The following is a 144,179-nucleotide window of genomic DNA, read 5'->3' as shown; positions in this document are numbered from 1 at the left end:
CCGAGCGGTTCTAGGCGCTACAGTCTGGAACCGCGCGACGGCTACGGTCGCAGGTTCGAATCCTGCCTCGGGCATGGATGTGTGTGATGTCCTTGGGTTAGTTAGGTTTAAGTAGTTCTGAGTTCTGGGGGACTGATGACCTCAGATGTTAAGTCTCATAGTGCTCAGAGCCATTTTGTCGTGTTGAGGGAGGTAATTGTCTAAGAAAGGTTGCGGGTCACTACGCTTGAGGTTCCAACCGTTATTTTAGTGTGTTTGGTGGCGAAAGCAGATAGTAGACTTACGGCACGCGGTTCATGAGTTTTTCACAGGGTTCATGGGGGTGTACCACAGTTTTTCTTGCTTCTTTCGAGTAAAATCTAAAGATTACAGCAATCGAGAGAAGGAAAACGAGGCATACGCCACTTTGGTCAGTAAGTGCAAAAGAAATGGTCACCAAAATGACCGACTCATTTCGGACATTTTATCGCAAAGAGAGGGCGAGAATAAAAGCGTCGATCCGATTTGGAGCTGAGGCGGAAGAAATTTATAAGCTTTCTCTGCGGTACATTGATTTACTTCCCTCCTTGTATGTCGAAGACCAACACCCCTGAAGATCTCGGTCGGTTATAGAAGATTTTGGAAAGGAGATAATTAATAAAAATTACTTTTAATTTTCGTGGCCAAAAAACATTATTTTATATTATTGCATCCCTCATACAAAATTAGACACACTGAGTTTTTGTAAGTGCTGCTTTAAGTATTATATATGATATTTTTGTACGGTATAATGAGGTTTTACTGTACCTTTAATAAAAGGAAATAATGCGAAGCGTAGTTAGTAAATAACACAACGGGGACGAAATTAATCTCTCTAGTAATTCTTGCTATTTAGTACCAAGTTGTTTAAGGCATAATACGCATACTTTTACGATACGATAAGTAAATATCTGCTTGAATTGCGAAGTTTTAGGTACGTGTTAAATTATACGATGGCTTTGTCTTGTCAGAGTACTGATTCTTCAGAGCGTAAAGGTAGTTCGTCTCCCCGTAGTGCACCGTCAGTAACGCTAAATGAACTAGCACATTTGGCGGTCAAACAGTATTCAAGCGCTCTTGAACCAGAAAACAAATCACAAGGACGCAATGGAAGTAGAGATTAAATAATCCTTTTGAAGACAACCTGTCCAGAAAGTTCGCGACTGAATTTGTCAAATACATATACAGGGTGCTTCCAATTCGTGTCACACACTTCTAAGAGGTTGCAGAGGGAACTTAGTAGATCAAGTTCTACACAGAAATCCAAGTCCAGAAAGAGTTCATTTCCATGTTGCAAGAAAAATAAGAGCTACTCAATCGCGCATTAGAAGTTCCTGACGCAGTTCGCCTGTTGCGGTAGGCTACCGCGCGCTAGATGTTTCTTTTGCAGTTCACCTGTTATGGTAAGCTACCCACATTCATGAATGGTACGATGAGGTGATGTCACGTGATGTCCTCTGTTTCCATCTGCCTTATTTTCATGCTGCCTGGGGACGCGTCAGTTGACATTACGGTGACTAGTACTGCAAAAACAGGATAACTGAGTACACGTTCGCAGAGTACACCGTTATGTTGTTAATTTAAGATGAAGCTCGCCGTAATGGAAGAGAAGCTCAACGATTGCATCACGAGTAAAATGGGAAATTCACAAGCGATAGAGAAAACTGTGGTGCTTCAACAAGGCGGTGCACTTCATATTGGAAGAGGAAATGCTTCATTAAGCTGAAGAGAAGCCATCGACTAGTACTCGAGCCATTGCACGTGACTTGCATGTGTCTCACTCGTGCCTGTCGTGTTCTGCATGAACAGCAACTCCACCCGTTATCACCTCAGAAGGTACTCGCCATGCTCCCCGTGGATTTTGTGCCATATGCCAATTTCTGTGCTTGGTTTTTACACCGTCGTGTGGATTTTCCCCAGTTTCACCAATGAAGCGCATTTCGACAGGGGAGGTGTTTTGAACGCTCGAAATAGCCACATATGGGATCAAGAAACCGCAAAGCCATGTTTACACAATGATTTCCGTGCACCTTCGGCATCAATGTCTGGGTAGGTATCTGCGATGGTCGTGTGATTGGGTCGTATATCCTTCCTCCCCACCTAATACATCTACATCTACATCTACATCCATACTCCGCAAGCCACCTGACGATGTATGGCGGAGGGAACCTTGAGTACCTCTATCGGTTCTCCCTTCTATTCCAGTCTCGTATTGTTCGTGGAAAGAAGGATTGTTGGTATGCCTCTGTGCGGGCTCTAATCTCTCTGATTTTATCCTCATGGTCTCTTCACAAGATATACGTAGGAGGGAGCAATATACTGCTTGACTCTTCGGTGAAGGTATGTTCTCGAAACTTTGACAAAAGCCCGTACCGAGCTACTGAGCGTCTCTCCTGCAGAGTCTTCCACTGGAGTTTATCTATCATCTCCGTAACGCTTTCGCGATTACTAAATGATCCTGTAACGAAGCGCGCTGCTCTCCGTTGGATCTTCTCTATATCTTCTATCAACCCTATCTGGTACGGATCCCACACTGCTGAGCAGTATTGAAGCAGTGGGCGAACAAGCGTACTGTAACCTACTTCCTTTGTTTTCGAATTGCATTTCCTTAGGATTCTTCCAATGAATCTCAGTCTGGCAACTGCTTTACCGACGATCAACATTATATGATCATTCTATTTTAAATCACTCCTAATGCGTACTCCCAGATAATTTATGGTATTAACTGCTTCCAGTTGCTGACCTGCTATTTTGTAGCTAAATGATAAAGGATCCATCTTTCTGTGTATTCGCAGCACATTACACTTGTCTACATTGAGATTCAATTGCCATTCCCTGCACCATGCGTCAATTCGCTGCAGATCCTCCTGCATTTCAGTACAATTTTCCATTGTTACAACCTCTCGATACACCACAGCATCATCCGCAAAAAGCCTCAGTGAACTTCCGATGTCATCCACAAGGTCATTTATGTATATTGTGAATAGCAACGGTCCTATGACACTCCCCTGCGGCACACCTGAAATCACTCTTACTTCGGAAGACTTCTCTCCATTGAGGATGACATGCTGCGTCCTGTTATCTAGGAACTCCCCAATCCAATCACACAATTGGTCTGATAGTCCATATGCTCTTACTTTGTTCATTAAACGACTGTGGGAAACTGTATCGAACGCCTTGCGGAAGTCAAGAAACACGGCATCTACCTGTGAACCCGTGTCTATGGCCCTCTGAGTCTCGTGGACGAATAGCGCGAGCTGGGTTTCACATGACCGTCTTTTTCGAAACCCATGCTGATTCCTACAGAGTAGATTTCTTGCCTCCAGAAAAGTCATTATACTCGAACACAATACGTGTTCCAAAATTCTACAACTGATATTCTTGCAGTAAGTGTTGATATTCTTGCAGTAAGTGCTGGCGGAGTTTTGAGAAGATGTGCCATTGGACATTCGACACTATTGGGGTTCCAGCGAGATGGCACGGTAGAACGTTTTGTAGGTCGCGTTGGAAACCATCCGAACGTCTTCCACGGGGACAGGTAAATCGGTCGAGATGAGCCACAAGCTTAGGCATCAAGATCCTCGGATTTAACCCCTTTGGACTTTTTCTTGTGGGGCCAAATGAAGAGTCTTGTTTATGAGACCCTTGTCCAATCGGAAAAAGTGATTAACCATACATCACACATGTTGGACAGAGTTTATGCGAACTTACTGCGTAGATGCACTGCGTGGTCGTCATATCGAACAGCCATTGTAATATCGCAGTAAATAGGAGTGACATTTGTACATCTCGTTTTCCTTGTAACATGGAAACGAATCGTTTCCGGATACGGGTTCCTATGTGAAATTTGATCTACTAAGTGCCCTCTACAACATCTACAAGTGTTTAACATAAATTGTGAAACAATGCCCATAACTGCAGAAGATCCTTAGTGAGAATGATATTGACGTCGTCGTAATTTCGGAAACGCGCGTTAGCAGGAAAGAATAACTGAACCTGAGGGGAAATATACCAGGGTGTAACCTGCACGGTGCCATTCTTCACCATTCTTATGGTACAGCCTCATATGTACGAAACAACATAGAAGGTACAGCTTCAGTAAATACTTCCTCAGCAGACAACATACATGAGGTTATTACAAAAGTTGGTGTAGTAATCGTTTATAATATTTATAAGCCACCAAATATTCCAGGGCCCCGGCACATGTTTCAGTCAGTTGCCCTTCCAGTTATTTATGTCGGTGACTTCAACAGTCACCACGCACAGTTGAAATACAGGTCTACAGATATAAACGGCGAACGACTGTTAAACTGGGCTGATGAAAAAAACATACACGTAATTTTTAATGCTAAAACCGTGGAACCTTCAAGTCAGCAGCACGGGGGGTGGAGGTTGCCCAGATTTATGTTTTCCAACAGCTGATAAAGATTCCTCTCGGCCGCCCTTTCGCAATGTTTTGACGGATTACCCCCACTCTCAACACAGACTTGTAACTATTGAAATAGTTATCACTATGCTCTGTGTCTTCATATCCTCACCCCATATGGAACTTTAGAAAAGCAAATTGGAACACATTGTCAGACATTCTTGATAAAACATTCGGCTGGATTCCCCCGATACGTAATAACTATCAAAGATTTGTCAGAGCGGCAGTACGTGCTGCTAACAAAAGTATTCCTCGAGGCTGCAGAAAATAATATGTTCCGGAGTGGAGTGAAACTACGGAACAGCTCTATCAACAGTTCCTGGAAAGGGAAGATCGTGAAATCGGGGATGAACCATTACGCAGTTTAGACACCGCAATAGGATTAAAATGGGTGGAAACGGTTGGGCAAAGGAATTTTGCAGCATCAAGTAGGAAGGCATGGTCATTGCTACATAAGTTGGTTGGTTCAAATGGCTCTGAGCACTATGGGACTCAACTGCTGTGGTCATAAGTCCCCTAGAACTTAGAACTACTTAAACCTAACTAACCTAAAGACATCACACACATCCATGCCCGAGGCAGGATTCGAACCTACGACCGTAGCGGTCGCGCGGTTCCAGACTGTAGCGCCCAGAACCGCTCGGCCACTCCGGCCGGCACATAAGGTGGTAGCGGAAAACAAACCCACCCACACTGGTTCATCCATCTCGCTAAACGTAATAGCTGGCCGTATAGAAAAACGTCCTAAGTACCTCAGGATCGCAGTCTTACCACTCAGATTAAGCGGGCTCTCAATGCACTGGAACAGGCAGCAACAATAACTACATATTCAGCTCCCTTTACAGTAGATGAAGTGAATAGAGCCACATATGACATAAAACTTGGAAAGGCTCCAGATGAAGGCGATATATGCCCAGAATTTTTAAAAAATTGTGGAAAATATACAATGGTTGGCGGACTTTCTTAGACACGTTTCACAACCTGGTATTATGGCACATTGACTTAGACAGCAAAAATTATTACCATTCTCAAGCCTGGTAAACAAAGCGATAGACCTGAAACCTAGCAGTCTATATTGCTTCTTAGCACGATCTATACACTGTTAGAGAGGATACTGTATAACAGAATTACTCAGAAGATACTGAGCACTGTACCTCTTCAGCAAGCTGGTTTCAGACCAGATAGAGGCTGTGTACATCAGGTTTTGGTTCTTATAGCATTCACTGAGGCGGGATACAAAAAGGAAACTTGAAACTTCAGTTGAAAAAAAATGAATAAATAAGTAAGGATAAAACTTTTGGGAGATTAAATAAACTCTTTATAACCAAATGTAGTAAATTAGCTTACACACAGAGTGTTTTATGAAGAAGAATTGAATCTAGAAAGCAACTGTTCACCATTCAACAGCTTTTAACTTTCGTGCAACATTTTAAAAAATTCTAAAAATTGTGAACACACTCATTAACAATTGCCACGGCCTGATAATGGATAAGTAGATATCTGTGTTTATATTTTGCATACAAATGAAGCCTCTGACTCCGAAATGCCTCTTGTTTACTGAACATATTTTGACCTTGTTTGGGATTTTATTAAAAATGGTCTAATCCTGGCGTGCCTCTAATATCGAGGCCCTCGAAATTTGGGTGGCCCTCAGGACCAGAGGACGGGCCAAGCCACCCTCTCTTCCCCCTTAACTCTGCCACTGGAGCTGTCATTTGTTTGATCTGCAATCACGGCATTTCGAACACATATACACAGTTATTCGTAAATATTGCACACTTTTACGTTTCGTTAAGCCCACAACACTGTATGTATTTATCTCTGTGAAGAGCTTGTTGCCCGTATTTGACTCAAGCTGATATTTTGTCGAGATCGGGCCGTGTATTACTGCAGTTTTTACCGGACAGAAGTTCCTCACAAGCAACAGCACCATCTGCAAATAGCATGAGACTGCAGCTATGAAGCTAATGCTGTCCGCTTAGTCATTAATCTACACTCCTGGAAATGGAAAAAAGAACACATTGACACCGGTGTGTCAGACCCACCATACTTGCTCCGGACACTGCGAGAGGGCTGTACAAGCAATGATCACACGCACAGCACAGCGGACACACCAGGAACCGCGGTGTTGGCCGTCGAATGGCGCTAGCTGCGCAGCATTTGTGCACCGCCACCGTCAGTGTCAGCCAGTTTGCCGTGGCATACGGAGCTCCATCGCAGTCTTTAACACTGGTAGCATGCCGCGACAGCGTGGACGTGAACCGTATGTGCAGTTGACGGACTTTGAGCGAGGGCGTATAGTGGGTATGCGGGAGGCCAGGTGGACGTACCGCCGAATTGCTCAACACGTGGGGCGTGAGGTCTCCACAGTACATCGATGTTGTCGCCAGTGGTCGGCGGAAGGTGCACGTGCCCGTCGACCTGGGACCGGACCGCAGCGACGCACGGATGCACGCCAAGACCGTAAGATCCTACGCAGTGCCGTAGGGGACCGCACCGCCACTTCCCAGCAAATTAGGGACACTGTTGCTCCTGGGGTATCGGCGAGGACCATTCGCAACCGTCTCCATGAAGCTGGGCTACGGTCCCGCACACCGTTAGGCCGTCTTCTGCTCATGCCCCAACATCGTGCAGCCCGCCTCCAGTGGTGTCGCGACAGGCGTGAATGGAGGGACGAATGGAGACGTGTCGTCTTCAGCGACGAGAGTCTCTTCTGCCTTGGTGCCAATGATGGTCGTATGCGTGTTTGGCGCCGTGCAGGTGAGCGCCACAATCAGGACTGCATATGACCGAGGCACACAGGGCCAACACCCGGCATCATGGTGTGGGGAGCGATCTCCTACACTGGCCGTACACCACTGGTGATCGTCGAGGGGACACTGAATAGTGCACGGTACATCCAAACCGTCATCGAACCCATCGTTCTACCATTCCTAGACCGGCAAGGGAACTTGCTGTTCCAACAGGACAATGCACGTCCGCATGTATCCCGTGCCACCCAACGTGCTCTAGAAGGTGTAAGTCAACTACCCTGGCCAGAAAGATCTCCGGATCTGTCCCCCATTGAGCATGTTTGGGACTGGATGAAGCGTCGTCTCACGCGGTCTGCACGTCCAGCACGAACGCTGGTCCAACTGAGGCGCCAGGTGGAAATGGCATGGCAAGCCGTTCCACAGGACTACATCCAGCATCTCTACGATCGTCTCCATGGGAGAATAGCAGCCTGCATTGCTGCGAAAGGTGGATATACACTGTACTAGTGCCGACATTGTGCATGCTCTGTTGCCTGTGTCTATGTGCCTGTGGTTCTGTCAGTGTGATCATGTGATGTATCTGACCCCAGGAATGTGTCAATAAAGTTTCCCCTTCCTGGGACAATGAATTCACGGTGTTCTTATTTCAATTTCCAGGAGTGTATAACATGAAAATGACCAGCTCCGTCCCCTGCCCCCACCCCCCACCCCCTGGCGCTCAATAAATACTGCTTCTGTGTCTGTAGATGACATTTGTGCATTTTCCTTGTTCTTCCATTTCTTTACTGTCATCTCCAGCAAGTGGATGAGTTACGTTACCATGGGTATCTGCAGTGTGTGCTAATTGAAATCAGTTTCGTGCTATGTTTTTAAAAACTACTCTATGATTACGTGAACAGCACACTGTTACTCGGTTTTAAACAGGTCTTAAGGAAAGAAAGAGGATTACCGATTAAAAATTCACTGTGCTATTTAAAAAAATACGTACTGCTGTTCATATTTTCACAACGAACAAAGTTACAAGAAAGGCAATCATGCCCGTTAATGTCGCACTGGCAGCTAAACAATAAAAAAATGAATGATCCCATGGCATTGTTGGCCGGGAGTCCCCATCCGGGGAAGATCGGCGGCCAGGTTGTAAGTCTTATTCCATGTGACGCTACATTTGGTGACATGCGCCTCGGTGATAATGAAATGACGATGAGCAGTCCACAATCAGAGAAAATCTCCGACCAGGCCGGGAATCGAACCCGGGCCCGCTGCATGGGAGGCAAGCACGTTACCACTCTCTTTTTTTCATTTTGTCCGTTATTGTTCGTTGCATTTGATCGTTGCAGACGTCACATGACATCCGTTGAAGTTCGTTGTTGATCCTTTCACTCAGTTTTTTAATTACAGAGGCCAGCCAGCTCTCTGACCGAACATGGCGAATGGTTCAAATGGTTCAAAGGCTCTGCGCACTATGGGACTTAACATCTGATGTCATCAGTCCCCTAGAACTTAGAACTACTTAAACCTAACTAACCTAAGGACATCACACACATCCATGCCCAAGGCAAGACTCGAACCTGCGACCGTAGCGGTCGAGCGGTTCCACACTGAAGCGCCTAGAACGGCTCTTCCACAGCGGCCGGCGCGAATGGTTCAATGAGGATATCACAGTCCACACCAGACGAGCTACTGACCGTTCAGCCACCCTCGATGACCGTGGCCGGCAACATCTTAGACCAGACATTGGCAATCTTTGTTGGGCCGCTGGCCTGATTGACATACTTATTTAATCTCGCGGGACTCCTTGTCACGCGACGCGACAACAGCGGTCCTAGCGCACAAAATCAAAACTATAGCGACCGTGGCGTTAACGTTTATTCGGTAATGCATTGATGTGAATGGCGTCCCTTTCCCGACACGTCACGCCAACAAATTATGCCTCAAAAGACGTTTTTTGAGAGTACCTTCAATTTATATTCATCCCATCTTCAAACGTTTTACACTTATTTACGCGTCGTGAACGTTGTTTCTTTACTTAGAAAAGTTTTCCAATAGCTCTCTTAAAAACTTCCGTTGAAAAAGTCTACAACGCCGTTAGTAAAGAACGACACGTAAATAAATGCGAACACCTGAAGACGAGATCTCAGGCATCTTGTAATGGCATCGTGGAAAATTAAACTTCTATAAGAGCAACTGGTTGCACCTAATTCAGTATAAATTACCTTCAATTTCAACAACTGAAGAGTTCTAATAAGTCCACAACGGGCAAGAAATATTTGTTAATGTCGATATGAGAAAGGACAGGAAAAAAAATTGGCAATCAGGTTGCCAATACTAGCCGACAGGCAATTAAGAGTAGCTCGTTCGACTGTCTGAAACTGACAATGTTAATATCCACAAGCACTACTAGCAAGCGTTTTTTCAATATTTGACGAAAAAGACTTATGGTGAAAGATACCACAGAGAATGGTTGTTTCTGTAACACCAAATAAATACAATGCGAGCGCCCCCTCCCCGTTAACTCCCACGAAGTTGTACTGCGGGCCGGATTGAAACCAATCGCGTGCCGGATTCAGACCTCGGCCGCCGGTTGCCCATCCGTGTCTTAGACGGATCGTCTATAGTGACAGAAAGGCAAAAGTGCAACAAATCACGGCTCAATTCAACACATGACGTGCTGGTGGACAATCGGTAGGAGCATGGGTTCCATAGGCTATGGGAGCCGGCCGCCGCACACGGTACCACTGTCAAACCCAACGTCATCGGGAATAACAGCTTGCATTTGTCGCCAATCACCAGGAATGGATACTAGAACAATAGCGTTATGTGACATGGTCGGACGAATCACGATTTTAAGTGCACCATGCCGATGTGAGCCACCGTGTGTGGCGCACACCGCATAAAAGGATGGATCCCGCCTGCCTAAAAGGTGTGGTCTAAGGTCTCTGGGGGTGCATTTTCCTGGTATGGAATGGGCCCCTAGTTGTTCTGCAAATGGTTCAAATGGCTCTAAGCACTATGGGACTTAACATCTGAGGTCATCAGTCCCCTTGACTTTGAACTACGCAAACCTATCTAACCTAACGACATCACACATACTCGTGCCCGAGACAGGATTCGAACCTGCGACCGTAGCGGCCATGTGCTTCCACACTAAAACGCCTAGAACCTCTCGGCCACCGCGGCCGGCAGTTGTTCTGCAAGTGATCTTGAATTGCCCGCTGTTAGGGAACCATCTGCACCAATTTTTGGCCATCCAGCACCGTGACGGCTCTGCAGTGTTTCAAGATGATAACGCGCCACCACATCGCTCCCACGTCGCCCAGGAATGGTTACAGGAACATGCAGAGGAGGCTCACAGACTGAGATAGCCACCCAGGAGGATAGATTTGAACCTCATTGAGCATATCCGGGATGTCATGGAACACAGGCTCCGTGCCATCAATCCTGCTTCCAGTGGAGTGTCAGGGATTGTAGACCCACTTCCACGATATCTCACTGTAATCCGCAGAGCCAGAGTAGGCCCCGCGCGATATTAGGTGCCCATCCCACGACATTTTCCGCGTCAGTGCACTTAGTAATTTTTTTTTTATTTTGCATCTGGACAAGAAGTTACTAGGCGTGATCAAGACAAACGGGATACTCTGCATATTGCATCAACTATCTCAATTTTATTCTTCCCGTTCGCGAATTTAATTCGCCATTCCTATCAGAAGGACGGTTTAGAAAAAGGCTGTGCACAGATATTTGTAAGAAGGAGCTGACTTGTGTATTGTGACGACACAGGTGCTGATCAGTCACTATGTGGAAAATTCCGCTGAGTATATACAATGGGCTTAATATGAACTATCAGGCGACGTCCAGCTGACGCTAAGATACAGCACGAATGTTTTTTCAGCTGCACCGCAGGCGCTTATTGTGACGGTAAAGTCAATGACCGACAACGACAAATGAATACGTCATATCAGGCGCGTGCTGATCCTCCGCGACCCAAGCAGTTGTAGCTTTATTTAAATGTTAATATGGCCGCCCACCGTGGTTTTCGTTGTTCAGTCGTTTCGCGTATGGCATCGGCAGCCCATTGGAAAAAAACTGCAAATTGTATTAGTACTGAGAAAAAAACCGAACAAGAGCGAGTAGGTCTCGCGCTCTGAGGTTCTGTGCAAACTTAATTACGTTTATAGACAGTTCATCTATAGGATTTGATGTGTGAGTTTGTGAATATCAAAATATGTAACATAAATGGCAGTACCTTTTGCTTGCATTGACTTAGAAGCTTAAATTTTTTACACCGTCAAGGGCTGTAGATCTTAGTATTTGACATTAATTTCAACTTCGATACATCTACCCGTTTCTGGGAAAAAGGGGTCTCAACAGACGGACAAAGAGTGACAAAAATATATTTTTATGTCATATAATAACATATTAAAACTTTTCGGGTTTTGTCTTTTGCTTGTACTGTGAAACCCAGCCTCTTGCCAAATTTCATATTTCCAGGTCAACGGCAAGTACGCTATAGACTTTGATGAAGTTTTTTTATTTCTTCATTTTGGCTTTGGATTACAAGGACCATTCCGCCAACAACTGGTAAAAGTGACAAAGAAACATAATCACAAAAAAGCAGAATAGCACAAAACTACGAAGTTAGCATACAAACACACTCTTAAAGGAAAATGAAAGCGCAACTAGACAAATATCAGACAACCGGCGACAATGATGACAATGACACGGGAGCAGAATTACAAACAGCATTAGACAGCAACATTATGACAAATATGCATATGCTCTTACAGTAAAAGACGAAACATGAAAGGGCTAACACCATACACCATACAATAAGAACAAGAATAGCTGAAAAACAAAATTGCAAATAATATTATATAACGATGTGAAAAGTATAGCATACAGACAGACGTACTTCAAATAAAAGAAAAGCCGAAATGACAAACACAATTCAGCCAACGGTATGTACAATAGTGCCAGTAGAACAGCGACATAAAATACAAAAGAGAGCAATAATGAAAATTTAATGTGGAAATAGAGGTATGTACGCAAATTAAATCCGCTTACGAACCGGGCTGACGTTATGTGTTAATAAATACTTTAGCAGCTCATGAATTAAATTTGGATGCCGGTGACTTGCAAATAGTCTGTCAGCAAGTTACATTTATCAAAACGGCGGAGTAAAACAAGAGCACTGGTCGGGAGGAGGCAATCTCCAGCAAACAATTTCTTATACAAGTCTGATTGTGGGGTCATGTACTTGGAACATGTCAATATGATGTGGTTAAGATCCGCTACTGCCGTTGTGTCCTCATCGCAGTGTCCAATCTTCAACCGATATAGGTGCACGGGATAACAGCCGTGTCAAAGTCTCTTTTGATGAGATAGTTTGCGAGTATCAAAATATGTGGCCCAAACGGCCGTATCTTTTGATTGCAATAGCTTAGAATTTTAAATCTTTTAGGCCGCCAAGAGACCGTTGACCTTCATACCTTTATCTGCTCCTAAGGGAATGGTGTATCACCAGACAGACAACAAAGTGATCCCATAAAGGTCCCGTTTTTACCAACTGATAGGGAATCCTAAGAAAACAGTGGCAACCCCCGCCCCCATCCCCGGAAATGATGAATCATTCGCACCCGTCTGTATTTTAATTATTTTTTTTCGGTTGCAGAACTTCAAGCTAGAGTACTTCAATAGCAGAAGAGACTAGCTGAGGAGGAAAGACGCTGGAGAATTGCTACTGCAAACCAAACTGTGTTTGATCACTGAAGAACACGGTTAGTGGGAACACAAGTATGGAGTTCGGAATGTGTGAGAGAGGCACTGCCTAATGGAAACCGTCAGGCGGGCCATGAAACGTGTGCGGATAGCGCAGCAGGTAAGAGCAATGATTACGGAAGGCGAGGCCTCTGGTTCGAGACCCAGTGCGGCACAAAGTTTTCATGAGACAACAATTATCCAAAAAGCACGTACTGCGTTGCAGGTAAAAATTTCATTCAAAATATGGAGCGCGCAAAAAACTACCAAACAGGTGGCACAGCTTACGAGCTGTGACGGGTGAGGAAGTTATTTGTATGTTGCCTACAGCACTTCGTGCTTCCGGCCAGGTAGCGTACGGCCTCCAACCGCGCCGACCTCCCGAGGCACCAAATACGGACGTCAACTATCACCACCGCTTTCACTCCACATGAAACGATGCGCTTTCAAATTTTACGCTGTAAAGCTTCGTTGTCCGCAGCTACGTTCCGAGCTGCCAAGATACGCAAGCAACATAAACACGCTCCCTAGTTAATTACTGGTTGGTGGCAAGTTGTGTATACACGGTGTGTTTCGGTAGGAATAGTACATATGCTAGAGGTGGTAGTATAGACAATCCCGATATAATATTCCGTATAATATGTGTCCACTTCTAATTGGTTGTAGTTATCCAGCTAGTTACGGAGATAAGTGTTCATTTCGCATTGTCACTCCAGCTGCTAAACCGAGCGAGGTGGCGCAGTGGTTAGCATACTGGATTCGCATTCGGGAGGTCGACAATTCAAGCCCGTCTTCGGCCATCCTGATTTACATTTTCTGTGATTTCCCTAAATCGTTTCAGGCAAATGCCGGGATGGTTCCTTTAAAAGGGCACGGCTGCTTTCCTTCCCCATCCTTCCCTAATCCGAGCTTGTGCTCCGTCTCTAATGACACGTTGTCGACGGGACGCTAAACACTAAACTACTCCTCCTCCAGCTGCTAATGGTTTGTTTCGAAGTTAAAGTTGTGAAGTTGCGCTAGAGTTTACATAATTGAATTTTTGAAATGTGATTGTGATTTGTTGCCAAAATTTCACTGTACCATTTAAGCATTGCTACGCGTATTTACAAATTATGAGTATCCCGTAATGGTATTGCGTACCGGTTTTGTGATGGAGACGGTATTGCTGCTTCTAGAGAATACGATAGACGATTTCCTAACCGCAGAGTACCAGATTCAATAATGTTTACTATTGTTTTCCCTAAACGGCGTGAGAGTTTTGCAGTGCCCGGCGGTCATATATCATCTGAACGTGCAAATGAACACAGGAAAAAGAAACCGTAAGAAAAGGAACGTATATAAGTTAAGAAGGGAAAACGTACCCAAACAGCTAAAGAAATAATTAAATTGAAAACATGATAAAAATAATGAAGCAATGAATTAGAAGACACTATTCAGTTGATAGAAAGTAGTCCTTCAACAAGCACACGCAGAATTTCTACAAGCATCTGTGTCCCACATGTAACAGTATGGAGGATATTACGTAAGCAGGGCCTCTGTGCTTGTCATCTGCAGCAAAATCAACACATTCGAGAAAGAGATAAAGGTAGACGACTGCAACTTTATCGTTGGCTAGTTTACAATTGTCGAGTAATCTCATTAATTCTTTTTACTGACGAAGCATCATTCACTTGTGATGAGACAAATTATTAAGAACGCTCCTCTGTAAACGTGCAGTGTAAACAACTAAATTAAGAAGCAAAACAGAAGTATACAAACTCGTATAAAAAGTTACAAGGTAAACCGAACTTACTTAGCAAAGTGTATGAAGACCTAGACGAAATTGGAATAAACAATCAAAAATTGAAGACACAACAAAATATAGAAACAAAATAAAGCGTTGACCAGGATTCCAAGGAAAACAGTTCCAACGTACAGGGATGAAAAAAAAATAAAATGGTGGTATGGTATTGTTGGCCGGGATGCCCCATTCGGGTTCGACCGCCAAGTGCAAGTCTTATTTCATCGGTGACACAATGGGCGACTTACGGCCGGTGATAAGGATAAAATGATGACGAGGTCAACACAACACCCACTGCACGAGCGGAGAAAATCTCCGACATCGCCGGAAATTGAACCCTGGCCCGCTGTATGGGAGGCAAGCGCGTTACCACCCAGCTCAGCACGAGGACTACAGGGATGAAAACAGACAAGAAAATAGAGGAACAGATGAAGGAGTGTTGTACAAAACGTAAAGCTAGTTTAGCGGCTTTAACACTGTAAAAATCCAAAACCAATAATAATAGTAATAATAAAGAGGGCACAAATACAACTAGAACATACAATTTCAGATTACCAACAGGCTTTCAACCAAGTAGATCGTGCCCGGAGCAGATCTTTAATCTTAAAACTATTTAAGAAATTAAAGCAATCAGGTCGCAACCAATACTCTGCACATTCGTAGATTTTTAAAAAAGCATAAGATTCTATACACAGACAATCTCTACGAAATATTCTACAATAACGCGGACTATACAGCAAATCCCAAAAACTGATCAAACAAACACTGATAGAAATCAAATCAAAAATTAAATTCATAGATGAAATTTCGGAACCATTCTTAGTTGAGACAGGATTAAGACAAGGAGATCGAATCTCAAAATGGTTCAAATGGCTCTGAGCACTATGAGACTCAACTGCTGAGGTCATTAGTCCCCTAGAACTTAGAACTAGTTAAACCTAACTAACCTAAGGACATCACAAACATCCATGCCCGAGGCAGGATTCGACCCTGCGACCGTAGCGGTCTTGCGGTTCCAGACTGCAGCGCCTTTAACCGCATGGCCACTTCGGCCGGCAGATCGAATCTCGCCACTATTATTCAACATAGCTTTAGACAGAGTAATGCGATTCTAGTGCTTCAGTCTGGAACCGCGCTGCTGCTACGGTCGCAGGTTCGAATCCTGCCTCTGGCATTGATGTGTGTGATGTCTATAGGTTAGTTAGGTTTAAGTAGTTCTAAGTCTAGGGGACTGATGACCTCAGACGTTAAGTCCCATAAAGCCATTTTTCAACAGAGTAATGAATGAGTCGGAAATGGAACTAAGAAAACAAAACTTTTGGAAGCCAGTCGAACTAGGAAGAGGTCAAGGAAAATTGAAAGTTCCATAGTTAGCGTTCGCAGATGACTTAGCGATTCTAACCGACATTGAAGAAACAGCAGTAAAACAAATCGAGACCCTCAAAGAATGTGCGGAGAAGGTTGGCCTGCAAATCGTCTTTGAGAAGACTGAATTCATCTGTTCCAAGTTAGATATTCCGAAACTTAAAACAAATTACGGTGAAATCAGCAGAGTCAAACACTTTACTTATTTCGGTGAAATTATTGAACCAAAAGCTCTTGAAAAAATAGCACACAAAAACAGATCGCAGAAATTCAAGAAAGCGTCCAGACTCGTTCAAAATTTGTACAACAAAAAATGCCTGTCAAAACGCACTAAAATCAGACACTACAACACAGCAATGAAACCAACAGTCACGTATGCAAGTGAAACACTCTCACTGAATCGAAAACAAGATTTACAAGAAATTAAAAAGTAGACAGAAAGATTGTTAGAAAAATTCTGGGATCACGATATACACAAGATGGATACAGACTGCAAACATCGAAATAATAGAAAAAGTAACAAATGTCGAAACTGACATCAGAAAAAGACGATTGAAGTTCTATGTGCACCTAGACAGATTACATGAAAACAGACTAACTAAACGTCTACTGGACTATGTGACATCACTTAAAGCATCAGTACCCTGGGTAACTGAAGTTAAGAAGGATTTGATAAAAGCAAAAATTGACCTAACAAACACATCAGACAGGGATACATTCGGAAGCAAATGTTAGTTTACACCAGAGACAGAACCAAAATCATACCGAACAAAGTGGACCGAAGAAAGAAAGTCCTTTGAGGAGAAAAGGAACATATATTGGGAAAAGAAGAAGAACCTTCAGAAAGACCAAAAATCGCTTGCTTATGGTGCTCCAGTGGGGACATTCGTTAATGATTAATAATAATAATAACAATAATAATAATAATAATAATAATATCCTTAACATATTCTGAAGTACAAACAAGATGCTTGAAGAGAGGGTGACAGCAGTTGTGAGATCCATTTCCAGAATGGCAACAGGGATGCATGTGGCAGTTATAGGAGCACAAGGCTATTGCCATTAGCATATTAAATCTATGCTAAATACGAGGGCAGTTCAATAAGTAACGCAACACATTTTTTTTTCTGAAACAGGGGTTGTTTTATTCAGCATTGAAATACACCAGGTTATTCCCCAATCTTTTAGCTACACAACACTATTTTTCAACGTAATCTCCATTCAATGCTTCGGCCTTACGCCACCTTGAAATGAGGGCCTGTATGCCTGCACGGTACCATTCCACTGGTCGATGTCGGAGCCAACGTCGTACTGCATCAATAACTTCTTCATCATCCGCGTAGTGCCTCCCACGGATTGCGTCCTTCATTGGGCCAAACATATGCAAATCCGACGGTGCGAGATCGGGGCTGTAGGGTGCATGAGGAAGAACAGTCCACTGAAGTTTTGTGAGCTCCTCTCGGGTGCGAAGACTTGTGTGAGGTCTTGCGTTGTTATGAAGAAGGAGAAGTTCGTTCGGATTTTTGTGCCTACGAACACGCTGAAGTCGTTTCTTCAATTTCTGAAGAGTAGCACAATACACTTCAGAGTCGATCGTTTGACCATGGGGAAGGACATCGAACAGAATAACCCCTTCAGCGTCCCAGAAGACTGTAACCATGACTTTACCGGCTGAGGGTATGGCTTTAAACTTTTTCTTGGTAGGGGAGTGGGTGTGGCGCCACTCCATTGATTGCCGTTTTGTTTCAGGTTCGAAGTGATGAACCCATGTTTCATCGCCTGTAACAATCTTTGACAAGAAATTGTCACCCTCAGCCACATGACGAGCAAGCAATTCCGCACAGATGGTTCTCCTTTGCTCTTTATGATGTTCGGTTAGACAACGAGGGACCCAGCGGGAACAAACCTTTGAATATCCCAACTGGTGAACAATTGTGACAGCACTACCAACAGAGATGTCAAGTTGAGCACTGGGTTGTTTGATGGTGATCCGTCGATCATCTCGAACGAGTGTGTTCGCACGCTCCGCCATTGCAGGAGTCACAGCTGTGCACGGCCGGCCCGCACGCGGGAGATCAGACAGTCTTGCTTGACCTTACGGCGATGATGACACACGCTTTGCCCAACGACTCACCGTGCTTTTGTCCACTGCCAGATCACTGTAGACATTCTGCAAGCGCCTATGAATATCTGAAATGCCCTGGTTTTCCGCCAAAAGAAACTCGATCACTGCCCGTTGTTTGCAACGCACATCCATTACAGACGCCATTTTAACAGCTCCGTACAGCGCTGCCACCTGTTGGAAGTCAATGAAACTATACGAGACGAAGCGGGAATGTTTGAAAATATTCCACAAGAAATTTCCGGTTTTTTCAGCCAAAATTGGCCGAGAAAAAAAATGTGTTGCATTACTTATTGAACTGCCCTCGTACATTACAAAGCACTTCAAATAGTGGGTCTTTCTTTAGCAGAATAGTGTGGCTTCTGCAAAAGGTGTTCTTGTTGCGACTGTGCATTCACATTAAAAGAACTGATCCAGAATAGACGAGATTTCAATATAGACACCCACATTTTCTTTATGTGCCTATGAATCCGGTTCGCAGGCCGCGCCCTGACACGAATGCCATAGCGCTCAGTCTGGCTGACACATTTCCCCCACCGCCACGCCACGTTGTCTGAGCGCGAGGAGGGGGAATAGGGGAAACTGCGAATGCGCCGCATTTAAATGGCAATGCAGTCGCACTTCGTACGACTTGATTTTATATTTCACATTTGCCGGCCGGAGTGACCGAGCGGTTCTAGGCGCTTCAGTCTGGAACCGCACGATCGCTACGATAGCAGGTTCGAATCCTGCCTCGGGCATGGATGTGTGTGATGTCCTTAGGTTACTTAGGTTTAAGTAGTTCTAAGTTCTAGGAGACTGATGACCTCAGATGTTAAGTCCCATAGTGCTCAGAGTCATTTGAACCATTTTTTATATTTCACATTCCTCAACAACACCGATGAAAAACAAAATAAATTATCAGTTTAATTTAAATATTTTTGGCGAGCTGAAGACATAATATAATTTTTATCTGGTACAAACTGTCGCCATACGGACATGTGCAGACAAATTCACAGAGTTTCGCACTCAGGTTAATTTCATAATCGAAAAAACGTATTTCATGGACATGGTTTTTGGTTGAAATAATGTAGCACTCTTCCAACCTCTTTATGGAGGCGTGGAACCTCTACCGAAAAAAGCAATGGACAGTTTGAACGTCAAAGGGACTTGACTTTAAGAGGAGAATAACCTTCCAGTACCCGTTCACAAGAGCGCTCTCAACTGAAATGGTAAACGGTTTCGGAAGCAGTTGTAATATTGGCAGTGTCCTCAAAACGTTTAGGAAACTATCCTTGTAATTCTTTCAACGTCACAATGAATTCTTCAAACTTCACGTTATCTTTAACGTCAATGAGCTGTGCTGTGTTTGTCAGAATGTGTTCCCTTCTACAACGGGGTTTTCTTTTTAAATGCATCACCATACGATAAGAAAGACGTTGTTTCTCTCCTTGCAGTGTCTTTCTGTAGGCAGTGTGCAGTCAAGTCCACATAAAATGAGAGATCTGCAGTCTATTCCGGATGTTCTAATTTTCGTTCCTGCCCTCCTTTTTCCTTCACAAATTCAACATAAGCGAGTTTTAACCCGAAAAATCGTTCTAGGCATGCGCCTTGACTTAACCAACGTACTTCCCAACAATATATAAAATCTCCGTATTATTTGTTCAGCCGCGAGCGATTAGCCGAGCGGTCTAGGGCGCTGCAGTCATGGACTGTGCGGATGGTCCCGGCGGTGGTCCTTAGGATAATTTAGTTTAAGTAGTGTGTAAGCTTAGGAACCCCCCCATGAACCATGGACCTTGCCGTTGGTGGGGAGGCTTGCGTGCCTCAACGATACAGATAGCCGTACCGTAGGTGCAAACACAACGGAGGGATATCTGTTGAGAGGCCAGACAAACGTGTGGTTCCTGAAGAGGGGCAGCAGCCTTTTCAGTAGTTGCAGGGGCAACAGTCTGGATGATTGACTGATTTGGCCTTGTAACACTAATCAAATTGGCCTTGCTGTTCTGGTACTGCGAACGGCTGAAGGCAAGGGGAAACTACAGCCGTAATTTTTCCCGGGGGCATGCAGCTTTATTGTATGATTAAATGATGATGGCATCCCCTTGGGTAAAATATTCCGGAGGTAAAATAGTCCCCCATTCGGATCTCCGGGCGGGGACTACTCAAACGGACGTCGTTATCAGGAGTAAGAAAACTGGCGTTCTACGGATCGCAGCGTGGAATGTCAGATCCCTTAATCGGGCAGGTAGGTTAGAAAATTTTAAAAGGGAAATGGATAGGTTAAAGTTAGATATAGTGGGAATTAGTGAAGTTCGGTGGCAGGAGGAACAAGACTTTTGGTCAGGTGAATACAGGGATATAAATGCAAAATCAAATAGGGGTAATGCTGGAGTAGGTTTAATAATGAATAAAAAAATAGGAGTACGGGTAAGCTACTACAAACAGCATAGTGAACGCATTATTGTGGCCAAGATAGACACGAAGCCCACGCCCACTACAGTATTACAGGTTTATATGCCAACTATTTAATAGTCATGGGTGACTGGAATTCGAGAGTAGGAAAAGGGAGAGAAGGAAACGTAGTAGGTGAATATGGATTGGGGCTAAGAAATGAAAGAAGAAGCCGCCTGGTAGAATTTTGTGCAGAGCATAACTTAATCATAGCTAACACTTGGTTCAAGAATCATGAAAGAAGGTTCTATACATGGAAGAACTCTGGAGATACTAAAAGGTATCAGATAGATTATATAATGGTAAGACAGAGATTTAGGAAACAGGTTTTAAATTGTAAGACATTTCCAGGGGCAGATGTGGACTCTGACCACAATCTATTGGTTATGAACTGAAGATAAAAACTGAAGAAACTGCAAAAAGATGGGAATTTAGAGATGGGACCTGGATAAACTGGAAGAGCCAGAGGCTGTACAGAGTTTCATGGAGAGCATAACGGAGCAATTGACAAGAATGGGGGAAAGAAAAACAGTAGAAGAAGAATGCGTAGCTTTGAGGGATGAAATAGTGAAGGCAGCAGAGGATCAAACAGGTAAAAAGACGAGGGCTAGTATAAACCCTTGGGTAACAGAAGAAATATTGAATTTCATTGATGAAAGGAGAAAATATAAAAATGCAGTAAATGAAGCAGGCAAAAAGGAATACGAACGTCTCAAAAATGATATCAACAGGAAGTGCAAAATGGTTAAGCAGGGATGGCTAGAGGACAAATGTAAGGATGTGGAGGCTTATCTCACTAGGGGTAAGATAGATACTGCCTATAGGAAAATTAAAGAGACCTTTGGAGAACGGAGAACCACCTGCATTAATATCAAGAGCTTTAATGGAAACCCAGTTCTACGCAAAGAACGGAAAGAAGAAAGGTGGAAGGAGTATACAGAGGGTCTATACAAGGGCGATGTACTTGAGGACAATATTATGGAAATGGAAGAGGATATAGATGAAGATGAAATGGGAGATATGATACTGCGTGAAGAGTTTGACAAGAGCACTGAAAGACCTGAGTCGAAACAAGGCCCCCGGAGTAGACAACATTCCATTAGAACTACGGACAGCCTTGGGAGAGCCAGTCCTGACAAAACTCTACCATCTGGTGAGCAAGATGTATGAAACAGGCGAAATACCCTCAGACTTCAAGAAGAATATAATAATTCCAATCCCAAAGAAAGCAGGTGTTGACAGATGTGAAAATTACCGAGCTATTAGTTTAATAAGTCACAGCTGCAAAATACTAACGAGATTTCTTTACAGACGAATGGAAAAACTGATAGAAGCCGACCTCGGGGAAGATCAGTTTGGATTCCGTCGAAATGTTGGAACACGTGAGGCAATACTGACCCTACGACTTACCTTAGAAGTAAGATTAAGGAAAGGCAAACCTACGTTTCTAGCATTTGTAGACTTAGAGAAAGCTTTTGACAATGTTGATTGGAATACTCTCTTTCAAATTCTGAAGGTGGCAGGGGTAAAATACATGGAGCGAAAGGCTATTTACAATTTGTACATAAACCAGATGACAGTTATAAGAGTCGAGGGATATGAAAGGGAAGCAGTGGTTGGGAAGGGAGTGAGACAGGGTTGTAGCCTATCCCCGATTTTATTCAACCTGTATATTGAGCAAGCAATAAAGGAAACAAAAGAAAAGTTCGGAGTATGTATTAAAATCCATGGAGAAGAAATAAAAACTTTGAGGTTCGCCGATGACACTGTAATTCTGTCAGAGACAGCAAAGGACTTGGAAGAGCAGTTGAACGGAATGGACAGTGTCTTGAAAGGAGAGTATAAGATGAACATCAACAAAAGCAAAACGAGGATAATGGAATGTAGTCGAATTAAGTCGGGTGATGTTGAGGGAATTAGATTAGGAAATGAGACACTTGAAGTAGTAAAGGAGTTTTGCTATTTGGGGAGCAAAATAACTGATGATGGTCGAAGTATTGAGGATATAAAATGTAGACTGGCAATGGCAAGGAAAGCGTTTCTGAAGAAGAAAAATTTGTTAACGTCGAGTATAGATTTAAATGTCAGGAAGTCGTTTCTGAAAGTATTTGTATGGAGCGTAGCCATGTATGGAAGTGAAACGTGGACGATAAATAGTTTAGACAAGAAGAGAATAGAAGCTTTCAAAATGTGGTGCTACAGAAGAATACTGAAGATTAGATGGGTAGATCACATAACTAATGGGTAGGTATTGAATAGAATTGGGGAAAAGAGGAGCTTGTGGCACAACTTGACTAGAAGAAGGTATCGGTTGGTAGGACATGTTTTGAGACATCGAGGGATCACCAATTTAGTATTGGAGGGCAGCGTGAAGGGTAAAAATCGTAGAGGGAGACCAAGAGATGAATACACTAAGCAGATTCAGAAGGATGTAGGCTGCAGTAGGTACTGGGTGTTGAAGAAGCTTGCACAATATAGAGTAGCATGGAGAGCTGCATCAAACCAGTCTCAGGACTGAAGACCACAACAACAACAACAACAACAACAACAACAAGCTTAGGGACTGATGACATTAGCAGTTAAGTCCCATAAGGTTTCACGCACATTTGAACTTCTTTTTTTGTACAGTTCCATCGAAGACTGATGCAACTGACAACGGAATAATGTGTGCGACTTCAGAAATTTTACTATTTGCACCACCAATTTCTTCACATGTTCCCTGCCTGCAAATTTAGCATAAAGTGCTTCTTGACGTACAGAACAATGAATCCCGTCTGTCGACCGTTGTTCTCAACTAAATAAAATCATTTCTGCATGGTACTGTAACGCCCTTTCAAAGCAAATCTATAGTACACGTCGCTTATGTGACTGCATAATATATACTGTGAGTTCTCATCCACCTGTCCTGTCAGTCCCATTCATTTTTAAAGGCTTCTGGCGACAGATTGCTGTACTCCCTCTTTTTGTGCAAACAGCCATTGGACCTATGAACGTCCTTGATACCACACACAAATAGCAGAGGGTAAACAACATTGACACCAAATATCTGCCGAACTCAAGAGTGTTGTCGGCCAAAAAATGCCACACCGCAATGCTCGATGAAATTTACCGACCAATGCCGAAACAGGATGTTTCTTGGCCCCACACTGCCAGCACTCCTGCCCGCGTGAAGTTTGGCACGCCGCGACCGGTCCTCGGCTATACAAAAACATTTCATAAAACTTCGAAAGACAAGGTCTTTTTAAGAGAAAAAGGCTTCGTCTGTATTCCTGCACTTGTAACAACTTGGGGTGTACGGCGACGCTACATGGCAAACGCAATGAATGCAGGAAACTCCAGACATGCTCGCTAAAGTATGGAACGAGTTTCACTATCGTCTGGATCTTTATTGTGCGTCCAGTGGAGGGTACACATAACATTTTACGCGCATAAATGAAAACTGTGATCCTAAACGTAATTATAAAAAGCACTCCAAGATCGTATGTGCATGCATGTAAAAACTGGATGGCAAAAGCTTTGCAGTCTTATAGGTAAGTTAAAATGTACCCAAGTTGCTTTCTTCAAACACGAAGAAGATATAATCTTGTGAAATCAGATTAATCCGCATATTTCATATAAATGAAAAGATAGACGAACGATAACGAAAGAACATCTTCCGAAAGGAAAGGCATTTCCTGTACAAAGAGACTGGTTGGAGAAATATAGGACTCCTGAGGAAGCAACAGAGATGTCAGGATGATCATCACTTCCTCTTTGAACGAAACAGGTTTCATGGTCCACTATAAAGATGCCGATGATGAATAAGACAAATGCCAGGAATAAAACCAAGTACCTTCGCTTCAATGTCCAGCAACAGTCCTCGCTATGCCTCGGAGAATTCTAGGAAGTTTTGGCCATATGTAAAGTCAATGAATGGGTCCAAACCTTCCATTCAATCTCTTGTGGTGTTGAAATTGGAGACAGCAGACAGGAAGAAGAAATTTTGAATTGCACATTTAAAAATGTATTCACACAAGAAGATACTATCACACAACGTTTGATCACCACAGACTCACAAATGGGAAAATCGATATTAGCATCCCCTGTATTAAAACACATTGAAAATTACTAATAGTGTGCAAGGCATCAGGCCCTGACCGAATTTCAGTTACATTTTACATTGAATACGTTGCAGAATTAGATTCATTCTGAGCTCATCCGTATCGAGAATCTCTTGACCAGTTAACAGTCCTATGTGACTGTAAAAGAGCACAGGTCACTCCTGTTTACAAAAAGACTAAAAGATCAGATGCACAGAATAACAGACCAAAAAGGCTGGTGTCTGTCTTTTGCAGTATTCTAGAGCATATTCTAAAGTTGAGACCTTACCCTGTTCCCTAAGGAAATCAAACTTCTCTCAAAGGACCAGGACGGATTCTGGAAAAATCACTGGTTTCAGAACACAGTTTGCTTTATTCGTACACGAAATCTTGCAAACAGAAGATGCAGGTGAACAGGTAAATTCCCTCCGTTCCGACGTAAAGTACCGAGCGAGGTGACGCAGTGGCTAGCACACTGGACTCGCATTCGGGAGGACGACGGTTCAAAAAGTGGTTCAAATGGCTCTGAGCACTATGGGACTTAACACAGTCATCAGTCCCCTAGAACTTAGAACTACTTAAACCTAACTAACCTATGGACATCACACACACCCATGCCCGAGGCAGGATTCGAACCTGCGACCGTAGCGGTCGCGCGGATCCAGACTGAAGCGTCTAGAACCGCTCGGCTACAAAGGCCGGCCGACGACGGTTCAATCCCGCGTCCGGCCATTCTGATTTAGGTTTTCCGTGATTTCCCTAAATCGCTACAGGCAAATGCCGGGATAGTTCCCTTCAAAGGGCACAGCCGACTTCCTTCCCCGTCCTTCCCTAATCCGATGAGACCGATGACCTCACTGTCTGGTCTCCTTCCCCAAACAACCCGACCCCAACCGGCGTCAAGTCAAGTGCCGGCAGCCAAGCGGGAACGTTACAGCTGAGAGGGCTGTGAGATGGCAGCCAATTGCAACTGACCGACCCCTCTTCAGGAGGACAACGCGACAGCAGCGCCTTCTACACGAAGAGGACATAAGTGCAGCGCCGCCTGGGCACCTTTCTACCAGATCTACAGTAGTATAAAGATCAGCAACCTAGATAGAAGCATCCACTATATTATTTCACTTGTATTGGACTCATTATGCTGAAAGGCACTGATTATATTGCATGTCGTCCTTTGCTTACAACACATCCATGTATTTCTCAAAGTTAAATATTGTCATTTACTTTCAGTAATAAAATTCATTAATAAGATTTGCTTGAATTGTTGTCTAGCGAACCGAGAAAGCAGGTTTCCTAGGCATCCCATATTTGACAACTAGGCAGGATGCAACACCCTCGACCCAGATTTCTAAAAGGCGTTCGACACTACCAGTATTCGCGTCGCTGTATTAAGATCCCTGACAATTGCTGTGGGCTGGGCGCAGCAGCTTCGCGCATCTACAGCGACCAATCACGTTTCGCGATTTTGTTAACGTCTCTATAGCAACGCCTCAGCATTGCCAGAGCGCTATATACTGCTTTTGCTTTTGCCTGCAGCCGTTGGCACTTTGCAGTGGAAAGCTGGCGTCAGCTTACGTCTTCAGCTTACGTCGACTCGACTATACATAGTCACACAGTCTATCTTCGCAAATATGTCATTAGCTCGAGGAATATTTGACAAGTATAACGTAGTGCGTTTCATTGGCCGGTGAATGTTCCACATAAACGACAGTTGTAGACGGTGTTCCTCCAAGACAGCGTAATACTGGTCCTCTGTTGTCAGTATACATAAACGATTTATCAGATAGGATCAACAGAAACATAGTCCACTGATGCTATCGTGTATAGGAAACTGTTGTCGCTGCACGATCAATGTGGAAACGATTTCAAGAAATACTTGAACAAAATTTCCGCTGTGTGTGATGAACGGCTGTTCTCTTTAAACGTGGATAAATGTAAAATAATTCCTATTACAAAGAGAAAGCACATAGTAGTATCTAATTACAAGATTAGAGCTGAAAGTTTGGAGCACGTCACATGCTATAACCATTTGGAGGTAACAGAAACGATACAAAATTAAATTATCTGGTAAAATCAGTAATGAGGACGGCGAATGGAATATCATCGGTCTGACAGCAAAATGGCACTTCATATTGAGACACAATTATACAACCACCTTCCTAACAACAATGGGCCACAGTTTTTACTCTGTGAATGAATTCCTCACTAAATGTAGTGGAATTTTATAATTCAAAATCACCAGTTATATTAACTAACTTTGTATATTTTATGAAAGGTAATGATGCTCAATTTTATATGCTAAGTAATCTGTTTTGATCATCTGCTATTTGAGCAGCACACACCTAGTCAAATAATGTGGAATACCTAAAATAGCAAAAGTGATGATGTTTAGTTTGTGGAGCACTCAACTGCACGGTCATCAGCGCGCATACAAATTCCCAATTTTTACACAGTCCAGTTTTTTTCACAGTGCAATATAGCCACTGTCACGAATGATGATGATGAGGAGGAGGAGGAGGAGGAAATGATGAAGACAACACAAACACCCAGTCCCCAGGCAGAGAAAATCCCCAGCCCAGCCGGGAATCAAACCCGGGACCCTGTGCTCCAGAGGCAGCAATGCTAGCCACTAGTTCATGAACTGCAGACAAAATAGAAAATGTGTACAGTAAATTATACTACTAGTGTCAAACACAAGTATGTCTAAATTTGTATTGTCTATGGTAATTGTCTGTGTTAAACTGCATTAATTGTATAGGTGGTAAACTGTATTAACAATGATGGAAATTCCTGGATGGAGCAATACCTACATAAAATAAGGGAAAGACAACCACTCTCCTACAGCAGACCAATACAGAACAGAAAACAGCATTCAGCTTAGTTTTTAACCTTTTGCTCTTTTTCTAGCAAAAGTATGTCTGCGTAGTCGTGTGTGTGAATGTGTTCACTTTCACTGAGAAAAGGACAAGAACTCTATAGTTAGTATGAATGCTGTTTCCTGTTCTGTGTCTCTGTCCTCCACACATTGGCCCACTGTACAGTAGTGGTTGTCTTTCCCTTATTTTAAATTACATTGACATAGTCATATATGTTTATGGCCAAACTCTGTGTTGTCTTCAGCAGTCACCTGTAATAAATTTTATTAATATTGTTGCATATGGTACCTGAAACATTTATCTCTGTATTTTCTACTGACTTACACTACATCTACATAATGCCTCACAGGACCAAAATAAATGGACACAAACTAGGAAAAATGTACATACAGAGCACACACTTTGAGAAAACCTAAGAAGACTTTAGTGTTTTTCATACTCTGATTTGTAAATGAAACTGAAAACGACTTTCTTCTAGGATGCATGTCTTCTGCACATAAATTATTTCAGGGCATATTTAGTTTTGTTCACCTAAGATGAATTAGTTAAACTCAGTGAGGCAGTTGGCTACGAACAAGAAGCTGTTTGTGAGTTCTGTGGTATGACCAACACAGTGCGAAATCTTCCCTCATCACACCTCATGAGATTACGAATCCTTTTGCAAGATCAGTGCTGAGTACATCCACTTAGCTTGTAACTTTGAAACTTATTATTGCAACAATCAGTACTATTCCTATAACAACGTCTTGCAAAACAGAATATCCATACAGTCTACTTCAAAAATTTCATTATTAAGGCTGTCAAATCTCACAGTCAGAAATATGTCACTTGAAATGCATGTACAGCATCCAAAGATGAAACAAAATTAAATTAGTTACATTCTGATTAAATGGTTAATTGTTTTTGGAATGGCTTAGTAAGTAGAGGTGGAAGCTCACAGAAAACTGACATTTTAGTGGAGAAGTAAAAACCGTGAACAGACTACCGTAACATTAACAATATTCTATCAATGCTCGACTCCTCTCTTCATGACCCAACTGGTAAATTTGTCTTTCATTGCTGATAAGAATGCAGTGAACTTGAAATTTGCATTCAATATTCCATAACCACTGTACACAGTAAAATGTATTTAATGATCTCCAGGATGTGATAATTCCCTGTGTTGTTCACAAATTCAATCACAAATTTCCTGCTGCATATGCTGTGCATAATGTTAATTAGGTACACAATTTCCGGTGCCTGTGTCCGCAAGCAAAAATACGGATAAGTTTGCAAGTAGTGGGTATAAAGTTACCTTCCATTCTCAACCTGTTATCCTGTAAATGATTTACCAATCACCACTCCTATGAGTAGTTCAACACTGCCCTCCAACCCCTCAAATTTTTTCACCCCTCCATACTTGTAGATGTAATCTCCTTTATTTCCCTTAAATGTAGGCAGACTGACTATGTTGACTATGAAATTTACACTCATGCCTCTTGCTCATGCAGTTTTCTTCCCACTACAAAATATTATTTCACACCAGTCAATGCTTTTTCAGTTTATGAACTGCTTCTCTAAATCACATCTTGACACCCAGCTTGTCTTACTTGATTTACCAGGCGTTGTAAGCCTAACTGTCTCTGTACATTTTTTTGATCACTCATCTGTGACTAGCCCCGCACTGAAAATGTTTCAGAAGTCTGCCTCTTGGAGAGAGAGAGAGAGAGAGAGAGAGAGAGAGAGAGAGGTTGAGAGGGGTTGAGTAACTAAAATTACAATGTCATGAAATGATACCAGTGGAATTATTCTAAAAGTAATAAATATGTCATAACAAATGACCACTGTCGGTATTTGACAAGTAAGAAATCCAGATTCAAATCCTGATCTAGCACAAATTTTGTCACAATGTGATAATTACATAGAAGACTTTACTAATGTAACTTCATATGCAACCCATGTTATTGGGGCACAGGTCTAATAAGCATTTTGAGGAAGAAGGAGGGGGGGGGAGTGGTAATTTAAACACTGCAAGCTAACCTATCTGAGAACCACCTTCGGAAGATACAGCACAAGAGCCAGTTGAACTGACACCTTTTACAGAAATGTGCAGTGCCTACATATGGCTTACCCTCAGAAAATGTTCGCTGGTTTCACACCTTGTATGGAATTTGTATAGTGGGTTATTCACCAAATACTGCTGATATTCCAAACACATTATACATAGGTAATCCATACTTTGTGCAAGACAGTTATTACAAAAATCCAGTTATTCATCTTTGGGAATATAAGAACAAATGTGATTGCCATTGGCCATCATCAACAAAGATTTTATGTGGACATTTTGACTGTAATGATCACTTAACATCTTCTAGGGCCTGCATACTTAACTTGAGCAACTTCAACAACAGTTTCTGAATTCCAAACTAACAGAACTGCTGGACACAATACTGTCACTCTATGTAATAATCAACAGTCCTGTAATGGTGGAGCCCTGCAACATATCAGCATTAGTTTAAAGCTAATTTGTCAACATTCAATGATACTGAATACATCAAGCACGACCCATAATGTGGTTTCACATGACTTAATGCCCCTTGACTTTTTTTGTCTACAATAAAGTCAACAGTGTGGTGCAAATTTCTCAGATTGCTAGTAAAAATAAACAGATCAACAAAATCAATTATTCATTTCATGACACAAAATAGAACTCTGCCAAACTTGCCACAGTTGGGTGGTCATTGCTACAATGGAGTCAGACACACAGTGAAGCTTGTGAGCAATTGTTTTAAGATCTGTCAATTCAAATGTACCATCCATAACCTGTACTTAGTAATTATTCACTGTCTGAAACTTACTGGTTGATAATGAAGAGTTAAAAAGAAAATGTTCCTTAACGTAAATTCATCCTCTATGTGTGACCTACAATTCCTCACATTTATTTTGTGATGCCTGAGACACACTCTGTAGCCTCTCACAGAATTCCCATTAGTATATTTTTTTCCCATGCGGTCAACAGCCATAAGATATGTAGCCCATGTCCAACTAATGCTGGTACATGCCTGGGTTAGAATGAGTTATGTTCAGTCTACATTGCAACTTATCACACACCGGTGATAGCTACACTGTCAGTTGAAATCTAGATCTGAAATGCAATAAAGAAAAGACTGATGATATTATGGCTGATGCTGACCTTTCTTTCCTAAATTACATCATGGTTGTAGGGGACAATCATTCCCATGTAAACAATTTGGTATTTGCCAATGACAGTTTTTCTATCAGAGATGACAAAGGACTGGTGTTACAGAATAGACAGTGTCTTAAAAAGTGGTTACATATGAACACCAATAAAAACAAAACAAAGGTGAAGGTGTGCAGTCATATTAAGTTGGATGTTGATGTGAAAATTAGATTTGGAAATGAGATGTGGTAAATAGAAGAACATAGTTTGCTATTTGGACTGCAAAGTAACAGACAGTAGCAGAATTAAAGGATATTTAAAATGCAGGCAGACTTTAAGAACAAAATCTTTTCTGAAAATCCAAAATATTTCAACATCCTTTATAAATATAAGTGTGCACAAGTATTTTGTGAAAGTATTTGTACAGAGTTTAGTATTGTATGGAAGTGAGTCATGGATGATAAATAATAAGGACAAGAGAAGAATAAAACATTCTGAAATGTGGTGTCACAGATGAATATTCAAGATTAGGCTAGATGGCTATACTACTGAATCAAATCCTGGAGAAATGAGCAAAATGGTATAACTTGACTGCAAGAGGGAAGAGGCTGATTGGACACCTGATGGATTAATCCTCTGGTGGAGGACAACAGCAACAAACTCTCCTTTTGTTTGTTACCCTCAGCACAGTCTCCAATAAGTTGGCCTTCCTTCCCATCTCTTGCAGTCCACTCTCTAAATAATACAAACTGTTAAAACCTTCCACACATTTTATTGGCTATCTTTTTCCTGTATATTTTCTCATTAATGCTCAAGAGCACGCAATGCAGGGATCGATTTAGCAACATTACATGTCTGAGAACAATAGTTCATTCACTGTGTTGTTAATTGTTGTCTTCCCACTCCTAATAACACCAGTACCTGCTCCACCATGTTTTGATGGTGTACATATCACTAAAAATTATCTGCTGAGAAGTATGTATCTTCTCTCCATTTCACATGACTAATGCACAACTAGGTCTGACATACAACTTGCCATCTATGTACGTTTTGCAACTCATCCACAATGTTAGTAATTCAGTTCATGGGTCATCAATTTTTTTTGAAAATTTTAATCATAATGATTTGGAGAGTGGCCACAAGCAAAGGATTTGTACACTCCTCACAGACCATAACATCCTGAAATCAGCTACTAAGGACTTGCTTCAAAACAAGATACAACACAGAAATGGGAATGGAGGAGTTAAGTAAATGTGGAATACTAAGAATTTAGTTTAAACAAACAACAGCATTAATTTGACTTTACAATGCTGGCATTGCACTTGCAACTTTCAAGAAAACTTTTTGCTTTGCATGTCTTATTTCAAATAAGCAACTAAACATAACTGAACAATAAGGAACTGGCATATTAAGTAATTAGCTGCATGTAGTATTAATTGGCCAGAAAGTTTCAAAACAGTGCACACACTGCTAGAACTCGGCAGAGGTTCGAACCCACCCTCGGTGTGTGTGTGTGTGTGTGTGTGTGTGTGTGTGTGTGTGTGTGTGTGTGTGTTTTTTTTGTCCTTAGGATAATTTAGGTTAAGTAGTGTGTAAGCTTAGGGACTGATGACCTTATCAGTTAAGTCCCATAAGATTTCTCACACATTAGAACACACTGCTAGAAAATTAAAAATTCATTCTAAAAAAAGCCCCCAATACTGCAACTCAGCAATTTCTCTGTAATACCCATTCTTCCAGGAGTGCTAGTTCCACAACATACATAGGAGAAATTCAGTTAAGTTTGGAAAGTAGGAAAGAGAAATAAAGAGAGAGAGAGAGAGAGAGAGAGAGAGAGAGAGAGTAGTGGAAGTGAATATGTGAGGAAGGGTAATGGGTCTTTTCTGGATAATTCAACTTGCAAGAGCAATATTCATGAAAGACAAGGTTACAGGTTTAAATCCTGGTCTGGCATACAGTTTAACCTACCATGAAGTTTGATGTGTTGCTGATAGACTGTTTCAGAGAATGCATACTGTCAACAGCAAATGATTTCTTTTCCATCACAAACAGAATGTATTAAAAGTGTAAGCTACAGCCCTTTTCAAAGATACAACAGCTTTATTTAGTTACTGCTGGAAATCTGGATTATCCTTCATAATGTGTGGTAATGGCCAGTAAATATGATTGTACTAAGTACAGCAACAAATTAATTTAAGGCTGTTCTACTTGTTAAGCTCAGAAAGTTACACTTCAAATAATACTGGAAATGTGAAGAGAGACGAAACAATATTTTCTTCGGCATTGGGTATGCCACGAAATCTTCAGTGACCAACTTTTATATGACATGAGTCCACCTACTCACTGTAAGAACAAAAATATTTTTCAGAAATAACAGACAAAAAATCACCTCATAATTCTTAGAAGAAATGCTTTGTGTAGTTGAATGTCTGGGCTTCAGACTGCATTAAGGAATTAAGAATTAACTATTTAACAATCTCAGTGCAACCACTAAACAGAAATGTCTAACAGTTTAAAATGTCAGCTAACAGATGACATTAGTCATTGTGAGAATAATTTTACACGTCACCTAGACATGAATAGAACTGAGTTGTGAAAAGTAGCACTTTGGGCCATAGTCACAGACATTTATAGTTGAAAATTAAGTACTGAAATTTCCAAACAATGTATTGTCCCTTGCAACAGTTTACTTGACCACTTTCTGCATGTACAATAATTGGTACCCACATAGGAAGAGGGCATCAGAACATACAAAGCTCAAAATATAGAACATGCCTTTTGAAACATCAAAATCAATGTCTTCTTCTTTCAGGTTGCTCAAATTTCAAAAGAACTAGAGATCATTTATATATCCATACATATGATGAGACCAGATTTCCTTTGTGTATTTTGGAAACAACTGGATTCGATAATCATGGGTGTGACAAAGGATGAAGATAACTATTTTAATAAAAAACAGCAGAAACTGGTTTTTTCCACATGTAAAATTAAAAGTGTACTACTATAACTATAACAACAACAATAACAACAACCCCCCCCCCCCCCAAAAAAAAACCTCTCAAAACTTTTAATGCCTGTTTTAGTGTAAATTAAGTCATATCAAGAAAATTAATGCAATGTTATCAATTTATCCTCCTTGCTTTGGTAGAAGCTACTCAGTGATGATGCCACTAATTCTGGTAATAAAATCATAAAATAAATTATGTCCGATTGTAAATGCTTAAGATTGCTAAAGTCTAGTGAAAGAATCTGGAGTATCTCAAACCTAGTTCAGAATATTAAAAATGTGTGTGCCACAGCATAACCTTCCTTCTAACTTAGATTTGAATATCTGAGAAATAAACTTATAAATTTCACTTCTGCTACAAGCTTACCAAAGAGAGAAGCTGTAGAATGGTGCAACACTCTTATAAAATATATGTTAATGTTGTACCTTCTTTTTGAGAGTTTATATTGCTGTTTACAAATTCCATGAGGGAGATGGCCATGTCAAAATTTTCTAACAGTGGGTTACATGGAGTTCATGAACCAACATCACAGACTGTTCCGTTCACCAATCTCCGGGGTAAAGAGCCACTGCAGGCTACTTTTGCAATGCATACAAACAAAAAATTTTGAGTAACGCTGATAATCACAGGAATTACTTCTAATTTACTTCACAATATGATGAGAGAAACCACCTAAAAACTAAAGGAAATTCTTCTCTACAAAGTAGGTGTCATGGAACCCACATACAGTTGCAGTACATAACTGGCTTTCGGTCAAAGTAAATTAAAACTATTACTCGAATGCCTTGTAGTTGTGGTGCTCTGCAGCATGTAGAAATTGTGAACAACTCAGTCATCAACTGTGCGATATAAGCAGCCCATGCATATGATCAATATGACTTATTTACAGAGCTATTACTTGCCATCAATGTAATTTAACAACAGGGCCATGAAGTTGTTTTTAACAGTACTTGCTCAGCATCAAATCTGAAGGACTGATACCAAGCAATAAATGTAAATACCTGTGAAAAACTCTTGACAATGCCTGGAAGAGAAATCTAAAAATCCCAAATGAGGTGGGTCAATCTACTTTTATCTATCACACTATCATTCAATACACAGGAAGCATCAAACGAAGACAATAAACCTCTGACCAGGACTTTAAAAGAAAAACATACCTACACAAAATATGTTGTTCTCTGATACTCAAGAACCTACACACAGTCATAGGAAACAACAGAACCAAGCCAGCGGCATATCATCAATCATCCAGTCATCTAAGAAAATGTTGCCTACCATCAACTCTTGTTATTCTGCTAGTTTGAACTTACAACCTTGTAATTACCAGGTGAATTTGGTGACACACACCTGTGTCATGCAAGATGTTTTTAAAAAACCTAACCACTGTCCATTTATCAGGTTAACACATTTCTAAAGACGAGCAAAGTACATCCCAATGCAAAATGGAAGTGTCAAACTTTTACGTAACTGTTACATTGTGCTGCTCTGAGAAATATGTATATACCCAACATTACAGTGGCAAATTACATTATGCTTACCTAAACTTATTTATTATAGGGTACATAGTCTGTACCTATACACGCAAAGTCCTGTTACAATGGGCTTAATTTAACTCCCACGTGTGTGACAGTTCCCAGAACAATCAACCGTAACACGGGATTCTCCGGTGATGGACTTACACAACAATGTGGTAATGAATAGATCTTTCTGAGATAACATGGCAGTCTTGTTTGAAAGGAAAAAACATCTGTACATGAGGAGAAATGTATTGAGAGCTTGAACGTCTGGCCTGCTTTTTAGCCATGTTCATTCTTTGACTCAAACCCTTTATGATACCTCAATATTATGATTTTTCTGAATTAGAGTGATGTCTAGAAACGTAAGAGCTTGTGTACAAGTGGAAAAAACTTTGTACTTTGAATAAATGCAAATTCTGAAACCTTCAAGGTACACGCAGTTAAGCTGCTAAGAATATAACAAAATTACACAATGAGAACACATGGCATGTTTACAATGCAAATAAGAGTTCTATATTCAGAGGAACTGTAAAAACCATCCCCTCTTATCCAGCACCTATTTTCATTTTTCTTGATATGAGGCCAACACAACCTTTCGTACAGTGAAGGAAATTTACAACTGTAACAATAAGGACACATGGTAGAATATAAACCAAAACCAAGCAGCTTCCAAACAGTGGTAGACCACAAAATGTTTTCCACATTAGAACTGCCAAGGACAAAATATAGTATGTCCAGTTTAAAGTGTTCACTTTTAACTGACTGACAAACCACATCACCAGCATTTTATGATAGTTATGTGTTTCATAGGTGTACGTTTCAGTTTTATATGCTTTTGCTTGCTCTGGCATTAAAACCTTTCACGGAAGTCTATGCTGAACCATCTGACTATAACATGACAGGTAAGTTTAGTCTGGAACTATTGTTTCATCACTATCATCAGTTAATGACCCAGTAACTACCAATTAAAGATACAAAACTACAGTACTACCTTCGACCTCAGTTTCTTCTGATCACAATAACCAAATCTGTAAATTGATTGACAGTTCTAGAGCTTAACTGATGAAGATTCCCATGTTTAATATTTAGTAGATCTGAAGTTCGTAGCAGGTTTTGTACACTTTATTCTAAATTAACTAAAGCTAGTTTCTTTTTTCAGGTAAGAGTAAATCACTTTTTGAATCTTTTTCATGTCAGCTAATTTATGTAAGAGTAACGAGCTGAACATCTTTAATACTGTAGCGTAATTGAATTATAATCACAACTACAGAAGTATCTACTGATGTGACAAATGCAATCAGGAGAAATTCAAGCAAATGAGTGATGATAACTGTTAAAGACCCAAAAAGAAAATTCGCTAGACTCCAGCTCACCTGCTGAATCATAAGTTGATGTGGGGTAAGAAATTTTGACACTAGTGTTCATGGTCTGTCTCCCAAAGAAACAAATTGTCTCATTCCGTGTTAAGTCAATTCCAAGGTCATATTTGCACTCAAATATAGCTGCAAATGTCGCTTTAGTCCTCCCAAGACTATTACGAACTGCTTTCGTTACACAAGGGTAACGAATCATTGACGTGGAAGCGGACAAAACAAAACGCGTTTCATTAACGAAAATGCAACTTTGTAAGAGTTCACTACCCCTACATGTATTAAAATACGCTTTCCGTCTAGATGTAGACGGAAAGCAGAGATTAAATACTGCTCAACCAATACTACACTGCGTAATATAACTTTCTTAAAGTCTTCAAAATACAACAGCTGCCAGTTCGATAAAGCTTCGTTTTATCAATCCAGTGGCTATCTACTGTACCCTATTCCAGTCATTACCAACTATGCGTACCACCGCAACAACAGTTTGTAACATTCCACAACATCAAACTTACAATTACTTGAAAAATTATCAGAAAAAGGCTTCAATGTTTTGACATTTCGTCTCTGCAGCCCTACTATCAATTCAAGAGACAATCGTGATGCTTTGACGTCCGCAGCATACAATGTTATAACAACCTAGAACTTACCTGTTACTGCTCATCTGCCTGGAATGTAGTTACGAATCTGCAGCCTCAGTATCTTCTCCTTTAACATATTACTGCTTGTGCCAAACCTGAAAGCACTTCATTATCCTGTTTTCCGATCTCAAGCATAAGTATTGTTGCGCTACACAAAATATTTGTTCTTAACAGCTTTACAGGCCATACAATATATCTGTATTCTCGCAAAGCTTGAGCCAATTCATATTACTTCAAGCTTGCTTCTACTAAGAAACAACACTTAAGATAGACTGAAATATGCGCCGTAAAATGAAATGCTTTCAAGCGATATTTCAACGCCGACCGCAAAACAATGACTTGAGGAAGATAAAAAAATTGCTAACTATGTTTATGATTCGAATATTTATTGCGGTAAACGCTTTATTCTCCTGTACAAAACAGTTCCAGTAACAAAACTTTGAACTTTTTACAATCACAAGTCATCTTGCCTCTGAGAAACACATACATTCTGTCTGAAAAATGGCATGAAAATAGAATGAACGTAAGTATGAAAACATTAAAATATATGTACAAGCAAAATATTTTACAATCATGCACCGACATAGTTTAAATACTATCTTGCATATAACTACTCGTGAGCGAGAAAGTAGAAGCTAACGAGAAAAGAGAAGCTAGCTTCACTTTTTAACGAATACTGCAACCGAAAAAAATCACAGAATGCTGTTACCAGCTTTGTACCTTTAACGCATTTGAATTAAATTTCAGTCTATAGTAAACAGTAAAAGGGCTCGCGGCAGTGAAACTAGATTTGCCCTACCCTGCATGAAACAGTCAGCCCTGTTTCTTCAGATACATCACAGATTCCTCACATGTTTGTACATTTAGTAAAGCATAAATTAACAGACTTTGGAAATCTCTCTCTCTATGCATTCATCTAACAACGTTCAAGCTCGTTCTTTTCCTTTGAAAATGACGTAGACAAAAAAACACGACTGGCCGCTTCGATAGGATCGGGCCATCCTTGCACAAATTTGGTCCCTGAAGACTCGCTCTGAAAGACAGAATTTGGGTAATAGACAAATAAACACGAGCAAATCAAGACATAAGGAAACACTGAGATCACAATTGTTCATGTAGTTTGGCAAATTTGCGACCGGGAAATCATACGATGCTGGCCGTGATGTTCAGCTGGAGACGTACGCCGCCAGATGCTGCACTCCCCGTGGGTCTAGGAACATCAAGCTCTCCTTGCAGGACGCGCTGCTGCCGCTACCGCCACCATTGTTGCCGCTGCCCGTACTGCACGCAGGAACATCGCACTTCGCCAGGGGCCTTTCCAGTGCGAATTCCTCCGACGTCGTTGGTGCTGTCTCTTCGTACAGAACACAGATGGAGCCGTTCTCTCCGATCCTATAGGACACTTCAGCTGGATCTATCCACATCGTTAACTCCGAAGGAAACAGACTGTGCAGGTACGCAGGCGGCAGTCCGACAGCTTTCCCAGCTTGCGCTACCACTGGGTCCATCTTGCCGTTGATACGTATGCATCGGTAACCAGATCCACGAGATGGTTTTTCGGGGAACCAATGCTCCTTGTATCGCATACGCAGAACTTCAGTAAGCGATGCTTTGAACATCTCCAGCTGAGTTTCGCTGAGACCATTATGATTCAGCCTCAGCAGATGGACCAGGAAATTTGCCGCAGAATGGATTTCTACCCGCATTATAACAATTTAAATGACGAAAAAACCGAAAGTTTATCGTTCGGTAAACTCAGTCTTCGTTGGTAGGACTTAGAACATCACCAAGCAACTCTCACTCAAATCTCCGATATGCACACGAACATTCAACTGCAACCCAGACCGTCACGACTCAGACTAACTCAGCGACACTACTGTTAGCTTGGTATACCAACGAGCGAGAGTCACGTGGGCGCTGAGGTGGGGGGAAAGCACGTCACACGCAGCGGCCAATCGGACGAAGCTTCGCTGGACGTATCCAATGAGCGCCTAGTAAACAAGTGCCAGGAGGCGAAGTAAGGGAATAAGGTTATAACAACACACTCTTACAGAGAGAGACGAGTCGAGGCTGAAGAAGAGCGGAGCAGCTGGTTGCTGCCGCTTGCTTGCGTGATGAACGTGGCGCTTACGTCGTCGCAAATGGCGGCGTGTATATTTCCTTAATTCGAAGTCAGTGTCACTTGAAATGTGCAGTGAGTAAATAAAACTGTTAAAGAACAATTTTCCCTCAACTTTCCTAAATGCAATCAGTGTTTTAGCTATACTTCTTTTAAACCTTTGATATTAAAACTATTATGTGGCTCTCTAAACGTCTACAGGATACATATCGTTCAACCGGAGTTGATTGAAACTGCATATTAAAGGGAATTTTGCTTGCCGTGAGCCTATTGGTCGTGCAATTAAAACTTCCGGAATTAATTAGGGACGTACTGTTAAGACTTATGTAGCTGTCTTTAGTATCGTGTAAGATCTAAGTAGATTTTCTAATAAAATCTTTTCGCTTTGTTTTCAACAAATACTGCGCATTAAATTTTTGCCAATAGCAGAGTGTGGACTTACGAGATAGGAAATGCAATTAATGACCCGCAAAACTCTTGCTATGTTTCGCAGCGCAAACAACTATCGTGCTTGACCTGAAATAGTGACTTTTTTGCGAATAACTTTCAGTATTAAGTGCTTGCCTGACTTCAATATAATATTGTAAGCAGTTGCAGCTTAACCTCCTCGCATTTACACTTTTCTCAGTTTGTCGATGCTTCTCTATTAAGTTTTCCCAAGGGGCTACACCTTTTGTGATGGTACATATTTGTCACCGGTTTCAAGTTACCAAACGATTAATCATCAGATGGTGAACAGTTATTAGGATTTGTTTATAGCATTCGATGAGTCGTGTAGCTATGGCAAGACAGAAGAACGAAGAAACAAGTAAGCAATGCAATTTAGCGAAGTATCTGCAATAATTTCGAACTGACTGCGTTAATTTGTTATTTAATTCATGGAATTAATCATGATGCACACACAACGTTGGAAACCATACTTCGTTTTCCAGTTATGTTAATCACACAGCACTACAGAAACTCTTCCAGATAACTGTAAAGCATAACATTTTTTTCCAAAGTGATTTGTGCACGAGGCTTAATCTCACGGCTTCATATAACAAAGTAATGCCATAAAGTCGATGATACGCTAAACTTAATGCTTGACTTTTGTCTGGCCACTGTTATACCCATAATGCTATAAGCAGTTAGTAATGAACGCCATCTGTGTCGCTAGGCGATTTTAAACCGGTAATGATAAATACTAAAGTCGCAAAAAGCGACAAACTGTAATCATTTCTAAAAACATTCAGCACAGTCGCAGTGTTCCACAACCATTTACTTTTCGAAGACCTTTTGGCTGTGCTTGTGAAGAGCTAGAAATTTTCCTTTCCGTGTGACGTCGAGGACACCTTTACAGATATGTAAACGTCGCGGCCTGTTCCTTTGATATCGCGCGGAGATTTGACAACGCTGCCTTCAGAGATGGGAGGGGGAGGACTACCAGCTAAGCCACCCAGCTGTTCGGGTAGGCTTGCGTGACGCTGTGGCTGGTTAGCGCGAACAAAGGAGTCGGACGAGTTTTATTTTTGGAGTAAAGTGTGTCCCTCTATGGCTTCTTTCCGGGCTCTATACTTGGCTAGCGGGCAGAAATTTTGTTTTACTAGCAACGTTACAATTATTAGTGTTTTGAAAGCTTTGTATTGCACATCTCCCTCTCGATGTAAATTTAGTGTGTGGCTACTTTGCGAAAAATAGCTTATGCAAATGATAATGATAGCTTTCGGCCACTAGTGAACACTTCATACTGATCCTTATCTTAAGTTGTAGCAGATGCGAAATAATACTTACGCAGACGTTCATATCACTTTCAGGAAAGTTGACTTTGTATCTCGGGGAGAGTTTTATTGAACCATCTAAGAGGACATGTTTTAGAAATACTCATTTACAAAGAAACATAGTAACCGCTGTTAAGATAGAAAATAGAACGGTTACCAAACTGACTATAATAAATTGCGTGCTTGTAGAACGCTCTTACTGGGCAATATCCCTTCAGATACTCCCATCTGTTGTAAAGTATCGAATGCAGAATCCCTCTCTGTATATTTACCATTGCACATTAATGATTCGTGCGTGTTTGATAGCCATTAAGTTTTTAACCCTAACAGTAAAGTACTTATCACGGTGTAGTCCGAAAATGAGCGAGTAGCTTAAGTAAATCGTAGTAAAGGTTCCATAATGATTAAATCTTCGTAATAGTTTATCGAATTCGCGACTTTTAGGAATCGTCCTTACGCTGTTTACGACCAAGTTTGGAATTGTGCGGCCCAGGCCTTCGGAGCAAACGCCACTAATATTCGGCAGCTAATGCGGAACTACGTGGCTACGGGCACGCTTTCTTTTCTGTGACGTGCTGTGACCTTTAGACAAGGCGTGCCGAGTACGCTGTGTTTTTCGTTGCTGAATCGAGGTAGTTGCTGACGACACGGGACTCTTTCGGCATTCGAAACCACAAGTACCGAATTAGTGCTGCCAAAGCAGACTTACTAAACATAGCCTTCCGAAATGCCTCCACAAAAGACGAAGTAAATATTCCAGAATTCGAATCAAGGAGAGCTGCCAACATGAGTAACGTAGAAGTAAATATCCTCAGAGTAGTGAAGCAACTTAAATCACTTAATAAAAGGAAGTCTTCCGGTCCAGATTGTATACCAATTAGGTTCCTCTCTGAGTATGCTGATGCATTAGCTCCATACTTAACAATCATATACAACCGTTCACTCGACGAAAAATCCGTACCCAAAGACTGGAAAGTTGCACAGGTCACACCAATATCCAACACAGGCAGTAGGAGTAATCCACTAAGTTACAGGCCCATATCGTTAACGCCGATATGAAGCAGGATTTTGGAACATATATTGTGTTCGAACATTATGAATTACCTCGAAGAAGGCGGTCTATTGACACACAGTCAACATGGATTTAGAAAACATCGGTCCTGTGAAACCCAACTAGCTCTTTATTCACATGAAGTGTTGAGTGCTATTGACAAGGGATTTCAGAGCGATTCCGTATTTCTGGATTTCCGGCAGGCTTGTGACACTGTACAACACAAGCGGCTTGTAGTGAAATTTCGTGCTTATGGAATATCGCCTGTTATGTGAATGGATTTGTGATTTCCTGTCAGAGGTCACAGTTCGTAGTAATTGACGGAAAGTCATCGAGTAAAACAGAAGTGATTTCTGGCGTTTCCCAAGGTAGTGTTACAGGCCCTTTGCTGTTACTTATCTATATAAACGATTTGGGAGACAAGCTGAGCAGCCGTCTTCGGTTTGTTTGCAAATGACGCTGTCGTTTATCGACTAATAAAGTCACAGAATATCAAAACAAACTGCAAAAAGATATCTGAATGGTGTGAAAAGTGGCAGTTGACCCTAAATAACAAAAAGTGTGAGGTAATCCACGACTGCTAAAAGGAACTCGTTAAACTTCGGTTACACGATAAATAAGTCTAATCTAAAAGCCGTACATTCAGCTAAATACCTAGGTATTACAATTACGCACAGCTTAAATTGGAAGGAACACACAGAAAATGTTGTGGGGGAAGGCTAACCAAAGACTACGTTTTATTGACAGAACACATAGAAAATGTAACAGGCCTACTAAGGAGACTGCCTACACTACGCTTGTCCGTCCTCTTCTAGAATACTTCTGCGCGGTGTGGGATTCTTACCAGATAGGACTGACGGAGTACATCGAAAAAGTTCAAAGGAGGTCAGCACGTTTTGTATTATCGCGAAATATGGGAGAGAGTCACAGAAATGATACAGGATTTGGGCTGGAAATCATTAAAAGAAAGGCGTTTTTCGTTGCGGCGGAATCTTCTCACGAAATTCCAATCACCAAACTTCTCCTCCGAATGCGAAAATATTTTGTTGTCAACGACCTACATAGGGCGGAACGATCACAACGATAAAATACGGGAAATCAGAGCTCGTACGGAAAGATACAGATGTTCATTTTTTCCGCGCGCTTTACGAGATTGGAATAGAGAATTGTGAAGGTGGTTCGATGAACCCTCTGCCAGGCACTTAAATGTGATTTGCAGAGTATCCATGTAGATGTAGGTGTTTTTCGTGGTTTCAACGAATCAATATTTCCGCTTGGTACACAATGACAATGTAAGATATAAATTTTACCCAGAAAAGTTCGCCCACTTTTGTTTGGCTATACGTATTTGAGAGACAGTTCTATCTTCCAGGTTTCAGAGTTTGTCCTGAGTTTCTACACTGCCCGTCGAAGCAGCTGCATCAGAGGAAGGTTATTTTGTTAAATATATCAAACGGCTCTTATCAGTGAAATATAAAAATTAGTGTTATAAAAATTTGAATTTTTACGAAAATCTGCTTCACTGCTAATGTGCACTGAAATTTAATTATACTGTACGCCTTTTGAGTAGTTGTGTGGCTTCGGAGGTGGCCTCAGACAACCTGAAATGAAACTCTAGAAGCTATTTGGCTCAATAATCCCTCTTATTCTGAAGAAAGAAAACACACATACACATAGAAACAAACAAGTTCACCAGTGTAACATTCAAAATTGACGGGATCTGTAGGTGATTGAAAACTGAGCATTTTTCACCATTGCAAACGCGTATTTTCCTAGAAACCGAGGAAAGCAACTTTCGACTACCCTCTTATGAGCTCGTAAGACAAAGGCCCCTGGCCGGCACGAGTGGCCGAGCGGTTCCAGGCGCTACAGTCTGGAACCGCGCGACCGCTACGGTCGCAGGTTCGAATCCTGTCTCGGGCTTGGATGTGTGTGATGTCCTTAGGTTAGTTAGGTTTAAGTAGTTCTAAGTCTAGGGGACTGATGACCTCAGAAGTCCCATAGTGCTCAGAGCCATTTGAACGGGCCACTGGCGTAACGACCAAGGCGTTTGGTTGCGGAGCAGAGAACCTGTTTTTTCGTCTGTATTCTTCCATATCGAAGTTGGTAGGAACAGGAGAGTTAACAAGATGAGAAATAAGGAATAGTAGTAATGTAGAAAAATAAATTTTTCGAACGACTTGCAGTACTAAAGAATTTAAATTTTAATCCTGATTACCTTAGAATGATACTTTGACTGTTAATTGTCCTCATCTACATTAACAGTACTTGTATATCGTTTACTGATTTACTTACCTTAAGCCTCTTATTTCTACACAGGCAAAATAAAAGTTAAGAAGAAAAGAAGCTACAGAATACAGTTTGGAATAGAACACAGGGTCTCTGCTGTTTCTTCATTGCTTTTTCTACTTAAGTTCTCTGTGTGTGTGTGTGTGTGTGTGTGTGTGTGTGTGTGTGTGTGTGTGTCACACAACGTCTCAAATTCCAAAATTACGAACTTCAGTTTATTACAGACTATGGCCACTTCCCTGACCAAACACGCGGAGATAACTTGCCGACATGCCTTGGTCGTTACACCAGGAGAGCCATAGTAGTTTCTCCTCGATTTCTACGAAAACATGCGTTTGCGGTCACCATGTATGACGATGAGAAATGCCATAAATTTTCCATTAGCTATCGATCCCGTCAGCTGAGTCGTTTGCGAGTCAAGAACTTTAGGGATGGTTTTCTCAAAAACGGGGATGTTGAGCCAAAACATCTTATTCATTTTAGTGTACAAAAGTGACCTGGCAGATATGAGCCGCGTCTGTTGGCCATATTTGAGGCCTTTGTTGCGGGGCCGGCATGGTAGCGTGTTGCGTCAGGTGACGCGCCACCAGTTGGAAAAAAAAAAGTCTTTGTGTGGAATTTGAAAACTGTCATGCCACATCAACGCAGAACTATCTACGAAAAACGAAGGGTAGAATCAACAAAAACTGTTAGTGCCACACTACAAATCAAAGGGTAGTGGGTTCGATGTCTGGACAGTCCAAAGATTTTTGTCATTATTTCTTTGACCTCTGGCAATGTTTAATGTGAAAAATGCAGAACTGTACCAGTTCACGGTCTAACAAGGGTACTATCCAATCCATGTCGAAACACAGTGTCAAATTTTAAACTGAGACACGCTGCAGTAACTAAAAAAGGCGGCTGACGAAATGTGCATGCCTGCCGTAGCTGTAAGAAACAATGCATGCGCAACACAATGGGCATACGTCTACGTGTAAACAGATAACACGGCAAAACTCGATTGTAATTTGTAAAAAGAATTTGTTTCCGTTGATAGTTTCTCTGACACAATTGTTTACTTATTCTCGCTCGAATTTGCAGCTCATTTGATATCTATAGTAATTAGCAGTGGCCTTTGCGGTTTCGCTAAGTGTTCACAATGGAGATAAAACTGAATTAATTTCCTTCGTGATTTCTTCGTATGTGCTCGCTTGTAGCATCTGCTTTCGTGCAAGCTCCGGTTTCACAGTAATGTAGATCCCAATTAATTTTTTCAACCTTGCAAAGATGATGTACGTTGAACGTATTATTCAATCGAGATCACATACCTCTCATAAATACCTGTATATGTGTTATTAATTAGTTAATTTATTGGATGTTCATTCCAGTAACGTCGACATTTCGTTAGAAATTGTATGAACATTAGATGTAACAGGAAATAACTCGGACGATTCCGTGAATTGTAACTGTAGTTCGAATGATGGCTGTTGTGCTAACTAACGTCCACAACAAAACTAGATCAGCTTCCAAGCCCACAGAAAACATGTACAGCAATAGCTTGCAGTGAGAAAGAAAAAGCTGTATTTTTTTTTTGTTAAACGGAGGAAGGAGAGGACGATTAAGCTTTAGCAGTGTGCAAAACCGGTTTCGTTTCGTAAAATCTGAACATGAATTGTATAAATGGAAGAAAGGTTTACTCAAAGTACGAAATACGCGCCAAAATGAAACTTGCAAAAAGTGGGAAATAAAAACTATGCACAAGATTTAGAACTGCTCGTGAGTCAGTGCACCGTTACCGACGGAGATCTAAGAGAGTGGGTGCTCTGAATTGCAAGGGATGTGAACTCTGATTTCCAGGCGTCTTCGACACGCTTTAACGGAATCAGTAAATTATACGGATAAGGAAGTCGCAAAATTACGAATCTTACTTCCAGAAAACGTCTAGATAGTGATACCATAGAGAAATTCGTAGCTGACGTAAAATACGAAACTACCTGTTGTCCCATAAAACTTAGTTTTGTGCAAGCGGACTTCATCATTTCGAGCGAAAAAGTCGCTTGTGTAGTTGATGAAAGGTAGAACAAATTAGGATACAACAGTGCCAGTGATTCTTATCATTGTAATACTGTTCCAGCAGCCTTATCTCTGTCTTCAGGAGCATAAAGATAAATTAGAAGCAAAAATGAAGCCTGTTTACTTGCAAAAGTCTTGCAATCGACGTAGCAAAATCTGGAAAAAAAAACTAGACATAACGACACATCTTTAGGACGCCGAAAAGGCTGTTAATGTAATTCGGATACCACTTGGACGAAGAGTGTGATTCAGCCTCTTGATGGAAAAGAATCAATAGTGCGAAGCATTTTTCAGAAAACTGTCGGGCAATATAATTCCAGGTAATTCTGTCACCAGGTTTATCAGCGAAACAGTATTGATAAACTTCGGTCATTTCTGTACTATCATTTGCATCACCACATATTATGAACTTGATAGAGTATGCCCGGTACAAAGCACAGTATGCAGAACAACGGCCTTAATTCAAGCCCTGTCTGAACTCTAGCCATTCGTGGGAAGTGCCTGAAAGCATTAGTTTTTCTGTAATCAGGTGTGCCTGGTGTAAGGAAAATGTCATCCAGAAGACACCTCGCACTTTTGCGATGGCTACAGGGAATAAACAAGGAACTGTTTCACAGTTAACGAAATATAAATCATTCAAAAATATCATAAAACTGCTACAGGAGTTGTTGCGAAATACTTAATGTCAACAAATTTCAAATCCCGATTGATAGACCATGCATGTAATGTAACATGGAATACTGCCTCGATTTTCTTACCTACGCTCGTCACTTGTATAACAGCATCTACAATAATTCAGCTGTCGATATGAACTGAAAGTTAAAAAATTAAAGATCTGAGACTTTTCGTATGGTTTAAGTGCTTAAAATTCGCTCGCGTGTGCGTGCGCGTGCGAGTGAGTCTATGGTCTCTTGTCACGGCTGCATCTACTTATTCGCAGATTCGCTTGCTAGGCGTGTAAAAACCACTGTTCTAAGGGGTTCTTCGTATAACAAAAGAGTAGCTTCAATTTAAAAAAAAATACTTGTAGTACGCCTAAAATTTTGACAGTGCTTTTATCTCTGAGTATTCTTTATTACGTAAAAAAATTCAGTGTAGTTTTCGACATGTCGGATTGGACGATTCCCTTGTAAGTTAAACTGTAGCTCCCCCTAGCACTGGTTGGGAACGTCTGTTCAGAGGTCGGTATGCAACGGTCTAGCACCTCCAATAGGCCGAAGCCTAGTGAAGCCTTAGTCTGACAGCTTCACTTTTACGCACTTCACCACTACAGTATGATGATCGGAAATATTGGCCGTATAGCATGTCTTACAAAACACACACTCAAAGCAGGTATGCAGTACACTATACTGCGGAAACAGGGTTGCTGTAAAGAACTTTGAGTAATGACGTAAAACGTGAATTGAAGTTAAGGTTTCTCATGTAAGTGCTTTCAAGAAAAATTGGGAAATGTTAATTTTAAAGTGAACTGAAGAAACGAGAAAAACGGCAATCTACAGTGGCTAGATTTCTTTAAAGTATTGAGAACGCCATTGCATTTTCTCTCTTCATTAACCACATGATATGGTTACGTAGATTTGTGTCTTAAAATTTCTATTCATTCCAGAATGTCAAGATGCGATTTTTGTGTTGTGCATGTTGAATATATGCCAATTTTCTTGTGAAAAATTCCAGCAGCGGCATACAAGAAATTTTTCATGTAAACTACTTCAGTATTTAATGTATTGTTAATGTTATCAAATGTTTCAAGCAAATGAAAAGCTACAGCTAATTTGTTTACTTTAGACGAAAAACTAAGACGTTCGTTGACCTTCAGTCCATATATTCGCCGTTTCCTTAAATCATTAGAGATTACGGCCAGCGTAGTTACAAAACGGCCGGCCTCTTTCTGTATTGTTGCCCAATCCAAGGTTATACTTCATATCAACGAATCGTTATTCTTTGTTCTGTAGAGCGTATCTGTCTTCCTGCTGTCTTTTTCACTTATTTCTTCTTTAGCCCCCTACCTCCTCCCCCCCCTCCCCTCTCCGCGCAACTGCGTAATTCAAATCTGACTCATGGTGCTGAGTGGTCACAAAGCGTAGCTGTTGCAGTTACTGTTGTAATCCTAAACAAAAGCAATATTCATAATGTATACATGTTTATTTTTGTAATGTCTTTAACTATTATCGAAAACCGTATAGAATAAGATTAACTTCGTCGCTGGGTAAAATATACGGACATTGATTCGTTAGAAAATGAACAAAATAATAATTCATATATTATGCCAGTGGAACAGACCATAAACCTAACAAGATTTCTTTTTTGTGAATCTACACACAATAGTAAAACCCCTCCATTAAATACTTGCTGCACTGGGTTTCGCGACTAATTTTTGAGGGATTCAGTTTAAGACGTATGAGTTGGTGGATCACATAGGCCAGCAACCGAATCAGAATCCAAGCTCCAGCGAAGCTTCACTTCTTAACAGCATTTCAGCAAGGGGTGAACCAGTTAGTTAATTTGAACTGCGTAGTCAATTAGTTAACTGTTGTAGTTCTTCCTCCGTTATTCTTTGTAACTACGCTGGTCATATGTCGAAAGGAAGTTGCAATGTTTAACTCTTCATTTGAACCACTGCGTGATGAGCCAATTTAAACATACTTAACGGGACTTGGGCCTGAGTAAATACTCACAGCGACAGCATAGAATCAAAAGAACTGGGTGTCACGCCCGACGGCTAATCTTTGAACTCGGATTGCATCACATTTGAACATCACTTGAAAACGGTCACACGCATTTTTTCATATCTAAACGATAAAATGTTACCTGTATATCATTGGAATTTTATTTAGTTTCTTGTGAGAGTCCGTTTTACGAGACAGCCCAATTAACTGAAATATAAAGGTCACACAAAGAAAACTCGTATCATTTTTAGTGCAGAAGTAAAACAATACATAAATATCCACTGATGGCTAAAGAGTTGCAGAAAACCGCCTGGAATTTGGAAAGAAAAGTTTTACGGAAAAAAGGCGTGACACCATTAAGGGCTCTTCAATATTTGTTGCACAGTAGTGAGTATTGTGCAATAATATTGAGCGTCTGTGATAGGTATTAAGTTTGCGCAGTATACTGAAGACACCAGGGCTTGAAAAGTATTTACACTTGTTAAGTGTATTCTACAATATCTTTTGCCGTGTGGGTGGTATTGCGTAATATATAAATTCCTGCCAAGACCGAAAAAGATCTATTCTCTCCGAATTAAATTCTGCAGAGAACTGAAAAACGTAAATTGCAAAATATCTGGAAGTTGGCTGTAAAATGTAAATGAAAGTACCATGTGGTTCTTTATTGAACTGAGGTTCCCGATGGATGTCGCCACACCGCTGGAGTTTGAATATGGCCCACAAAGGGGAATATATTGATTAAAGTTTGTAAAGAGAACCATTGGAAAATTTCAGAAAAAGAAAATCATTGGCTTCTAACAAAGGGAAACTTCTGTATGGGAAAAAATGTGATAAACCATAGAACAGGTCAAATATTTTAACTATTTAGGTTGTGGTGTCATGTATGACGGAAGACAGAAATAAATTAGCAGATTTTGGGGTTTATATGTGGAAAAATAAAGATGTCTTAAAAAAGAGGAAAAACAAGATTGAAATTTTAGAAGACAAAGGCAAATGTTTACGGAAATGAGTCGTGGGTTATAAGTAAACGTCAAGAAAGTTGCATACAAGCGTTAGAGATGTTTCTAAGAGCAGTAAAAGGGAAGCACAAGAGCTGACCTATTCCGAAATTCGGAGATCAGGAAAATATTTAACATCCTCAATAAAATAAAAGAACGTAGGAGAAACTGGAATGAATATCTAGATAGAATGAGTGACGGAAGATACCTCCCCAGATAAAATGTAAGCTAGTTGGGAGTAAGTTACGGAAGACCGAGGAAGCGGTGAGTACCGTAACAGGCAAAACAAAATAAGGTTCAATGCTTGTGGTGGTGGTGGTGGTGGTGGTGGTGGTGGTGGTGGTGGTTTATTTTTCTTGGAACAGTTGTTACAGTACATATGTTAAGACCATACGAGCTTGCAGATAGCATATTTGTTTTATTTAATCTGCAGTATGTCACAATATAGAAAACCGTAAAAAAAACGGCACAGGTACGCGATAAATTATACAGTTCACTGTTTAATTTGTAATTAGTTGTTGTGGTTTACGGATCTATGCTGCCATGAGATACCCTGGCCTACTGAAATATTAGCAGAAAGCTTATGAGGCTTGTTCCATCCGTTCTGTATTATTTACGCAAGAAACTAAATCGCAATACCTGAGACTTGGACGTCGTCAAGTGCCGACATGTTCGCTATCCGTGCAGAGTTATAGAGCGTCCCGGACATATTATATTGCGTAATAATTACGTGCCTTCTTGGCCACGCACTTTCGCGCAGTACTGATGTCAATAATACTGAGCACGTGAAGGCCGCTTTACGCAACATTTCGCACAAAATAAATACATTTTGAATGTTGCACTACTGTGTGGGCATAAAAGCTTTATCACAATTTCCTAAACCTTGTACCATCTGGGCGTAATGCGTTGTCTCCAGACTTACGACGCTGCTCATTACGAGCACGTGATGCACCGTTGTGGAGTTACGGACATAAAACGACAGCCAATTAGCGGCGAGCACACGGCACTGTGTTCATTTAAACTAACTTGCCCCAGTTAATACCTCTCATGCTAACGAGAGCAGTTACTAATTAAATTAGCTAAACCATCAACGTTGGACAAACCTTAAATTCCTGAATTACTGTGTCATTAATTTAAGGTACTGGAGCTACAGCTGCTAAGCTGTCTTACGAGGTGCATTGTTAACAGTGAAATACAAATGCCTCATGTTTTAATGTTTGCTAATGTGCAGGCACCATACATGAACATTTAACACAACCTAGCAGCATAATCGAACCAACGACGTTGTTACACACATGTCCTATCCTCATAGAAGTATACTTGTAAATTCTGTGTTTGTGTTTGTGTGTGTGTGTGTGTGTGTGTGTGTGTGTGTGTAGAAGAGTAGAATATGTCGTCACCAAAAAATCTCGAAAAATTAGTAACAGATTGATTTCATGTTTCTACATGATATTTAATGTGTGTGTGTGTGTGTGTGTGTGTGTGTGTGTGTGTGTGTGTGTGTGTGTGTAGACGAGTCGAATATGTCGTCACCAAAAATCTCGAAAAATTAGTAACAGATTGATTTCATGTTTCTACATGATGTTTAATAAAATATTTGGACCGACATAGGCCACATTTTTTAAACGATGTATAGATCTAAGATTCAGTGGGCCTGCAGTGTAGAATATATATCTTAAATTATGTAATAATATCCAGATTGCTGTTATCGTAATTAAACTACTAGAGCAGCAGATTGGATTTTATTATATGACAATGTACAGATTTTCTGTTAAAACCGAGAAAGAATGTTGTGCTGTGGAAATGTGCTCTTTAGTTTCCTTCATCGCAACTCTTTCAGCAAAGAACAGGAAAGCTGTAGTTGTGGGCTATCGACTTATGATTAGAATACTGCTAAGGAATCTCAATCGTCTGAAGGTTTGTAATCCTATCCGTTCGCAGATTAAAACGGTGCGAAATACTTTCGGTGACGCAGTTATCCTCACAGATTTAGCACCTGCAGATAGTGAGGGGAGGAGGGGAAATGGATAGAGAAGAGGGGGAGGAAGAGATTGGAATGTATATCCAGTTCCCATGCATATTCAGTAATTGCGAAGCATTGACGAGTTCGCTGGTAAATAAATACACCCAAATAGGTTTGCTTACTCAACCAACTTCATTGCGCTCGTCGATAATTGGCTGTGGTCTTACGACTGCAAGTTCACAACGCTGCATTTTCGACCTGTGCTTATCTGGAAAATTTTGCTGTATTTGACGCACGCCCTCCACCCCCCCACCCTCCCTACCCGACCCTGCCCTCACCTTATATCGATTTTCTCCTCCTTATACCCGCAGATTTAGAAGAATCCCCAAACCAGTATGTAAACTTGCAGCGAACAACATCGCTTCCTAAGTTAAGATGTAGATGTGGGCGTTTTTCCCTTTCCTCTGCAAATACCGCGCTGTGGTGTAAGAAAAGACGGGATGTAGTTCATAATAGCGGAACAGAATGTTTCTCGTGGCTCGTGCCGACAAGACACTGGACTATTATTATTATTTTTTTTTAATGGCTCTGAGCACTATAGGACTTAACTTCTGAGGTCATCAGTCCCCTAGAACTTCTAACAACTTAAACCTAACTAACCTAAGGACATCACACACATCTGTGCCCGAGGCAGGATTCGAACTTGGGACCGTAGCGGTCGCGTGGTTCCAGACTGTAGCGCCTAGAACCGCTCGGTCACTCCGGTCGGCGGACTACTATTGCTAGGTCGGTACAATACTTCTGAGATGTTATTCTCTCAAACAGTAATAGTCGGCTGCTATGGAAGAGCGGTTCTAGGCGCTTCAGTCCGGAACCGCGCTGCTGCTACGGTCGCAGGTTCGAATCTTGCCTCGGGTATGGATGTGTGTGATGTCCTTAGGTTACTTAGGTTTAAGTAGTTCTAAGTCTAGGGGGACTGATGATCTCAGAAGTTAAGTCCCATAGTGCTTAGCGCCATTTGATTTTGAAACTGTAATATGTCATGCAATCAAAGTGTGTTGCAACATATTAATGAAACTGCGGGTTGCACCATACAGTAGAAATCTCTGGAGTGAGCGTTGCGTTCTGCACATATTATCAACATTGAACTGAGGCTGTCACGTGATCTCGGCATTCTGCTGTTAGCAATCGCTTTCTGCAGTTTCCGAAACTTCAGTATTAGACTTCTTTCGCTGCGTTTTTACAGTTTCTGTCCGTAATAGCAGTAATGAATTACTATTTACAGCTGATACAAAGAGAAATACTCGAAAGGAGAAAAGTTTGTGTTAGGTGATTACGTTTGTGTATTATGGTGTTTCGGTTGCGTTTTGATTAAATGTATTACACATTGTTACATGTGCAAGACGTGTCGAATTATTGAACAAAGTCTTCAGATTTTTCCAGTAGTGAATTCCATCTTAGTGTTAAGATACATAAATGGCAATGAAAATACACAGCTAAAAGATGTTAATTTCTTTTGATAGTGAAACTCAAGAGACTGTGTAAAAGCTAGACCTTCCTCTCCCTTCCTGATTCATTTCTGACAGCTCGCACCTACATTAGATAAGGTCAGTTTTGTTGTTTTAAACTGCAGTGTATTTCCCCACGGGGAAACAGTTTTCACAATAGAGAAGAAAAACTGTGATTCAATAAATATGGACTTACCTAACGATGAAAAACCTCAAGAAATTAGATACTGTTAAAGACAGATCCCTCAAATGAGTATCATTTTCAGATTTCAGAAGAAATAACTACACCAGCATAACAGCACAGGAATCTTTGCTTATATACGATCGTAGACAGTCCTTCGATCTCCTAGAGACGCAAGTGTACGAAACCGTTATTGAGGAGATACAAAACTAAGGCAGGGAGGTACCGAATGAAGTCATGGAAAGAAGTGATGAACTAAAATATCTGGAAAGCACCGAACGTCCAGCTCCGTCATCCACACACATGTTTCAAGCTCGTGGTTTCCACTGGAAGATATGCCAGGAGGGATCGTGTCACGACTCCAAGGAGGACTGCACCTGTAAACTGTGCAACAGCGAGGCCTCAAATACCTTTAATGAAGTGTGGAGGCAGAACAATCACTGTGAACTTTAACAAAAGACTGGTGAGCGCACAACTCAAATGGAACTATAAGTCGTTATAAAATTATGACAGCCTGCAAAAGAGAGATAAATACACAAAAAATACTGAAGATGCGGGTGGTATAGCCGTTAATGTTCGAAAAATTCTGTCTTACGGGACACTTTCAAAGGCAGTGAGTTACTGTCAAGTCGTTTTGCAATGCCATTAAAGCAAAAATGTGTGAGAACAGACGCGGCAATAGGATGAACATGTCACATAAAACAGAGAAATAGCTGTGGCTGTTGTAGAAGGAAGACAAGTTTTAGCTTTGACGCTCGTCGCAAACGAAATGGCCCTTCATATAGCCCTTCAGAGCTAGAAGCCTAGGTTTTTTAAAGGTAACAAATGCAACTTATTTTCTGTGTAGCCCCAATACAAAATCCACGGCATTTTCAAAGGGACCCTTTATTAGTTATGACATTCTAAACGTCTCGTCTTAAAGACAAACCCACGTCTTCCCCGAGATTGTGGCAATGTATATGTTAACAACACAAAATCTAGAATGAGATTTTCACTCTGCAGTGGAGTGTGCGCTGATATGAAACTTACTGGCACATTAAAACTCTGTGCCGGACCTAGACTCGAACTCGGGACCTTTGCAAAGGTCCCTAGTTCGAGTCTTGGTCTGGCACACAGTATCAATCTACACAAAATCTGCTCTGCGCATATGAATGCTCACCCTGGAGATATTTCTGCTCTAATGGTTGCCTAGGTTCATTACTAAACAGTGGTCTATGTAAGCTAATCTTTGCGTGCAGTAGTCATGTCTTAGACGATAGACGATACAGACCGACATGACGTCACAGTATTGAAACCAACATCTGTCAGTTGACTAGTGGGAGAATCCATTTGTAGATGACTTCGGGAATACTGTTAAATTTACTTAATTTTTCGGACGAGAACGCCATCAGTATCGCAGACCAAAGAGGCGCGCAGCCCTGGTGTGTGATATCTGCGGGGCTGAGTCAGTGGGTGTGCTTCAGAACTTTGTATCGATTTGACGTGCTGTATGTTTCTCGCAATGTAGTATTCTTAACTAGTAACAGTGTACGTAGTGCAGATGTAGCACATATTGTATTTTCAGTAAAGGGTGCCTTATAATAAGTGACATCTTGGGCAGCGTTTAGTCGTACCGAAAGATACAAGAAAGTAAGTAATATTTAGATTCTATCGCAAAGTTGTTTTAAGAATGCAAACAAATTTTGAACAGATTTTTTAAGAATTAGGATGCATGTTGAGCCTCAGATGTAAAACTCGACGAATGATGGAATTTTGAGAAAATAGAACGTTACTCTTTAACCCTTTAACCAACGTTTTGCAATATGTTTCGCTTCTTGACATTGGTTCTGTATCTCTAGTGGATTAAGCTAATATCATAAAACATAAACGCTTCTTTTGTGTTAAACCCGGACATTATACATAAAAATGTCATTTTCTTCAAAACATAATTAAATGTTACACATATAGCTGAGCGAAACTGATATTTTGTCTTTTCCTCGTAGGGAATAGGTGAACTAAAAGGCACAGTGCGAAAAAGTGTTATTCACTGAACTGTAATTCTGTCACTTGTTACCTGGCATGTAAAGCTGATAACTGTCGTATTAATATTTGGAATTTCGGTACCATTGGGTTGACTGTACTACATATGTAAGAGTAATAAAAGTTAAAATCAGTGCTTGATTTCAGCTACAAATGAGAGAAACCGTAACTCAGCTGTACTTCACATAGAGCCTAACAACAAACTAGGTTCTGCCCTTCGTCACGTGATTTAGATGCTGGTTTCAAACCTGAACACGGCAGATCGGGGTATATGCAGTGTGTTGCCTGTGATCTAAGATTCATATGTTTCTGCGGCTCCGTGGCTGGCGCCTGTAGATCTTTGAAATTACATGCGAATCTTCGCAATGGTAAGGTTTCAGAATCCCTCAACGGCGAAGTACTGTAGCATTAGTGTTTAAGTGAAGTTGGCTGACAACGCGACACGTATTTCACCGCTTACTTTCTCCAGTGATTTCAGGCTCCGGTTAGATAGCAATATTAAGTTTTAAAATCAATTTTGGCGTACAGTTTTTGGCCAGTACTTCTATCTCATAAACAAAGCTTCTGAGTTTATCATTATTGCATTCAAAGTAGAACAATAAGAACAGTACTTTTCAGTGTTTATTTCTTCTCATCAGTATTGCGACTTATTTCATGTTGCCGCCACCTATTCATACTATCTTAATCTTCGTATTTCCGGGAGCGGATGCAGAAAGGAGAGGGAGGGCTTAATTGGGGTTACGTCTCCCCTGGCGTCATAACGGTCTAGTACAGAGGACGCGAAACTTTTTTTGCTTACGAGCCAATACCGATTCGTACGGCAACGCACCGGGCCGCGTGGGAAGAATGGCATAAAGGGGAGGGGGAAGTAACCACTCAAACTAAAATTCAATTTTCACCAAACCATGGTTATTGATAGCTTACCACTTACGCGTTTTGAATCTAGGTATTATAAAGTATCCTACCTAATATTTGTGAATCAAACAATGTGTATTTGAGCTACATGATTGCATAGTGCCAAACTTTCAGTACCTTATCGGGTACTGTGGCCAGTTCCATCGCAACAGGATTCCATGTTTGGTTTTCTGATTTCTAGGCACATCACACGTTTCAGACATTCTCACGACCTATTATCTGAAAGAATACTAAGCGGCTGCTGCAGACCATTTTCAATCGGACTTTCGTATTTATATATCAGAACAGTGACGGTTTTCAGTAATGTAACGTAATTCAAAATTGTCAGAGGGATAGAATGGCGGATGATAACTCTGAATATGAAAGGGTATAGAAGTCAGTTCTATACATGCATTGTGCGTGTTTCTTCTAACGGGGGAACCTCCCCATCGCACCCTCCTCAGATTTAGTTAAAAGTTGGCACAGTGGATAGGCCTTGAAAAACTGAACACATATCAATCGAGAAAACAGGAAGTTGTGTGGAACTATGAAAAAAAAATAAGCAAAATATACAAACTGAGTAGTCCATGCGCAAGATAGGCAACATGAAGGATATGATCCCAAGAGCGCCGTGGTCTCGTGGTTAGCGCGAGCAGCAGTGAAACGAGAGGTCCTTGGTTCAAGTCTTGCCTCGAGTGAAAAGTTTAATTTTTTATTTTCAGACAATTATTATCTGTCCGTCCGTCCGTCCGATGCGAGGTAACTGCGCCGTAGTATTGGGCAAGGTAGAAGAATCTTTTTACCGATTCGCCAAGTGTAAATGTTAGGTGGGTCGACAAAATATTCCTGTCATGTGACGCACATGCCGTTACCAGTGTCGTATAGAATATATCAGACGTGTTTTCATGTGGAGGAATCGGTTGACCTATGACCTTTCGATCAAATGTTTTCGGTTCCTATTGCAGAGGCACGTCCTTTCGTCTACTAATCGCACGGTTTTGCGGTGCGGTCGAAAAACACACACTAAACTTATTACAGTAAACAGAGACGTCAATGAACGAACGGGCAGATCATAACTTTGCAAAAATAAAGAAAGTAAACTTTTTCATTCGAGGGAAGACTTGAACCCAAGGACCTCTCGTTCCGCAGCTGCTCACGCTAACCACCAGACCACGGCACTGCTGGGCTGACAGAGTCCTTAATGTTGCCTGTCTTAAACATGACTACTCAGTTTGTATATTTTGCTTATTTTTTCACAGTTCCACACAACTTCTTCCTGTTTTCTCGATTGATCTGTGTTCAGTTTTTCAAGGCGTATCCACTGTGCCAACTTATAACTAAATCTGAGAAGGGTGCGATGGGGAGGTTCCCTTGTAAGTAACTCTTATTGGCGTAAACACTTCTGCCAGTTTTCCCGATGAGTCGTGCGACCACTTTCCCCGATTGGATGCCATGTCGGCATTACCGATCCACGGAAGAAACTATCTACCTGAAAAAAAAGGAACTAAATTTGTTGGCCAAAAGACAATGTTTAAACACTGAAATTGTAAAAAATTATTACTCTCCATACAAATGAGATATCAAGAATAATATAAATGGCTTACCTTACATCAGACGACTCAAAAAGAAAATAGTTTTTACTAAAAAGTAACGGAACAAGCTTCCTCGGCCAGTCTTCCTGACAAAAATTGCAGTGTAAGTTAAAACCATAGTCTGATCAAAGTTACTTGATAGTTGACAGTTCACGTGCTGGAGCTGGTTTCCTCTAATTACAACGCCAACGTCCGAACCGTTTCCCGTTGCCAAACTGCCACGATAATTAGCCAGTTCACGTCTAATTTCTTGTTCGGCGTTCTTTCTTGATGAATTTGGATCCCGGATCATAAATATAACTGCTATACTCTCTTCTTCATAAGAATAAACCTAACGTAAACAAACAGTTACGATTACAGACCAGAAGCCGTAGCACATGTACACTGGTGTTGTTACGCTCTTGAAAGTAGGTCCTACTTACGTTCAAAATGGTTCAAATGGCTCTGAGCACCATGGGACTTGACATCTGAGGTCATCAGTCCCCTAGACTTAGAACTACTTAAACCTAACTAACCTAAGGACATCACACACATTCATGCCCGAGGCAGGATTCGAACCTGCGACCATAGCAGTCGCGCGGTTCCGGACTGAAGCGCCTAGAATCGCAAGGCCACAGCGGCCGGCCCTACTTATGTATTAGATGTATTACTAAGTGACATTAATTTAAACTTTAACTCTGCACTGTTATGCTCTAATTGTTGCGCTGTTAATACGCAGTATGAAAATGGCTGGGGCTGCTTCCTGTTCGGTAGTGTGACAAAACACGCGTGTGATACACGGTTAAGAAGTGCCGAGAAATAGGTTGTTCATAATGTTATAAATTTACAGGAATAATCGGCTTCGAAGTGTTTCGAGGGACTGTATTACAGTTGCATCTCAAATAGAAATTAAATGTACAGCGCAATCAGTAGCTTAATAGTTTGGTGACAGATTGCAGTACATGGTTTCTCTGTTGCTAGTCCCTCCTGAGAAATTTTTTCTCGTTCATTTTGAATTACTTACATCTCGTAATTGTAAAATTCATAATGTTTTATGAATGATGTACGTCTTCTTGTTTTTAATTACATATTGCACGGGAAATTCCTGTTTTCAAATATAAATTCTCAATTATCTACATTTTATGAAAGCCTCTTAGTAATGGTTGCTTAAATTAAGAAAACATAATTTAATTTTTTAAGGCAAAAATGAAAAACTAAATATTCTTTATTGTTTTATACAACAGATGTCGCAGAAACGTGAAAAATAATCATTTTCACAGCAGCGAGCACACCTTACAAAGCCGGCCTGAGTGGCCGAGCGGGTCTAGGCGCTACAGTCTGGAACCGCGCTACCGCTACGGTCGCAGGTTCGAATCCTGCCTCGGGCATGGATGTGTGTGATGTCCTTAGGTTAGTTGGGTTTAAATAGTTCTAAATACTATGGGACTGATGACCTCAGAAGTTAGGTCTCATAGTGCCCAGAGCCATTCGAACCATTTTTGAACACCTTACAAATCCTGCATTTTTACGTTTGCCACTGTACCATTACAATGTGAAACCAACAGAACTGAACTGAAGCCAAGTTAAGGGACTTGTCCTGAGAAATAACAAGACTGTTCTGCTGCCAGACGTACTGGATCGAACGCACGCAACATTTTCATGTCATTGCCGAACGTTGGCGTGATACAGAATGACACCTCATAAGAGGACAAAATGCGGCGCCTGGGTGGCTTTGTGCGTTCTCTTATTGATCAACTCGTTACCAACGTAGCTGATGACAGTCCCAGTACTGAAATGTATTTCTCGGATTCGGATAAGGAAGGCGCTAAGAGATTACCAGACGACTGACTGTAATTAATACCTTCAGTGGCTTCAGTATTAAACAGTACGGTGAAATCCCTGCAGTATACTTTTGTATCACACATAGCTCGCCCAGAGAATTTACGCTGTGTTTAAGTCAGGAATTTTAATCACTCTTGTTTGTGGTTATAATACTATGTCAAGTGAGAACGAGCGCATTTCATGCTTTCCGTCCGGTCACCTAACAAGCACGCGGTAGTGCTGGAGTTTCGCCGATTATTATTTCATTCTCTTTAAAAATCAAATGTCATTCGAAGCTATTTTTCTTTACCAGTCTTTCTACGTGTGAACTGCAACTGCTCACATAGTTGCAGGCTAGTTGGACCGCTGGCTGGCCAGTGCTGTTCAAGTTTAATGCGCCGCTAATGCTGATGTCCCTCATTATCGCTCAGTCTTTGTGCGTGTAACAGCATAAAATTTATCCTTATGATCGCCATTGACTGGGCCGGTCAAAACTTGGCTTCCCCTCCACATGAAACGAAATCCAATGAGATTCAAGCACACGCGGAAGAATACATCGCTTAATGTTTACATCAGACTTATTCTTGCGATGAACAGAGTATAGTCCTGTTGTAGCGTAGTGCAATGGTTAGCGTATCAAGTTGACGTGCAAATGGTCGTAGGTTCGTATTTCGCGAAATGAAGTTGGGAGCTCCAACGTCAGGCGCGTAATGGGGCCCCTTAGGGATATGGCAGCAAGAGAGGGGAAGAAAACCAAAGTGCACTCCGTGTGCATACCGGGGGGAGTCATTCCAAATGTGGAAAGGGTCCTTCCGGATGCCATGAAGGGTACAGGGTGCACCCATCTGCAGGTGGTCGCTCGTGTCGGCACCAATGATGTGTGTAGCTATGGATCCGAGGAAATCCTCTCTGGCTTCCGGCGGCTATCGGATTTGGTGAAGACTGCCAGTCTCGCTAGCGGGATGAAATCAGAGCTCACCATCTACAGCATCGTCGACAGGACTGACTGCGGACCTTTGGTACAGAGCCGAGTGGAGGGTCTGAATCAGAGGCCGAGACGGTTCTGCGACCGTGTGGGCTGCAGATTCCTCGACTTGCGCCATAGGGTGGTGGGGTTTCGGGCTCCGCTGGATAGGTCAGGAGTCCACTACACGCAACATGCGGCTACACGGGTAGCAGGGGTTGTGTGGCGTGGGCTGGGCGGTTTTTTAGGTTAGATGGCCTTGAGCAAGTACAGAAAGGGCAACAGCCTCAACGGGTGCAGGGCAAAGTCAGGACATGCTGGGACCAAGCAGCAATCGGTATTGTAATTGTAAACTGTCGAAGCTGCGTTGGTAAAGTACCGGAACTTCAAGCGCTGATAGAAAGCACCGAAGCCGAAATCGTTGTAGGTACAGAAAGCTGGCTGAAGCCAGAGATAAATTCTGCCGAAATTTTTACAAAGGTACAGACGGTGTTTAGAAAGGATAGATTGCATGCAACCGGTGGTGGAGTGTTCGTCGCTGTTAGTAGTAGTTTATCCTGTAGTGAAGTAGAAGTGGATAGTTCCTGTGAATTATTATGGATGGAGGTTACACTCAACAACCGAGCTAGGTTAATAATTGGCTCCTTTTACCGACCTCCCAACTCAGCAGCATTAGTGGCAGAACAACTGAGAGAAAATTTGGAATACATTTCACATAAATTTTCGCAGCATGTTATGGTCTTAGGTGGAGATTTCAATTTACCAGATATAGATTGGGACACTCAGATGTTTAGGACGGGTGGTAGGGACAGAGCATCGAGTGACATTGTACTGAGTGCACTATCCGAAAATTACCTCGAGCAATTAAACATAGAACCGACTCGTGGAGATAACATCTTGGACCTACTGATAACAAACAGACCCGAACTTTTCGACTCTGTATGTACAGAACAGGGAATCAGTGATCATAAGGCTGTTGCAGCATCCCTGAATATGGAAGTTAGTAGGAATATAAAAAAGGGAGGAACGTTTATCTGTTTAGCAAGAGTAATAGAAGGCAGATTTCAGACTACCTAACAGATCAAAACGAAAATTTCTGTTCCGACACTGACAATGTTGAGTGCTTATGGAAAAAGTTCAAGGCAATCGTAAAACGCGTTTTAGACAGGTACGTGCCGAGTAAAACTGTGAGGGACGGGAAAAACCCACCGTGGTACAACAACAAAGTTAGGAAACGACTGCGAAAGCAAAGAGAGCTTCACTCCAAGTTTAAACGCAGCCAAAACCTCTCAGACAAACAGAAGCTAAACGATGTCAAAGTTAGCGTAAGGAGGGCTATGCGTGAAGCGTTCAGTGAATTCAAAAGTAAAATTCTATGTACCGACTTGACAGAAAATCCTAGGAAGTTCTGGTCTTACGTTAACTCAGTAAGTGGCTCGAAACAGCATATCCAGACACTCCGCGATGATGATGGCATTGAAACAGAGGATGACACGCGTAAAGCTGAAATACTGAACACCTTTTTCCAAAGCTGTTTCACAGAGGAAGACCGCACTGCAGTTCCTTCTCTATATCCTCGCACAAACGAAAAAATGGCTGACATCGAAATAAGTGTCCAAGTAATAGAAAAGCAACTGGAATCACTCAACAGAGGAAAGTCCACTGGACCTGACGGGATACCAATTCGATTCTACACAGAGTACGCGAAAGAACTTGCCCCCCTTCTAACAGCCGTGTACCGCAAGTCTCTAGAGGAACGGAAGGTTCCAAATGATTGGAAAAGAGCACAGGTAGTCCCAGTCTTCAAGAAGGGTCGTCGAGCAGATGCGCAAAACTATAGACCTATATCTCTGACGTCGATCTGTTGTAGAATTTTAGAACATGTTTTTTGCTCGAGTATCATGTCGTTTTTGGAAACCCAGAATCTACTATGTAGGAATCAACATCGATTCAGGAAACAGCGATCGTGTGAGACCCAACTCGCTTTAATTGTTCATGAGACCCAGAAAATATTAGATACAGGCTCCCAGGTAGATGCTATTTTTCTTGACTTCCGGAAGGCGTTCGATACAGTTCCGCACTGTCGCCTGATAAACAAAGTAAGAGCCTACGGAATATCAGACCAGCTGTGTGGCTGGATTGAAGAGTTTTTAGCAAACAGAACACAGCGTGTTGTTATCAATGGAGAGACGTCTACAGACGTTAAAGTAACCTCTGGCGTGCTACAGAGGAGTGTTATGGGACCATTACTTTTCACAATATATATAAATGACCTAGTAGATAGTGTCGGAAGTTCCATGCGGCTTTTCGCGGATGATGCTGTAGTATACAGAGAAGTTGCAGCATTAGAAAATTGTAGCGAAATGCAGTAAGATCTGCAGCGGATAGGCACTTGGTGCAGGGAGTGGCAACTGACCCTTAACATAGACAAATGTAATGTATTACGAATACATAGAAAGAAGGATCCTTTATTGTATGATTATATGATAGCGGAACAAACACTGGTAGCAGTTACTTCTGTAAAATACCTGGGAGTATGCGTGCAGAACGATTTGAAGTGGAATGATCATATAAAATTAATTGTTGGTAAGGCGGGTACCAGGTTGAGATTCATTGGGAGAGTCCTTAGAAAATGTAGTCCATCAACAAAGGAGGTGGCTTACAAAACACTCGTTCGACCTATACTTGAGTATTGCTTATCAGTGAGGATCCGTACCAGATCGGGTTGACGGAGGAGATAGAGAAGATCCAAAGAAGAGCGGCGCGTTTCGTCACATGCTTATTTGGTAACCGTGATAGCGTTACGGAGATGTTTAACAAACTCAAGTGGCAGACTCTGCAAGAGAGGCGCTCTGCATCGCTGTGTAGCTTGCTGTCCAGGTTTCGAGAGGGTGCGTTTCTGGATGAGGTATCGAATATATTGCTTCCCCCTACTTATACCTCCCGAGGAGATCACGAATGTAAAATTAGAGAGATTAGAGCGCGCACGGAGGCTTTCAGACAGTCGTTCTTCTCGCGAACCATACGCGACTGGAACAGGAAAGGGAGGTAATGACAGTGGCACGTAAAGTGCCCTCCGCCACACACCGTTGGGTGGCTTGCGGAGTATAAATGTAGATGTAGATTATTTTTATTTCTAGAGCTAATCAAAAGTTGTTTATTATTTTTATTCAATTAATTGGTTTAAATGTATTTTGATTTTCTAATACTTTGCCGCGTCATTTTCATCCAAACTTTTTTGTTTGGTCTTATTTTTTGTCCTATAATTGCTTTTTCCTCTGGACTCTGCCTGTGACGCCAGTAATCTGGAACCAAGTGCCAACGAGTACTTCTCATCGATTGCTAACGCGGCAGCTCGTCTAGCCAGTATAAGGAAAGTTTCAGGTAACAAATGATTGCGAGAAAATACATTTTGCTTTGAAACTGAATTTTCCCGTAGAGGTTAACTTTAACCACTGTGAACAAAGCGATCGTGATTTTTGTTCTGTCACAGATTGTTGACCGCTGTTTTCTCGTAGAAAAGTTGCACTTGGCGAGGTTGTGGTTACCTGAGGACACGAGTTTCAATTCATGGGTACAAAACGCGTCGTCTGGCGCAGTTCATTCACTGGTCGCTTAAAATTAGCCGTCGACAGAGCATCTCTTTTCCGACATGACTTGCGGTGACCACTTCCAGCATTACTTCGCGTTACACATTAACATTTGTGTAGCGACCCGCCGTGTTTGAGCGTCACCTATAGCAAAGCAATAGCCGGCAACCGATGTGGTAACACCGTATCGACGAGTGACGGACTTCAACTATCAAGTAATTCCAATCGGACTACAGTTGGACCACTTCTCGGCAGGCAGCAGTTTGACGACCACTGGTCTAGTGGCTAGTGTCGCAGGAAACTGACACGGAGGTGTCAGGTTCACTTCCTGGTGACCACCTCAGGTTTTTGTGTTGTGAAAAGGTGTGGAACGGGGTCTAAGCACCTTCAGACCAAATAAGCAATCGCTTGTTAAAAACAAGCAGCGAAAATGACACGCTGGCTGCCAAAACGGCTAGCACCATGTCACTTTTCTCAACAACTTTTCGCAGAAAAAAAGTGCTATGAAAACCAGGACTGTCGAAAACTGTAAGGACTCTAAAAAAAAATTATAATCTTACACACACACACACACACACACACACACACACACACACACACACACATTTAGTGGCCGTTGGATCGAACAAGTAGAAGACTGCGGCCCTGGAAGTTCCGGTTCAGTCTCAGGTGGAGACGTGGATTTTCCTCTTTCCAGTCTATCCAGGCACCCCTCTGGGTCCACTGTCTGCTGTCAGAATGAGTATCAGGATCTTCCTGGGCGATAGAAGGGCTGATCTCTACGTGCAGTCAGGTCGATAAGTGAGTCACGGGCGTGCGCCACAGACGTTACGTGGACTGCCCATTCGGTTGCCTTAAGCTACGCTTCCCCAGCTGCGGGAATTTCCCGCAACGTGCTGCGTAAAACGCGTGCAAGACCGCGCTCCCACACGCGCAAAGTAAACATGGCAGACCATTTCCGTAGGGTGCGGGCTACGCAATTCCGATGCGGGCTGTACCTGCAAGAAACGCTTACATGCGTCGGGAGACGCCTGTCCTGCACGTTGCAGCGATTTGTTCGCGTGGGGGAAACTGAACTCGGCCACAGCAAACTACTACGCGATAGGTGCAGTGCTTGTTTCGTGCGCACGGTCAGTATTAGAGAAGCTAATTCTTGCTATCTAGTTACTGAAACATTAGCCAGAAATGTCGGCTGACCCCCCTCTCTGTCTGAGGATGATCATCTTATCGAGTTGGTATACGAACAGCATATTTTGTAGAACATGGCTGACACCGAGTTGAAAAACCAAACGAAAAAGGAATTAATTTGGGCAGAAAAATGAATGAAACATTTAATAAATGTCATTATGTCCACTAATTCATTTATAAATGTATTTGTACTGAGCCTTTAGGCATAGTTAGGAGTTACAAATTATGACCAGCACTGTGAACGACGATCAAAATTCGTCCCGTTGAGGTAATCTTCCAACCCGCGCCTCTCAGTGAATTACTCAGTTCATTAATTTCTGATACGTCTGCGTTTTAAGGCAGTGGGAATTGGCATTCCTCCCCATCGTCGAGCAACTGTTTCGTTAATAAAATGTTATACGCTCCTTCTTCACGATGTAAGAACGTTTGTCTGACGGCTTTGCACTTCATCACTACTCTTCCAAATAGTATACACCTTCCTTCTCTTCATCAACTTGCACGTACTTTCGGAGTGCCAACATTAACCGGTTTTTATATCGGTCACTGCCCTCCGTGCTTTGCCTTTGCTGCTTCCGCTACTGTCGCGCCGCATTGCCCGTCGCCTGTAATAGCAAAAGGTTTCTCGCAGCGCGGTGGAACTCGCGTTGCGCCAACGAACCACACAATACTGCCCTCGTCTAGGGAAACTGTAGCTCCCGCCGACTTCCAACAAACTGTAAAAATAAATTCATACCTTTCCGGAACTTTTTCTCACTTTCACCCCCACAAAAAAAGTAAAGGCAAAAAGTTCGGCGTTTACTACTTCGTATGTTGGTTTGGTAAAAATTTCGCGTCTACTTGAGATTTAAATTTATTGCTTCACTGCTACTGACCAGAAAGTTGGCCAGAAAGTATGCACACGTTATCAGCGTATACTTCTCAAGGTGACTATAAAATTATGTTGTCATAGTTTAGGAGATACAGAGTGATAAATACTGAGTATCACGAAAAATCAGATTTTAAAAAAAATGGTTCAAATGGCTCTGAGCACTATGGGACATAACTTCTGAGGTCATCAGTCCCCTAGAACTTAGAACTACTTAAACCGAAGGACATCACACACACACACACACACACACACACACACACACACACACACACACGCACACGGATTCGAACCTGCGACCGTAGCGGTCGCGAGGTTGCAGACTGTAGCTCCTAGAACCGCTCGGCCACACCGGCCGGCAAAATCAGATTTCCTTAAAAGATTAAATATTTCTCTTTAAATAGCACAAAAATTTCATTGAATTAAAGAAATGTGTCGGAAGGTAGTTCCCGTATCACTGTATCATGTGTAATTGTCACATTATAAAAAACACAACTTTCATTTTTTACCTTTTGACGCGCTCCGCCCCGCGCCAAGGAAAAAGTTTGACGCAGCATCTCGCTGCCTGCATTGGACAGCGGAAGACGCAAGCGTAATAGGCAGCGCGCTGGTATAAATTTCCGCACCTTGCAAAACGTAGCTGTAGGAATCGGTATGCGGCGTGACCGGTTGCAGAAAACATCCCAGCTAGGCGGCCGTTCAGAGGCTAAGCGGTACATGTTGCCAACAATAAATCCGGCACTAGTCCACCGGTAGATGCAGAAAACCAATGGAAAGTAAAGACGAAGATTCACCAATAACAAGGAAACATCACCAACGTGACCTAATAGACTGAAGATCTAAAGAAACTAGCACATCTGCCTAATATCGTGTAGGGCCCCCGCGAGCACGCCCAAGTGCCGCAACACGACGTGGCATGGACTCGACTAATGTCTGAAGTAGTGTTTGGGGAATTTACACCATGAATACTGCAGGGCTGTCCATAAATCCGTAAGAGTACGAGGGGGTGGAGATCTTCTGAACAGCACGTTGCAAGACATACCAGATATGCTCAACAATATTCATGTCTGAGGAGTTTGGTGGCCAGTGCAAGCGTTTACTCAGTGTTCCTGGAGACATTCTGGACGTGTGGGGTGGGGCACTGTCGTGTTGGAATTGCCAAAGTCATACGCAATGCACGATGGACACGAATGGATGCAGGTGATCATACAGGATGATTACGTACGTGTCGCCTGTCAGTCGTATCTAGACGTATCAGGCGTCCCAGATAACTCCAACTGCACATGCCCCACACTACTTCGGAGCCTCCACCAGCTTGAACAGTCCCCTGCTGACATGCAGCGTCCATGGATTCATGAGGTCGTCTCCATAACCGTATACGTCCATCCGCTCGATACAATGTTGTGCTATTTAAAGAGAAATATTTAATCTCTTAAGGAATACTCGTCTGACCAGGCAACATGTTTCCTGTCAACAGTGTCGGTCGTCGGTTTTCATGCGCCCAGGCGAGGCGTAAAGCCTTGTCCTGCAGTCATCCATGATACAGTTGTGGGCCTTCAACTCCGGAAGCCCATATCGATGATGTTTCGTTGAATGATTCGCACGATGACATTTGTTGATGGCCCAGCATTGAAATCTGCAACAATTTGCGGAAGGGTTGTACTTCACTCACGTTGAACGATTCTCTTCAGTCGTCTTTGGTCCCGTTCTTGCAGGATCTTTTTGTGGCTGCAGCGATGCCAGAGGTTTGATGTTTTACCGAATTCCTGATATTAACGGTACAATCGTGAAATGGTCATTCGAGAAAATCCCCACTTCGTCTTTAACCCGGAGATGCTGTGTCCCATCGCTCGTGCGCAGACTATAGCACCACGTTCAAACTCATTTAAATCTTGATAACATGCCATTGTAGCAAAAAAAAAAACGGTTCAAATGGCTCTGAGCACTATGGGACTTAACATCTATGGTCATCAGTCCCCTAGAACTTAGAACTACTTAATCCCAACTAACCTAAGGACAGCACACAACACCCAGTCATCACGCCCTTTGTAGCAGCAGTAACCGATCTAACAACTGCGCCAGACACTTGTCTTACATAGGCGTTGCTGACCTTTGCGCCGTATTCTGCCTGTTAACATTTCTCTGTATCTCAATAGGCATGTCTATACCAGCTTCTTTGTGCTTCAGTGTATTTTAAGAAGAAAAGTGCACTAGCAAGATATCATCCCCAGCAATCAGTCCCGCTCGAAAATGTGGTCCATAATTCTGCTACTACGCAGTTATCGCCTGCCGAGTAAAGCTTTTAAACTTCCGCGCGCACATGTTTGTTTCACTCGATCCGCTCCGCTGCAGCCGCTTAGTGTCTGAGCGCAACGTACTGTACAGTGGAGGAAGTAGGTTTGCGAAATACTATTTTGGCATTGGTAACATGATTTGTTCATTGTGTCAAAATGCATGTTTTCCAGTTTGTAGCTGAGAGAGATTTGTTTTGAATTTAACATTTTTGTTGCGGTTAGCAAATACAGTCTAAACGAATGAAACAAATGTGTGTCATTAAAGAAGTAACGTAGCGCTGTTTAATTATTTACATCGCTGTCGTACATTTTCTTTTGATTTTAAAACTGGCACTTTTAAAGTGAAGTACATTTACAGGAGATAAGCAGTTCTGTAACGTGATTAGCACGTTTAAATTGTTAACCGAAAAAGATTACCATCGTTTCACAATAATTCTTAAGTTGCTTAGGTTTATTCATTCTGATTTTGAGGCAAATACGTAGAGGCAGATTATCAATACGACAATATTGTTCAGATAATATTGAATGTATACGTGCGTCCGGTTGACATACTACGTACTTACATTATTTACTATTTTCGCCCAAAAAAGATGTTCTGAACAAGATTTCAAAAAAACATTCGGTAGCTGTGTCCACTGTCCCCCTCTTCTCTAACCTTCCGCATCATGCGATTAGCTCAGGTTTTTTCCAATGTCGGTTAATTCGCGCTCGGGCATTTGGCAGCTGAAATGGGGCAGGGCGAGTGATAAACAGACAGTGCACACGAAATTTTAAAACTTGTTCTGTCAGGAGCTCATAAATGCGTGTTATCAGAATTATGGTCCAACGTTTGCTGTAGAACAGATCACTGGAATCGATACCATGCATGTGTGCTTTTCTGTCCTTAACATGTATTAAGTTGGTGCTGTTTCCTTATAAGAAAAGCAGTTTGACGTAGGCGGAAACATCAGAAACACAGCATATGGGCCGGCCAGTGTGGCCGAGCGGTTCTAGGCGCTTCGGTCTGGAACCGCGCGATCGCTACGGTCGCACGTTCGAATCCTGCCTCGGGCATGGATGTGTGTGATGTCCTTAGGTTAGTTAGGTTTAAGCAGTTCCAAGTCTAGGGGACTGATGACCTCAGATAAATCCCATAGTGCTCAGAGCCATTTGAACAGCAGATGGGCTTCATATCAAGTAGTGAGCTGACAGGTCATAGGACACCTAATATCGCGTCGGACTTCCTTTTGCCTGGCTTAGTGCAGCATCTCGACGTGGCATGGACTCAGCAAGTCGTTGGAAGTCCCATGCAGAAACATTGAGCCATGTTTCTATAGCCCTCCATAACTGCGAAAGTTTTTCCGGTGCAAGATGATGTGCACGAATTGACTTCTCGATCATGTCCCATAAATGTTCAATTGCATTCATGCCGGTCGATCTCATTGGCCCAATCATACGCTCGAATCGTCCATAATGTTCTAATTGTGGCCCAATGACATTACCCATTGTCATCCATAAAAATTCTATCATTGTGTGGGAACATGAAGTCCATGACTGACAAGTAGCCGAACATAACCACTTCCAATCGATGATCGATTCACCTGGACCATAGGACTTAGCCATTCCATGTAAACGTGGCCCACACCATTATGGAGCCATTACCATCTTGAACAGTGGCTTGACATCAGCTTGGGTCCATGGCTTCGTGGGATCTGCGTCAGGCTAACCCTACCATCAGCTCTTACCAACTGAAATCGGGACTCGCCTGAGTAAGCCACGGTTTTCCAGTCGTCTAGGATTGAATCGATATGGTCACGAACCCAGGAGAGGCGGTGCAGGTAATGTAGTGCTGTTAGCAAAGGCACTCGCATCGGTCGTGTGTTAACAGCCAATTCCGCCACACTGTCCTAACGAATACGTTCAACGTACGTCCCACACTGTTTTTTGCGCTTATTTCACGCAGTGTTTGTCCGTTAGCACTGAGAGCTGCACGCAAACGCCGCTGCTCTCTGTTAAGTGAAGTCTGTCGGCCACTGCGTTGTCCGTGGTGAGAGATAATGTCTGAAGTGTGGTATTCTCGACACACTCTTGACACTGTGGATCTCGGAATATTGAATTCCCTAACGATTTTCGAAATGGAATGTTCCATGCGTCTAGCTCAAACTACCATGTCGCGTTCGAAGTCTGTTACTTCCCTTCGTGCGGTCATAATCACGTCAGGCACCTTCTCACATAATTCACCCAAGTACAAAAGACAGCTCCGCCAATGCACTGCTGTTTTATATGTTGTGAACGCGATACTTCCGTAATCCATACGAGTTGTTCTCGCTATCCAACAAATCTTGTCAGCTCAGTGTAAATTACGACTAAGTCAACGTTGTCAGTCAGTTGCTATTACAGTTCTTAAATAAACTGCTTGACAGCTGTAAACTTTGATTTTTCGAATGAATGGCTTTCAAATTCTGAATCGCAGGTTCTTGGTAGTTATGTCAAGTGATGTAATAAGCGTCATCTAATAAATTATTATTATTATTATTTCTTTCTTGTCTCAGACGTTATGTCTGGTTAAAAATGGAAGGTGACGCGGACCTTGATCAAGCGTGACTTCCTTTTAACTGTACGGTATATGTTACATTGCATTTAGGAACTTTCGGGTAATTGAACAAGTGTCAATAATTACGGATATCTGTAGTTGTATATATAAGTTTGGATGTAGCTGTATTGCATTGATGTACTGGTGGATATTGTGTGGTATGACTCGTGTAGTTGATAGTATAATTGGTATAATGTCAACTTTATCCTGATGCCACATGTCCTTGACTTCCTCAGCCAGTTGGATGTATTTTTCAATTTTTTCTCCTGTTTTCTTTTGTATATTTGTTGTATTGAGTATGGATATTTCGATTAATTGTGTTAATTACTTCTTTTTATTGGTGAGTATGATGTCAGGTTTGCTATGTGGTGGTGTTTTATCTGTTATAATTTGTATTCATCGTTCTCCAGTACATTTTGTGGTGCATACTTGTATGTGGGAACATGTTGTTTTATAAGTTTATGTTGTAAGGCAAGCTGTTGTATTATTTTTGCTACATTGTCATGTCTTCTGGGCTATTCTGTATTTGCTAGTATTGTACATCCGCTTGTGATGTGATCTACTGTTTCTATTTGTTGTTTGCAAAGTCTGCATTTATCTGTTATGGTATTGGGATCTTCAATAATATGCTTGCTGTAATATCTGGTGTTTATTGTTTGATCCTCTATTGCAATCATGAATCCTTCCGTCTCACTGTATATATTGCCTTTTCTTAGCCATGTGTTGGATGCGTCTTGATCGATGTGTGGCTGTGTTAGATGATACGGGTGCTTGCCATGTAGTCTTTTCTTTTTCCAATTTACTTTCTTCGTATCTGTTGATGTTATGTGATCTAAAGGGTTGTAGAAGTGGTTATGAAATTGCAGTGGTGTAGCCGATGTATTTATATGAGTGATTGCTTTGTGTATTTTGCTAGTTTCTGCTCGTTCTATAAAGAATTTTCTTAAATTGTCTACCTGTCCATAATGTAGGTGTTTTATGTCGATAAATTCCCTTCCTCCTTCCTTTCTGCTTAATGTGAATCTTTCAGTTGCTGAATGTATGTGATGTATTCTATATTTGTGGCATTGTTATCGTGCAAGTGTATTGAGTGCTTCTAGGTCTGTGTTACTCCATTTCACTACTCCAAATGAGTAGGTCAATATTGGTATAGCATAAGTATTTATAGCTTTTGTCTTGTTTCTTGCTGTCAATTCTGGTTTCAGTATTTTTGTTAGTCTGTCTATATTTTTCTTTTAGTTCTTCTTTGATATTTGTATTATCTATTCCTATTTTTTGTCTGTATCCTAGATATTTATAGGCATCTGTTTTTTCCATCGCTTCTATGCAGTCGCTGTGGTTATCCAATATGTAATCTTCTTGTTTAGTGTGTTTTCCCTTGACTATGCTATTTTTCTTACATGTGTCTGTTCCAAAAGCCATATTTGTATCATTGCTGAATACTTCTGTTATCTTTAGTAATTGGTTGAGTTGTTGATTTGTTGCTGCCAGTAGTTTTAGATCATCCATGTATAGCATATGTGTGATATTGTGTTGGTATGTTCCAGTAATATTGTATCCATAATTTGTATTATTTAGCATGTTGGATAGTGGGTTCAGAGCAAGGCAGAACCATAAAGGACTTAGTCTCCTTGGTATATTCCATGCTTAATCTGTATTGGCTGTGATGTGATATTATTTGAGTTTGTTTGGATATTAAGTGTGGTTTTCCAATTTTTCATTACTATGTTTAGGAATTGTATCAATTTAGGATCTACTTTGTATATTTCCAATATTTGTAGTGACCATGAGTGGGGTACACAATCAAAAGCTTTTTGGTAATCAATGTATGCATAGTGTAGCGACCTTTGTTTAGGTTTAGCTTGATATGTCACCTCTGCATCTATTATCAGTTGCTCTTTACATCCTCGTGCTCCTTTGCAACAGCCTTTTTGTTCTTCATTTATAATTTTGTTCTGTGTTGTATGTGTCATTAATTTCTGTGTAATGACTGAAGTTAATATTTTGTATATTGTTGGTAGGCATGTTATGGGGCGATATTTAGCTGGCTTTGCTGTGTCTGCTTGATCTTTAGGTTTGAGATAAGTTATTCCATGTGTAAGTGTATCAGGGAATGTGTATGGGTCTGCAATGTAACTGTTAAATAATTTAGTTAGATGTGAATGTGTTGAGGTGAATTTCTTTAGCCAGAAATTTGCTATTTTATCTTTTCCAGTGGCTTTCCAATTGTGAATAGAATTAATTGCTCAGGTGACTTCATGTTGCAAAATTATCACTTCAGGCATTTGTGGTATCATCTTGTATGTGTCCGTTTCTGCTTGTATCCACCGTGCATGCTGTTATGTCGTACCGGGTTTGACCATATGTTGCTCCAGAAGTGGTCCATGTCTGTTATGTTTGGTGGATTGTCTATTTTAATGTGTGTGTTATCTATTGTCTGGTAAAATTTCTTTTGGTTTATGTTGAATGTTGGTTTTGTTTCCTTCTATTTTCACTTTTTTTGTATATTCTAAGTCGTTTGGCCAATGTTTGTAATTTCTGATTCTTTTCATCTAATTGCTCTATCACTTCTGGTTGTGAGATTTTACGTAACCTTTTTCGTTTTTTTCTGACATTTCATTTCTTATAAATTGTGTTAGCTGTCTGATGTCTTTCCTCAGTTTTTCTATTCTGATCTGTAGCCTGTGTTGCCATGCTGGTTTTGTGGGTTTTTTCTGTGTGTTGCTTGGTTCTGATCTCTGCCTAGTGTTTATATTTAGTGTAGTGAGTGCTCCTATATGAACCAGTAGTTGTAAGTGTATGATTGTTGATAGTTTTTATTGTTGTTTCGACTTGTGGGTTATTTGGCGGTCTATGCAAGAATGGTCTAATGTCTGTATTTGTGTCTTTGTATTCTATATATGTCAGCTGAAATTTTTCTTCTATATCTAACATGTGTGTCACTTCGTGTTCTATTTGTGCTTGTTCTGGTGGCTGTGTTAAGATTTCGTTTTCCTCTGACTTTAATTGATGCGTGTTGTTCTTTGTTTGTTTGCTCTGGGATGTTTGAGTCCATTACTGTATTTTCTTCTCCTTCTTCTTCTTCTTCTTCTTCTTCTTCTTCTTCTGATTGCACATTATTTTGTTCCAGTATTTGTTGTACTTGTTGTTTGATGTTTTCTAATTCTGACTGGGATATCCTGTTATTTTTGATTATTACACGGATCTGATCAGCTAGTCGTTGTCCTCTTAAAAATTTTAATTCTGGATATCTGGTAATAAATGTTATGTATACTTGTGATCTGTATCCAGTTGTGTTGGTTCCTAGGTTTGTTGCTTGGTAATAACAGAACATGAGGTGTCGATTAACTTCATCTGACCATCTCATCCTCTTTGGTTTCGTTCTAGGGTGGTTGCAGGAAGCATATCCTGCAAAACACCTCTATTTGGATTTGAATCATTTTCCAGTTGGCTAGCACTGTCGTTACCATTGTGGGCGGGCATAGGGTTCAAGCGTCGTCCCCGACCATGACGGCGCTTGTCCGAGGCTTCTTTAGTTCTATCCTGAACCAACTAATCACACTAAAAGGGGGGTTAGCCCTATTAGTGGTTTGTTCTTTTCGTCGCCTTTTACGACTGGAAGAACGTACCGGAGGCCTATGCTTTTCCCGGGCCTCCACGGGAATTATTATTATTATTATTATTATTATTATTATTATTATTGGTATATTAAAGCACTTTATATACATAATTATTATTTTAATAACACATTTGTTGCATATTGTGAGGGTGACCGCACGTTGTACCAGGTGATCACAAACTGCCTGAAAAGTTTGTAAGGTTGTTGCTGGGTAGGTTGTGCCGAGAAATAACTGTTCAGAAAAAGAATTCGATACGTTGCGCGAGTCCTGAGTTAATTAGCATTAAAGTTAACCAATTAGGCTGTTGCGCGCACAGATTCAAGCGGCACGCTAGAGAACGTGTCGGCTCACGTGTCCGTTTGGGTTCTTAAAATGAACACAGCGTGGTAGTAAGAGTCGAACCCGAGCCGTAGTCTGTGCAGTCTCGTGTGCTATCACCTACGCTGTGTTAACGATATTTGGCGGGCCGCTTGACTTCGTGCGCACAACGGGCTGATGACCTAACTTCAATGCCAGTCAACTCGGAAAGGGCGCAACGTATCGAATATTGTTCTTAATGATTCTCAGCACAACCTACCCTGCAACACCCTTACAAGCTTTTCAGGTTGGTTCTGACCTCCCTGCTTATTTCAGGAGGAGGAGGAGAAGCCAGTAACAAACAGTTACCCGCCACCAGTGATACGAGGGTCACTCCAAAAGAAATGCATACTATTTTTGTAAAAATACATTTTCATTCTGCATGTGTGAAAGTTTTAGTGTGTAGATACATACTTTCTGCTTGTTTTCAAACTTAGTTAAACCTGTTCCCTTGCGTGGCGCCGTCACAGCATGTCTTGAAGATGGCTGCTACACTTGACGTGCGTCAGAAGCAACGTGCTGTTATAGAATACCTGTGCTGTGAAAACGAGACAGTGGGAAGCATCCACAAGAGGTTGGAAAAGGTGTATGGAGATGCTGCTGTCGATCGCAGTACAGTTAGTCGGTGGGCAAGCAGGTTACATGATGAAAGCGGTCATGGAAATATTGAGGATTGTTCTCGCAGCGGCAGGCCTCGTACTGCACACACTCCAGACAATGTGCAGAGAGTTAACGAATTGGTGACTACTGACAGACGCATCACAGTGAACGAATTGTCACGCTACGTTGGGATAGGGGAAGGAAGTGTTTGCAGAATACTGAAAGTGTTGGCGTTAAAAAAGGTTTGTGCCAGGTGGTTTCCCAGGATGTTGACAGTGGCTCACAAGGAAACAAGAAAAACGGTATGCAGCGACATTTTGGAACAGTAAGAGAATGATGGAGATGAATTTCTTGGAAGAATTGTGACAGGTGATGAAACATGGTGAGGTCATCTGTCCCATCGGATTAGGGAAGAATTGGAAAGGTGGTCAGCCGTGCCCTTTCGAAAGAGTGGAATGGTAATTGGAGCTACATGCATAGGACATTCCATTTTGGAAATCGTTGGAGAATTAAATACTTTGAGACCCACAGTGTCAAGAGTGCGCCGAGAATACCACCTTTCAAGCATTACCTCTCACCACAGACAACATAGTGGCTGACGGCCTTCACTTGACGACCGAGAACAGCGGCGTTTGCATGGAGTTGTCAGTGCTAACAGAGCAGCACTGAGTGAAATAGCCGCAGGAATCAACGTGGGACGTACGGCGAAATGGACTATGGCAGCAGACGACCATCGCGAGTGCCTTTGCTAACAGCACATCGCCTGCAGCACCTCTCCTGGGCTCGTGACCATATCGATTGGACTCTAGACGAGTGGAAACCCGTGGCCTAGTCAGATGAGTCCCGATTTCAGTTGGTAAGAGCTGATGGGAGGGTTAGCGTGGCGCAGATCCCACGAAGCTGTGAACCCAAGTTGTCAAGCCACTGTGCAAGCTGGCAGTAGCTCCATAATGACGTAGGCTGTGTGTACATGGGATGGACAGGGACCTCTGGTCCAGCTGAACCGATCATTGACTGGAAATTGTTGTTAGGCTACTCGGATACCATTTGCAGCCATTCAACGATGGAATTTTTATGGATGACAATGCGCCATTTCACTGGGCCACAATTGTTCGCGATTGGTTTAAAGAACATACCGGACAATTAGAACGAATCATCCGGCCACCCTGATCGTCCGACATGATTCTCATCCAGCTTTCATGGGACATAATCTAGAGGTCAGTTCGTCTACATCATGCTGCACCGGAAACACTTTGGCAATTATGGACGGTTATAGAGCCAGCATGGCTCAGTTTTGTTGCAGAGAACTTCCAATGACTTGAGTCCATACCACGCCGAGTTGCTGCAAAACGAGGTCCGACACGATATTAGGAGGTAACCCATGACTTTCGTCACCTCAATGTTTAACGTTTTAAATATTCCACTGAGAACATTTGAAGCAACATATTCCAGTAGTTCTTAACGAAATACCACGAGGCTGATGAAAATATTCGCATTTAAAATCGGTTTCTTTTTTAAATGTAAATAGCAAAGAATCCACCCTTGTTGTAATAAACTGACATCGAAGCAGCTCTGTGAAGATGTCGGAGGAAATGCAATTGCCGGATATTTTACTAAGCCTTCATTTTTGTGACATATTCTTCTCCAGTTTCCTCTCCGGAAAGACTGTAAAGCTTAGGACGATATTGGAAATGAATTCTGTTGCGTGACAGCCTGATTAGGAATTTAGGATGGCCCATCTCGTTCTGGGATCAATACAGTGAGTCAACTCTGAACAAACGACGTTTCTAAAATTCATAATGTTTTAGCTGATATTAAATGAATGAAGCAGTAAAGTCACGAAAAGAGGTTAATTGTGTGTTGCTAGTCCGTAGAATTTCTGTCCTGGAGACATACCTCCTCTCCACCTCCGTCCCTCCCCCCCCCCCCCCCCCCCACCCCTGTATATAGGCTTATGGCGTTCAGGCACAGAGTAAAATTTTGCCAAATTTCAGATGTCGTGCACTCTAACCAGCTTTCCCGTCTCACTTCCCAATGACAGACCAATTGCCCTATGTATAAAATGGCGAGACATTCAAAAATACCCTAGTTGTCCTACATCGTTACCACACCACTCCTCTCCTCTGACTTGGAAATTGGGATGGTTCCCTAGGTATAAATTGGCAGGAAATTCAAAATCAAAGATGGTGCACGGTCATGCTGGTATAAGGTCACTTGCGCAAAGGATGACCTGGAATACTGACACAGCTCTGTGATACCAGAATCAAAGTTACTAGGACAAAGAGAGCTCAATAATCTTAACCTACCTGCTGTGGCCTTCTTAACATGTTTCCCCAAGCTGTTATTCTGACGTGCATGGCTGTTTATAGCAGTTAAGTCACTTGTTCTAAGTATAGAGTTCCCAGGTTTGCCTTTGTGGCTTCACAGTTTAAGGAATTGTCATCCCAAATTCAAGGTTGGTGGTAAATTCAAAATGGTCGGCACGTGTCATAGAGTATTGTTTCTTCGACTCAGAAATCGGGAGCCCATATTTTCCGTAAGTCAAATTGTGCTATGCTTATCACCTTGACCACCACATGCTTAGTGGTGGATATTTCACAGCCAGGCGAGGCCAGACTCATGGCTTCAGCACTGAGGCTCTGTCGTGGCCACAAGCGGCCACACGGCGTTACGGTTGTGGTTCTGCTGTGGCCACCCTGGGTGCCGCAGCAGTCTCGTTCGTACATCTACATCTATACTCCGCAAGCCACCCAACGGTGTGTGGCGGAGGGCACTTAACGTGCCACTGTCATTACCTCCCTTTTATGTTCCAGTCGCGTATGGTTCGCGGGAAGAACGACTGTCTGAAAGCCTCCGTGCGCGCTCGAATCTCTCTAATTTTACATTCGTGATCTCCTCGGGAGGTATAAGTAGGGGGAAGCAATATATTCGATACCTCATCCAGAAACGCGCCCTCTCGAAACCGGGACAGCAAGCTACACCGCGATGCAGAGCGCCTCTCTTGCAGAGTCTGCCACTTGAGTTTATTAAACATGTCCGTAACGCTATCACGCTTACCAAATAACCCTGTGAAAAAACGCGCCGCTCTTCTTTGGATCTTCTCTATCTCCTCCGTCAACCCGATCTGGTACGGATCCCACAGTGACGAGCAATACTCAAGTATAGGTCGAACGAGTGTTTCGTAAGCCACCTCCTTTGTTGATGGACTAAATTTTCTAAGGACACTCCCAATGAATCTCAACTTCGCACGCGCCTTACCAACAATTAGTTGTATATGATCATTCCACTTCAAATTATTCCGCACGCATACTCCCAGATATTTTACAGAAGTAACTGCTACCAGTGTTTGTTCCGCTATCATATAATCATACAATAAAGGATCCTTCTTTCTATGTATTCGCAATACATTACATTTGTCTATGTTAAGGGTCAGTTGCCACTCCCTGCACCAAGTGCCTATCCGCTGCAGATCTTCCTGCATTTCGCTACAATTTTCTAATGCTGCAACTTCTCTGTATATTACAGCATCATCCGCGAAAAGCCGCATGGAACTTCCGACACTATCTACTAGGTCATTTATATATATTGTGAAAAGCCGCCTGATCTGCCATTTCGACGACGCGCGTACACACAGCGAGAGCGAGAGAGCGGATCGGGACGGATGTTAAAAGTAGTCTACTATTTGACATTGTAATTATGAGCTGTATAGATTTTCTTATTCCTCTGAAAATCTACAGTCGGAACAATATCCCTCCACATCAGTTGCGATAACTTTAAATTGGTGAGAAACTCCACTTACTCCAGGTTTAAAATACAGGGTAGCCTGCTGGTTTTTGGCCTAACTTTAAAACTGAAAAGCCCGCTCCTGCGGCCTGTATCATTCTTACTATCATGTTTAGTAGGAATAGGATAGGGGAAACTGCATCTTTATTAAAACAAACACCACAAGGGGCGGTCTCTTCCACGTGACGCTCAGCGTCTGTTGCAAACCTCCGCTGTGCTGCCGTCAGCTTCACAATGTCAGAGGCAGCACTGGGCAGACGCCAACGCTAGCATTGCACACCAGTCAGTTTTCTTGTATTCTCCAACACACCTACTGAAAAACTCTGTTAAACACCACACAGCAGCTCTTCTCGGAGTTATTTATTAGCAAAACCAACATGAATGTGATTGACAGTACAGCGCAGAACGAGTAAGTACTTAATTCTGCAGGCTTTCGTGGTCGTTGTCACTGAACTTAAAATCTTCTGGGTTATTAGGTCTATCATTTTAGTAAAAATATGACGCGACCTAATAACGCATAAGATTTTAACTTCATAGTAAGTACTGTCTGTTGCTGTTTAATACTTAAACTGTCTTGTACAGGGTCAAACTCAGTCCATTTTGTAGTTGTAAGCTCTAACGTCCAGTGTGGTAATGGAATGTTCTTTAGACAAGGTAGATGCAAAAATTTTTCACCATGTCAGACACTATTAAATCTGTAATGTGATCACCAATATCATTGTTCATTCCCAGGCTTGTGATTTGACGTAGGCACAATTGGTCATCCACGTTACAGTTCATCCGAACTGTCTTCTCATGGCTTAAATTCACACTGTTATTCCCTGACACACTGCTTTCGTGCAGAAGTGGTTCGATATTAGGTACTTCCTGATTTCCATTTTATGTCCAAATATGAAAGATAATAGCCGTCTACATGTAGCTGCTGCAATATTACAGGTAGCTCTCCCATTATAACATACATTTTAACGTTGTCTAATTCCACTTTATTTGGTAAAGCCACAGAATGTTTATATTTCTTCCATGTGGTTTCCAGTGCTTCCTTACCGATTTTTTCCAGTATTCCTATTGCTGCAACGTTGTCATTCCCATGTAGCAGAAATGGCAGATTCGCTCTGACCCTGTCTCGCAGTGACGAACTTTGAGAATTTAACACGTAGGTAGCTGTTAAATACACCACACTTTTCTTTCTTCAGCATCGCAGATAGTTCCTTTTCTAACTTGTTTACAGTCCAGTCGATTGTAGAGTAACTACCAGAATGTTACCCCAGAATGCTTCTGTAATAGGCATAAAATTAAATTATTCTTGCTAAGGAGCATACCATTTCCGGTGTAATTTGCTGCCAATATTAGTAGCAAGTTTCTCCAGGTTCTACAGTAATTTTTAAAGACCGAAGCATCCCTAGATTGGTCTCCTCTTCCTCCCTAATAGCTGAGGGATGTTGAACAGTTTGGGAGGAATCCATGTTGAGACACTGAGCTACCACAGAAGAATGTCAGCACATAATAATTTGTAACAAACATTACACATAATTTCAAACCTTTACGAAACTTCCTCTGACAACCCACTACAAAATGATGAAAGGAAAAAATTATTGCGGTTTATGCAGTAAAACTGCCGCATCAGAATGACGTTTTGATTACTAGTTTATTGCTAATTGTATCCACGACACATTTCACATATACTACTGGACGTATCAGCAAAATGAAGTCACTGTAAGACAAATAGTTCTGGAGATAGTGCTGAAATCGATAGAGATAAAGGTGAAATGTGTGTACAGATATGAAATATTTAAAATATACGTGGAAATATATTTGATATGTGCGTATGTAGGCAAAGCCATGGGTTAAAATCTTATCCTAAACCCCTGGAACGATTTCAGTCAAGTTAGGTACACACATTAGCTATGATCTGGAAAGAGATACTTTGGGGGCTAAGAACCACCATCCTCCTCCTGGGATGAGAGCGATAAAGTGGATAGACAGGTGGAAGGTGGTGATGGATTTGGGGGGTGGGGGTTTGGGATAGGGATGGGGGAGAGCAGCTAAATAGAAGACGGGAATAATTACATACGTGGACAACGCTAGGCACTCGGCGTGTTCTATAAATGCATTTCAATCTCATTCCTCCATACCCAATTATAAATTTCAGATATAAAATTCGTTCCTCACAGGGTCGTTCTTTCCTAACCCACGTTGGTACCCCTAACTGCTGATCTAGTTCGCTTTCCAGCTTGTTTGAAATGCTTCTGAAGTAATTTTGTAAGTCATTGGAAGGAGGGGAATTCTTCTGTAGTCGTTGGGTCAGTTTTACCCCGCGTTTTTTCTTTTCTTTAATACATGCTGTTCTCCAATCTCCTGGTATAGCTTGTTTCCCAGACCTTTTGACAGACCCCATACAGTTTCTTGACTGTTCTAGCTGTTGCCATTTTCCATATGTAAGCAGTTACTTAATCTTCCCTGTGGGCATCATAATTCTTAAAACACCTTACGATATTTTCGATTTCATTTTACAGTGGTGGGGGTGAGGGTTCTGAGTTTGTATTAGTGCATCCTGGATTTTGTTTTAGAAATTTTACTGTGTGCCTCGCAATTTAACAACTTCTTAAAGCACCTTGCTAGTATTTCAGTTTCCATGGTTGTTCGGGGTTAATTTTCCATCTTCCTTTTTGAAGCACAAGTTAGGTGGCTGGGAAGTTTGAAGGCTTTGTTCAAAAGTCTTACAGACACTGGTTGTATTGTTCTTTTGGAAGTCTTTGTCAGTTAGTGATCGCTGGTTGTTTTCAAACTTCCTCCTGACAGCCCTTACCGTTTGTGTTTTACACCTTTATTGTTTAAAGCTGATAGTCTTTACTTGTTTTGGTAGAGGCCTGTTTGCATTTTTTGAACACTAATGCATTTCACACAGTTAATTCCACCATCTGTGCTTTATGCGTCTGTTGAATGTTGCTACTTAGAGCCATTTTGACTACTTTTGATTTAATCTCCTCCCTGTCTGCTGAGTCTCTCTTTAACCATTTCTGAAATTCTTGTTTCTTCGTGTCCAAAGTTTCAATGTCATTTTTCTGTATCCTATGCCCTTACTTCGAATCCTCGTTTGTGGAACAAGTACCATTTTTATTGTGGTTAGTGATCTGTTCCTATGTTTGCACCCTTTCTTTTTGACAAGATACGGGTAAGTACAGTAGCGGGATAGGTATGAGCACAGATAAACATCGGACAGCGCATCAGATCTGGCGATCAACTCCATAACTGATAAGCAGTAGGTTATGAGAAAAATTAAGAGGCTATATGACAATATTAATGGTTTCAGTTACCTAGTTTCAGCTACTTTTCAAAGTCGCCCAACTACCCGTACAAGACATACGTAGATCAATATAAATAGTAGGCTTTTTAGGATGTTTGGTAGTATAGTGAATAAGAAACAAATCTTTTCCAGTAAACTTCATTAATTTTTTGCGTATACATTATGTAGTTTTAATAACATACAGTTTAAATTTTAAATTGTAGTTTAAATCTGCGTTAGAATGACATATTTCTTTCTCGAAAAAGTAATTTAATAAGTACAAACAACATTTTCTCGCATTCAAAATGGTTAAAATGGCTCTGAGCACTATGGGACTTAACATCTGAGGTCATCAGTCCCCTAGAACTTAGAACTACTTAAACCTAACTAACCTAAGGACATCACACACATCCATGCCCGAGGCAGGATTCGAACCTGCGACCGTAGCAGTCGCGCGGTTCCGGACTGAGCGCCTAGAACCGTTTCTCGCATTCAAATGAGTCTAAATTTGGGGTCGTCCATATTGAACATTCTATTCAAACTGCCTCAACGTTTCCGACAGTCACATTGCTATTTCACTGACAGTCTGCTGCCATGCTCAAGTCACGGTTTGATGCTAGGTAGTCCCACATCCCCAGTCTACTAAAAACTCTGGCAAATTTTGCGTTGTGTCCAAATTAAAAAAGTCGACTACACGAAGCTTATTCAATATTCCAGGCAGCTCTTCCACTAGAACATCCATTTTAATATCAGATAATTCCATTTTACGTGGTAAAACCATAGTGCTACCTTGCAGATTTTTTTCCGATGTTCTTATTGTTACCACATTGTCATTTCCATCAAGCAGAACTGGTAGCTTTGCCTTATGTCTCGCAGTGACAAACTTCGAGAATTTACCACGTAGATAGCTGTTAAATGGACCACACATTTTCCTTCAACATTACAGATGGTCCCTTTTCTGATAGCTGTTGACAGTCTAGTTGATTGCAGAGTAACTACCATAATGTAACCGCAGAATGCGTTTGTAATAGGCGTGAAATTAAATTCTTGCTAAGAAGCACACCATTTTCTGTGTAATTGGTTGCCAATGTCTATAGCAAGATTTTACTTTTTCTCCAGTAATATCCACAAACCAAAGCATCCATTGATTGGTCTCCTCTTCCTCTGTAATAGTTGAGGGATGTCCATGTTGACACACTCAGCAGCCACAGAATTATCAGCTAAAGCTGCCAGTACTCCCTTTATACTGTGAAGATCTGAGATAGTGACACTTTGGGTCACGCGATCTTCAGGATGTACCTTCTAAATTTGGTTGCACTTGCAATCCATGGATTGAAAATACGCTATTTTTTGTTTCTCAGAAGAGCCCACACTCATCCACCCTCTTCCCCAGTGGGCCTACGGGAGTGGATCCGTCTTCAGACCCTAACCCTGTATCATATTTTAAAGGGTCCTATTCATTAGCATTCAGATACTACCCTTTAGAAAACGCGTGTGGTTCCTTCTTTAGGTCCTGCCCAATTCTTACGCATTTGTATCCATCCTGAACAGTATCCTGGGCCTAACACTCACGAAAATACCTTCAGACGACTTCCAAACCCTACTCTGGACAGTGGTTTGCCCCGCGATAAATAGTCACTAAATAGCGTAATTGCAATCCATGGATTGCAGGATAAACTACGCTCAGAAGACATGTCCAGAAGATCATGTGACTGGACATGCCGCTGTCGTAGATTTTTACAGCATGAAAGGACAGCTGCAACTGATCGGGCCTCTGCGGTGGCTGAAAGTGTCAACTTGATTTCCTCCAACGCGCGAACCACCCCTCAAATATTAGGTAGGAAGTAGAGGCCAATAAATGGATGCTTTGGTTTCTGGATATTACTGAAGAACCTGGACACTCTTGCTAGTGTTACTGGCAACAAATTACACCGAAAATGGTATCCTCCTTAGCAAGAATAATTTAATTTTACGCCTATTACAGAAACATTTTGCGATAACGTTATGGTAGTTACTATGCAATCGACTGGACTGTCAATAACACGGAAAGGACTACCTGTGATGTTGAAGAGAAATGTGTGGTGCATTTAACAGCTATCTACCTGTTAAATTCTCAAAGTTAGTCACTGCGAGATAGTGTCAAGACGAAGCTACCATTTCTACTACATGGGAAAGACAATGTGGCAGCAAGAGGAATACTGAAAAAAATCGGCAAGGAAGTAGTAGAAACCATTTCAAAGAAATACAAAAATCCTCTGGCCTTAACATATAAAGTGAAATTAGAGGACATTGAAATGGATGTTGTAATGGAAGAGCTACTTGCAATATTGCAGCAGCTACGTGTAGGAGACTATTACCTTTGTTTTGGACATATCCAAAGATTTCGCCAGAATTTTTAATAAAATGTAAATCATGGACTACCTAATATCAGACAAAAACTTCCGCATGTAAGGAGGCTTGCAGGGAATAGCAATGTCAATTTATACATCGAGAAGACAATTAGGGTGATTGGTTTAATGTGGATGACCTTCAATTGTGCAAGAAAGATATCTGTGACAAGTATCTATATCAAATCAAGTTTGGGGATGAACATAGTTTCTGGTAACCACGTAACAGATTTTAGTGTGTTCAGACATGTTACTATGAGAAACTTCCACAGCCTCCTTGGCTAAACAACATGGTATTACCAAGCTGGAGACTAAGAATACAGAATAGAACGTGTATTTGACCCTGTGCGTTACTCTGAAAGTGTATTAAATACCAACAGACAGTATTTGCAGTATGCCCCACTGTACTTCCTGCCAGTTTTTGTGGTGTCAAATAACGAATAACTTACAGAAGAGCAGCTGTGTGCCTTTTAAGTGTTTTTCAGTTTGTGTGCTAGAATTCTAAGATACCAAAAAACTGACTGGTGTACAAATAAACTTCCGGACACTAAAAACTGAGAAAAGATTATAAACTATGTGCCATCTGAATACTGTTTAAATTATCTATCTGTAAACTACATGGAGGTATGTAATTCCAACAAAGACGATATAAATATTAATCAGAAGTGCTACTGAAACACGCCCGGGTTCCCGGGTTCGATTCCCGCCGGGGTCAGGGATTTTTCCTGCCTCGTGATGACTGGGTGTTGTGTGCTGTCCTTAGGTTAGTTAGGTTTAGGTAGTTCTAAGTTCCAGGGGACTGATGACTATAGATGTTAAGTCCCATAGTGCTCAGAGCCATTTGAACCATTTTTGCTATTGAAAGCAGGAGAAACTTGTTGTTGTTGTTGTTGTTGTTGTTGTTGTGGTCTTCAGTCCTGAGACTGGTTTGATGCAGCTCTCCATGCTACTCTATCCTGTGCAAGCTTCATCTCCCAATACGTACTGTAGCCTACATCCTTCTGGATCTGCTTAGTGTATTCAACTCTTGGTCTCCCTCTACGATTTTTACCCTCCACGCTGCCCTCCAATGCTAAATTTGTGATCCCTTGATGCCTCAAAACATGTCCTACCAACCGATCCCTTCTTCTAGTCAAGTTGTGCCGCAAATTCTTCTCCCCAATTCTATTCAGTACCTCCTCATTAGTTATGTGATCTATCCATCTAATCTTTAGCATTCTTCTGTAGCACCACATTTCGAAAGTTTCTATTCTTTTCTTGTCCAAACTATTTATCGTCCATGTCTCACTTCCGTACATGGCTACACTCCATACAAACACTTTCAGAAACGACTTCCTGACACTTAAATCAATACTCGATGTTAACAAATTTCTCTTCTTAAGAAACGCTTTCCTTGCCATTGCCAGTCTACATTTTATATCCTCAATACTTCGACCATTATCAGTTATTTTGCTCCCCAAATAGGAAACCTCCTTTACTACTTTGTGTCTCATTTCCTAATCCAATTGCCTCAGCATCACCCGACTTAATTCGACTACATTCCATTATCCTTGTTTTGCTTTTGTTGATGTTCATCTTATACCCACCTTTCATGACACTGTCCATTCCGTTCAACTGCTCTTCCAAGTCCTTTGCTGTCTCTGACAGAATTACAATGTCATCGGCGGACCTCAAAGTTTTTATTTCTTCTCAACGGATTTTAATACCTACTCCGAATTTTTCTTTTGTTTCTTTTACTGCTTGCTCAATATACAGATTGAACAACATCGGGGAGAGGCTACAACCCTGTCTCACTCCCTTCCCAACCACTGCTTCCCTTTCATGTCCCTCGACTCTTCTAACTGCCATCTGGTTTCTGTACAAATTGTAAATAGCCTTTCGCTCCCTGTATTTTACCCCTGCCGCCTTCCGAATTTGAAAGAGAGTATTCCAGTCAACATTGTCAAAAGCTTTCTCCAAGTCTACAAATGCTAGAAACGTAGGTTTGCCTTTTCTTAATCTAGCTTCTAAAATAAGTCGTAAGGTCAGTATTGCCTCACGTGTTCCAACATTTCTACGGAATCCAAACTGATCTTCCCCGAGGTCGGCTTCTACCAGATTTTCCATTCGTCTGTAAAGAAGTCGCGTTAGTATTTTGCAGCCGTGACTTATTAAACTGATAGTTCGGTAATTTTCACATCTGTCAACGCCTGCTTTCTTTGGAATTGGAATTATTATATTCTTCTTGAAGTCTGAGGGTATTTCGCCTGTCTCATACATTTTGCTCACCAGATGGCAGGGTTTTGTCAGGACTGGCTCTCCCAAGGCTGTCAGTAGTTTTAATGGAATGTTGTCTACTCCCAGGGCCTTGTTTCGACTTAGGTCTTTCAGTGCTCTATCAAACTCTTCACGCAGTATGATATCTCGCATTTCATCTGCGTCTACATCCTCTTCCATTTCTATAACATTGCCCTCAAGTACATCGCCCTTGTATAGACCTTCTATATACTCCTTCCACCTTTCTGCTTTCCCTTCTTTGCTTAGAACTGGGTTTCCATCTGAGCTCTTGATACTCATACAAGTCGTTCTCTTATCTCCAAAGGTCTCTTTAATTTTCCTGTAGGCAGTATCTATCTTATCCCTCGTGAGATAACCCTCTACATCGTTACATTTGTCCTCTAGCCATGCCTGTTTAGCCATTTTGCACTTCCTGTCGATCTCATTTTTGAGACGTTTGTATTCCTTTTTGCCTGCTTCATTTACTGCATTTTTATATATTCTCCTTTCGTCAATTAAATTCAATATTTCTTCTGTCACCCAAGGATTTCTACTAGCACTCTTCTTTTTACCTACTTGATCCTCTGCTGCCTTCACTACTTCATCCTTCAAAGCTACCCATTCTTCTTCTACTGTATTTCTTTCCCCCATTCTTGTCAATTGTTCCCTTATGCTCTCCCTGAAACTCTGTACAACCTCTGGTTCTTTCAGTTTATCTAGGTCCCATCTCCTTAAATTCCCACCTTTTTGCAATTTCTTCAGTTCTAATCTACAGTTCATAACCAATAGATTGTGGTCAGAGTCCACATATGCCCCTGGAAATGTCCTACAATTTAAAACCAGGTTCCTAAATCTGTCTTACCATTATATAATCTATTTGATGTCTTCTAGTATCTCCAGGGTTCTTCCATATATACAACCTTCTTTCAAGATTCTTGAACCGAGTGTTAGCTATGATTAAGTTATGCTCTGTGCAAAATTCTATCAGGCGGCTTCCTCTTTCATTTCTTCACCCCAAATCCATATACACCTACTACGTTTCCTTCTCTCCCTTTTCCTACTCTCGAATTCCAGTCACCCATGACTATTAATCCGCAGAGCTAGTAGGCATATAGACTTGTACTACTGTCGTAGGCGTGGGCTTCGTGTCTATCTTGGCCACAATAATGCGTTCACTGTGCTGTTTGTAGTAGCTTACCCGCATTCCTATTTTCCTATTCATTATTAAACCTACTCCTGCATTACCCCTATTTGATTTTGTATTTATAACCCTGTATTCACCTGACCAAAAGTCTTGTTCCTCCTGCCACCGAACTTCACTAATTCCCACTATATCTAACTTTAACCTATCCATTTCCCTTTTTAAATTTCCTAACCTACCTGCCGGATTAAGGGATCTGAAATTCCACGCTCTGATCCGTAGAACGCCAGTTTTCTTTCTCCTGATAACGACGTCCTCTTGAGTAGTCCCCGCCCGGTGATCCGAATGGGGGACTATTTTACCTCCGGAATATTTTACCCAAGAGGACGCCATCATTTATCCATACAGTAAAGCTGCATGCCTTCGGGAAAAAATTACGGCCGTAGTTTCCCCTTGCTTTCAGCCGTTCACAGTACCAGCACAGCAAGGCCGTTTTGGTTAGTGTTACAAGACCAGATCAGTCAATCATCCAGACTGTTGCCCCTGCAACTACTGAAAAGGCTGCTGCCCCTCTTCAGAAACCATACGTTTGTCTGGCCTCTCATCAGATACCCCTCCGTTGTGGTTGCACCTACGGTACGGCTATCTGTGTCGCTGAGGCACGCAAGCCTCCCCACCAACGGCAAGGTCTATGGTTTATGGTAGGGGGGAGGGGGGGGGGGGAAGGAGGAGAAACATACTTATCTCAATCCAGAAATTCTTCTACACATTACCATCAGATATAGCTATAGCCAATTTAGGACTGGTTCCCACAAACAATGTTATACCACGCATTCTCAGAATATGGGAAAATAAATTGCACAGACTTAAAGGAGTAATTTTTTAACTGGGAAATAGTTTAAATGTACTGAGCGTCTTGTGTATCAAAAGGAAAATGGAAAATTTAAGAGAATGAATTAAAAATATGTGAAACAGGTGTATATGTCAAAGACAACTGACAGGACAGAAGAGCATAAACTACTGCCAGAAGAAGAAGCCATTGTACATGGGCAGATAAGACACTACAAATCATTTAACGACCGTTTGTGAGGAAAATGTGGATACTAGTCGAATAATATATTAGCATTGCTGTTAGTAGCAATGGTATCTGGCCATACTTTGGAGTACTGGCCAAAATGGATTGGAGCACATTTACTACAGCAAAGGCCAAGTGGAAAATCTATTCATAATGCTCCATTCTTATCTGGATCTGCTTAAACAGTAAGGTTACATCGCATCTGCATGTTGTGCACCTAGCACAGAACAACTATGTTCAGGATTTAAATCTGATGTGATAACGACATTTAATGGTAATTCATTTGCAAAAACTGTGAATTTAAAGTTCTGTATGGAAATTCTGCAAGAATGTGGAACACAAGGGTTACCAGTGTACATAAAGGAAGATGTGGAGGGCTTTAACAGCAGAGTTAAAGAGGAAAAAGAGGCAAAATTAAAATCCCTGAATCCTCTCAAAAATTGTAGAATTTTAGAATATACCCTTTTGTTCTTCTTATTGCTTACTGGGAAAAGAAATAGGTTATTTTAATGTAGATTTAAATTGAATGTTACCATTAAAATGGACGTCATTAAAACTATACCAAACAGATATGAACAATTTTTCTGTGTCTAAATGTGTATGCAAAAAACTAAATTTTCTGTACAAGATTTCCTTAGTTGCTAACCCACCATAATCCTAAAAAGCCTATTTACATAGATTTACATGCATATTTCGGTTGGGTATGTGGGTGACAACGAAAAGCAGCTGAAACTACGTAGGTAGCTGAAAACAGTGACTGCCTTTTTGTACGAGGACAGTTCAATAAGTAATGCAACACATTTTTTTTCTCGGCCAATTTTGGTTGAAAAAAACCGGAAATTTCTTGTGGAATATTTTCAAACATTCCCGCTTCGTCTCGTATAGTTTCATTGACTTCCGACAGGTGGCAGCGCTGTACAGAGCTGTTAAAATGGCGTCTGCAACGGATGTGCGTTGCAAACAACGGGCAGTGATCAAGTTTCTTTTGGCGGAAAACCAGGGCATCTCAGATATTCATAGGCGCTTGCAGAATGTCTACGGTGATCTGGCAGTGGACAAAAGCACGGTGAGTCGTTGGGCAAAGCGTGTGTCATCATCGCCGCAAGGTCAAGCAAGACTGTCTGATCTCCCGCGTGCGGGCCGGCCGTGCACAGCTGTGACTCCTGCAATGGCGGAGCGTGCGAACACACTCGTTCGAGATGATCGACGGATCACCATCAAACAACTCAGTGGTCAACTTGACATCTCTGTTGGTAGTGCTGTCACAATTGTTCACCAGTTGGGATATTCAAAGGTTTGTTCCCGCTGGGTCCCTCGTTGTCTAACCGAACACCATAAAGAGCAAAGGAGAACCATCTGTGCGGCATTGCTTGCTCGTCATGTGGCTGAGGGTGACAATTTCTTGTCAAAGATTGTTACAGGCGATGAAACATGGGTTCATCACTTCGAACCTGAAACAAAACGGCAATCAAAGGAGTGGCGCCACACCCACTCCTCTACCAAGAAAAAGTTTAAAGCCATACCCTCAGCAGGTAAAGTCATGGTTACAGTCTTCTGGGACGCTGAAGGGGTTATTCTGTTCGATGTCCTTCCCCATGGTCAAACGATCAACTCTGAAGTGTATTGTGCTACTCTTCAGAAATTGAAGAAACGACTTCAGCGTGTTCGTAGGCACAAAAATCTGAACAAACTTCTCCTTCTTCATGACAACGCAAGACCTCACACAAGTCTTTGCACCCGAGAGGAGCTCACAAAACTTCAGTGGACTGTTCTTCCTCATGCACCCTACAGCCCCGATCTCGCACCGTCGGATTTCCATATGTTTGGCCCAATGAAGGACGCAATCCGTGGGAGGCATTAAGCGGATGATGAAGAAGATATTGATGCAGTACGACGTTGGCTCCGACATCGACCAGTGGAATGGTACCGTGCAGGCATACAGGCCCTCATTTCAAGGTGGCGTAAAGCCGTAGCATTGAATGGAGATTACGTTGAAAAATAGTGTTGTGTAGCTAAAAGATTGGGGAATAACCTGGCGTATTTCAGTGCTGAATAAAACAACCCCTGTTTCAGAAAAAAAATGTGTTGCATTACTTATTGAACTGCCCTCGTATTTACATGGAGGTACACAACTGAGCTAGCTATGAAGGATAAAGGGGAGTGCAAATCTTTTTGGTCCAGATGTTTCCCCACAAATTTTATACAACGGGACTGGTATCTAGTTATGTCACGGACTAGTCCACTTGTCTGAGTTGCATGGATAGGATGGTAGTTTATGTTGATGCCATGGAATGTACCACATTCATGTTCTGCAGGTGTGTAACCTGACAATGGGAGTTTGTCAGTGACCTTGAGATAAGGAACTGGTTACAACCAGATCACAGAGAGATCCGGCACTGATAACTACTGCTCATAACTTACATTATCATACCACCAGACATGGGGGGAGAGGGGGGGATGGGGTGCTCATCTCTCTTGTCTCTATGGCTGAATGAACCCTGCTGTCCTACCTAGCTACCTGCTCAATATGACATTCTCCTAGCTCTGTGGTAGGTGGTTTCAAAGTTTTGTTTCCTCAGCAGTTATTTAGTGTAATCTTATTTATCAGCACAGAAGTCGGTATTTATGAAGAAGTAACACATGAATTTTGGCGAGTTATTGTTTTGTTATCTCTATAGCTGATGCCATCATGTTCATCAGTAGTATATCAGTTGATGTGACAGGTGAGTGGTACTCAGATAACAATGAATGTGTGGACGACGTTATGCTACTACCACTACTTTAATATACAGGGGATTCAAAAAGAATACCACAACTTTAGGAATTTAAAACTCTGCAACGACAAAAGGCAGAGCTAAGCACTATCTGTCGGCGAATTAAGGGAGCTATAAAGTTTCATTTAGTTGTACATTTGTTCGCTTGAGGCGCTGTTGACTAGGCGTCAGCGTCAGTTGATGCTAAGATGGCGACCGCTCAACGGGAAAGTCAACCGTCACAATGTCTGTATATGGGGCACTGAGAATCCGCGGGAAACAACTCAGTATGAACGTGACTCGCCTAAGGTGAACGTTTTCTGTGCCATTTCAGCCAATAAAGTTTTTGGTCCCTTTTTCTTCGAAGGTTCTACTGTAACTGGACTACAGTATCTGGAGATGTTAGAGAATTGGCTGTTCCCTCAGCTCGAACAAGAAGCACAATAATTCATATTTCAGCAGGATGGAGCGCCACCACATTGGCACTTATCTGTCCGTAACTACCTGAACGTCAACTACCCGAGGCGATGGATCGGCCACCAGGCAGCCCGTGACAGAGCACTTCATCACTGGCCTCCAAGAAGCCCTGATCTTATCCCCTGCGATTTTTTCTTATGGGGGTATGTTAAGGATATGGTGTTTCGGCCACCTCTCCCAGCCACCATTGATGATTTGAAACGAGAAATAACACCAGATATCCAAACTGTTACGCCTGATATGCTACAGAGAGTGTGGAACGAGTTGGAGTATCGGGTTGATATTGCTCGAGTGTCTGGAGGGGGCCATATTGAACATCTCTGAACTTGTTTTTGAGTGAAAAAAAAACCTTTCTAAATAATCTTTGTAATGATGTATAACAGAAGGTTATATTATGTTTCTTTCATTACATACACATTTTTAAAGTTGTGGTATTCTTTTTGAATCACCCTGTATTTGTATTTTTAGTAATCTCTCTCTGTGTATATTTGGTATCATAGGTGTTAATGATTATTTTTTTATTTATCCACATAGCTGCGGACAACTGTGATATTATAAACATCTCATCTGATTAGGATGTCCAAACACATCACTGAGTGTAGAATGAAATATTCTGTGATACATGCTGTGTATTAATAAGTGTAGTGTAAACATTCATACTCTGGTAATAGCTGAATAAGGGTTTGATACAATCATTTTGCATGTTACAGGTTGTGATGTTGGTGGTGGAAAGCTGCTAGAGGGATTAATGCCAGAATTAGAAAGATCTGTACAGAAAGAAAGCTTTCACATACAAAGAGCAACTGCAATGGGTAAGGAATCTATGAAAATCGCGCCCAGTGAGATTCGCGCCCAACGAGAAATGCGTGCAATTCGCGCCCAATACCTGATCCCTTTGTGTTTGGCTTACCCGCGCCCGGGCCGTCCTAATCACCATAAACTACTTGCTCCTCTGGCACAAGGACCTGCCCCTCCCCCCCCCCCCCCCCCCACCTAGGCACAGCCGCCGACTGTGTGATACACAAATACAGCCTTAGTGCTGCTCTGGCTGTCGAAGAGTTCACATCGTGCGATTCGTGTATTTTTGACACAGTAGTTCAGATATGGAATTTTCAACCACTAATCACGGTAAGCCACGTTGCCACTACGAAGGTTATTCTTACATAGTGAAGAGAACTAAAGAAGATGGAACAGTAAAGTGGCGCTGTTAAAGACAAAGAGCAAACCACTGCCGAGGAATGCTGAAAACGAAGGTTTCGACAGGGCTTTTTTCATTCGAGCATCAATGTGGACCTCCGGATGTCGCTTGGTTGGAAGTAAGGAAGGCTTCGAACCACGCAAAGAAGAGGGCAAGAGACGAAGAGACTGATATTTCAAAAATATATTCAGAGGAGTTGGGTTGCCTGCATAATCGAGGCTATGATTTTGTCACTGAACTGCCAGAGCAGCAAACAACGAAGAGAGCTTTGTACTACCAGCGGGCAAAATCACAGGAGAGAGATCCGACAAGAGAAGAAATTGACCTAAAGGCAGATTTACTAACTATGAACGATGGCAGTAGTTCTCTGTTAAGCGACGACAAACTAGGAGAGAGGATAATAGTTTTTAGGGGAAGGGCAGGAAGAGAAGCTCTAAGGCAGCAAACAGTTTTCGCAAGTATACACCATTCACGCAGACTTTGGTAGTACAAATGAGACAAACATCTATCGAGTTGCCTTTGCACTACTGCCAAACAAAAGAAGAGACGTACGTCCGTCTTTTCCGAAATGTGATGGAAAAAATTCCAGAATGGAAACCTGCAAAAGTGACAGTAGACTTCGAATCAGCTGCGATTTCAGCAATTAAAGTTGTATTTCCGACAGCTGAAGTGCATGGATGTTATTTCCATATGAAAAAGTGTGTCTGGAGAATAGCTCAAGAGCTAGGACTTACTCATGAATACAAAGAAAACGAAGAAGTGAGACAACATATTAGCATGTGTGCTGCGCTGGCGTTTCTACGGCCAGAAGATGTATGTGATGGTTGGCTGGAGATACATTCACATCCACTGGATATCCCCAAACTTTCTGAATTTTTTTGACTACTTCGTAGATAGATGGTTGGAAAATGAAGAAACCCCTATCAACCTTCGGAGTTGCTACGAACTGCGCCACCGAACAATCAACACTGTAGAAGGTTGGCACCACAAAATTAATATCATGCTTGCTAAACCAAATCCGAAAATTGACGTTATTAGGTGTTTGAAAAGAGAATCAGAAAATTCAGCGTGCACATTGAGGGCAGAACTGAGCATGGATGGTAAACGGAAAAAATAGTCTACATGAAACATGATGAAAGGTTGGGAAAAATAGTAAAAAAATACGAAGAGGATGGTGAGATCAAGGATTGCTGGAATGTCATATCCTATCTACAGAAACTTGCATGAATTTATCAGAAGATGTATATAGATACAATAGTGTTCAAATGTAAGTAGCAACTTATATAAAAGATAATAAAAATTAAAAAATATTGATGCTTATAAGCTGATTTTAAATACGCCTAAATGACTTTTGCTCTTTAGCCAGTCCAAAGCCTGGATAAAGTGTGATGGAAATCAGGTTATTTTTAAAATACAGTATGTGTTTTACAATACACCAAAACAAAAGAAAACCCTGTTCAGAATCAACCTTTTACAATTATACTTCTCATTCGAGTCACCACCCCTATTCCTCGCCAGTTTTTACAAATTAAGAGCTAAAATTGACATTACTAATCGCCAAATATAGTCACTTGATGCTTGAGTATTCAAGAAGTGTAGTTATAATGAAAATGATATTGATAATGACTGCCGAGTGGTACTGCAAGTGAAGCAAAAGAATGGAATCTCTTGTATTTACTGCAGTTCGAAGTGGTGTGTGGTAGAAACTTAATTCTCTCTCTCTCTCTCTCTCTCTCTCTCTCTCTCTCTCTCTCTCTCTCTCTCTCTCTCTCTCTCTCTCTCTCCCCCCCCCCTCTCCCTCCCCCACCCCACACACACACACGAAAAACATCACACACAACAGTTGGCAACACTGCACACGCAAAACACAAACATGTTGATCACCAAATGGAAGTGAAAGTGAAACATGCGATATTTTTAAGTGTGTGTGAAACACCAGAAATTGGCCAGCTGGAGTATGAAAACCAACAAATACATTTCCAGGAACACACGTGTTAAGTGCTGGAAATCGTAAGTATACCAAACGATACATTCACAATACGAAACTTGCCCTACAAAAGTTTCTTCTAACCTAAAACGCAAGAAAAACGACAAAATGTAATATATCAGCATAATAGATCTATCACATAATACGTTTATTGTATGTATAAAAAGAAACCTGTATTCATCTACGTCCATACTCCGCAAGCCACCTGACGGTGTGTGGCGGAGGGTACCTTCAGTACCTCTATCGGTTCTCCCTTCTATTCCAGTCTCGTATTGTTCGTGGAAAGAAGGACTGTCGGTATGCCTCTGTGTGGGCTCTAATCTCTCTGGTTTTATCCTCATGGTCTCTTCGCGAGATATACGTAGGAGGGAGCAATATACTGCTTGACTCTTCGGTGAAGGTATGTTCTCGAAACTTCAATAAAAGCCCATACCGAGCTACTGAGCGTCTCTCCTGCAGAGTCTTCCACTGGAGTTTATCTATCATCTCCGTAACGCTTTCGCGATTACTAAATGATCCTGTAACGAAGCGCGCTGCTCTCCGTTGGATCTTCTCTATCTCTTCTATCAACCCTATCTGGTACGGATCCCACACTGCTGAGCAGTATTCAAGCAGTGGGCGAACAAGCGTACTGTAACCTACTTCCTTTGTTTTCGGATTGCATTTCCTTAGGATTCTTCCAATGAATCTCAGTCTGGCATCTGCTTTACCGACGATCAACATTATATGATCATTCCATTTTAAATCACTCCTAATGCGTACTCCCAGATAATTTATGGTATTAACTGCTTCCAGTTGCTGACCTGCTATTTTGTAGCTAAATGATAAAGGATCTATCTTTCTGTATATTCGCAGCACATTACACTTGTCTACATTGAGATTCAATTGCCATTCCCTGCACCATGCGTCAATTCGCTGCAGATCCTCCTGCATTTCAATACAATTTTCCATTGTTACAACCTCTCGGTACACCACAGCATCATCTGCAAAAAGCCTCAGTGAACTTCCGATGTCATCCACCAGGTCATTTATGTATATTGTGAATAGCAACGGTCCTATGACACTCCCCTGCGGCACACCTGAAATCACTCTTACTTCGGAAGACTTCTCTCCATTGAGAATAACATGCTGCGTCCTGTTATCTAGGAACTCCTCAATCCAATCACACAATTGGTCTGATAGTCCATATGCTCTTACTTTGTTCATTAAACGACTGTGGGGAACTGTATCGAACGCCTTGCGGAAGTCAAGAAACACGGCATCTACCTGTGAACCCGTGTCTATGGCCCTCTGAGTTTCGTGGACGAAAAGCGCGAGCTGGGTTTCACATGACCGTCTTTTTCGAAACCCATGCTGATTCCTACAGAGTAGATTTCTAGTCTCCAGAAAAGTCATTATACTCGAACACAATACGTGTTCCAAAATTCTGCAACTGATCGACGTTAGAGATATAGGCCTATAGTTCTGCACATCTGTTCGACGTCCCTTCTTGAAAACGGGGATGACCTGTGCCCTTTTCCAATCCTTTGGAACGCTACGCTCTTCTAGAGACCTACGGTACACCGCTGCAAGAAGGGGGGCAAGTTCCTTCGCGTACTCTGTGTAAAATTGAACTGGTATCCCATCAGGTCCAGAGGCCTTTCCTCTTTTGAGCGATTTTAATTGTTTCTCTATCCCTCTGTCGTCTATTTCGATATCTACCATTTTGTCATCTGTGCGACAATCTAGAGAAGGAACTACAGTGCAATCTTCCTCTGTGAAACAACTTTGGAAAAAGACATTTAGTATTTCGGCCTTTAGTCTGTCATCCTCTGTTTCAGTACCATTTTGGTCACAGAGTGTCTGGACATTTTGTTTTGATCCACCTACCGCTTTGACATAAGACCAAAATTTCTTACGATTTTCTGCCAAGTCAGTACATAGAACTTTACTTTCGAATTCATTGAACGCCTCTCGCATAGCCCTCCTCACACTACATTTCGCTTCGTGTAATTTTTGTTTGTCTGCAAGGCTTTGGCTATGTTTATGTTTGCTGTGAAGTTCCCTTTGCTTCCGCAGCAGTTTTCTAACTCGGTTGTTGTACCACGGTGGCTCTTTCCCATCTCTTACGATCTTGCTTGGCACATACTCATCTAACGCATAATGTACGACGGTTTTGAACTTCGTCCACTGATCCTCAACACTATCTGTGCTTGAGACAAAACTTTTGTGTTGAGCGAACAGGTACTCTGAAATCTGCTTTTTGTCACTTTTTCTAAACAGAAAAATCTTCCTACCCTTTTTAATATTCCCATTTACGGCTGAAATCATCGATGCCGTAACCGCTTTATGATCGCTGATTCCCTGTTCTGCGTTAACTTTTTCAAATAGTTCGGGTCTGTTTGTCACCAGAAGGTCTAATATGTTATCCCCACGAGTCGGTTCTCTGTTTAACTGCTCAAGGTAGTTTTCAGATAAAGCACTTAAAAAAATTTCACAGGATTCTTTGTCCCTGCCACCCGTTATGAACGTTTGAGTGTCCCAGTCTATATCTGGCAAATTAAAATCTCCACCCAGAACTATAACATGGTGGGGATATCTACTCGAAATATTTTCCAAATTATCCTTCAGGTGCTCAGCCACAACAGCTGTTGAGCCAGGGGGCCTATAGAGACATCCAATTACCATGTCTGAGCCTTCTTTAACCGTGACCTTCACCCAAATCATTTCACATTTCGGATCTCCGTCAATTTCCTTCGATACTATTGCACTTCTTATCGCTATAAACACGCCTCCCCCTTCACTGTTCAGCCTGTCTCTACGGTATACATTCCAATCTGAGTTTAGGATTTCATTACTGTTTACGTCTGGTTTCAGCCAACTTTCTGTCCCTAGTACTATATGGGCATTGTGACCGTTTATTAATGAGAGCAGTTCTGGGACCTTTCTATAGACGCTCCTGCAGTTTACTATTAGCACATTAATATTGTTATTCCCTGTTGCATTTTGCCTACTCCTACCTTGCCGCGTCTCAGGAGGCGTCTTGTCGGGCCTAGGGAGGGGATTCTCTAACCTAAAAAACCCCCATGTGCACTCCACACGTACTCCGCTACCCTTGTAGCCGCTTCCGGCGTGTAGTGCACGCCTGACCTATTCAGGGGGACCCTACATTTCTCCACCCGATAGCGGAGGTCGAGAAATTTGCACCCCAGATCTCCGCAGAATCGTCTGAGTCTCTGGTTTAAGCCTTCCACTCGGCTCCAAACCAGAGGACCGCGATCGGTTCTGGGAACGATACTACAAATTGTTAGCTCTGATTCCACCCCGCGAGCGAGGCTTTCCGCCTTCACCAATTCCGCCAACCGCCTGTACGAACTGAGGATGACCTCTGAACCCAGACGGCAGGAGTCATTGGTGCCGACATGAGCAACAATTTGCAGTCGGGTGCACCCAGTGCTCTCTATCGCCGCCGGTAGGGCCTCCTCCACATCTCGGATGAGGCCCCCCGGCAAGCAGACAGAGTGAACACTGGCCTTCTTCCCCGACCTTCCCGCTATTTCCCTAAGGGGCTCCATCACCCGCCTAACGTTGGAGCTCCCAATAACTAATAAACCCCTCCCCCCCTGTGCCTGCTCGGACCTTGCTGAAGAAGCAGCCACAAGTCCACTCACAGGCAGAGCGGGCGATGCCACACGGCCAGCCTCCACATTGTCCCTCCGCCTCGTGCGCCGCGAACGCCGCTGAACCCGCCACTCCCCTTGGGGAGAGGGTGGCCCAACCGCGCCCGGTACCGGCGAAGATGTCTCGACAGCAGGGACAGTGTGTGAAGCATGTAACACCTGGGGTGTACCCTGCGACGCACCAGACTCCCCACTGCCGCTACACTCCGAGGCAGCAGCCTGAAGACGGCTGACCGCGGCCATCAACACGCTCAGCTGTTCGCGAACAGTGGCCAGCTCTTCCTGCGTCCGTACACAGCAGTCACACATCCTATCCATCCTAAGAATCAATTTACTGAAGAGAGTTGTTCAACCTTTAACTAGACTGCTAATTCACTAAAGGCGGCTGTTTATTCACTAAACTGGGGTTGCTAGCCACTTCTTGTAGAAAACAATGAAAATTGCACTACCTGTCTCTGGACTATATTGAAAACAAACACTAGCACTACTGGCACTATGGTTGACTAGAGGGACTCTCTCTGACTGTATTCAAAACAAACACGAAATCTATGGAACACTATTAATAGCACCAGACAATTAAAGCTTCCTAAAAGCAAATACACACGGAAGAAGAAGTGACAAGTAAGAAAAATACAGTTAATACTTAAATTAAGGTAGCTCGCTGCACAGCAGACGTGAAGCAGACGGCAGTTACGACGACACTGACTCTACTGGCACTATGGCTGACTAAAGGGACTCTCTGACTGTATTCAAAACAAACACGAAATCTATGGAACACTATTAATAGCACCAGACAATTAAAGCTTCCTAAAAGCAAATACACACGGAAGAAGAAGTGACAAGTAAGAAAAATACAGTTAATACTTAAATTAAGGTAGCTCGCTGCACAGCAGACGTGAAGCAGACGGCAGTTACGACGACACTGACTCTACTGGCACTATGGCTGACTAAAGGGACTCTCTGACTGTATTCAAAACAAACACGAAATCTATGGAACACTAATAATAGCACCAGACAATTAAAGCTTCCTAAAAGCAAATACACACGGAAGAAGAAGTGACAAGTAAGAAAAATACAGTTAATACTTAAATTAAGGTAGCTCGCTGCACAGCAGACGTGAAGCAGACGGCAGTTACGACGACACTGATGATGCTTCCCAAATAAGTGAAGCGAAACGCGTATGGCAACAAACTACCTTCATTTATTTGCATAGACGGTACATACCTTCACGAATCTGTACAGATGTTGCTGGAGTTCTGGCATGTGTGTGGAAATCAAACACCTACATCTGTAGCCGTATGGCTTGGTTTGTCATCACGATGTGAGTGTTCAACAATAATTTTTCAGAAGACGTGTTTGTGTGTGTGTTTGCAGGTGGGGACTTCAATGCTGTGGTTGATAACAATGATGATGGTGACAATGATGATGATCATGCTGATGTTTCTGCCATCAAATCATGAATTTTTAAGTAATTAACAATAAATTGGTGTAATGTTAATATTTTTGTATCTGTTGTAGTTCGTCTATATCCACTCACTATACTGATACCGCATCTACACTGAAGAGAAACTTTCCTGTTAGGATGTGTTTGGGTATAATTATCAGTAGAAACTTCACAGAGCTATGTGAGCTATGCTTCACATGTCTGCCATTATATGTCGTCATCTTGGATTGTTTCTAACACTGTGTTGGACTGTTGAGAAATATACATGCTAGGTACAGTGTCTTGTGATTGTTGATAGGATTACAAACTGTGAGTCATTTGCATTAATAATCCATAGTATTGCTAGACACAGTATACTCTGCAAATATTTCATAAAGAAAGATACGTACCCTTCATTAACAACAGTTTGATGTCATTGTAGGGCAAAGTTTTTTACTCCATACTTTGCGCTAACATGTAAACTGCTGAGATGTTTTACCTTCATTACAGCTGCTGTGTGCGAAAATCACATGCTTCGTCAAACAGTTACTGTGCTGGTTACTGGGGGGTTAACACCAGAGTGGTTCCTGCTCAATGTGTAGTTGTGAGTGCAGCCTAAGTTTTTGTTAAAATTATGCAAGGGAAGTTTAATGTACTCTCACTATTCAGCTTGATATAGGTGTGGTGACATTTGTCAGAATGATTTTGATACAAGGTGGGAAGAAATACATTTACACTTCTGCAATGAAAGTATGCAGGTTTTGAGTGTGATGGAGAGTATCTCAGGTCACACTACAGACACCACACAGTTGGCATGCATGGTTCATAACACACAATTTGGCACGTATCTGTCTAGACTCCAAAACACATTATGTGTCACTCCAACTAGTGGTATATCCAACACTTCCATGAAGAGAGAGAGAGAGAGAGAGAGAGAGAGAGAGAGAGAGAATGAACAATCTGTTTTGGATCACTGAGTGATGTGTGGTGTGGTGTGGTGTGATGAGATGCTGTGTGGGATGAATATAAATTGCTCATCTGTAAGATGTGGACTGCTCATGGGCATGTCCTGCATTTGTTTAAAGCAAGTAAATAAACACTTACATAAACTACAACACAAAACATAAATATTTAAACAGCTTATGTAAGTGTAACTAAGGGTAACGGGATGATATTACTTAAACACATGCTGATCTGTGTTACACAGGGATTTTGAGAGAGATGAACAGTCGACCCCAACCCTATACAACAAACCCATATCTGCATAAAGTGCCCAGTTTTTACAGTAGCCAGGTATATCTGGATTGCAAGCATATACGAGATTCAGCTACACTTCAATTTTTATTATAGAGGAATGCATATGTCTACATAAAATGATTTTTTTTACAGTAGGAACACATCTGCATAGCACACACCCTTTCTATAAGGAGGGATGCATTTACACTTCATTAATTGTGTTGAAGTATGAACACCTGCACCCAGTGACAGATGCTCTGGGTCCAAGCCACTGGTGGCCAGAGTGACTTCTGCATGCCCCAGTGTATAGCGGCTGGTGTCATCTCAGTGTCAATGGTCCAGCCCTGCTCACCCACATTGTGTGGTGTGGGTCAGATGTGCGGAGTCCCATTCCATCTACAGTGTGGTGTTTGTATATTTAACATAGCACAAGTAGCAAGAGCCGAATTTAAAGGATTTGGAGTTAGCAGGAGCAGTAGGCAGGAATTAAAGTACAACTCTGAGTGGATGATGGGGAAAACATCTTAGGTAGCTCAGCAGACTGGCATATTTAGTATAAGACAGGATTGCACCCACAGGACAAATGAACACCTTCTATCCTGGAACTCCCCCTGCGGGTCCGGGGATTAGAATAGGCCCGCGGTATTCCTGCCTGTCGTAAGAGGCGACTAAAAGGAGTCTCAAATGTTTTGGCCTTAATGTGATGGTCCCCCTTGGGGTTTGACCTCCATTTTTCAAAATTTTACAGAAGTACGAGCCTTTTGGGGAAGGACACCTTACATGGTGTACCACTGGTCCTAAGTGCACTAAGACCTTGGCACTCAGCATTGCACCGGCGTTGTCACCATACCCATTATTCCTCAAATTGGGCCTAAACGCCTGATGGGTTGTCCACGTTACACCCATAGTGCCTCTCCATCTGCACCAGCGATCATGATGGACTTTCCATGGCACCAGAAATCCAGCACGGTAGCCAGCCCGTTGTGGTGGGGTCGTCATGTACCCTCTAGGTTGTAGCCCCCTGACAACACAGGGATCGTACTGCCGATACCTGAGCTGCACCCTCCCCACGTTGGCCAAGGAGTAGATGCCCGTCTCCTTGGGGCATCAGGACTCCCGGCAATGGTCATCCTGCCAGGTGGCCCTTGCTGCGGCTGGGTGGCGCCCGTGGGGAGAGCCCCTGGTCGGAGTGGGTGGTATCGGGGCGGACGTTTCGCACATGAAACGTCAGCATGTATCAGGTCGCTCTGCGGCCGAGTCTTCCAAAAGAAAAGGTACGGTTTCTAGTTCTGGTTCTCCTGCCCTTTCCCCCTTGGCCACTCCATGGGAGGAGGGACAGGCCCGCCGGCTTGGGGCGAAGTACTTCCCCCGCTATTTGGTCTGTTCTCGAACAGATGGGGGGACGTTCGCCACCTCCAAGCCCATGTTCTTTGTTCAACACATTGAGGACGTCTTCGGGGAAATCGAGGCTCTCAGCAAGATGAGATCGGGGTCCGTTCTTATCAAGACCACCTCTGCCACACAATCGGCGGCACTCCAGGCGTGCGACCGCCTAGGGGACATCCCAGTCTCCATTGTCCCACATCTGGCACTCAATAGGACGCAGGGGGTCATTTTTCATCGTGACCTCCTGCTACAATCTGATGAGGAGCTCAGGGCCAACCTGGAGCGCCGCGGCGTGCATTTCGTCCGGCGAGTCCAGCGCGGCCCCAAGGACCGTCGCATCGACACCGGGGCCTTTATCCTCGCCTTCGAGGGGGACGTTCTCCCGGAGAAGGTAAAGGTGATGTGCTACCGGTGCGACGTGCGACCTTACGTCCCGCCTCCTATGCGCTGTTTTAGGTGTTTGCGCTTTGGGCACATGTCGTCCCGGTGTGAGGCTGAGCCCCTTTGTGGCGACTGTGGACGTCCTCTTCGTGAGGAACATACTTGCACCCCACCACCTCGGTGCCCTAATTGTCCTGGCGTCCACTCGCCTAGGTCCCCGGACTGCCCCGCCTATCAGAAGGAGAAAAAGATACAGGAACTCAAAACTTTGGATCGGCTCTCTTATTCTGAGGCCAGGAAGAAGTATGACCGCCTTCATCCCGTGTCACTGGCCACTTCGTTTGCCTCCGTTGTGTCCACTCCTTCCGCTGTATCCTCACCTCTATCCTGTCCCCCCTCCGCCTCCTCTGCCCGTCAGGGGGCTCTGCCTCCGCCTCCCAAATCACTCCCTTCCAAATCCTCCTCCCCCGCGGCCCCCACCCCCCCTGGCCCAGGGGCCACCCTTCCTCCTCCTCCTCCCCCCGCGCCACCTGAGAAGCGATCCTCTTCTCAGGCGTCCATCGGGGAAACGTTCCGGACCCCGGCTTCCGAGGTCCGGCGTTCCAAAACGGACCCCGCGCGTGAGGACCTTCTTCGGGTCCAGCCCACCATCCCTGTACCTCCTCGGCCTTCCAAGAAGGCCTCCAAGAAGAAATCTCTATCCCCCTCTCCACCCCGGCGCGTTTCATCTGACGCTTCATCCGTGAGTCGCTGCTCCCGGCCGTCCTCAGTTTCGCCGGGACGCTCTGCTGCCAGGCGTTCCGCCGGCCTTTTGTCGGCAAATGATGCGGCCCCTCCTACACAATCAGGGACAGCGGCCGCAGCTGGCGACGAGTCGATGGAACCGGATCCGCCTGCCGTCAGTTGTAGTGTTGTTGCCTCGCAACCTGGCCCTCCGCGGCCATCGAGGTGACCAGCTCTTCCCCGTCTCGTTCCCCCAACTTTTTGACTAGCGATGGCGTTGTTTCATTGGAACATAAGGGGTATTCGATCTAATCGGGAGGAATTACAACTGCTCCTCCGCCTGCACTGTCCGCTCGTCCTTGGTCTCCAGGAAACCAAGTTGCGCCCGACTGACCGTATTGCCTTTTCCCACTATACCTCGGAGCGGTATGACCTCGCCCCTGTGGACGGTATCCCAGCTCATGGTGGGGTCATGTTGCTCGTTCGGGACGATGTATATTACCATCCCATCCCATTGACCACCCCACTCCAAGCAATAGCTATCCGCATTACTCTTTCTGCTTTTACTTTTTCCGTTTGTACCGTCTACACTCCACCGTCATCTGCTGTTAGTCGGGCTGACCTGATGCACCTGATCGATCAGCTTCCCCCGCCGTTCTTATTGTTTGGCGACTTCAATGCCCATCATCCCCTTTGGGGCTCTCCTGCATCCTGTCAAAGAGGCTCACTCTTGGCGGATGTCTTCAACCATCTCAATCTTGTCTGCCTCAATACCGGCGCCCCGACTTTCCTCTCGGACTCTACTCATACCTACTCCCACTTGGACCTCTCGATCTGTTCTACCACTCTTGCCCGTCGGTTCGAGTGGTATGTCCTTTCTGACACCTATTCGAGCGACCACTTCCCCTGTGTCGTTCGTCTCCTGCACCACACCCCATCCCCACGTCCTTCGCGCTGGAACATACTGAAAGCTGACTGGGGACTTTACTCCTCCCTGGCGACCTTTCCGGACCGCGATTTTTCCAGTTGTGACAGTCAGGTCGAATACCTCACGGCTGTTATCATCAATGCTGCCGAACGTTCCATACCTCGTACTACTTCTTCTTCCCGTCGCATTTCCGTCCCCTGGTGGAACGAGGCTTGTAGGGACGCTATCCGTGCTCGACGACGTGCTTTACGCACCTTTCGCCGCCATCCTACGTTGGCGAATTGTATTGAATACAAACGACTCCGAGCGCAATGCCGTAGAGTCATCAAAGACAGCAAAAAAGCTTGCTGGGCCTCTTTCACGAGCTCCTTTACCAGTTTTACTCCCTCTTCCGTAGTTTGGGGTAGCCTGCGCCGGCTGTCGGGCATTAAGGCCCACTCCTCGGTACCTGGCCTGACCTCAGGTAATGAGGTCCTTGTTGATCCTGTGGCTGTCTCCAACGCCTTTGGCCGCTTTTTCGCGGAGGTTTCAAGCTCCGCCCATTACCATCCTGCCTTCCTTCCCAGGAAAGAGGCAGACGAGGCTCGGCGACCTTCCTTCCACTCGCTGAATCTGGAGACTTACAATGCCCCCTTTACCATGCGGGAACTCGAACGTGCGCTTGCACTGTCTCGGTCCTCTGCTCCGGGGCCAGATGCCATTCACGTTCAGATGCTGGCCCACCTTTCTCCGGCGGGCAAAAGCTTCCTTCTTCGTACCTACAATCGCGTCTGGACCGAAGGTCAGGTCCCCATGCGTTGGCGTGACGCCGTTGTTGTTCCTATACCCAAACCCGGGAAGGATAGACACCTTCCTTCTAGTTACCGCCCCATTTCTCTTACAAGCTGTGTCTGTAAGGTGATGGAGCGCATGGTTAATGCTCGGTTAGTTTGGATTCTTGAATCTCGACGACTACTTACTAATGTCCAATGCGGCTTTCGTCGCCGCCGCTCCGCTGTTGACCACCTTGTGACCTTGTCGACATTCATCATGAACAACTTTTTGAAAAGGCGCCAAACGGTCGCCGTGTTCTTCGACTTGGAGAAGGCTTATGATACCTGTTGGAGAGGAGGTATCCTCCGCACTATGCACAAGTGGGGCCTACGCGGTCGTCTGCCCCTTTTTATTGATTCCTTTTTAACGGATCGAAAGTTTAGGGTACGTGTGGGTTCCGTATTGTCCGACGTCTTCCTCCAGGAGAACGGAGTGCCTCAGGGCTCCGTCTTGAGCGTAGCCCTTTTTGCCATCGCGATCAATCCAATTATGGATTGCATTCCACCTAATGTCTCAGGCTCTCTCTTTGTCGATGACTTCGCGATCTACTGCAGTGCCCAGAGAACATGCCTCCTGGAGCGCTGCCTCCAGCGTTGTCTAGACAGCCTCTACTCATGGAGCGTGGCAAATGGCTTCCGGTTCTCTGAAGAGAAGACGGTTTGTATCAACTTTTGGCGATATAAAGCGTTCCTTCCGCCATCCTTACATCTTGGTCCCGTTGTTCTCCCATTCGTGGACACAACTAAGTTTCTAGGGCTCACGTTGGACCGGAAACTGTGTTGGTCTCCACATGTCTCTTATTTGGCGGCCCGTTGTACACGTTCCCTTAATGTCCTCAGAGTTCTTAGCGGTTCATCTTGGGGAGCGGATCGCACTGTCCTGCTTCGCTTGTATCTGTCCATAGTCCGATCGAAGCTGGATTATGGGAGCTTCGTCTACTCGTCCGCTCGGCCATCCCTCTTACGCCGGCTCAACTCCATCCACCATCGGGGGATACGTCTTGCGACCGGAGCCTTCTACACTAGTCCTGTCGAGAGTCTTTACGCTGAAGCTGCCGAGTTACCGTTGACCTACCGGCGCGACATACTGCTGTGTCGGTATGCCTGCCGGCTGTTGTCTATGCCCGACCACCCCTCTTACAAGTCCTTCTTCGCTGATTCTCTCGACCGTCAGTACGGGTTATATGTGTCTGCCCTGCTGCCCCCCGGAGTCCGCTTCCGTCGCCTGCTTCGACAATTGGATTTTGCCCTCCCTACCACCTTCAGAGAGGGTGAGAGCCCGACACCACCTTGGCTCCAGGCTCCGGTTCGTATTTATCTCGACCTCAGCTCACTCCCGAAGGAGGGTACTCCGGCTGCTGTGTATTGCTCACGGTTTGTCGAACTTCGTGCTCGACTTGCTGGTCACACCTTTATTTACACCGATGGCTCCAAAACTGACGATGGTGTCGGCTGTGCCTTTGTCGTCGGGACCGCCACCTTTAAATACCGGCTCCTTGACCAATGTTCGAGCTTTACGGCCGAGCTTTTTGCTCTCCATCAGGCCATTCAGTATGCCCGCCGCCACCGCCATTCATCGTATGTCCTCTGCACTGACTCACTCAGTGCTCTTCAGAGCCTTGGGGCTCCCTATCCGGTCCATCCCTTGATTCACCGAATACAGCAGTCCCTCCATAGTTTCGCTGATAATGGCGGTTCTGTCAGCCTTCTGTGGGTCCCCGGACATGTGGGAGTGCCTGGGAATGAGGCTGCGGATGCTGCAGCCAAGGCTGCAGTCCTCCAGCCTCGCCCAGCCTCCCATTGTGTCCCGTCATCTGACGTTTGTGGGGATGTCTGTAAGAGGCTTGTGTCCTTGTGGTGGGATGCTTGGTCATCCCTCCAAGGAAACAAGCTCCGGGCAGTAAAACCGCTCCCAACTGCTTGGACAACTTCCTCCCGACCATCTCGGCGCGAGGAGGTCCTTCTGACCAGATTGCGGATTGGGCATTGCCGGTTTAGCCACCGCTACCTGCTCTCTGGTGACCCAGCCCCACAGTGCCCTTGTGGTCAGGCATTAACGGTGCGCCATGTTTTATTGTCGTGTCCCCGTTTTAGTCAATTTCGTGTTGTCCTGTCCCTGCCATCTACCTTACCGGATGTTTTAGCTGATGACGCTCGAGCAGCTGCTCGTCTTCTGCGTTTTATAACTTTAACTGGCTTGACCAAAGACATTTAACCTTTTACTTATTTCATCTGCATCTTTGTCCGGTCCTTTTGATGTCCCCCCATCCCCTTGAGTTTTAGCAGGTTCCTTGTGCTCTGACACCAGTGACTGGGCGCTAATGACCTCAGCAGTTGAGCGCCCTTAAACCCTACCAAAAAAAAAAAAAAAAAATATCCTGGAACTGGTGTAAGGGAGAAGGGGCTGACCTCGCACTTCTTACAGAACCACAGGCTTAGACCTGTAGTGGAAGTGGAAACAAACATCCTATGTCTGAGGGGGAAATCTGACAACAATGCAGGCTGGGCAAATATGCCTTGTCAACCGTATTGAATTCCAGTGTGTCAATGTGCCACCTTAAATAAATTTTCCTCCCCCCCCCCCCCCCCCCCCCGTTGTACTTACGACAACAGTCCTACATACTGTGAGAACTTAGGAATGTGGAGCACACATTAGTTCAACAGGGCTACTTTTGAATTTCGCACTAAAATCTGAATTTCCCATTCTTTTATACATAGGGCAACTGGCCTTTGTCAAAAATCTGGCAGCAGTGCGTGGCATCATAGATGACATTGGAAGTATGGCAACAGTGCAGAGGGAGTCTGAACTGTCGCAGTCTACTTACTAGTGAGCACGCAAAGGTGGCTGGAACATTGATATCCCATCAAGTGTGAAGTGCGTGCTGTCATTAGATGTCTTCATACTGAGGGGTCCGCTCAGTTTCGTGCAGCCCATGTATGTGTGATGTCAAAGTACGACAACGATGCACGACGTACAGAGGTTAATGATGCGGATGGATAGGAAGGGAAGCTATGATCTGATTCAGCGAGTGGGTCAGGCGATTAGAGGGGATCGTCGGTTCACAATTTCTGTGTAGTCACTCGTTTTTCGAAATTTCATGACGACAAGCTGTAGACTAGCGTAGAGATTTGACTGAAAGCACAGGCGGCTACCTTCTGAGGCTAGTGGAAAGTTGGTACCACGCTACGACAGAATTGTCTAAGTCGGAGCGGCGTCTGTTGAGTAGTTGGAAGGTGTAGCTAAAAGTTGCAAATTACATGTTTTTCCACTGAGATTTCCATATCGCAACCGATCGGACTTCGAAAAAGAAGTAGCCCAAGAGGATACTGTACTATTGCTGTCAGTGTGGTCATTATATTGTGGCCAATGGTTACTACTTTAATTCTAATTTCAAGGTTCTTTTTGACTTCATAAATAAATTTATGGAGTAGTAAAAACCTGCCCCCATAAAATCAGACTTTTTAAGAATTAATCGTAACACAGAAGTCATCGATTTTCTCTTTTTTTCCGGCGGTGCATTTCTGCTCATTACACAAAAGTTCGTACCTGCAGAATGCTCTTCCTCTTGAAGACCTTGAGACACGTCGTAAGCATTTCCCACAATACATGATTAATGATTCGCTATAGAAATATAGAAACGTTCGTCGTGGATGACTCGTGTGTAATTGTTCTCGAGTTGCCAGCATTTATTAGTCACGAAACAGGTAAGTACCTTCATTAGCAGGCTGTGAAGACGCGAACCAATTAGCTAATAAGATTATTTAAAACTTTCACTTTAGACCCGATTATTTGGGAAGGTATTGCATTTGAATTAAGCATAGATAAATTTTGCTTTGTTGATAATTGATATTGCGTTTGCCTAACAAATGTTTGCTCGTGTTACAATATCTTATTTTGAAAACTGAATTCCCAATTTGAACATGGACACGTACCTTAACCTTCTGTTGTTTTTTCTTAACATAGTTGTTCAGTCAGGTTAATAAATCCTGTTCAATACCTTAACAATTGCAGTTCCTTGTTTCTATTATCTGAAGTCATTATATCATGAAGTGTATACTAAATTTTACGTAGTTAAGTAATACTCCTTAACTTCTGCGTAATAGACTATTAATTCGAAATTAACTTCACGCGCTATATCTGTGGGTTATTACAAAATTAGCCCGAACCAAAGATTCAGCCTAGATGTTTGTAGAGTCTAAATAGGGCCCTGTTATTACCAGTTTTGACTTAACAGGATAGGAAGTGGAATTCTAAAGCGAAAGTTACTCAAAACTTCAGTGAGAAACGAAAAAGGGTGTGATACGAATTACAAGGAGAGAAATAAACACGAACTGACGTACCAAGGAACAGAATGAAGTGAAAGATAAAATTCTGACCGTAACAGAAATGAAATTAACTGTGACTTAACAACGCGCACTACCTTAATAGGAGTGCGACTGTACCTAGTCACGTGACCAAGTTAGTTCCTGTTAACGTCACATCACCACTCCGCCATGCTGGGTAATAAATTGGTGCCGGCCATAGTGACAGAGCGGTTCTAGGCGCTACAGTCTGGAACCGCGCGACCGCTACGGTTGCAGGTTCGAATCCTGCCTCGGGCATGGATGTGTGTGATGTCCTTAGGTTAGTTAGGTTTAAGTAGTTCTAAGTGCTAAGGGACTGATGACCTCAGAAGTTAAGTCCCATAGTGCTCAGAGCCATTTAATAAATTGGTGCAGGGCTTCCTTGTTGACAGAACTTAGCACATTGATCTTACCAAACAAAATCGACAGACGTACAGGTAATTTCGGGAGTGCACAGCAGGTGTGTTACAGGGCGGCTGATGTTTACAATGTATGTAAAAAAAAATCTAGTGGAGAACGTTGGAAGGTCCGTGAGGCTCCTCTCACAATGTGCCGTTCGAATGGGTGGTAGATGAGCTAAGGAAGTTCTTTGCTGGATTCCAGAGATTAACATCCACATATATGCTCAGTCACGTGTGTGGCGGAGTTTCTTAATTTTTTCGTCGACATTGTTCGGCGGGAGAAAGCTGTTTCCCTTCTTTCATTGGACGTACACTCCCAGAACGTCTTCACTGTGGTACAGTGCTTCTCAGAGCTCATTAAACGCTCTTGTGCTTACTAAACGATCCCGTGACGGGATGTCACTCCCATCTTCCCTTCCATTGCTCCAACCTAATAACTGTTCGATACTGATGAGCAGTACTCGAGAATCGGTGGACCAAGTGTTTTGTAAGCCCCCTTCTTTCGTGGATGAAATAAAATTCCTTAACAGTTACCCAGCGAACATCACCCTGGCATATGCGTTTCCTAAAATTGCTTTTATGAAGTTACTTAATTGTAGGTCGTCCAGCTGGTTACTCCTAGGTGTCTTGGTATAGTTACTGTGTCCAGTGGTAATAGAACAGTAGTGGATATCTTGCCTGATTATGTGCGATACATTAAATTTATTTAGGTTCAGAGTCAACTGCCAGTACGTTCACCATCTACATCTACATGACTACTCTGCAATTCACATTTAAGGGCTTGGCAGAGGGTTCATCGAACCACAATCATACTATCTCTCTACCATTCCACTCCCGAACAGCGAGCGGGAAAAACGAACACCTAAACCTTTCTGTTCGAGCTCTGATTTCTCTTATTTTATTTTGATGATCATTCCTACCTATGTAGGTTGGGCTCAACAAAATATTTTCGCATTCGGAAGAGAAAGTTGGTGACTGAAACTTCGTAAATAGATCTCGCCGTGACGGAAAACTTCTTTGCTGTAATGACTTCCATCCCAATTCGTCTATCATATCTGCCACACTCTCTCCCCTGTTACGTGATAATACAAAATGAGCTGCCCTTTTTTTGCACCTTTTCGATGTCCTCCGTCAATCCCACCTGGTAAGTATCCCACACCCCATAGCAATATTCTAACAGAGGACGAACGAGTGTAGTGTAAGCTGTCTCTTTAGTGGACTTGTTGCATCTTCTAAGTGTCCTGCCAATAAAACGCAACCTTTGGCTCGCCTTCCCCACAATATTATCTATGTGGTCTTTCCAACTGAAGTTGTAATTTTTACACCCAGGTACTTAGTTGAATTGACAGCCTTGAGAATTGTACGATTTATCGAGTAATCGAATTCCAACGGATTTCTTTTGGAACTCATGTGGATCACCTCACACTTTCAGTTATTTAGCGTCAACTGCCAGCTGCCACACCATACAGCAATCTTTTCTAAATCGCTTTGCTACTGATACTGGTCTTCGGATGACCTTACTAGACGGTAAATTACAGCATCATCTGCGAACAACCTAAGAGAACTGCTCAGATTGTCACCCAGGTCATTTATATAGATCAGGAACAGCAGAGGCCCCAGGACGCTTCTCTGGGGAACACTTGATATCACTTCAGTTTTAGTCGATGATTTGCCGTCTATTACTACAAACTGCGATCATCCTGACGAAATCACGAATCCAGTCGCACAACTGAGACGATACCCCAAAGGCCCGCAGCTTGATCAGGAGTCGCTTGTGAGGAACGGTGTCAAAAGCTTTCCGGAAATCTAGACATACGGAATCAACTTGAGATCCCCTGTCGATAGCGGCCATTACTTCGTGCGAATAAAGAGCTAGCTGCGTTGCACGAGAACGATGTTTTCTGAAACCATGCTGATTACGTATCAATAGCTCGTTCCCTTCGAGGTGATTCATAATGTTTGAATACAGTATATGCTCCAAAACCCTACTGCAAACCGACGACAATGATACAGGTCTGTAGTTCGATGGATTACTCCTACTACCCTTCTTAAACACTGGTGCGACCTGCGCAATTTTTCCAATCTGTAGGTACAGATCTATCGGTGAGCGAGCGGTTGTATATGATTGCTAAGCAGGGAGCTATTGTATCAGCGTAATCTGAAAGGAACGTAATCGGTATACAATCTGGACCTGAAGACTTGCCCGTATCAAGCGATTTGAGTTGCTTCGCAACCCCTAAGGTATCTACTTCTAAGAAACTCATGCTAGCAGCTGTTTGTGTTTCAAATTCTGGAATATTCCATTCGTCTTCCCTGGTGAAGGAATTTCGGAAAACTGCGTTAAATAACTCCGCTTTAGCGGCACAGTCGTCGGTAACAGTACCGTCGGCACTGCGCAGCGAAGGTATTGACTGCGTCTTGCCGCTTGTGTACTTAACATACGACCAGAATTTCTTCAGATTTTCTACAAAATTTCGAGACAATGTTTCGTTGTGGAACCTATTAAAGGCATCTCGCATTGAAGTCTGAGCCAATTTCGCGCGTCTGTAAATTTTAGCCAATCTTCGGGATTTCGCGTTCTTCTGAACTTCGCATGCTTTTTCCGTTGCCTCTGCAACAGCGTTCGGACCTGTTTTGTGTACCACGGGGGATCAGTTCCATCTCTTACCAGTTTGAGGTATGAATCTCTCAATTGTTATTGCTACTATATCTTTGAATTTGAGCCACATCTCGTCTACATTTGCATAGTCAGTTCGGAATGAATGGAGATTGTCTCTTAGGAAGGCTTCTAGTGACACGTTATCCGCTTTTTTAAATAAAATTATTTTGCCTTTGTTTCTGGTGGATTTGGAAGAAACGGTATTGAGCCTAGCTACAACGACCTTGTGATCACTAATCCCTGTATCAGTCATGATGCTCTCTATCAGCTCTTGATTGTTTGTGGCTAAGAGGTCAAGTGTGTTTTCGCAACCATTTAAAATTCGCGTGGGTTCGTGGACTAACTGCTCGAAATAATTTTCGGAGAAAGCATTTAGGACAATCTCAGAAGATGTTTTCTGCCTACCACCGGTTTTGAACAAGTATTTATGCCAACATATCGAGGGAAGGTTGAAGTCCCCACCAACTATAACCGTATGAGTGGCGTATTTATTTGTTACGAGACTCAAATTTTCTCTGAACTGTTCAGCAACTATATCATCGGAGTCTTGGGGTGTGAAGGAGGAGCCAATTATTAACTTAGTTCGGCTGTTAAGCATAACCTCCACCCATACCAATTCGCATGGAGTATCTACTTCGGCTTCACTACAAGATAAACCACTACTGACAGACACAAACACTCCACCACCAATTCTGCCTAATCTATCTTTCCTGAACACCGTCTAAGACTTGGTAAAAATTTCTGCAGAACTTATTTCAGGCTTTAGCCAGCTTTCTGTACCTATAACGATTTCAGCTTCTGTGCTTTCTGTTAGCGCTTGAAGCTCAGGGACTTTCCCAGCACAACTACAACAATTTACAACTACAGTTCCGACTGTTCCTTGATCCAAGCACTTCCTGTATTTGTCATGCACCCTTTGAGATTGCAGCCCACCCGTACTTTCCCGAGGCCTTCTAACCTAAAAAAACCGCCCACTCCACGCCACACAGCCTGCGCTACCCGTGTAGCTGCCAGCTGAGTGTAGTGAACTCCTGACCTATTCAGCGGAACCCGAAACCCCACCACCCTATGTCGCAAGTCAAGGACTCTGCAGCCAACACGGTCGCAAAACCGTCTGAGCCTCTGATTCAGACCCTCCACCCGGCTCTGCACCAAAGGTCCGCAGTCGGTTCTGTCAACGATGCTGCAGACGGTGAGCTCTGCTTTCATCTCGTAACCAAGACCGGCAGCCTTCACCAAATCAGATAGCCCCTGGAATCTAGAGAGAATTTCCTCAGATCCAAAGCGACACACGTCATTAGTGCCGACATGTGCCACCACCTGCAACTGGCTGCACCCTGTGCTCTTCATGGCCTCCGGAAGGACCCTTTCCACATCAGGAATGACTCCACCCGGAATGCACACGGATTGCACACTTGATTTCTTCCCCTCCTTAGCCGCCATATCCCTAAGGTGCCCCATTACGCGCCTAACATTCGAGCACCCAACTACCAATAAGCCCACCCTCTGTGACTGCCCGGACCTTGAAGGATGAGAATCATCCTCTGAAACAGGGCAGGCAGCTGCATCTGGCTCAGCCAGAGACAGTGCCTGAACCTGTTTGTCAGACGCACCGAAGAGGCTTTCTGATCAGCCTCTGGGGACGTCTTTCGCTGCCTGCCACGCCTTGGAACGACCTCCCAATCAACCACAGGCGAGGGCTCAGCCCCACTGCGGACAGCAACCGGGGCAACCACAGCGACAGACCGATCTGGGGACAGACGGGACGAGGCTGACATCCCCGTGATACCCAAGTCCGCCTCCCCACAGTGGTGCCCATTGGCAACAGCCTCAAGCTGCGCGACCGAAGTCAGCACCGCTTGCAGCTGTGAGCGAAGGGATGCCAACTCAGCCCTCATCCGAACACAGCAATCAGTCCCTGTCCATTCTAATCGATGTTGAACAACAGTTACTGAAATACGAGTCCGTGCCTAGATAACGCAAGGGAAACACGCACAGAATGTATTAACTAACCTGTACAAATGCCTAACGACTGCGCTACAATCTGCCTGAATTTGCGATTGCAGTAACTAAAACTCGAAATTACACCTCCTATACGAAACTCACACGCAATTTAAGTAAGAATCTACGAAATAAACACTAAAGCGCGATGCTACAACTCTCAAATACTATAATACGATCGAAATTTATGAATTAAACAATGCAAGTACCCAAAAACACGCAAAGAAATTAAGAATTAAACTATGTAACCAATAAGTAAGCTAGGGGTAGACGACTGGCTGCTGCAGCTGCTTATCCAACGGCGGCAGGGAGCACAATCATCGATCTACCTTTGGTCTTCCTGCATTTTTGTAAGGTCTTTTGGCGTTGCAACCTTCCAATACACAACAAACTGCATCGTCTGCGAACAGCCTCACGGACCTTCAGGCGATATCCACTAGATTATTTACATGTATTGTAAATATTAACGGCTCTGTAACACACCCTTGGAGTACTCCAGAAATTACGTGTACGTCTGTTAGTTTTGTTTGGCTCAAATGGCTCTGAGCACTATGGGACTTAACTTCTGAGGTCATCAGTCCCCTAGAACTTAGAACTCTTTAAACCTAACTAACATAAGGACATCACACACATCCATGGCCGAGGCGGGATTCGAACCTGCGGCCGTAGCGGTCGCGTGGCTCCATACTGTAGCGCCTAGAACCGCTCGGCCACTCGGGCCGGGTAGTTTTGTTTGTTTGTTAAGAGCAACGTGTTAAGTTCTGTTACCAAGGAAGCCCTATACCAGTTTATTACTCGGAAAGGTGAAGTGGTGATGCGGCGGTAGCTACAGGAGATAAATTGGTCACGTGACTAGGTACAGACAGTCCTATTAAAATAATGCGCATTGTTACGTCGCAGTGCAGGCAATGAAGGTGAGCGCGGAAAATGTCTTCGCGAGCAGGCGCGACGGCTTCCAATTAACGTAATTCAATTTGTTGATGCTGAGAAAGCGAAGGCATCTATCGTAGTGACGGAGAAAGCAACGGAAATGGATGAGCATGAAGACGGTTTGCAAATTAGAAATAGGATACGAAACCGAGCAGAGAAGGAATTCAAATTTCCGCACCAACGAAGCAGCAAGGTGCCCACAGTAAGTATTCCACAAGCAATTAGGATAAACGCATTATCAAGCAGTAATTTCTACGCTATTACGAAAAATATAAAGAAAGAAATAAGTTTCGCGAAAACTACATAACTGAACTTAAAGGCTAGCAATGAACTCGCAGAAAAATTGTTCTGCCTATGGGATTTAGATTTTAAAAGGCGCCAAAATAAAATTTTTACGTGCGAACGAGAGGACATAGTTGCAAAAAGGGATACATCATCAGGTTTTTTACTGAAGAATGAATCATCACAATCCAAACGACCAGTAGCTTACTTACATAAAATATTGATTCACACACATTACAGTGTAAATAAATGTCGACAACGTGGCAGCGTGCTCGGAGTATTGTCGAATGAAGATATCGGTCAGCATTTCATTGCTGTGCATGCGGGCGGTAATGTGGGTTTATTAAGGGTTCTCTTACCAAAAACCAAAATGGCCGACTGTCACTCAGAAATCTATCATGAAGTCTTTCCTGTGTTCATTTGTGGAGGAAAGAGATTTCATATTTCTTTGACGAAAAAAGATACACAAATGCTGAAATATTTTCTAAATTACGAAAACTAATTGACAACCGTACTAGCCTTAATAGCAGGCTAGTTTGTAAACATTATACTCAGTTTCTCTTACTGGCGAACGCTCTCATCCACTAACATTTGCTGGTGACGAAACACTCGGTAACTCACAATGTAAAGGAAGGGACCAAATTCTTGAAACCTTCTATAAACGTGGGGGGCAAATGAAGTTAATGCGATGATTAAAATGGCGTGGGAGAGGATAAGAAATGAAATTGAATAAAGATAATGGTCATTTTGAACAATTAAAAATTAAAGTTTTAGGGTACCTGTACGGATTCTTCACGAATATGTCTTTACCCCCTTACACTACACCACTGCCTGAGACAATAAGACTAATTTTCATGGTCTAGACCATCCACGAACTACTTTTTGTTGACTAATCACAATATCTTTGCCCTTTCTGAACATTTCTAGCTACTGGAAGTTTACAAAACGTTTGAACCCAATGTTAAACCAGTGGTCACTTAGCAATTATTTTCAATAATGCGCCTCGTCAGGCGGGAGTGGCAAATCTCGCAAGGGTAAGAATTTTTAAACACATCTTAAAACACGTGACACTGGGAACCCGATATTTGACCGGTTTGTCAAAATAAATTCAGGCCTCACTTGTGAACATGACAGCGAACATCGCATTCGGATTTCGAAATTAGATTTTCGTCTTCCACAAACTGTGTCTCTCGTAAACGTGGTGATCCAGGAGGCGTGTGACAGCATTCCACTTGTAGGAATACTGGACTGTACATAAATATTACTTCCCCTCTCTCTGTTTCTCAGGCGTAAACACAACGGAACTGCCACTGGCGAGATTACCACTTCACTTTGCCGAGTAATACAAATCTGCCCGATACTCATTAAGGTTCTGTTCTGTTTACTAAAAGAATTTGTGGAACTGCAGTGAACGCTTTCCGAAAGTGAAGGAACACGGCATCATCGAGGGCACCTTTTGTTTACTGTGCTCTGGATTTCATGAACGAACAAAGCAAGCTGGGTTTCGAAAGATAATGTTCAAATGTGTGTGAAATCTTATGGGACTTAACTGCTAAGGTCATCAGTCCCTAAGCCTACACACTATTTAACCTAAATTATCCTAAGGACGCGCGTGCGCGCGCGCGCGCACACACACACACACACACACACACACACACACACACACACACACACACACACACACACACACACACACTCGAGGGAGGACTCGAACCTCCGCTGGGACCAGCCGCATCGAAAGATAATAGGAGGAAACGGCCTGGCCTCATAGGGGGCAGGATAGATATGATGACGTTGACGACGACAGCTCCACTGATACTTCGGCTCTTTGCTCCGTCGGATTGCCACACTAGTGTTCAGGAAGCTTGTTTCACCAAATTGAAGAGTCATCGGCAGGTTATGATTGAGGTATTCGACGTTGTCTCGGAATTTAGATCCTGATGACGTTCTGTCTTCCCTTCCTCTGTACGCGACACACATTGCGTAAGGTTCGGTCGTGGAATCCGCTCTCAACCGAAACCGAAGGTGTTCTCCAGAAAATGACGAATTGTGACCATTCATGGTGCCGTTTAAAATATGAGGTAACTGACTGCCGCATACGGTTCACCGATCTGCATCTCTCTACGTATACCGCAAGCCACATTGCGGTGCATGGCGGAGGGGACTTTGTACCACTGCTAAGTCATTCCCTCTCCTCCTCCACTTGCAAATGGAGCGGGGGAAAAACGACTTTCTATATGATTCCGTACGATCCCCAATTTATCTTTTGTTCGCGTTCCTTACAAGAGAACTATGTTGGTGGCAAAAGAGTCGTTTTGTAGACTCACAGGTGCCGATTCTTTAAACTTCCTTAATGGTGGTTCACGAAAAGAATGTGGTCCTATCTCCACGAATTTTTATTCTATTTCACGGAGCATTTCCGTAATACTCGCATGTTGATCGAGCCTACCGGTGACAGATCTGGCAGTGCGCCACTGAATTGCTTCAAGGCCTTCCATTAACCTGACCTCGCGGTGATCACGAACGCTATCAGCACTGAACAATGGATCGCACTAGTGATCTCTACGCGGGAGCTACATTTCCTAGAATTCCCCCAGTAAACCAAAGTCGACCATTTGCCTTCCCTACTACCGTCCTTAGGTGTTCGTTGCATTTCATATCGCTTTGCAGCGTTGCATTCTAAATATTAATAGACTTGTGTCAAGCCGCACACCACTAATACTATGTTAGAAAATTATATATTTTCTTTCCCCATACGTCTCTATTAACTTAGGAGGTGTGTTCAGTAAGTAATCCAATACCTTTTTTTCGTGAAAACAGGTTGGTTTCATTCAGGATTTCAATACACCATGTTATTTCTCAGACTTATCGCCACAAAATCTAATTTTCAACATAATCTCTGCTCAACGCGACGGCCTTACACCACCTTACTGGAAGACCTTGTATTATATTAGTCATTCAGATTTGCCATCACTGCAGCTTCACCAGCAACCAGTTGCAGGTTGCTGCTCGGGCTACCCTCTCTTCACCACATGGTAGGTACTGAGCTGCACAACACAAAAATCGAGAAAGTTTTTCGGATCGTCTGTCACTCACACCATTTTCTCCCGACTACAACAACGGCTGCGAGAAACAGGTACGTTCGCAACTAGGGTTGGTTGACTGTTGCGCTCCGCGGACACGTGTAGCGCGTGTGGAGCAGCTCCTGAAGAGCGCGCAGGTCAGAGCTCATTGCCTAATGTGAGACGGCAGATTGGAAAGCGATCCGATCTCCAAACTTATTTTACATCCAACGGCATATTTCTGGGTTACTTATCAAAACAACTACCCTGAGAAGCCTGCAATTGGAATCGTTGAACGCCCTGTATACAGAACAAGAGCGGTCCTATGACACTTGGCTGGCACACTCCTGACGATATCTACGTCTCTGATGAACATTTGCTATCCAGGACAACGTGCTAGTTTCTATTATATAAGAAGTCTTCGAATCACGTATCTGAACCTATTCCGTACGCATTAACCTTAGTTACTAGTCTGTATTGTGGCACTGTATCAAAGACTTTCCAGAAATCCAGTAACATGAAATCTGCCTGTTGCCCTTCATCTTTCTCGAGCCCTCAGTCTTTTGACTGGTTTGATGTGGCGCGCCACAAATTCCACTGCGACAGTCCCTTCATCTCAGAGTAGCAGTTGGAACATACGTCTTCAATGATCTGCTTGATGTATTCCACTGTCTTCCTTTGCAGTTTTTGTCCTCTACAGCTTCCTCTAGTACCATAGAAGTCACTCCCTGACGTCTTAACAGATGTCCTATCATCCTGTCCCTTCTCCTTGTTAGTGTTTTCCACATATTCCTTTCCTCTGCGACTGTGTGCAGAACCACCTCATTCCTTACCTTACCTTACCTTACCCTACCTTAGCTGTTCACTTCAGTATATAAGGAGAAAACCTAAGCGCTGCTACTACGGTCGCAGGTTCGAATCCTGCCTCGGGCGTGGACGTGTGTGATGTCCTTAGTTTAGTTAGCATTAGGTAGTTCTAAGTCTTGGGGACTGATGACCTCAGATGTTAAGTCCCATAGTGCTTAGAACCATTTGAACCATTTTGAGGAAACCTAACAGTTAATTAGTAGATACAGTAAAAATAGTGAGCAGCTGATCTGTTGCCTGTGTCTACATAACATGCCTTTATCAGCCTGTAGCCCTTGAAAACGAACAAATTAACATGAAATTTTTTTTAAAAACCTCAGTTTTCACCCATTAGCAGTGACTTCGTAATGTCAAAGAAGTACTAGTAGTAGTATGATCCCCGATTACATCCTAATTTTCGAGTAATTTAGCGGTTTTAACATTCCGGTTAAATGGTCGTTGAAAAAAACATATAACCGCAGACCATTTGTTTCAGCGATAACTGCCATCTCTACTTCATACGTGGTTAGCAGGATACCGTGCTAGAAAAGAGCAAGGTGAGTTTCGCCCCAATACGAGATAACTGAGGCGTGCTGTAGCAACTTTGAACAGTTCATAGTCATGGAACCCACAACAGCTCATAGAGGAAGTTGGAAAACACAAGATACGGAAGAACGTGGAGAAATGTAGTTGTAGTAGGGAAATTACTATTGAATTTCCCTCCTTACATTCGTGAACAGGAAAGGAAACGTGCTTAGCAAGGGTGGGTCTCTACCCCACCCAATGGTTGGTTCGAATGTCGCCGTAACTAGGTATGCTCCTATTGGAGGTCGTATGCGCTTGCCTTCCTCCGACCTATGAACTGACTTAACCAGCACCATTAAAGTGGACTGTAAACTGGGGTACAAATCAACATTTGTCGCATTGAAATATATCTGTCGGAGGTGGAGGAAGCGGTAAGCGGCAAAAAAATTCTGGTACCGACTTGAATTGAACCGCTCCTGGGCCTACACAATTTTCAGTTTTTTAATTTTTTTTACAAACCTTTATTTTTATTATACATATTGCTCAATATCGAAATTTAGGCACTTGCATTTAGTTGTGCATACTAGAATATCTGACTTTTTGCTTTAATTACTTAGCTCATTACCCAATACTGCACTATTCTTGCTGTACGTTAACGATCTGCCATTTTATTTTAATCAGGACGCAGAGTTACTCCTGTGAGCAGATGATACAAGATCTGTTATGAAGCCGGGCGAAGAAGTTTCAACGGAGAAAATAATGAATTATGCTTTTGTGAAAGATACTAATTAATTTTCCACAAATGGGCTAGCTTTAAACTTTGAAAAAATAAGGCTCGTCCACTTTTGTAATACCACAAGGAGAAACCATATAGTAGACGTGCTAAAATATTTCGATTCGGCTACTTTTGCCGTAATAAGTGCAAACTTTGGTGACACAAAAACTAGTAAGTTAACGTATGTCACACATTTTCATTCACCAATATGCTACAGCATATGATGGGTAACTCTTCGCTTGCCCAAACATTATTCGTTGCATAAAACAATGTAATTAGTATTGTGTGTGGGGTTCACAATTGTACGTCCTGCATACATTTCTGGCAACAGCTGGGATATTAACTGCAGCCTCACAGCACATCATTTACGAAATTTATTATCTACAATCAAATTTCGTTTGAGAGTAACAGTTATTCACAAGTACGAAACTACGAGCGGACTTCAGAAGGTAAGTTACACGTTATTATGGCAGGCCAAGTAACTTTTACCGAAAGCTGCATTACACTTCAAAGTGACATACATGATAGTGTTTTTCAACATAGTCACAAAGTCTCAGTAGACAATGATAGTAACGTTCAACCAATCCCTCAGTTACTTGACGACAGATATCCTTGGTACACAAGAACACTGTTGCAGGAACAACGAAAAAGAGCATGCCAAATTTAAGTGAACGTAAACACACTCAAAGATTGGCGATCTTATACAGAAGCTCGAAATTTAGCGCGGACTTCAGTGTGAGATGCTTATTATAGTTTCCACAACGAAACGTTGTCTCGAAACCTGGTAGAAAATCCAGAGAGATTCTGGTTCTCTGTGAAGTATTGTAGCGGCAACACACAATCAATGCCCTCCCTGCGCGATAGCAATGGAAATACACTCCTGGAAATTGAAATAAGAACACCGTGAATTCATTGTCCCAGGAAGGGGAAACTTTATTGACATATTCCTGGGGTCAGATACATCACATGATCACACTGACAGAACCACAGGCACGTAGACACAGGCAACAGAGCATGCACAATGTCGGCACTAGTACAGTGTATATCCACCTTTCGCAGCAATGCAGGCTGCTATTCTCCCATGGAGACGATCGTAGAGATGCTGGATGTAGTCCTGTGGAACGGCTTGCCATGCCATTTCCACCTGGCGCCTCAGTTGGACCAGCGTTCGTGCTGGACGTGCAGACCGCGTGAGACGACGCTTCATCCAGTCCCAAACATGCTCAATGGGGGACAGATCCGGAGATCTTGCTGGCCAGGGTAGTTGACTTACACCTTCTAGAGCACGTTGGGTGGCACGGGATACATGCGGACGTGCATTGTCCTGTTGGAACAGCAAGTTCCCTTGCCGGTCTATGAATGGTAGAACGATGGGTTCGATGACGGTTTGGATGTACCGTGCTCTATTCAGTGTCCCCTCGACGATCACCAGTGGTGTACGGCCAGTGTAGGAGATCGCTCCCCACACCATGATGCCGGGTGTTGGCCCTGTGTGCCTCGGTCGTATGCAGTCCTGATTGTGGCGCTCACCTGCACGGCGCCAAACACGCATACGACCATCATTGGCACCAAGGCAGAAGCGACTCTCATCGCTGAAGACGACACGTCTCCATTCGTCCCTCCATTCACGCCTGTCGCGACACCACTGGAGGCGGGCTGCACGATGTTGGGGCGTGAGCGGAAGACGGCCTAACGGTGTGCGGGACCGTAGCCCAGCTTCATGGAGACGGTTGCGAATGGTCCTCGCCGATACCACAGGAGCAACAGTGTCCCTAATTTGCTGGGAAGTGGCGGTGCGGTCCCCTACGGCACTGCGTAGGATCCTACGGTCTTGGCGTGCATCCGTGCGTCGCTGCGGTCCGGTCCCTGGTCGAGGGGCACGTGCACCTTCCGCCGACCACTGGCGACAACATCGATGTACTGTGGAGACCTCACGCCCCACGTGTTGAGCAATTCGGCGGTACGTCCACCCGGCCTCCCGCATGCCCACTATACGCCCTCGCTCAAAGTCCGTCAACTGCACATACGGTTCACGTCCACGCTGTCGCGGCATGCTACCAGTGTTAAAGACTGCGATGGAGCTCCGTATGCCACGGCAAACTGGCTGACACTGACGGCGGCGGTGCACAAATGCTGCGCAGCTAGCGCCATTCGACGGCCAACACCGCGGTTCCTGGTGTGTCCGCTGTGCCGTGCGTGTGATCATTGCTTGTACAGCCCTCTCGCAGTGTCCGGAGCAAGTATGGTGGGTCTGACACACCGGTGTCAATGTGTTCTTTTTTCCATTTCCAGGAGTGTACTATCGACGACATTGCTGCCAAAGCAGAGTTGCTTAACACAGCCTCCGAAATTCTTTCACCAAAGGCGACGAAATAATTAGTCCAGAATTCGAATCAAGAACAGTTGCCAACATGAATAGCGTAGTAAATATCCTCGGAGTAGGGAAGCAACTTAAATCACGAAAAGGAAGTCTTCGGGTCCAGACTGTGTACCAGTTAGATTCCTTTCAGAGTATGCTGATACAATGCGTCCACACTTAACCATATACAACCGTTTGCTAGACGAAAGATCAGTACCCAAAGACTGGAATCTTGCGCAGGTCTTACAAATATGCGAGAAAGATAGCAGCAGTAATCCACTAAATAACAGGCCCAAATCATTAATGTCGATATGCAGCAGTATTTTGGAACATGTATTGTATTCGAACATTATGATTACCTCGAAGAGAACGGTCTATTGACACACAGTCAACACGGATTTAGAAAGCATCGTTCTTGTGAAACACAACTAGCTCTTAACTCACATGAAGTGTTGACTGATATTGACAAGGGATTTCAAATTGATTCCGTATTTCTAGACTTCCAGAAAGCTTTTGAGACTGTACCACACAAGCAGCTTGTAGTGAAATTGCTTGCTTATGCAATATTGTCTAAATTATGTAACTGGATTTGTGATTTCCTATCAGTGTGTTCGTAGTAATTGACGGAAAGTCATAGTCAAACAGAAGTGATTTCTGGCGTTCCCCAAGGTAGTGTTATATGCCATTTGCTGTTCCTTATCTATACAAACGATTTAGGAGTGATCTGAGCAGCCGTCTTAGGTTGTTTGTAGGTGACGCTGTCGTTTATCGGCTACTAGTCATCAGAAGATCAAATTGCGAAAAGATTTAGGAAAGATATCTGTATGGTGAGAAAATTGGCAATTGGCACTAAATAACGAGAAGAGTGAGGTCATCCTGATTAGTGCTAAAAGGAATCCGTTAAACTTCCGTTACACGATAAATCAAACTCAAAAATGCCATAAATTCAACTGAATACCTAGGAATAAGAATAGTGAACAACTTAAATTGGAACGCGCAGAAAATGTTATGGGGGAGGCTAACCAGAGACTGCGTTTTCTTGGCAGAACACTTAGAAAAAGTAACAGATCTACTAAAAACTGCCTACACTACGCTTATCCCTCTTTTAGAATATTGCTGCGCTGTGTGGGATCCTTACCAGATTGGATTGATGGAGTACATCGAGAAAGTTCAAAGAAGGGGAGCACGTTTTGTATTATCGCGAAACAGCAGTGTGTCTCTCACTGAAATAATACAATATTTGGGGTGGACATAATTACAAGAAATGAGTTTTTCGTTGCGGCGGAATCTTCTCACGAAATTTCAGTCATCAACTCCCTGCTCCGAATGCGAAAATATTTTGTTGACGCCGGCCTACACAGGGAGAAACGATAATCATAACGAAATACGGGAAATCAAAGCTCACACGGAAAGATACAGGTGTTGGTTTTTTCCGCGTGCAGTACGGGATTGGAATAATAGAGAATTATTGTGGAGGTGGTTCGATGAACCCTCTGACAGGCACTTAAATGTGATTTGCAGAGTATCCATGTAGATGTAGGTGATGTAGATCCGTCGAGATCCGCTGCTTGGTCGCGGAGTCATTCGAGAACCGCTGTGTACTTCCCCATCGTTAGAAAATCCCCCTCCCGCCCACCGCCTCCTCAAGATAACGACCTCGACTGCCTGGAAACCGTCGTATGTGGTCGATGTCGGTAACTTCCTTCCCGATCTGCATCATCCACGTCTGTGCGGCCTTCGTCAAAATGTTGCCACCATATCTCTAAGGCTGGACGAGACATTGAGTTTGATCCATATGATAACAATCTGAACTTGTGCAATTTAGACGTTTTGCCCACAAAAAACTACTGTCCCGCGTCTTTTAGTTTTAAGTTTCCAGTTGCCGTGCCATTTCATTCACACTGATACGCCTGTTATCCATACCGCAGCAGAACTGTCTGGAGGCAACCCGGAACATGTAGTGTCCTCTGACAATGCGGCATTCTTATTGCGCAGATGTCTTGGCATGGGACGACATACACGGGGTGGTCAGGAAGAGGCTGAAAACCTTGCAAAGGTATTGCCGGGGAGGTTGGCTGAGAAATAATTACGAAAATTAGACTTCTAGCTCCGTTTCAGATTTACGTGGAATTGGTTAGCCAATAAGGTCTGTGGAATACCGCTTATTCACATGCTTATTACCAGTTAAAACGTGCATTTCTCGGGAGTGATACGTTTAAGCTAGAGGAGCCAAAGCCAAGTTTGTTCCCTTTGAGGAAACCAAACGAAGAACATGTTTGGCGACACTGGGAGGCTCCTTGAATCTGCACGCACGACGGGACGTCCATACGTAGTAGGAAAAATGATCTACACCACCTTTTAATGAATCTACCTATGGGACAGAAAGGGGTGAAATTAACAGTTTTAAAACGCTTTGACCCGTGGAAATGAAATGCCTGCAGATGGCAGAAGTGATTTAACATGTACGTTAAAGGGGTGTCTCCTTAACAACTCTTTTTTTGTACTATACAGGTATACTTGAATAGAAATTTATGTAGCCACGTAAATATTTTTGGCAATTGTTCGCTACATCCGCGTCGTATAGCTTCTAGAGTCACAGGTCATAATGCATCGCCAATTAATCAGTCACGGATCTTTACCCCATCTTAGTGTTAACAACACGAAGTTTGTATTCTAAATCAAAGCTGGCCGGAGTGGCCGGGCAGATCTAGGCGCTTCAGTCCGGAACCGAGCGACCACTACGGTCGCATGTTTGAATCCTGCCTCCGGCATGGATGTGTGTGATGTCCTTAGGTTAGTTAGGTTTAAGTAGTTCTAAGTTCAAGGGGACTGATGACCTCAGACGTTAAGTCCCACAGTGCTCATAGCAATTTGAAACTTTTTTTTTTTTTTTCATCAGTCCCCTAGAACTTAGAACTGCTTAAACCCAACTAACCTAAGAACATCACACACATCCATGCCCGAGGCAGGATTCGAACCTGCGACCGTAGCGGTCACGCGGCTTCAGACTGAACCGCCTAGAACCGCTCGGCCACTGCGGCTGGCTCGAATGTTTAACTCAATGCGATCTAGCAACTGTCGCGAATGATGATGAAATAATGATGAAATGATGATGAAATGATGATGACAACACAAACACCCAGTGCCCGGGCAGAGAAAATTCCCAACACGGCTGGGAATCGAACTCTGGACCCCGTGATCCAGAGGCACCACAATAGCCACTAGACCACGAGCTGCGGACGAAGTTTCGGGCAATTCACATTCCGTAATAGTATTGTAATCGTAAGTCAGTCAGGCACAAATATAACCCCTCTGATTTGTTAAATCCGACCGCGCGGATGGAAAAAAAGCACATTGTTTTGTATACAAAAAAATGGCTCAAATGGCTCTGAGCACTATGGGACTCAACTGTTGTGGTCATCAGTCCCCTAGAACTTAGAACTACTTAAACCTAACTAACCTAAGGACATCACACACATCCATGCCCGAGGCAGGATTCGAACCTGCGACCGTAGCAGTCGCACGGTTCCGGACTGCGCGCCTAGAACCGCGAGACCACCGCGGCCGGCGTTTTGTATACAATTTTTGTTTAAAATTGTATAAAAGGAGAAAGAACTTAATACGAGAAACAATTCGTCGAATCTTTTAAATCCACTGCTATCGTAGTTAAAAATAACTAGGAGAAAGAGCGCACAACCGTACATTTTCAAAACGCAGAACAGCATTTTCTCTCTCGCCGTTAGTTTTAAAAGAAAATACGTACGTTGCTAAAAAAAAAAAAAAAACGCAGCCTGTGTTCGCCTCAATGTTTACTACAGTATCGTGTAAAAATCTGGAGTAAATCGGTCAAGAACTTCTAGGGATTTTTTTGGAACAACCTTAAACGACATCTTTTTATACAGTATTGTCGATTTTGAGCACGAGTTAACAGAAAAGAAATTCAGGCTTCATTTTTATCTCTTCAGAAATCGCCGAACTGTCCGCTTGCGCGCGCGCGCACACACACACACACACACACACACACACACACACACACACACAGAGAGAGAGAGAGAGAGAGAGAGAGAATATATATATATATACTGTATAGTGAGTTGTATAGACTGAAGCAGATGGAGCTCTGGATCAGTTACAGGCTAATTATAGGTGCAGTAAACATGTGCGGTATGAGGGAGGTGGGAACAAAAGGGCTACTGTGTTGTGCAGCGACTTAAGAACCATATATGTGCACGGCGGGCTTACGTAAGCAAGTTTCCCGCGTGACAACACAGGAAGCGGGCAGTACATGACGTCACAGCTTCCGCCGCTGCCGCTTTCTGGGAAGCATTGAAACCGCTGGCAGGTAGTTATCTGCGCCACGGAATCTCGCAGATCACTCATACACTGCCAGCCTATCGGTGACTGCTACATTCGTGCAACAAACCTTCATTATCTCTGCCGTTACCACTTGTCACTTCCGCGAAAGAAGCAATCTATCTCGGAGCCATTTCAAGGTCTAAGCAGTTTCTCCGAAGCTGGGAAGCAGTTTTGCCAGTGCTGGCCAATCACTAAATTGTTCACGATTTTTCTGTTCTTTCTTGAACTTGTTTATACGTGGACGTTGTTTAGCTTGTTGTCTAGGCGTGCCTCGACATCGACTGCGTTTTTGCGATTTACGTCGACCACACGTGTAGTTTTCAGTGAGCTACTTCTGTCTTGGTATAGCCCAGATATTTCTTTAACAGTTCAAGACAAATAAACAATTCAAGACAAACAGTTCACAACCACTGATAGTAAGCAACGGATTGAGTATTTTGCTTTCTGTAACGCGAGAGAGCCGGAGAAAAGTGGACACGGAAATTCATTCTCAAACAATGTTAAGGCTGTGGGCACCTCCCCCCCCCCCCCCCTCCCCCCCAAAAAACACAAAAATACTGTAACGTCCGACCTTAAATATACTGAAACCACGGTCACACTATCAATATTTATGCTAGTATGTTCATTTCGAAACGCGATTTCAAGAAATCAAGATGTCAAAGAAAAAGTAAGCGCGTTGTGCTATTTTATAAACTGTGACTCATAAAAACAATGAAAGAAATAATGCGTATCAGTAGCTAAGAAATAGGTCATGTCCCATCTTAATTTCCTCACTGAGATGCCTCTTGCGGCTAATGGAAAATTTACCTAATTTTCGGATGCTGAATTCACTGGTAAAATCAGTTTTTATTTATCACGTCACATTACATAGATACATAGCAGAATCAAAAACATTACTGGCGAACATTTACAGAATTAAATCCGGAACTTTGAACTCAAAAAAATGGTTCAAATGGCTCTGAGCACTATGGGACTTAACTGCTGGCCGGCCGATGTGGCCGTGCGGTTAAAGGCGCTGCAGTCTGGAACCGCAAGACCGCTACGGTCGCAGGTTCGAATCCTGCCTCGGGCATGGATGTTTGTGATGTCCTTAGGTTAGTTAGGTTTAACTAGTTCTAAGTTCTAGGGGACTAATGACCTCAGCAGTTGAGTCCCATAGTGCTCAGAGCCATTTGAACCATTTGAACTTAACTGCTGAGGTCATCAGTTCCCTAGAACTTAGAACTACTTAAACCTAACTAACCTAAGGACATCACATACATCCATGTCCGAGGCAGGATTCGAACCTGCGACCATAGCGGTCGCGCAGCTCCAGACTGTAGCGCCTAGAACCGCTCGGCCACTCCGGCCGGCCTTTAGAACTCAATACTGTTTAATACGTACATATGTATCTTCTGTTCCTGATCTATATAAATGACCTGGGTGACAATCTGAGCAGTTCTCTTAGGTTGTTCGCAGATGATGCTGTAATTTACCGTCTAGTAAGGTCATCCGAAGACCAGTATCAGTTGCAAAGCGATTTAGAAAAGATTGCTGTATGGTGTGGCAGGTGGCAGTTGACGCTAAATAACGAAAAGTGTGAGGTGATCCACATGAGTTCCAAAAGAAATCCGTTGGAATTCGATTACTCGATAAATAGTAAAATTTTCAAGGCTGTCAATTCAACTAAGTACCTGGGTATTAAAATTACGAACAATTTCAGTTGGAAAGACCACATAGATAATATTGTGGGGAAGACGAGCCAAAGGTTACGTTTCATTGGTAGGACACTTAGAAGATGCAACAAGTCCACTAAAGAGACAGCTTACACTACACTCGTTCGTCCTCTGTTAGAATATTGCTGCGCGGTGTGGGATCCTTACCAGGCGGGATTGACGGAGGACATCGAAAGGGTGCAAAAAAGGGCAGCTCGTTTTGTATTATCACGTAATAGGGGAGAGAGTGTGGCAGATATGATACGCGAATTGGGATGGAAGTCATTAAAGCAAAGACGTTTTTCGTCGCGGCGAGATCTATTTACGAAATTTCAATCACCAACTTTCTCTTCCGAATGCGAAAATATTTTGTTGAGCCCAATCTACATAGGTAGGAATAATCATCAAAATAAAATAGAGAAATCAGAGCTCGAACAGAAAGGTTTAGGTGTTCGTTTTTCCCGCTCGCTGTTCGGGAGTGGAATGGTAGAGAGATAGTATGATTGTGGTTCGATGAACCCTCTGCCAAGCACTTAAATGTGAATTGCAGAGCAATCATGTAGATGTAAGGACTCGCTCAGTATAAGGTCTACAAGAGATCACAAAATTTTTAAATTTAATCTTCTTCGGTATTCGTAAAATGTGACAACGTTGCTCTTCTTTTGTTTGCTGTTTTACACCTATCCCTAAAAAGACCCCAACCCCAACAGTAGTCGGCCATTATCGAAAGGTTCCACTGAACTTGATGACAATGTTCCAGCGTACGGATGTCTTGATGGAAGCGTTCATCCTGTTCATCACTTACGGACCAAACATTTCCGGGCATACAACACCTCCTGTTCTTGTAGATGTCTAACAGATTATTCACAATGGAAACATAACTATCATCTCTACTGTTTCCCAAAAACACCTTCACAATTTCTTTGATAGATCTGTCATCAATTTTTGTATTTGTGGTCTAACAAATACAACTTCTCTCAGTTTTGCTTCACTCAATTCAGGAAACTTTGATTTCGAATGATTGAAGGCCTGACTTCCTTTATCCAAAGCTTTTACAAAGTTCTTCATAAGGCCAAATTTGAGGTGATGAGGCAAAATGATTTTATCAGGCGCACCCAATGGAGGGTCTTCTACTTTTTTCTTTCCAGATGCATACGATTTCCTTAAAAGCCGTTCCTCGACTGTCACGGGTGTCCCATAGACGGAAAAAGCAGCAGTATTTCGTGAGATCCAATCGCTAAACCCTTCATCTCAGGGTGGAGGCAAATGCAGTGAAGATAGATTTGGACACTTTAGGTGTAGTTTTCCTTGAACGCCTGCAATGTTTGTGAGGCAGAAATAAGTCTGAAAAATGGTCTTCAGATATTGGAACAGCGAATGGCACGGTTCCGCATTTTCCTTGTAATCATTCGGTTAAAGTGGTAATACAGGTTATGCAGGCAATATGAGCTGTAAAATTTTTGTTTTGGTCACCAGTAGGACAATAAAAATACAGTTTCTATACTTCACGTAAATGAAAGACAAATTTTGAGATTTTGGGTTGAATTTCCCACACATAATACTTGTTGGGATAGTTTAAACGACGACCACGTCGACGTCGACTGAAAGTTGCCATTATTAGTAAGTTTAAGTTTTAAACACCACAATGTTTATTTATATCCCAGAAGAAACACTCACAGAGGAAACAAATACTCGCAGTACACTGTTGCGCTGAGGTAAGTATGATGGGAATGACACCATTCGGGTTTCAACATGCACCGGATCATACAGTCTCTTCGCACTATGGATTATTTGCCATCAGGTGAGTAAAGTTTAGAATCTTTCTCACACCTGCCATTTAGTGTTGATTTGTAGATCTTCTAGTTTCCCTATACAAAATGACATCGAAACAAAAGGACAGCATTCAGCGAAATACGGAAAATAAAAGCTTAAAAAGCAGTTTTTCGCGCTAGTCGGTTTTGGAAGGTAGATTCGGACTCTTCATATCAAAATACGAGACTAATTGATATATTACATCCCAGATTCAAAATAGATGCTGAGTAGCGTTGTTAATGTTGTCATAGGACAGAATACAGTAAGCAAACATGGTAATTACAGTTGAAATATTAGTCCTGACAAACTTCTGGCAACAGTGTCCTTTGAGTGATTTTCGGTGTTGTAGCATCAGTAAACAACAGCAGCGTAACTGTCATAAAAACCTGCCGAGCAATCATCTGTCGTGCAGTAATATTTTTAGTTAATTAAATAAAAGTGAAGAAATAATTTTTTGCGATTATTATTTAGTATGGCAAGTTACTGTAGTGTAACATGAAAATGTTAACAAATAGGGTTAAAAGTTTTAAATATGGAGAGATTTAGATTTTGATGAGCACACAACTAAGTATTGCTGCAGCTAGATGTCCAGATTCCTTAATCACTTGTGGTAATTTCATGAAACTGACGTGCATTTTGCAGACCACCTGTTGCTCTAAAAATACGGCATATTGTTAGAAATGGAAGCAGTTTTCAAAATGGTTCAAATGGCTCTGAGCACTATGGGACTCAACTTCTGAGGTCATCAGTCCCCTAAAACTCAGAACTACTTAAACCTAACTAACCTAAGGACATCACACACATCCGTGCCCGAAGCAGGATTCGAACCTGCGACCGTAGCGCTCTCGCGGTTCCAGACTGTAGCGCCCAGAACCGCACGGCCACTCCGGCCGGCGAAGCAGTTTTCCATAGCAGCAATGTGGAGTAGTGCTCTGGTTCAATTTGACAAGTTAAAACTGTGTTTTAATTTGTTAAATGAAAGTAGTGGCTGGCTCTGAGCACTATGGGACTTAACATCTGTGGTCATCAGTCCCCTAGAACTTAGAACTACTTAAACCTAACTAACCTAAGGACATCACACATATCCATGCCCGAGGCAGGATTCGAACCTGCGACCGTAGCAGTCCCGCGGTTCCGGACTGAGTGCCTAGAACCGCTAGACCACCGCGGCCGGCCGGCCCCGAATTATAGCGTGTGACATCGCTATGTGTGACGTAACCACGTCTGTTCATGAGGACCGGGCCGGGTGGGCGATCAAACAGCGAGGTCATCGGTCTCATCGGATTAGGGAAGGATGGGGAAGGAAGTCAGCCGTGCCCTTTCAGAGGAACCATCCCGGAGTTTGTGAAGCGATTTAGGGAAATCACGGAAAACCTAAATCAGGATGGCCGGAAGCGGTATTGATCCGTTGACCTCCCGAATGCGAGTCCAGTGTTCTAACCACTGCGCCACCTCGTTCGGTGGTGTATAAGAAACAGCATACTGTAATTGAGTTTCGAATTCGAACAGTTCGTCCACACATGGAGCACCCTCTGCTTCAGAATGACAGTGCAAGACCACACATGAGTGCTGCGACATCTGCAACCGTCCGATGCTTTGGTTTAACTGTCGTCGGCCATCCTCTATACAGTCCCGAATTGGCCCTATTCGATTTTTATCTGTTTCCAGAACGTAAAGAACACATTCGAGGACTTCACTTTGATAGTGATGAAGCGGTGCAAGCAGAGTTAACGTTATGGCTCCAACAACAATGTCAAACATTCTACAGTGACGGTGTGAACAAACAGGTCCCTCGTTGGGAGAAATGTGTTTGTCGCCAGGATGACTATGCTGAGACATAAATACGTAGCCATGAAAAATAAAGATGTGGAATGTCAATAACCTTTTGTTTTAATTAAAATGTTATAAGAGCTTTCACATAACAAAGTCGGAGGCATTACTTTTCAGTACAGCCTCGTATTTATCGAGAATCGCTGATGCAGCGAATAGTCTCATGTTAGTGGAGACGGCCTCAGGCAACTCCGATTTACGAAAAGAGTAATCCGTCGGCTGCACAGAGTTACAGAGCAGTATCACTATCGTTCGTCTGTTTCAGGATGCTAGAGAGTATTTTAAGGTTAAGATTATGACGTTCCTGGAGAAAACAAGCTTCTCTCAAAGAATCTTTCTGACGGACTTGGGCAATTCCAGCAGGACAATGCCACACCCAACACTCCCAGAATTTCTGCAGAGTGGCTCCAGGAACACTTTTCTGAGTTTAAACACTTTCGCTGGCCACCATACTCGCCAGACATGAACGTTATTAAACATATCTGGGATGGCTTGCAACGTGCTGTTCAGAAGAGATTCCCATCCCCTCGTACTCTAACGTATTTATGGACAGTCATGGTGTCAGTTTCCTCCAGCATTACTCCAGATATTAGTCGAGTCCATGCCACGTCGAGCTGCGGCACTTCTGCGTGCTCGCGGGGGCCTTACACGAAATTAGACAGGCGTACCAGTTGCTTTGGTTCATCGGTGTATACTAACAGCTGTGGCGATTACTTTTGATATACTCAACAGTTTACTTACTTTTTAGGGTTCTGTACCACAGCCGGAAAAACAGAACCCTTATAGGATCACTTTGTCGTCCGTCCTTCCATCCGTCTGACTGTCTGACTGACTGACTGACTGACCGAGTGGTCAGGAACGCATAGAAATATCAAGTTGAAATTTATGCCACATATTGAGCGCTACGGTCCCTTGGCGACGTAAAACGCTAAAAGTCAATGCAATCAAAAGACACGACCATTTATGTCGCATATTTTGATATTCGTAAAATCACTCATTAAAATCTGTAGGGTAATTCCCCTTGGCACAGAATCATGAAATTTTGCGAGAAGAAAGATTTCACAGTGCAAGTAAAGGAAAAAAATAGAAAATTGTTAATTCATAATTAAATCATAAGAAAAAATATTTCTTTTGTCGACTGTTATACGACTTCAAACATGAAATTGAAACATTCTCGAAAATCTTGTAATCCCTGGAACCGATATCTTGCCAGTATCAATGTCGATAACAGGCTAAAATCGTGGAGATCCTTGATTCCCGGAATGGATGAACTGTCTACATAGATAATTAAGTTTGTACTTTTAGACCGTCAGCGAGAGCGCACCGCTAGTTCCTGCTACTAATAAGGCGAGAACACCGTTCGCTTGTTACATATTTTTACGAGCTTCAAACAGATGCGACTTATTTTCAGTTATTGTGTAGTTACTAGTTTATTTTTGTAACTTCTTGCATGTTCGAGTGCTTACTAGGCACAACCTTTTATTTCAATAACAGTGTAGTGTACAGTACCGCCATTGCCATCGACCACTCTATCGACACTCATACCGTACAGGCTTTTGTGTTTGGTTACAACAGCTCAGTGTCAGTTAGACTGTCAGTGAGAGAGCTCTTCGATTTCCCTCTGCTAATAAGGCGAGTACACCGTTCGTTTGTTGCATATTTTTACGAGCTTAAAACAGGAGCGACTGCAGTAATGGATAGGAACTGTGATCGTTGTGTACAGATGTGACTGAGTTGGCGACCCTTCGCTCACAGCTCCAGGCTGCATTGGCTTCTGGCACACAGCTTGAGGCTGCTGCCAAGGGGTACCACTGTGGGGGATCGGAGGCAGGGATTCGAGGGACATCTAGCACGTCCCACGTTTCCTCCGATCGGTCCACTGCTGTGACTGCCCCGGGTACTGCCTGCACTGAGGTTGACCCCTCACCTGTGGTTGAGTGGGAGGTCATTCCAAAGTCTGGCAGGCAGCGAAAAACTTTCTGAGGGGCTGATCGTAGGGCCTCCCCAGTTCATTTGACGAGCAGGTTTCGGGCGTTATCTGTGGCTGACGATGTCTCTGAGCCAGATGCAATCGTCCACCCTGTTCCAGAGGAAGCTTCTCGGCCCGCAAGATCTGGGCATTCACAGAGGGTCGGTTTGCTGGTAGTTGGGAGCTCCAACCTTAGGTGCGTAATGGTGCTTCTTAGGAACATGGCTGCCAAGGAAGGGAAGGAAGCCAGTGTGCACTCTGTGGGCATCCTGGGGGGAGTCATTCCGGATGTGGAAAGGGTGCTTCCGGATGCTATGAAGAGTACAGGGTGCAGCCAACTGCAGGTGGTGGCTCATGTCGGTACCAATGACGTGTGTAGCTTTGGATCGGAGCAGATTGTGTCTGGTTTTGGGCGGCTAGCGCAAATGGTAAAGACTGCCAGTCTTGGTTCCGAGATTAAGGCGAAGCTCGCCATCTGCAGCATCGTCGATAGAACCGACTGTTGTCCTTTGGTGCAGAGCCGAGTGGAGGGTCTGAATCAGAGGCTCGGGCGGTTCTGTGACCGTGTAGGCTGCAGATTCCTTGACTTGCGCCATCGAGTGGTGGATTTCCGGGTTCCACTTAATAGGTCAGGAGTCCACTACACACAGGAGGCGGCTACACGGGTAGCGAGGGATGTGTGGAAGGGACTGGGCGTTTTTTGTTTCGGTTATAGGGTCTCAGAGAACAACAGAAGGAGCGTCCGTCTAAAAGTGGGCAGGTAAAACACATTAAGGTAGTCATTTCTACAACAACGATTGGTATTGTAGTTGTAAATTGTCATAGCTGTGTTGGGAAAGAACCAGAGCTCCAAGCCCTAATAGAAAGCACTGAAGCTCAAATAGTTGTAGGTACAGAGAGATGGCTAAGGCCGGAAATAAGTTCAGCCGAAATTTTTTCAAACGATCTAACAGTGTCCAGAAAGGATAGATTAAATACAGTTGGTGGTGGAGTATTTATTGCTGTCAGAGGTAGTTTGCCTTGTAGCGAAATTGAAGTAGATAGCTCGTGTGACATAATATGAGTAGAAGTTATACCTGATAATCAGACTAATCTATTAATTGGATCGTTTTACCGACCCCCGACTCAGAAGGTATAGTTGCTGAACATATCAAAGAAAACTTGAGTCTCATTTCAAGTAAGTACCCCGCTCATACAATTATAGTCAATGGGGACTTCAATCTATCCTTGATATGCTGAAAAAATTATACGTTTAAAGCCGGCGGCAGGCATAAAACGTCATCCGAAATTGTACTGAATGCTTTCTTGGAAAATTATTTTGCAGAATTAGTTCATGAGCCCACTCGAAGCGTAAATGGTTGCGAAAGCATACTTGACCTTTTAACAACAAATAATCCTGGACAAATACTGAGTATTGTGACGAATACAGGAATTAGCGACCACAAGGCAGTTGCTGCTAGGCTGAATACCGTAACACCCACAACCATAAAAAAGAAACGCAGAGTACATCTATTTAAAAAAGCTGATAAAAATGCTCTTAACGCCTTTTTAAGAGACAGTCTTCACTCCTTCCGGTCTGATCATGTAAGTGTAGAAAAGTTGTGGAATGTTTTCAAAGAGATAGTATCGACAGCAATTGAGAGATATATACCACATAAATTAATTAGTGATGGTATTGATCCCCCATAGTACAGAAAACGGGTCAGATCGTTGCTGCAGAAGCAACGAAAAAAGCGTGCCAAATTTAAAAGAACGCAAAATCTCCCCAAGATTGGCAAAGTTTTACAGAAGTTCGAAATATAGCGTGTACTTCAATGCGAGATGCTTTTAATAATTTCCACAACGAAATTCTGTCTCGAAATCTGGCAGAAAACCCAAAGAGATTCTGGTCATACACAAAGGACACCAGTGGCAAGACGCAATCAATACCTTCACTGCGCAATAACAACGGTGAAGTCACCAATGACAGTGCCACTAAAGCAGAGTTATTAAACATGGTGTTCCGAAACTCCTTCACCAAAGAAGGCGAAGTAAATATTCCTGAATTACAATCAAGAACAACTGTCAAGATGAGAAACATAGAAGTAGATATCCTCGGTGTAACAAAGCAGCTTAAATCAATAAAGGCAAGGCCTCCGGTCCAGATTGTATACCAGTCAGATTCCTCTCAGAGTATGCTGATAAAGTCGATCCATATTTAGCAATTATATACAACCACTCGCTCACAGAAAGATACGTACCTAAAGACTGGAAAATTGCTCAAGTCACACCAATACCCAAAAAGGGAAGTAGGAGTAATCCGCTGAATTACAGGCCTATATCACTAACGCCGATTTGCAGTAGGTTTTTGGAACATTATGAAGTACCTCGAAGAAAACTATTTATTGACACATATTCAGCACGGATTCAGAAAATATCGTTCTTGTGAAACACCACTAGCTCTTTATACTCATGAAATAATAAGTGCTATCGACAGGGGATGTCGAATTGATTCCATATTTTTAGATTTTCAGAAGGCTTTCGACAACGTTCCTCACAAGCGTCTTCGAACTGCGTGCCTACAGAGTATCGCCTCAGTTGTGGGACTAGATTCGTGATTTCCTGTCAGAAAGGTCACAGTTCGCAGTAATAGACGGAAAGTCATCAATTAAAACAGAAGTAGTGTTCGACGTTCCCCAAGGAAGTGTTATAGGCCCTCTATTGTTCCTGATCTATATTAACGACATAGAAGACAATCTGTGCAGCCATCTTAGATTGTTTGCAGATGATACTGTCATTTATCGTATCGTAAAGTCATCAGATGATCAAAACGACTTGCAAAATGATTTAGATAAGATATCTGTATGGTGCGAAAAGTGGCAATTGACCCTAAATAAAGAAAAGTGCGAAGTTATTCACATGAGTACTAAAAGAAATCAGCTAAATTTCGATTATATGATAAGTCACTTAGATCTGAAAGTTGTAATTTCAGCTAAATACTTAGGGATTACAATTTCCAATAACCTAAATTGGAACGATCACATAGATAATTCTGTGGGTAGAGCAAACCAAAGACTGCGATTCATTGGCAGAACACTTAGAAGGTGCAAAAGGTCTACTAAAGGGACTGCTTCGCTTTTCCGCCTTATTCTGGAGTATTGCTGTGCGGCGTGGGATCCGCATCAGGTGGGACTGACGGATGACATCGAAAAAACTACAAAGAAGGGCAGCTCGTTTTGTATTATCGCGAAATAGGGGAAATAGTGTCACAGACATGATACGTGAATTGGATTGGCAATCATTAAAAGAAAGGCGTTTTCGTTGCGACGGGATCTTCTCACGAAATTTCAATCACCAGTTTTCTCCTCCGATTGCGAAAACATTCTGTTGCCCACCCACCTACATAGGGAGAAATGATCATTTCGATAAAATAAGAGAAATCTGGGCCCACCCAGAAAAATTTAAGTGCTCGTTTTTCCCTCGTGCCGTTCGAGAGTGGAACGATAGAGAGACATCTTAAAGGTGCTTCATTGAACCGTCTGCCAGGCACTTTATTGTGAATAGCAGAGTAATCACGTAGATGTAGATGTAGAACCCCCGTGCGAGAATCCTTCTCGTTCGTGGCTATTTTTTTTTATCTGTCTCGTTTTCATTTTGTTTCTCCTTATACACCTCTCTTAAGGACCGCAAAGACATGACAGCACAAGAAAAGTTAAATCACGGTTCTTACGGAAGCATACAAACAGTCATTTTCCTATTCGCTCCATTTGTGAGTGGAAAAGGAAAGTGGATGAGAAGCAGTAGTACAAGAGGCTTTCGCCACGCACCTTATAGTGGCTTGCGGAGAATGGATGTAGATGTAAAATTGGCTCTGAGCACTATGGAACTTAACATCTGAGGTCATCAGTCCCCTAGAACTTGGAACTACTTAAACCTAACTAACCTATGGACATCACACACATCCATGCCCAAGGCAGGATTCGATCCTGTGACCGTAGCGGTCGTGCGGTTCCAGACTGAAGCGCCTAGAACCGCTCGGCCACATCGGCCGGCTGATGTAGATGTACACTACGACTCGACTTGGAAACTTGCCTTTCGCAGTCAGTCGCTGAAGTCTGGAGAGCAGGAAGAAGGTAGTAACAGAATTGGAGCTATGTGAGCGGATCTTGAGTCGTGACTGGGTAGCTCTGGCGTTAGGTCCATTCCCGGTCAAAATGCAGCTTTCAAAGTCCCAAACTTTAATTGTTCAGATCCGTGTTCAGCGACATTGACATGCGAGTTCTGCTTGATTCTTTCCGAGCACTCGCCAAACACACCTGTAACGACTTGCGCGTTTACGTCTCTTTGGAGGCAAATTCACGTAGTGTAGCCAGCCAGCCAGGCACGGTATCCTCAACTGGTTTCGTAGCGGTGTACGCTGCCGTTGCCGCTAGCGCTATTGCGCCTTCCGCACGTAGCGTGGCTGCAGCGGCGAACGCATGCTGCGACCGGGAGGCCCTCGTCCCTACATCCTCAGCCGCCGCCTTATGCATCACTCTTTTACGTTGTTGCAATTGCACTTACATGCGGTTAGCCGTTTTTTCAGCCGCATTCTATTGTTCTTTATTAGGGGTAGCACTCCGATGAAGATACAGCTGATAATAACAGCTGAACAGATTTTTATGGTTCAAAAATGGTTCAAATGGCTCTGAGCACTATGGGACTTAACGTCTGTGGTCATCAGTCCCCTAGAACTTAGAACTACTTAAACCTAACTAACCTAAGGACAGCACACAACACCCAGCCATCACGAGGCAGAGAAAATCCCTGACCCCGCCGGGAATCGAACCCGGGAACCCGGGCGTGGGAAGCGAGAACGCTACCGCACGACCACGAGATGCGGGCCAACAGATTTTTATGCTTCCTCCCAGAGCGTAGGATCTTTCCCCTATCTATAACACTGCTTGTAATGGATAGGCGGTGGGACGGCTGTGGGAAGGACGCATCCCCCCCCCCCCTCCCTCTCCATCCCTCCGCTACATAGTTCCGACGGAGACTCACCTCGCCCCACGCACTTAAAGACCTTTTACGGTTGTTGGTCCTACTTGTGTTCACTTATATTTTTGCATTCTTTGACTCCTACTAATCTACTGGATAGGATGATGATGATATTTGTTTTCTGGGGCGCTCAACTGCGCGTTTATCTACGCCCGTACAAATTCCCAGTCTTTACACTGTCTAGTCTCGCCATTTTCACAAATGATGAAGTGACGCGGTCAACACAAAAACCCAGTCCATGAGCTGAGAAAATCCCCTACCCGGGCGGGAATCGAACGCGGGACCACGTGATCCAAAGGCAGCAACACTAGCCACTAGACCACGCGCTGCGGACTACCGGCTTGGAGACATTATTTATTGCGTTACTGCCTTAAACCTCGCATCGTGTTTGGGGGAGAGGAGTCAGACGTATGTCGCGTCACAGATGAGCTCTGGGGGAGCCCTTGTCTGCTGTCTAAACTGCATACTGGCCAGACCAACATACTTTTATATCCCCTAAAAGTATTACTCATTTCTGGCAGTACTACTTTCAGTGCCTCGATTTTAGCACTCCTTCACCCTATTACAGTCGATCAAATTTCTGGTTGACGCCACCAACCCCAGGTGGAGGATCTCTTAAACGAGGGATTGAACTTATGAACTTGCTGTTTTGTCCCTCAAACCTCCCCCCCCCATGCCTTTCCCCTGCCACCCTCCCCCTCCCCAGCCCCATTCCCTTCCCTCGCCCCCCTCTCCCCCCCCCCCCCCCCTCCCAACCAACTTAAGAGTTGGCGGATATTTATGCAGGGAATTAAAAATGAACACAGCGATTGCAAACGGGAATAGCAGTTTAATGCATAACGATATGTTGACAATAATTGCAAAGAATGTAGAAGAAAGTTTAAAATTTCGATTTTTGCGCAAGCGCAGTGAATCGGCAGCTGTACTGTGTGCTGTCAACACACAAACTGTACGGTTTGTTTTTGTTCGTTGAGGTAACCAACAAATTTTCATTTGAAACTTCCTGGCAGATTAAAACTGTGTGCCCGACCGAGACTCGAACTCGGGACCTTTGCCTTTCGCGGGCAAGTGCTCTACCAACTGAGCTACCGAAGCACGACTCACGCCCGCTACTCACAGCTTTACTTCTGCCAGTACCTCGTCTCCTACCTTCCAAACTTTACAGAAGCTCTCCTGCGAACCTAGCAGAACTAGCACTCCTGAAAGAAAGGATATTGCGGAGACATGGTTTAGCCACAGCCTGGGGGATGTTTCCAGAATGAGAATTTCACTCTGCAGCGGAGTGTGCGCTGATATGAAACTTGGTAGGAGACGAGATACTGGCAGAAGTAAAGCTGTGAGTACCGGGCGTGAGTCGTGCTTCGGTAGCTCAGATGGTAGAGCACTTGCCCGGGAAAGGGAAAGGTCTCGAGTTCGAGTCTCGGTCGGGTACACAGTTCTAATCTGCCAGGAAGTTTCGTATCAGCGCACACTCCGCTGCAGAGTGAAAGTCTCATTCTGGAAATTTTCGTTTACCTGGATACAGCTGAGTAATGGTTGATGTGTTGAAATCAAATGTGTGTGAAATCGTATGGGACTTGACTGCCAAGGTCATCAGTCCCTAAGCTTACACACTACTTAACCTAAATTATCCTAAGGGCAGACAAACACACCCATGCCCGAGGGAGGAACGTCCACCGGGATCAGCCGCACAGTCCATGACTGCAGCGCCGTAGACCACTCGGCTAATCCCGCGCGGTAATGGTTGATGCCACACTCTGATATGGATATCACAGATTACAACCTTCAGGAAGATGGTGCCCCGCCACATTCGGATATTAAGGTTATCACGTTTTTAAATCAGCATGCGGTCACACTGGACTTAAAGACGCTGTGGTCAGCTCTCGGACAAATAAATTTACAGACCTGACAATCATGGATTTCTGTTTATGGGGTTATCTCAAAGAGCTTTTGTATGTACCTCCTTTGTCGCTAAAACAAAATCCGTAACCCAAAACGCACATTTCTAATGCGCTGGCGTGGGTGACTGGGAGCACGTGCATCAGAATGTATGGCATGAAATCGATTGTCGCTTAGATGTTGTCCATGGGACCAAGGGGAGCCATATACGAGGATCGTCCAGTACATAATGCCTCTCAATTTTCCTGGAACATAGTAAGTCTTAAGAGTTAAACTTTGGTGGAAATGTC

The 144,179-nt window shown here is 43.0% G+C and overlaps 1 protein-coding gene and 1 long non-coding RNA gene across 2 annotated transcripts; one reads left to right on the top strand and one right to left on the bottom strand.

Annotated features, from left to right (window-relative positions):
- Positions 1-37,671: 37,671 nt before the first annotated feature.
- LOC126470291 (protein BTG2-like) lies at positions 37,672-39,185 on the bottom strand. Its single transcript, XM_050098040.1, has one exon. The coding sequence runs from the start codon at positions 39,006-39,008 to the stop codon at positions 38,469-38,471; it is 540 nt and encodes a 179-aa protein (XP_049953997.1). The 5' UTR covers positions 39,009-39,185; the 3' UTR covers positions 37,672-38,468.
- A 180-nt stretch (positions 39,186-39,365) lies between these two features.
- Positions 39,366-101,729, top strand: LOC126470290 (uncharacterized). The gene is made up of 3 exons (XR_007586163.1): positions 39,366-39,496; positions 94,107-94,208; positions 101,615-101,729. It is a non-coding gene; the product is annotated as an uncharacterized LOC126470290 (long non-coding RNA).
- Positions 101,730-144,179: the final 42,450 nt, after the last annotated feature.

This window comes from Schistocerca serialis, chromosome 3, assembly GCF_023864345.2.
Source record: "Schistocerca serialis cubense isolate TAMUIC-IGC-003099 chromosome 3, iqSchSeri2.2, whole genome shotgun sequence".
Classification (NCBI taxonomy): domain Eukaryota; kingdom Metazoa; phylum Arthropoda; class Insecta; order Orthoptera; family Acrididae; genus Schistocerca; species Schistocerca serialis.
This window is presented reverse-complemented; position numbering and strand designations above follow the sequence as displayed.

Excerpts from the sequence above, each read along its gene's own strand:
- LOC126470291 (XM_050098040.1), bottom strand. The coding sequence starts at position 39,008 with ATGCGGGTAGAAATCCATTCTGCGGCAAATTTCCTGGTCCATCTGCTG.